The following is a 144179-nucleotide window of genomic DNA, read 5'->3' on the forward strand; positions in this document are numbered from 1 at the left end:
TGGAATAGTCTGATAGTATGGATCAAGATCTGATAATTTCACAAAATACAACCAATAGCATATTTTCATTAGACCCTCCCTGCCTGGTAACCTTTCACATTTTTTTAAATCCATGTCCCCATTTTGTAATGCCCAAACCAATTCAGCCTGACTCAGATTTCTCCAGTTCCTCCAGAGCCACAGAAGACATATAACTCTTCACTTAAACTGACCTATGTGTGTGGGACCCTTTATCATTACAATCTGTTTCATCCTCTATGTGGGGACCCGGAGAGTGAGCTGAAGAAAGAGGAGTTTCACATCAGTTAAAGGAAACTTGCAAAGGTGTCGACCGTAACAAGAGAAGATGCAGGTCTTGATGTCACAAGGGCAGACGGTCCGGTGTGAAGAAGCAAAAAAGTCCCTGCAACGTCTGAACGCCGCCCACTGAGATTAATCATGCAGATATTATGCCTCCCAAATGCCACACACACACAAACAGAACTCCCCCCCCACACACACATACACACACACACACACACACACACACACACACACACACACACACACACACACACACACACACACACACACACACACACACACACGCACATACCAGATAAGACGAGACAAGATAGACAGATACTAAAAACTAGAACCTTTCTCTCAACTGAAAAATGAATTGAGATATAAATATTGAGAGATGATGCTGTTAATGTTGGCAGGATTTCTGTAAGTGTTATAAATTACATTTGTTAATCTGTGTATGTGTTTATGGGTTTAGACAACAATGTCGGATAAAATGTTTCAGAAGAAAAGATGACATTTTCTTCGGGGAAATCAAAGTGCTGCTGTTTACGTTGAAAACTGTTTGCAAACACTGTCAGTTAAAGTTGTTTAAATTGTGAATTGATTACATGTCAGATGTTGTGTGAGAGTTGAAGTTAAAGCACTGAAAACAGTTGAATTGTCTGTTGAAGAATGAAGACTAAATTATTATAACTATCAGTTAGAGTTTAGCAATGACAGCAGGACGTGCAGAGCTGCCTCTGAGGAGGAGGTCAGATGACGTAGTATAATGAGTGACAAAGTCTGCGTAGAGAGGAGGTCGGGGTGGATGGATGGGTCAAAAAATTACAGGACTTTCACCCAGGAGACTGGCTGTTTGTGTCCCATGTGGAAGTGAAAGTCAAGTTTTGTTTGCCAAACATGTTCTGCAATGCAGGGGAACTGATTGCTGCTGTCACTGGACACTTGACGCAAAAACAATTGTGCATAACGTTTGGTAGGTTATTATACAAACCATTGTGTGAGGATACACTTGGTGGTATGTAAGGACTGACAGTGGTTGAAGTGTCAGTTGGTGTGTAGAGGCTGAGAGCAGTTAAACTGTCAGTGAAAGAGTGAGATATTAAATCATCAGTTGAGGTGTGACGGTGAAAGCAGTTTCTCTTTTTTTGAGTGTGTGTAGATGTGTGTGTAGTGTTAACAGCTAAAGCATCAGTTGGTGTGTAAACAGAGGCAGCAGCCAAAATTCAATATTTCATAATGAGTGTTATTAAGTGATAAGCAGTTCATAATAGAATATTACTTTTTTATTATGCACAATGGTTTAATTGTTGTTAACGCCCTCATCCACACACTGTACACATGATGTTACGATACTGTTGGAAGAAACAATACACACATAAATATCCTATTTAGCCACAAAAATCTTTGTGAAAACGTTTTGTAGACGAAGCAATTTGAAGCGGTTCGTTTCAAGACGGCCCGTTAATTCATGCAAATTTACAAACAACATTTAAAATGCCACTTCTTAACCATTAGGCTGCCTCTGGATCAGTACTCTTTGTAACAGCTCTGTCCTTGCTTGACTGATATGTCAAAGTTGAGGACGAGGCGGAAAGAAGAGAATGAAAATACCACACAGGCACTGACACAGGGATCAATCCGATTGGAATGATTTAGCATTTCTACGTTTTGAATAAAAATGAGTGCGCTAGACGGTGGAGCAGTTTGGTTAGTGGGATCCCTAAGTCCCTCGAAGCCTTCACGGCCCTTTCTCTCTTCCGTCACTGCAAGAAGAAAAGTCCTCTTTCTCTCTTTTCAGAAGTCCCTTGGTACCCCGGCTTTTTCCTCACTGTTGGTATTACAAAATCCCCATTCAAAACAACCCTTGTCACCTGTCAACTAAGCCAGGCTGGTTTGCTAGGTCTTTATCCTCAGCACATAAACTCACACGTATACAGAGGCTGACTCCCAGCCCCCACCCACATTTATGCACATATCCCCTACATTCATGAAAAATACATAGACACAGACACAACTGCAAATCCCAACCGCATACACACACACGCCCACCCACTCACCCATGCTCACACACTAAAACCACATGTCTGAGAGCTGTTACTATAGCAGTTTAAAATTCATTACCCTGTTCGCTTTAACAAACGTCCAGGCCAAGGATGGGCTGCTTTCAGCTGCGGCCCGAGACTTCACGTGCTCCAAGAAACAAGCATGTTGCATTGCTGGCCAAATCTGCTGACAGAATAAGAGAAATCCATATAAGTTAAGACATGTATGGGGATAAAAAAGTTAAAGATAAAAGCAAAGTTTGAACTTGTATTACTGTAGTTGCAGAACATTTTGCAAATTACAACCTGTACCTCGGAAATTTTCCCCAGTACTATGATTGGATAACAGAAGAGCTATTATTATTAATCATTGTCCTTTCGGTCTTGTGTGTTTTGCAGATGCAAAAATGCAGAATACTTTTCTTAAAATCATTGAAACATTGCAAAACCTTTGGCCACTTACTAATAAATACTTCATAAAGGGTTGTTTTTATTTCATCATATATAAATGTTTTTTAGATCAGCAATAAGCCACTTGTGACAATTAATTATCATTTACAGTGGCACACCTAATGGCCACTTCGTTAGTAATTAATTTACTTTCAAATAGGCCATCAAGTCTGCAGTTATACACAATATTAAGTCCTTTTAGAGCCATGGACTTTCCACCTTAGAAAATCCGTTAGGTGCAGAGATGTAAATGTTAATAAGACACAGTCAGTTATCTTAAAGGAGGGTTTCACCCAGCAAAATTGATTACTCACAACTTGGCAACAGAAAAGTTTATTTTTTAATTCACGCCTACTAATTAACTAAAAGCATGAATAAAGGATTTATAAACCCAGTTACAGCAAATAAACCCTTTATAAACCCTTTATAATACGCCATACAGGAAAATTATTACCAAGAGCGACAGCACATTATTTTAACCACACAACTATTTAGTATTTGTAAGGAGCACATGAAAAATTAGTATATGGCTCATTACATAACATACATGTAATGTAGTTGTAAGCAGACTTATAGACATGTTTAGGTGCTTTGAGTGCATATGAAGCATTGATAACTGGCGTATAAACAGAAAAGTGATGACTGATAACATAACATAGTTGTAATCACAAATTATATGTCAGAACATGTGTTTCCTTTTTTAAACCCACCTGTGAAAGATTTGTTTAAACAGTTAGTAAATGCTTTATAACACATTGTAAAGACTTCATGTGAAATCTAATGTCATTATATATGATTACAGCTAACTTATACTGTGTTATCAAGTACTCGTTAACGGTTCGGACGCAATTTGTGTTCTTCATATGATCAGTTATAATTGTATAATAAATGCTTACAATTGTTCATATATCTGCTATAGCTACATTACAGACTTATGAACCATACATTTTGTGTTTATATACTGCTTGTAAATATAAAATTAGGTTAATTAAAGGGTTACTCCAAAATCTGGTACCTACCTACTTGTACTAAAACAGAGATATTGATTCTGGATTACAGCAGAGCTTGTGTTGATTGATTGATGTTTGCATTTTTACTCAATAAGATTATGTGGCATTGTATGTGCGCCTGCGTTAGGAGGAGCATTGCTGCATCCCAAGCTGCCATGACGATGGGTAGTGAACATTTCCGTTGTTGACCAGTGAAAGCTTGTGCAGCAGCTGTACAAACCTGAGTCAAGTCCTGAGTCCCAGCTTCACTCTGGAAGGGGGAGAAAGGATAAGGGAGGAGAAACATGTTGGGTGGTGGTGGTGGTGTGTTTAACTGCTGGCCGTAGAGAGGCGTAAGGGTCAGAGCAGAGGGTGGTCATCCGGCCCAGTCACTTAGCCAAGGCCCAGCGTGCCCCGAGCAGCCGCCGCTCATTAACCCGCTGACAGGAGCTCTGGACATCGAGGACCTTCGCCCCACACAGAAAGGTCACGGGGTCAATCAGCCCTCTCTCCGGCCATCAAATCAAGATGGACGCACAAGCAGCGACTTATCCCCCAATCAAAGGGTCAGCGATTCATTGTCACACACACACACACACACACACACACACACACACACACACACACACACACACACACACACACACACACACACACACACAATCAGAACAAATTGATTTATCAATCAATTATCGAGCTAAAGCTTTTTTAGACTAATCTACTTTTAAGGTTTTCAGATCATCTTAAACCGTGTTTCAACAAAGACGAGAGCAGTATAAAGACATGTGGCTGAATGTGTGACATTTAGATGTGTTTTTGCATTTAAATTATGTGAAGGACAGAATAGAACAGAAATGTATTACTAAAGTTTCCACTCACCTTTGGTGAAGTTAAACTATCTGAAAAACTAGTATTTTAGTATTTTGGTATTCAGTATTAGTATTAGTATTTTATCAGTTATGGTCAAATTATAAAAAACGGTTTCATGCCTAACTATGAATAATAAAGGACTGAAATATTTTCATTGGCGATTAATTGTGCAAAACACAAAGAAATATATATATATATATACACATAAAACAAAAAGGAAAAGCCTGAAAATAATCAACAAACATTTTCGATTCTTTTAGGTCATCTATCAAACAAATACAGTTAATCAGACATTCACTGGTTTCATATCGTATGATATAGAATAAAATGCCCTTCACCTCTTCCCACACCAAAAAGGGACATCTTCAAACTTTTCAAAGCCTAAAGAACAATAATATAACACAGAGAAAAGCAGCTGATCCGCACATTTGAGAAGCTGAAACCAGAGAATGTTTGATGTATTTGTTTGATGACTGACTAAAAAAAAAAAAATGTAAATCCTTTATCGCATAATTTATGTAGAGGTGGAATGCAACTAGAATAATTTTGCTCAAGCACACTTTGAGCATTTGAATTTAATGCTACGCTATGCTTCAACATTATTATTGTTTATAAAAAACCTGACATGCTTATATGATATGACGCAGTATACTGTTGATACAAACAGAATAATATAACACTCCTTGATAACATAACATTTTTAAAGGATTCTGCATAACAAGTATTTTGGCTTTTGATACTTTAAGTAAGCTATATTTTGCTGATAATGCCTCTGGATTTTACTTGAGTAACATTTTTTGGACTCACACTTTTTAGATTATAGTATTTCTACTTTTACTTCAGTAAATGAGTTAATTTATTAATCCAGCACTGAATATACTGTATGTTTCAGGTTTTTCTGCTTTGGGTCAGTCTGGACAAACATCTCCTGTTTCACACCCACTTGGCATATCATTATGTAGGGGGTGAACAGAACTAACACCTCGCAATACAGTGAATGCCACAACAATAGCACTGTAATAAATGTTTCTCAAGCTCAGAATGATCAGTGTTTGTTGATGGTTTGTCAGAGGGGTTCAGATGTTTAATCACTGTTGAGGCTGTAGTAATCATGTGTTTCTATTTTGTTTTCTAGACATAGCATCCATCAGCGGCTGGTTTTACTTCACACTGCAATCATGCCTATTTAAATTATTTTTCAATAGATTTGTGAAGTACCATTATACCACGTGAATGATACTTTCTGAGTAATATGTGATGTGAAGGTAAGAAGGACCTGCAACAGAGAATCTACATTTCTAGAGCCTCCCTTTGTATAACTGGGTGAGGTCATCCTTTTTTTCTTCTTGTTTTAAAAGTTTCTACTCTGAATACAACATGAATATAAAAGATGTTCTCTCCACAAGGAAGAACAGCCTCTCTACAACATAATGTGCATGATAAAAACCAATGCATTTACATCTCGGTACTATAACACAATAGAGATGCAACAGGTTAAACTCTTGACAAGCTGTGTAACAAAGTCTTCCTCATTACACACTGAGATTATTTTACAGCTAAAGTGACCCCACTAATTTGGGACTACGGGCTGTTAAGAGGGTTCAAAATCCGTTTTAAATGGACTTGAGGTTTGAAGAGGGTGTTGTCTTTCTGAGCAGGAGGAAGAATGAATGAATGAACTTCACACACTTATGTGAGAGGGACCATCGTCTTGAGGGTGCTACAAATACATTACTCAACTGAATGCATTAGTTTGTGTTGAGCGACCGCTGGTCCAAGTGGAGTTCTTTTATTGTGAGTGAGAGATGAGGGCTGCTATTTAAAATGTTCTATACTTTGGTGAAAGACAACAAGCTAGAGGAAGGTAAAGGGGACTGAAACATTACAGCAAAGACGATAGGGTTTTTGTTCGGGCTTCACCTCGTGCTGTGGGGGTTGTCACAAAATTCCATGGCCGCACATACATTTCTGCACCTAATATTTAGGATACACAAGATGTATTATGGAATGATGATTCTCACCAAAGTTTGGCTCAAGGCTTTTTAAAGCACAGTCATTTAGAGAACAGATAGTATGCTCTTTTTCATGCCTAAATGTGAAAAAATACTTTTTTTTCATTCTGTCTGTCTGAATATACCTGTATTCACTCTCTGTCTGAAATGCTACGTTTTAGCGCGCCTCTTTAAGCCCCCTCCTGAAAAAGCCCCCTCCTGAAAAAGCCCAGTCTGCTCTCAGATCAGTTTTTCCAGGTCTTCTGGATCTTGCAGCCAAAGAATTACTGTAACTGCACAGTAGCGTTTTTTTAAATTGAATGAATGAATGAATGAATTATTTTTTTATATTTAATCCAGCCTCTCGTTTCTCCTCACTGTAAAAAGTGACGAGATTAAGGATAGCATTTCCTCAATACATGTTTTTAATTAATGTTGTATGTGTGAGAGGTGGGGGTGCCTGTACTATGTGAAGCACTTTGTGTGACATTTCAAATGTATGAAAAGTGCTATACAAATAAAGCCTGATTGATTTATTGATTGATAGCAACGCTTTCTACTTACAGTGTATAGTTGTGACATCACAACCATACAGATGTCCTGACGGCTCGTTTAAAGGCACAGTTTCTGAATATGGGCTGTGAGCATTTCTCTGTAAATTGAGTGATTTGATACTTTCATAGCATCTCTATAGTACCTCGACCTGCTTTACAAAAAAAGACAAGTAAATCTTACCTTATACAATATGGAAACTTTAATTTTCCCTCAACAGGCTCACTTATTTGATTTGTTAACAGAGAAACCCCAAAACCAAAGAAAAACAAACAAAACACAAGGGAGAATACAAATACGTTTGTGAAGGTGAATTAACACCATGCAGAAACAAGTAATGGAGATCATGTAAACACAGCCACAACCTCTCTCTCCTCTATTTGAACTAATCCTAATCGTACTCATCCTGCAGCCTTCCTAAACTCTGAAAATGGACTGTGAGCAAAGTTTACTTTGTCTAATTTATCCAATTTAGGGACGCTAATCTTTGACGAGCCTCTTTGCACTGCTTATTCGCAGTCCCAACATCACAGCTGAAGAATAAACAGTGTGACACTCCTGAACCCTGGAAACTCCCAAACCATGACGACAACTGCAGCAACTGCAACACTTTAGGTCTATGCTATTGTATCTTATGGTATACATTGTTTTCATACATATCACACATAACTAAAGTGTCTTCAGCTAGATGTAATGCTGTGTGCTATAAATCTTTAGAAGTGTTGGTAGATACGATTTTTCAAATGGACTAAAGCAGGCACTGTCAGATCTGTACAGAAACAGAATTAAACCAAAGGTATTGTAAATATGAATTAGTACAATACTAAGGAAACCCAAGATCCCCAAAAGTATAGATTAGCTGTCTTTTGTTACACTGCCCAACACTACGTCCCCATACAGTAGGTAGTGTAACTAATATAGTAAACACTCTGTAAAATGCATAAAAGTTAGACCAACAGTAAATTAACAGCTACTGGGATTATTATATGAGCAACATTTCCCTCAGACAGCTAGTACAATGTTTTATATAGTATAGTAGATAGCAGCATCACATTCAGTCACTTTACATCATCATAATTAAAAGCCATTTTCACCTCTATAAAAACCTGTGCATTGTGGGAGTGTACATGCCATACTTTTTTGTTCCATTTAGAAAATTTTGAGAGTACGGTAAAGGAAAATAAACTTTAAATTCAAACATTTAAATAAAATGGCGCACAGTAAATATAATACCCCAAAACAGTCTGTAAAATCTAAATAGAAAACTATATTATTATTATTATTATTATTATTATTATTATTGTTATTATTTTTATTATTAATTAAGATTAAGTTTATGTACCATACAACTAAGACGTTTAGCAGACATTCCATGAAATCCATATTCGTTTTTTGTTGCTTGTATTAAAACACATTCTCATCAGAAAAAAATAAAACATTGACATTTGGTGATAAAAAAAAAAAACTGGTCACTTTGTTTAGTCTTTGGTGTGCTGAAACCATCAATACCACCATTGTGACCATTTTTTGAAATAAGAAAGATGCGTAAAAGACCGTAAAAAACTGCCCATGAGATCAGACTTTCCAGTTATACTGAGGACTTCCTGGTGTGTGTAGACCAGCGTACGTACTGCTCTGTGCTGTGGCTTTCTCTTTTCATGTGCTTATAGCTGAGCTCTTTTTAATAACTTTAAACATTATCTATTTTCTTTTCTTTTACATTTTATTTTATTTTTCTTTGCTCCTGCTTTTAACAGATTTTTTTTTGTTTTTATGCTGTTTTAAAAAAATGTTTTGTCTTTATGTAAAGCACATTGAGTTGCCTTGGTATAAAATACGCTATATGAATAAAAATGCCTTGCCTTGCCTTGCCTTGCCACACACATTTTAAGGTATTTTTAGATGATAACCATGCAAGGACAGCTGTTGGTGAGTTTCAAAATCAGTTGTGTCACTCAGACATGATCACAGCCAAACAGCAATAGACAACAAGTTCACATTTCAGACTTCCTATACTGTTTACACTCCTTTGTCTGCAGTTTTCCACCTTAGCGACCCCACCCCTCTTTCTCATGAAGTGTCTCTCACCCTCCACCCCCACTCCAACCATGTCCATCCCTTCGTCCCCCACTGACTGCGTGTCTCCAGGTTTTCCTGATTGGTCATGGGGATATCTCCTTGTTCTCCGCAGCCGTGTGTTTAAATGTGTGTGTGTTTGATTGTCCACCTATGCTGCTCTACCATGGGCATTGCCCTGACTGCGGGTGAGAAACGTCGGCCGTGCGATGCTGTCTCTCTCTTCTTCTTCTTTTCTTTTACATACACACAGACTCACACACAACTGCTTTTCACTCATATTATCAGCCTCTTTAACGTTAACCTGAAAACAGGCCAACAGCCAATAATGGCACCAAAGAAAAGAAGGGAAACACTTAACTAATCTCCTTCTCACTGAGCTCTGAAGAGCTCAGTCTAAGTCTGCTCGGTCATACTCAGTGTGCATCCCAGCCCGTTGGATTTGAGGCGAGAGGATTGTATTAACATTTTGACTTTAAACAGGAGACTCATGGGATCAAGTATTGTGAGGGAATAGCCATCATGATCTCCTTTTTGGAGGGAACTGAGCTTTTGTTGACACATTGTCTTGTTGTTATGGGCTGGATTAATGCTACTTATATTATTGTATATATCACAAAAAACCCAACAATGTAATACGTAGTACACAGAGTTTCTTGCATGTATTAAAATTTTCAAATTTCTATGGAAGTTGTATTGTCTTTTAAAAGGGCAAGGCTGACATTGTTAGATATTTTATGTCAACAAATACAATGAAAACACTAAATCCGGTAATGAATTGATCCTACTCTTAGGTACGGGTTGTGTAGTCTCTGTCATTGAGCTAAATGAACCACATGTTGCAGTGGGTGATATGACACTGTGGTTTATTTTTAGACAGTCCCACATTCACCATTCTGCTGCCATAAATACTCCCAAAAGCATCAAATGTGTATTAATCCGCAGCGGGAAATAGTCCCCAACAAATGCACTATTTGGTCCTTTCTGAGTTTCCTAAAAATGACAGTGACCTCTGTTTAAGGAAATTAGTCAGATATTTTATAAAATGTTACTATGAAATGTGAGACATTTTTAAATATTTATGTTTTCAGTAGGAACCAGTTGAAGATAACACACTAACACATTGTTGGTTTGAGATTTAACATGGGATGTGTTGACAAGGAGATATTCTTAAGTAGCCCCCATCAAAAATAAAGAATAACATTAGCCTTCATGATACAGTTACTAACAGATATCTTAATAAGCAAACAAACAAGAAACAAAAAAAGAAGATTTTTAATACAAATTATAGTGTGCACTATGTCCAGTATACACAGACAAAAACTTAAACATTACATAAACATACTGGACAATGCAAACCCACTAAAGTTAGCTAAACTCTGATTTTTGAGACAATTATCTGGTGTTTCCCAGTATTTTATATCATAATAACAAAATAGCAAGTTTTCTAATTCATTGTTGAATTGGTTTATAGAAGAAGGAAATCCTAATTAGAAATTCAGTCTGAATCACATGCTGGAGTCAGAAGCAACGAGTGGTCCCATGCTGGTGTTTTGACCCTAATATCTGTGGTTTTAACCCTGTCTGACACTCATAAGCTCCATTATCTTTAAGTCTCTACTGGTCTAAGATCTAAGGTCTGAGACGGTAGGGGACCAGAGGAATAAAAAGATGCTTGTCACAGTTGCTTCTTAACAGATAAAAATCAGTGACTGTATTGGTGTTGGAGCTGTGCGTAACGGCTTTGCGTATGTGCCCGTTTATATGTGTGGTGAGTGTGTGTGTGTGTGTGTGTGTGTGTGTGTGTGTGTGTGTGTGTGTGTGTGTGTGTGTGTGTGTGTGTGTGTGTGGGGGGTGTTCTAACTGTCTGACACCTGCAGCTCTTCATACTCAAAATGCAAATCCAAGCCCACACCCCCTCCATGACCCCTCCTTCAATCTCTGAGATCCAAGGTTACTGAGCAACGACTTTCGCAAATCTAGATCAGATTTAAATGATAGTACAAAAGGAGTTTCAACACCAAAACAGAGTTGTGGGTTTTTTTTCTGGAAATACAAAGTTAATGTTTTGATGTGATGTGGATGGATCAATGGGTGATAGATAAAGCTATAGATGGGCAGCCGTTGGTGAGTTTTACAAAAAGAAATCCTTTTTGGAAAAGATAGAAGAGGCAACTTTAATGATACCAAACTCCCTCAATCACACAAACTGTGAAGACAATCCTGAGAATTTGAGAAGTGGTTTAATAACACGTTGCCAAAACATGATTTATATAAGTAACAACAACTATAATAACTGTAAACATAAACAAGGGCATAAAACCAGACAATCGCTGACATCTCAGAATGAAGACGCTTTAGAAGAGAAAGATGTAAATTGGATTAATCTATGTGCTGTGAAACTACAAAAACGACGACTTTTGCTCGCCAAAAAAGCAGGTGCAAGCCCCTGAGTCAGCAAGCATCTGCCTAACTGCAGTGTTGAAGTGAACACGATGCTGAATCCCTAACCAACTCTAAGGTTGCAGCTGAGCCTGACCTCTGACCTGGCTGGTCGGGGCTACTTAAGAATATGTCCCTGTGGGGAACAAGTAAAGTGGTGTATTATTTGTATTGTTGTGAGTGGAGTGTGGAGTAAATGAGGGAAAGCACCTGTTTCACTGGGTACCACAATTGCACTCTGGGGATGTTAGAGATGCCCTGTAAAGTCACCCAGCTCTCTAGTGCCACCCACTGACTGAGAAAGGAAAGCTTTAGATAAGCAATTACCTTGGTTTACAGCTTACACCACTATAGATAGTTGCAAGTTTCAGTTGTACAAGTCATATGCACAGTGCCTTTAGAAAGTAATGATACCCTTTTGAAATAGTCACTTTTTTTTGCCTGAAATGATAAAACAAAAAATTTCAAAATTTCTGAAAAGTAATAAAAAATGAAAAACTAGAATAGCAGGGTTGGAAAAGTGATGAGACTCTTCAAGTCCATCTACAGATGTTCTGTAGGATTAAGGTCAGGGCTCTGACTGGGCCACTCTAGGACATTCACCTTTCTCTCCTTTAGCCACTGCGTTGTTTTTATGGCGGTTTGTTTTGGGTCGATGTCTAGCAGAGGGCCGCAGGTCTTCCTCAAAAACGTGAGTGTACTTGGCAGCATCAATTTTCCCTTCAATCCTGACCAACTGCCCAGTCCCTGCTGAAGAGAAACAAGACCACAACATAATGCCACTCTTATCGATAATATTTTCACCAATGACATTGACAATGATACAGTAAGCGGTATATTGATTAATGCAATCAGCGGCCACTTGCCAGTGTTCGCAGTCTATGACATCAATATAAGGGAACATTTAAACAAACAAATACATTATTGAAGAGTAAGGACAGAGGAATCAATAATCACTCTTAGAAATGAATTATTGGAGTATAACTGGAATTTATGGAGAAAACGATGTTAACAGGGCTTATGATGAATTCCTAAGAATATTCTCTTCATTATATGAATCACACTGTCCAGTAAGAAAATGTAACAGAAGAACTCATATGATCATTGTCCATGGATTATAAAAGGGCTGCAAAATGCTTGTAAAAAGAAAAATAAACTTTACAAAGATTTCATAAAACTGAAAACCAAAGAAGCTGAATGCAAGTACAAAAATATAAAAATAAGTTAACTAATATTTGAAGACAAAGCAAAAAAGATTATTATAAACGAAGATTAGATGAAAACAAAGATAATATTAAAGGAATATGGAAGGTATTAAATAATATTATAAGAAATGGGTCTAGACATAATAATCTGCCTAACTATTTCATTGATAAGGGTGTTGATGATCATGACATGGCTAATGTGGCAGTTTTAATGAATTCTTTGTAAATGTAGGACCGGACCTTGCAAAGAAAATCAGTGACGCAGAAAAACATGACGAACATAGGTTTGAGAGAAATCCCTGTTCATTGTTTCTTAAAGCAGTGACTGAAAAGGAAATTATCAATATAGTAAATGCATGCACAAACAAACACTCAACTGACTTTAATGATGTCAATATGACCGTGGTAAAAAAAAAAAGTAATTCAGGGTATTTCCAAACCATTAACTTACATATCTAACTTATCATTTCAAACTGGTTCATTCCCAAACAATATGAAAATAGCTCAAGTATTACCTCTATATACGACTGGAAACAAGCACCATTTCACAAATTATAGACCTGTGTCATTGCTACCGCAGTTTTCCAAAATACTTGAAAAATGATTTAATAGCAGATTGGACACATTCTTAGAAAAACACAAAATACTTGCAGATAGTCAGTACGGATTTAAGAACTAATAGATCAACATCATTGGCAATAATTGAGGCAATGGAAGAAATAACAAATGCAATAGATCACAAGAAATTCGCTGTTGGCATATTCATTCAGCATTCAGCTCAGCAATAACAGCACTAGTCATATAAAAGCTAAAATAAGATAACATTACAATAAGATTTAAAATAAGATAGGATGACATAAAAATATATATACATATATGAACATGAGTATGTGTAAAAGTGACAAGTTTATTCAACAGTATTTCACAAATGTAATGTGAAAAGTAAATATCAAATACGAGAGTGGGGTGAAATAAATAAAAATATATTTATATAGCACTATGTACGTACATGAAAAGATGATTGTGTGTGGCTCAATAGAAGCAGTCATGTTGATAGTGTTGTTTTTATGTAAATAGAAAATAGTGCAGACAGCAGGTAAGCAGATACGTGATGTGTAAGATATAAACTTTTAAAAAAGAGAGTTAAAAAGCCTGATGGGCAGATCACTGTGTATGAAGACATCATCCTGTTAGCGTCAGGGTCTACTGTCCTAGTTACAGCTCCCTCAGAAATTAAAACAATACTGTAAAAATGACTAACTAAAAATCTTTCATAAGAATTAGGGAGGTGATGTTTGATGCTAGAGTGACCTCAAGAGTGAACAGCCTTTAAGAAGGCATATTAGTTTTTCTACATCATAAGTTGCATTGTCTCAGTGCAAGTGGAATTGGTTTTATTACATTATATTTTTATCAGGAGTGCTACTAGTTTGATATTTCCACTTCAGGAAACATTTTGAAGCTTTGCAGTCTTGCCTATGGATCATCACAGTCAAGCACCGCCACCAAGTGGTCATGACGTGGCAGTTACAGTCCTGAAGTGAAAAAAACAAATTTGATGTATTTTCCTTTAAGTTTAATTCAAAAAGTATTTGAGTTTAAGTAACAAAGTTTGACATTGTTATCATGTAAACGAAACATTTTGAGGTGTAGGCCTACTTTGTGAAGGCTAAATAAAATAAAGAAAGAATACAGTCGTAAATGAGCATCATGGTAAATGTACCGTTGTGCTTTTCGCCACCAGAGAATTAGATTTTACAATAATGCATATATTTCATCGCATACTGAAAGCCGTAAAGTTAGTTATGTATGGTGTCATCTTGCAATCCAACCACACCGCTGGAGTGGAACCTGTACTTTATGTCCAACGTCACCTCTACCAAATTGCTTCGTTTAGGATCGTAGTACTTTATTCGTGTGCATGCGGTGCACGTGGGATGTTCCACTGGTCAAGTCAGCCAGGATTACATATCCGGAGGCAATATTTCGCAACAAAATGTACTACAACTACTTTGTAGCTTTGTGGCATACTGTTGACAACTTAATTTGAAATCTTCGTTTCCGCTCTTACTCTCCGTCCTACCTCAAGCTCACTTGATGCAGACTTTCAACAGGTGCCAAAACTGAATGTGCAGCAAAAGTGAGCTGAGAGTAAAATACCTGCAGTCTAAAATACAATAAAATAAAGTAAAAGCAGGCTGTGGGTGGTGATTTCACTGAAATCTTTCTTCCTTTATTTCCCTTTTCTCCATCCATCCGACCTCTGACCCAGAATGGTACATCCCCTTGGTGTAATGAAAATAGGCTTTCATTTATCATTGTCCTCAGTTGCCCCAAAAACATGTTTATGAGTGAAAGTAATGAGATAAAGGAAACCACTGTACGCGAGTCTCTATACTTGTTCTGTGTTTATTTATTGAAGGCCGAATTTGGTAAGAGGCTTATTCATGACTTGAAGAGACTTAATATTTTCTTATTGATCAAAGAGATTGAAGCTCAACGCTGTTAATTTCCTTTGTTATTATTATTTCACCATTTTTGCCTTTATTTTGTAGGTATTCATATTTAAAGTAACTGTTAATACAGATCATTAAGCACTTTAACAATTGAAATTTGACAATTGTAAAGACATCAGTTTTGACCTTAATGACTCATTGCCATTTGCTTGGGGGTTTGTGGAGGCCATTTTAATACTCCCTAAAGTATCATTTTTACTTTTTGACCAAACTGCATTTTCCCTGTAATGAGGCCACTTCAGAAAGAAATGTTCCTTCTGGATTCACAATATTTCAGAAGAGCAGTGAGCCCTACGTCAATTCTATTAGGGTGACTAGTGCCACGTCCGTTTCTAAAGACTGATGTTCTGTCAGGAGATGCTATGGCAATACATGCATGTACTAAAGGATTGTACCCGAGTCACAAAAGATTGGCTTTCTGAAAGCAAGCGCGGTTTATAAATGGGCGTAGGGTCCTCCTGTTACCTGGAAGACAGAAGAGAGGCAAAGAGAACAAACTATCCTGCAGAATCACACCAAGCTTTCAGCACTTTGTTTGCTCCAAATGAATCTCTGTTGAGATAAGACACAAGATGCTAAAATAAAGTATATTTGAAGTTTCATTTTATCATGAAAACGAAATGTTTGCCACTAACCATTCTAATATCTTACATGTGTATACTTTTGAGGACTACTTGTTTTACTTTTGCTTCTTCCATTTCATACTTTATACTTCTGTACGTTCTAAACTTTATCTAGAGTAAAACATAAATAATTGATGATTTTGTATTAATCTGAATCTCCAGAGTCACTAGGCAAACTATAATTTTGAAATAAATGCAGAGTAAAAAGTACAATAGTATAAGTATTAAGTGTAAAGTAGCAGGAAACTGTAGTGAAATACAGGACAAAACTGATCAGAAGTACAGTACTTGAGTAGATGTACAAAGTTATTTTTCACCACTGTCCAGTGAGGAAAAATAATTTTAACAGGATAAACTTGAAGCATTTCTTCTTTTAAAATGTGTTTTTAAAGTACAGAAGCACATTTAATGTAATTTAATGTGAGAATTTCTTCTTCTAATATGTTTTTTTAAGTACAGAAGTGCATATAATGTTGCTTTCCTTTTTGATTTCATATAAAATATGCATTACCACCTGTATGTTATATGTTTTGAATATTTGATATGTAGCTGATGCAGTGTTTTGTGAACATGTATATTGTGTAACGTACATGTTGTGTTAGTTTTCAGAGATAATCTGTTGTGTTAACAGTGTGTTCCTGTTTCTTTTGTTGTTGTGTTTGCACAACATTGTATTAAAGGTCAGGGTTTCTTTACTGTCTCCCTTGGAAGAAATTTACTTTGGACATGGGCAAGTTGCTGCATGGACAATACAAAATGGACCACTGCTACTTCAAATATATACTAAAACACATATATACACTGCTCATCCATACACATTCACATTCTTCAAGCACATATTGGTCATCCATCCATATCAGTGCAATAGATAAATACATGTGCCTATATGTTTGATGCATTTTCACCACTTGAATACATTTACTATAATATCTGTACTTGCAAACTAAAGCTGAACTTCATCTGTGTCTTTGTTCACACGACATCTGTATGTCTGTCCATCCAGGGAGAAGGATCCCTTCTCAGTTGATCTTCAACCTAATCAGGTGAGTTGGAGCAGGGAGAAACCTAAAACATGCAGAGCAGCAGCCCTCTAGGAGCAGGATTGGACACCCCTGCCTAACAACAGAAGGGTGTAGCTTCAGCTCGGCCTGGGGCTCTTTTACGTGGCATGTTGACTTTGTGGGTGGAGTTTCACAATCAAAAGACATACAGCTTAGGTAAGAGGTTGACTCTAGAATTGTCCATAGGTATAAATGTGAGCGTGAACAGTCGTCAGTCTCTAGGTGATGATGAAGATGAAGACGATCATGAAGGTCCAAGCTTGTTCAAGATGGAAGTACATCTTCATCTTCCTCATTCTGGCTGTGGCTGTCTTACTCTTTATGAAATATGTGGAAATCCAGCAGGTGAGAACTTGGTTTTGATGGGGTCACTTAAAAGGTGGACCTTATTTGAAATGTTTATTGTTAGTTAGATTTCCAGATATTGTATAAAAGTGTTAAAGTGTTCCCTTGTAGCTCTTCACTTGACTTGCTGAGAACAGCAACTCCTCCAGTTAAAGGATAAGGCTGTCATTTTTCTATCCTTCAACCAAAACCATCAATGTGTTCTGTTCCTACTGAAGAAATAAATCATAATAATCATAATCATAAGATAAAGTCCCATTCGAGACATGTGTTAAAGTATTTAAAGGCCCCTCTTATATGATTGACATTTTGTTTAATACGGATTTCTTACATAGAAAGTAAAAAAATTCTGCAGGGAAAAATTAATTTAATTTTCAAAATGTAACAGAATATTCAAACATCATTTAATTGTTTTGTTACCGCATGTTCTTTTGGTCCAGACCCAGATGGGAGAATAGTACACATTACAAACAATTCCCCTTGGTATTCACGTTCAATGGCTGCTCACAATTCAGCGACTATTGCAAGTCTCATAGAGTAGACTTCCCAATACCAATACTATATATATATATATATATATATATATATATATATATATATATATATATATATATTTAAATAAAAAATGTATATCCATTTTTGGGACACCCTGTATATATTTTGTATAGCTCCAAGTGAAGTCCCAAAACAGCTGGGCACTGAAGGGTTAACGTGTACTTAAAGCTGTTCACTTGTGATCAAATTCCCAAAGCCACATATTAATGCCAGGTGTGAACAGGTCCTCTGTCTCTTCCACTGTGATCTGTAAAGATGCATTCAGCTAAATCAATTTGAATGGGTTTTTCTTTACTCTCCTCATCAGTGCAGTTTGTGTAAATGTGAAGAGTCCCTGATGTTTTGTACCTTTAGTGTGGTCGAATCCTGTGTATGCTTCATCTTGACCATTTGTTATACTTAGCTAATCAGTTTTGTTTGCATTTGTTTGATGCATCTGTCACCATTTTAGTTTCAGCATGAAGTGTCCTCCACCGTCGTCGAACCGAAAGTTACCACTGACCTTGAGATGCATCATGGCCTCTGCGAATTACAGCCACTGCCTCCCAAGGAGGCTCAGGAAGAACGCCTCCTGCTAGACTCCATTGCTTGGCCTGAAACTCTGCTTTTGCCAGATCCTCTTATCCTGGAGCAGACCAGTGATCCAGCTCACAGTACCTTCACCATTCTCCCAGGGAGGGAAGGTGGACAGTGGCACGTAGGGGATCAGCTGGAGGTTTTGATCAAAATTTCTGACTTCAAGGGCCGTCCCAAGAAGACTGGGGGAGACCTCTTATACGCCCGGGTGCACAACCCAACACTTAAAGCAGGTGTGGCTGGGCATGTGGTGGATCATCTCAATGGCAGCTACTCTGCTGTAGTGTCTTTACTCTGGGAAGGAAGCGCACAGGTTGAGGTGATGCTGAAAACTATCATGTTAAATATGTTTGTACTGTAGGTGTTTTAATCTATCTTCTAACTAACTTCACTAAGCCCCACCCCTGTGCTACACCAGTTCACTTTCAGGTCTTAAGATGCATTCACACCGGGCAGCGCCAGACGCGACACATCGCTTGAAATGCTAGTAATGTGTTGCATGATCACATTTGGATCACATTTGGACCATTGCGGCAAACGTGTTGCTTCTAATGCGTGAATGTAGATCATGACGTGAACCTGCTTTTAACCGTCAGCCAGCATACAGAAGCTCGGAGTACCGTGGCGAGACCAGCTGCTCCTGCTAGAGGAGGCAGCTAGAAGCCCTGCTAGCGAGGCTTTGGTCTCACCAGCGGGGTTTAAAATACTTCCCGCTGTTGGTTAGGTTACAGCTGTAGGTAGCGGATTGTTAAGCTGTTCATGCTCAAAATTGCTGATTACATTAGAGCAGATCAACTGAATTTATTCTCATAATTTGTTCCACTCTTCTTCATGTGATCTTTGGTTTTGGAAAGACTAAAAGAACGTAACTTTCTAACTTTCTCTAAATATGCAGAGTATACCAAAGACCCATCATCTTCAACATGTCAAACAAATCCAGAGCTTAACAAACCTGCTGTGCCTGCATACAGTTGCTGAGCTATGATTGGGTAATTCATTGGAGCGGACGAGTGAATGGAAGTTCCTCCACAGATGGTTGATGGCTGATTCAAGATGTCAAATCGAGCACTCAAAAAAAATGAAAGAAAACACTCTACCTTAAAATTTACAACAGCTGTCAAAGAACGGAAAAAAGACTTACTGATAGTGGAGAAAGTCTAGATGACAGTGGCACTATTCACACTGGCAGCGGTGCAAATGCATTACATAAAAGATTTGAATATTCACCCCCTGAGTGCAGTGATGGAGGTTAGCACCGGGGACTTAAGCCAGAGGACAAAATAAAAGCGTCTCTTCCTGTGATTTCTGAACACAGTCAGGAAACCAAAGCAGGAAAAGCTAAAACTGGGCTATTGTGAGATATTTATTGAGAATTTAGTGAAATGCTCTGAATGAATTTAAGTTCCTTCTGGTAAACAGTTAACTACTTAGTTTGTGTCTAGAGCTCCTATTGTGAAGGGAAAGCAAAGAAGAAGGGAAGCTATCTAGGCTGCCTTTGACGAGGTTGTAGGTAAAATAGTTTTCCGTCTGATCCATAGATGAATGAGGTTTAGCAGCAGACCTGTTTTTGTTGTTTTAAAGATCAATCTGGTTTACAAAACAACAATCCTTATGAATGTGCCAATTCAATTTATTTGTATTTGATATGACTGAACATGATTGGCCATAATATTAAAACTGTGGTTCTCTGTCCAATCAGGTGATGCTGGTTCACCCTAGTGAGGCCATCACAGTTCTGACCAGGCTGAACATTGAACAACCTGACAGAATGCAATTTCAGAGCGTCTTTCGCCAGGGCTCACGCTCTGAAACCACCATGTGTAACGTATGCCTGCGTCAACCCCAGCTACCACTGTGCAACTTTACTGACCCCTCTACAGGCGAGCCTTGGTTCTGCTACAAGCCAAAGAATCTGAGCTGTGATACCAGGATCACCCACGGCACAGAAGAATTCCATCAAAACCTCAAGGCAAACGAGGAGAAACTCTTTGAGAGGTGAAAAAATCAGAGAAAGGACTGGCATTTTGTGTGACTTCTAAGAAGTATACAGCGAGTGTTACCTATATATTTCATTGGTAGGACATTTCAGAAGTTTGTAACTGTTGTCACAAATGGTCACAGTTTCAGTTATCAGTTACTATAGTTCTGTTATTTGTGCAATGAAGATTAGCATTAGTAGTACTGCTCAGTTTCTAGCCGAGAGCGTCAGGCGAGGAGGGAACATCAGAGGTCAGGCAGGGGTAAGACGGTGGGACTTTGGAGGGAGCCGGAGTTGTTCATGTTTCAATTTCTTCTAATTGCTGAGCAACATAACAGAAAGGTTAGAATACCTTTAATGTTGCTGTGTGTGTGTGTGTGTGCGTGCATGTGTGTGTGTGTGTGTGTGTATGCGTGTGTGTGCTCGTGTCTGTGTGTGTATGTATGTGTGTGTGTGTGTGTGTGTGTGTGTGTGTGTGTCTGTGTGTGTGTGTGTATGTGTGTGTGTGTGTGTGTGTGTGTGTGATATTTTTTTTTTACCTCTGTGTGCTTTTCTTCAGTGGTATCAACATGAAAGTCCTCATTCATGCTTCAGGACCTGCCAGTGTCACTGTGTTGCCAAAAAAGGAAGGTAAAGCACAACATTTTACAACTGCCACCAATTCAATTCAATTTCAATTCAATTTTATTTATAGTGCCAAATTATAACAAAAGTTATCTCAGGACACTTTACAGAGTAGGTATAGAGCACACTCTATGAATTATTTAAGATTTACATAGACCCAACAATTCCCCTGTAGAGTACGGTGGCAGCAAAAACCCTCCTTATAACAGGCAGGAACGTCGGTTGGGGAGGAAGAAAAGGAGAGAGAAAGGGATAGAAAGACCAAGACAGACAAAAGACAGAGAGACAGACACACTTCCAGAGATGCAAGCATCCAAAGAGTAACATTTACTATAATAATATCTATAGTAATGTGAATATGACTCATATGTTATGGCAGTTAATACAGCAGAATAGTAGAAACAAGCACATCTAAGGTGATTGTAAGCTTTATCAAAGAAGAGAGTTTTAAGTTTACTCTGAAATATAGGGAAAGTGTCTGCCTCCCCGATAACACTTGGGAGTTGGTTCCAGAGGAGAGGAGCTTGGTAGCTGAAGGCTTTGCCTCCCATTCTTCTTCTGGAGACTCTAGAAACGACAAGTAGCCCTGCATCCTCAGAGCGCAGCGATCTAGTCAGGTAATATGCTACTATGAGCTCTTTAAGATACGACGGAGCCTGACCAAAAAGAGCTTTGTAGGTAAGGAGAAGTATTTTTTAAATTCTATTCTAAATTTTACAGGTAGCCTGTGCTTCCTTATAATATTTCCTAAGGGAAGCACATATAAGGTGAATAGAATCGGTCCAAGGACAGAACCCTGTGGGACTCAGTGACTGACTTTAGTGTGCATGGAGGATTTGTCGTTAACGTGTAAAAACTGAGATTTATCTGATAAATACGACCTAAACCAGCTTAATGCGGTTCCTTTAATGCCAATTAGATGCTCCAGTCTCTGTAGCAGGATGCAATGGTCAATAGTGTCGAAGGCCGCACTAAGATCTAGTAAATCAAATACAGAAACAAGTCCTTTGTCTGAAGCTATTAGAAGGTCGTTAGTAATTTTTTATTTATTTAATTATTTTTTTCTAAATCTTGACTGGAAGTCTTCAAGTAACTCATTATTATATAAAAAGTCACACAGCTGATTGGGGACTCATTTCTTGAGGGTTTTAGAGAGAAAAGGAAGGTTAGATATAGGTCTATAGTTGGCTAGTACCTCGGGATCAAGACTGGACTTTTTAAGAAGAGGTTTAATTACAGCTATTTTAAAAGACTGTTGTACATAACCTGCTGATAAAGACATATTAATCATATCTAATACAGGAGTGCTAACTAAAGGTAACACTTTTTTAAGTAACCTGGTTGGGATAGAGTCTAGAAGACAAGTAGAAGGCTTTGATGCTGAAATAGTAGAGGTTAATTTGTTAAGGTCAACTGGAGAAAAGCAGTCCAAGAATATATCAGGCTGATAGTTGTTTCTGAGGTTCCTGGGTTTGAAGAAAAATTGGTGCCAAGCGAGTTGATTTTGTCTCTAATAGTTATAATTCTATCATAAAAGAAGGTCATGAAGTCGTTACTACTGAGGGTTATAGGAATAAATGGCTCAATAGAGCTGAGGCTCTCCGTCAGCCTGGCTACAGTGCAGTCCTTGTTCTTATTCTCCTCTATTAAAGATGAGTAATAGGCTGCTCTGGCATTACGGAGGGCCTTCCTATGTTTTTAGACTTTCTTGCCAAGAACGCCACTTACTTTCCGATTTTCGCGATATTTGTTTTAATTCACTTCCTCTGTTTCATTATCTTCTTTATTAAAGGAGCAACAGAGTCGAGTGTTGTTCGCAATGAGCCTGCAACACTGTCAACAAGGTGATCAATTTCAGAGAAACTAACGTTAGTGCAGGAATCTTGAATACTAGGATAAGGCATTAAATTAAATGATGCTGGATTCAACTCCTTAAATCTAGTTACAGCACTATCAGATAAACATCTAGTGTAGAAACTTTTGCCCGGAGGTAAGTAGTACTGTAATACGAATTCAAAAGTTATTAAATAATGGTCTGATAAAATAGGATTCTGTGAAAAGACAATTAAGTCATTGATTTCCACACCATAAGCCAAAACAAGGTCGAGGGTGTGATTAAAACAGTGAGTAGGTTTATGTACACTCTGACTAAAACCAATCGAATCTAATAGGGAGATAAACGCAATATTAAGGCTGTTATTATCAACGTCCACGTGAATATCAAAATCTCTTACAATGATTACTTTATCAGATTTAAGGACTAAATTTGATAGAAACTCTGAGAATTCAGACAGAAATTCTGAGTACGGACCAGGAGCACGGTACACTATAACAAGTATAATTGGCTGCACAGTATAATTGGCTGCACACCACCATAATTATTTAATACTAAATGTGCTACAGAACACAACAGTAGAGCCGGCAAAAATAAATTGTAAAAAGTTGTACTAGTTTCTTCTGGGTACATCGTTCTCTGGAACACAATTTGAGAGACGCACTGGAAGCATGGAGCATTACCCGTGGTTCATTAATGTGTAAAATGCGGTTACAGTTTGGTCTCTCCGGTATTAGGTCTGAAAGCTGTTATCCCCAAAGTAAGGAGCTGCTACTGCTCGCTTGATAAAGCTTTATGCGATGTTTAGCAGTTAAATCAGGTGCTTTCATGTTCTTGTTGGCATTATCGTTGCTTCTTCCATCCATTGTTCAACAAATACACTAAATACCACCATTACAGGAATGTTAAAAAACTACTAAATAACTAAATCTTTAGTAAATAAACTACGTATTTGTGACACATTTATAAAGATTTATGTCTTTTGTAGTCACAAATTGACTTGAGGCTGACTGACAGGTTTGGGAGAGACCTTTGTTTTGGTCTTTTCATGGCATTTGTTGAAGATAACAAAAATATGAATATCCTCACCCTTATTCTTCGCAGGTCAACCAGAGATGAAGAGCAACATTGTGACATCTGGACTCTATGGCTATTACTACCGGGGTGTGTGGCGAGCACTTGATGGCACCACAGTTCGTCAATTTGACGTTTCTGCCAAAATTCATTGTCTGAGAAAGAAGGAGGTCCACATGTTTGGAGACAGCACGATCAGGATGTGGTTTGAATATCTCATCGCAACACTACCAGGTAGCTGATTCACAGAGATTTCTGACAACAGTTTGGGTTTGTTCACAGTGTAATTTAATTGGATCTCTCTGTCATCATTTTAGATCTTAAGGAGTTTGCCCTGCATAACCCGGGAAAAGCTGGACCTCACATGTCTGTGGACCAAGTGAATAACATTATGGTGGCATCCCGCTTTCACGGGGTTCCTATCCGAATTGTCTCTGTGGCAGCCGGTGAGCTGCGTTATGCTGCCAGTGAAATAGATAGCTTACTTGGAGGCCCTAATACTGTTGTAGTAATTGGTGTCTGGGCTCACTTTGGCACTTTCCCTGTTGAGCTCTACATCCGGCGGCTGCAGAACATCCGTAAGGCGGTGGTGCGGCTGCTGAACAGGGCTCCGGGCACAAAGGTCCTCATCCGCACAGGGAACCCCAAAGCTCTGACACTTTTTTATGCACTAACCAACAGTGACTGGTACACACTGCAGTGTGACAAGGTGCTCAGAGCCATGTTCAAAGGACTGGATGTTCGTATGATCTATGCCTGGGAAATGGTTGTTGCCCACCAACTGCCACACAACCTCCACCCTACAACTCCCATTATTAAGGATATGATTGACGTTCTCTTGTCCTACGTGTGCCCTCAATAGGGCAGCTAGATGTATGTTTAATGGGGGAGACGAACTACATCTACTTTATTCATGGAATGTTGAATGAGCAGAACAGAAACAGTACTGGATGGAAAACAGCTCTAAGTCATGTTGCCATTGGTTATAAACACATACAACCTCATTCCTCATGTCTTAGGATTGCCAAGCAGCATCCCAGGAAATGATTAACCCAAGTAGACCCAGGCTGGTTGTCTGGGAACCCCCAATAGACTTTTTAAAAATGTTTTACATTTTTGTACAGATGAGATATAACATGCTACTTAGTGAGCTTTAACAGTGCTGGTAGGCTACTTTTGTTGCCTTTGAACAGTTTGCTAAGCTGATAACTCCATCTTTATATTGAATGGACAGATATGAGAAGGTAACTCCAAAAACTTCAAATTCAGAGGCTGGATCAAAACAGTCAATCATGCACCAACGAGTTGTTTAACAGAGCGTTCTGTTGATCATTTGCAATTTGTAATTAAAGTTGGAAAACGAAACATGACTATGTATTCACATATGTATGGGATGGGTCTGTAGAAATGGTTGGTCTCTGCTATCTGAAAGAAGCTGCAGTCATACCTGGCAGACAGGTAGCTATCCAGTCGGTCTGGCCTCCTAATAAGGAAATGTTCCTTCTGGATTCACAATAGTTCAGAAGACTGAATTTATATCTGGAGAGACTGTGGCAATGCATGCATTATGTACGGACGGATTGTTCTGAATCTAAAGTCACAAAAGATTGTCTTTCTGAAAGCTGCAGTTGACACTAAAACACAAGCAACTAACAACTATTGTTTGTCATATTGGACAAAGATATATGTTTAACTAGAGAGAGAGAGAGAGAGAGAGAGAGAGAGAGAGAGAGAGAGAGAGAGAGAGAGAGAGAGAGAGAGAGAGATTTTTGAAGAGTTGAGTGTGTAAGGCCTTCCTGTTACTTGGAAGAGAGGCAAAGCGAACAGACTATCCTGCAGAAAAATATCTAATATCCTACTTGTGTATACTTTTTGTTCTGTGTCCTGTGCTTGGGTCTCCGTTCTAGTTTGTAACACTTTTAAGGTAGACTTCTTGTGTTTCTTCTTCTTCCATTTTATACTTTATACTTCTGTTCCAAAGAGGGAAATGTTGTACGTTATACTCCTCCTGTACTTTATGTACATTATCTAGAGTAAAACATCATAATTAATTTGATTGGTGTCTTCTGGTGTTTACTCTTGGCCCATTTCACATTGGATCACAAAACAGACTAATACAAAATCATCAGAGTAAACTAACTAAAGTAATATGCTACTCTAAAAAAGCCCTCTTCAAATACTTTTACTGTTGGTATTAAGTATTATAAATGAATGAAATGTCATGTATCTGTCTGTTTGTCTATTCTTTGAGATGACAGAGTGGCGGTCATCACCACAATGCACACAATTTTTTCTAAATAACCAAGGCACAAAAAAACTTTAATTTGTGATAAATCATTGAGCAAATTAGAGAACAGTAACCATTGTGCCAGAAGAGAGATTTAAACCATGTTTTATTAGGGCTATAGAATTCAAAAATAAATAGGAAGTGTAACTACTGTTTTTGAGTTGTTTGTTTTTTCACACAACAGCCGATGTCTCAGGATACATGTAGATATAACCAGGGGCGGAGTGGGACACAAAAACTGCACCGCCCGCAACGGGCTCCACCCATCCCCTCCACCAGGACAGGGCAATACTCGGACAGGGGAGTGGGAGTGTGTGTGTGTGTGTGTGTGTGTGTGTGTGTGTGTGTGTGTGTGTGTGTGTGCATGTGGGAGTGCGTGTGCATGTGTGTGTGCGTGTGTGTGTGTGTGTAAAACCGTGATATGACAACACCGCCCCACTGAGGAGGAACTATGAAGAACTCAGCTCAAAAGTTTTGCTAATTAGCAACAAAGTCAAAGCTTGGGCTAACCGTTTTCCTGTTAACTCACCTGCATCACTAGTTGATGCCTGGTTCTGGTTGTTTTGGAATAAATCTGTGATTTTTCACCACTTTGATCCACTCTCCTCCAGCATCCGCTTCTTCTTCATTCTGGCCTTTTCAGCCCCTCCTTTCTCTTTTCTCTTCTTGCCCTCCAACAGGTGTAACTGAGCAAATCAAACACGCAAATCCGATTTCCTTTTCCACTGTAAGAAAATCCACTCCTTCAACCTTGCAGCTTTCTCTCTGTCTGACAGCCGCTCATTCACCCCCATTCATTCATTGGAGCGATACGCAGTTCCCATTTCCCATGAGGCTTTGCTCCGACCATTCTACATTTATGAACAAAAAAACAAATTCAATCGTTGGCCTTTTATATTTGTGGTCATGAAAGTTATGCAACGTCTGAATGAAAAAAATAGATCAAGATAGGAGGCTAAACAAAAATCAGTAGGCTGGATTAATGAGAGTGACACTGTAGCAACCATGAGTGAGATGTAGAGACACAACAAGTGTTTTATATACTGGTTGGACTCCCAATTGTGGTTTATAGAGGTTTCTGAGATTTTCACAGGAACGCGCTTGATTCCGGAGGTTTTTAAATCAATGGGCCGGTCACGGCCGGTTCAGGGTCATACCTCACGGGTGATGTGAACGTTAAAATGGTCTTTAGGCTACTCTGTAAAAAGCTCACAGTTTATCCCATTTAAGTTACACTACATAGAACTCCTTTGTTTATTTTTGGTCTCCTGGAAACTCAACTGACCCGAAAGTGTATGTTTGTATTATGGATGAGAAGGCTGAGAAAAGCAGGAATTAAGGATAAATACTTTACTCCGATTTGCACAAGATTGGATTAAAAATAGATCTATATTTTAATTATAATCAAATTAAATATACTGTGTCCTTTAAATGTCCCTGGCTTGGCCTTCTCTTGATTTAAGGAACATGGCGCATGTCTTGAACTTCAACCTCGGATATTTTTTCAACCTCGGTTACCTGTTTGACAAAACGCAAGTCCATCACTCAAAATTCTCGCGATATATGGCGCCGATATATAAGAACAGACGGGGGGTGCCTCGTCCACTTTGAGGGGCGTTGGGTTTCCTAGAGGACCTTTAAAAAGTCAGGGGTCTCATATCTGCACAGGAAAGATCCAACCATGTCGGACGCGGTGGTTAGTTTCATGAAGGACTTTTTGGCCGGTGGCATTGCCGCTGCCATCTCCAAAACAGCTGTCGCTCCTATTGAGAGAGTCAAGTTGCTGCTGCAGGTAAAATTATTGAACCAATTGGTGCCTAAAGTATGGCAGCACGTTCATTCATTTGTGCGTAAAGTGTGCGTAAATGTTGGGTTACTAATGAACCAAACGCTAAAATGTAAATCTGAAACAGTTTTAATACAAAAGATGTCTACCTGTGCACAATGTAAGTTCATATGGTCTGATGCGTAATGCCAAGTGGCACGTGGAGATGGTTTTACGCACTGGATTTTGCAATGTTGCTGCTATGATGGCGATGGTGACACAACCTCCTATTTTTCAATAAAATGCCTATAATAGTCATTTGATATATATTGGTACGTTTATTAAGTTAATTATTACTGAAATATAAAGATAACCGCAGTAGTATTTCGTGAAATTGAAGTGCTAAATTTAACTTGAACTATGTAATCTAATACACGGCTGATTCTCAAGTGACAGGAGTGTGCATTGAGCATACCGGGCCTACAACTACACACAGTAATGTCTGGCCAACTATGATTATAAAAAATACACTTTAAATTTAAATACAAAACAATATATTATGTTGTAAATAGAAAATGCGGCATGCAAAGTTCCTTTGCACAAAGTTTTACAAGAGAATTGATCACATTTTGAGGTAATGTGTCTTTAATGTACTTTTATTGTGTTTACTCGTAGGTCCAGCATGCCAGCAAACAGATCACTGCTGAAATGCAGTACAAGGGAATCATGGACTGTGTGGTCAGAATCCCAAAGGAACAGGGCTTTATTTCCTTCTGGAGAGGCAACCTGGCCAACGTGATCCGTTACTTCCCCACCCAAGCCCTCAACTTCGCCTTCAAAGACAAGTACAAGAAGATCTTCCTCGGTGGTGTGGATCAAAAAACCCAATTCTGGCGTTACTTCGCTGGTAATCTCGCATCTGGCGGTGCCGCTGGTGCGACTTCGCTCTGCTTCGTCTACCCCCTGGACTTCGCCAGAACAAGACTCGCTGCCGACATCGGCAAGGGTACAGCTGAGAGAGAGTTCAGCGGTCTTGGAAACTGTCTCACCAAGGTCTTCAAAAGCGATGGTATCAAGGGTCTTTACCAAGGATTCAACGTGTCAGTGCAGGGCATTATCATTTACAGAGCAGCCTACTTCGGATGCTTCGACACTGCTAAAGGTGCGCACATCTGGTCGATCGGACTTTTATCAAGTTTTATTTTTTAACGTAGTGTGTGCATTTTGTATTTTGTGACGAACAGGTGACTTAACTTTTCCATCATACAGGTATGCTCCCAGATCCCAAGAATACGCACATCGTCGTTACCTGGATGATCGCCCAGACTGTCACCGCTGCAGCTGGTATTATCTCATATCCCTTCGACACCGTCAGACGTCGTATGATGATGCAGTCTGGACGCAAAGGAGGTGAGGCTCATTCTCTTGCGGAATAATGTCCGTATACTAATAGATTTGATTTGTGTGGCGCAATTACGCATTTTAGGCATAGATGCTTCAATACCCATGTATTAATTTCCACAGCTGACATCATGTACACGGGCACAATCGACTGCTGGAAGAAGATCATTAAGGACGAGGGAGGCAAAGCCTTCTTCAAGGGTGCCTGGTCCAACGTGATCAGAGGCATGGGTGGTGCCTTTGTGTTGGTGCTGTACGATGAGATCAAGAAGTACACATAATAAAATAACTTTTTTAATCTCCCAGTCCTCAAGGAAACCTTTCACGTCTTAATTCTTGTGAGTGGGTGATAACAGCTTGTGGTGAAATACAATATGGGCTCATACAGGCAAGTATACTTGACCTGAGTTAGCAGCCCCCCTTAGAAATCTCTACATATCACATCTATGACAACAGTCTTTTAGTGGGACAAAGTCAAGCTGTTGTTTCAGTGTAAATGATGGTGCGAAAGGTGACGTCACAACCCGTCAGTCAGTTTGTAAAGCAGTAGCTGAGGCCCATGTTTTATTGTGATCTCTCTGACCCCTGTGACCTTATTTTATTAAGAATAAAGATTTATTAGTCTTATAGTCCAGTATTTTTCTAATGAATGTTCTGTTGTTGTGGCAACCTGAAATCTGCAGTCAAATATGCCTTTTTCACAGCACACACACTTTTTGAGCATGAGCCAGCATGCACAATACCCGGGCCCTGGATCTGAAGCAGCAAAATGGAATTCAGCCATCATTCATTTAATTATTCACACCTGCCCTCTTCCTACTGTGAAACGTCAAATGTCTGCAGCAAAACAAGCTTTATTAAGAACACAATGCAGTTAAAACACTTTGGACCACAGCATGTTTGGTTTTGTAAAGAACCTTTTTAATAATGTGAAAAATATTCAAAGTCATAAGTATCACTGAAATATATTGAGTAGTTCCATGTCACCGAAGGGAAAAAAAATATTGTTTGTACCAACTGTGGCATGTGCTGCATCGGCACACGTTTGTTTTTAGGAGAGAAGAGATTACAAAAAGGTTTTCTGTCCACCATTTCGCTGTTTAAAGTTGTATTATAGCATACTGCTAACTCCTGGAACAAGGAGGAACAGAATATACATACTATCGAAATAATATTTCAAATATTTGTATTCATTGATTCCAAACATAATTCTCTAGTGCATCATAAATGTTATAAATATGAGAAAGGGGGGGGGGGCACACAAAACATTTATTTAACGCCACTCGTTGACACAATAACTTGTTCAATCATTTCAACACAACTTTTTTTTAACATATTTAACAAAACATATTTAACAAAAAGTTACTGCAGTACTCAGAAGCCACTACTGAACGACCATTTGCTGTTTTTCAGCATCTAAGAGAGAAGTCCCATCTTCTGTATAATTGATGCATTACAACACAATTCACTGAATAGTTGATGAAGTGAACTAAAGTGAACCCATGTAAGTGAAGAAAAAGATGCTTTAAGCTTAGTACCTTTGAAATGTAACCTTTTGTGATGGATGGACACCAACAGCTAGCACTAATAGCGATGCTCTCAGCACCAGGCTGGTTTGGCTGCACTGAGTTGCTTTGACCTGGATACGGGTGTTTTGCTGGAGTCAGCTGTGGTGGAAACTGCTCTGGAGCTTTGGTGGGCAGAACTGGCTGACCTGGGACCTGCTGATACGAAAGACAGAGATATATTTTTTTTAATACAGATGTGCAGTTTCCATAATCAAAATAGGAAACTGAACGTATTCCTTTAATTTTTCAAATTAGAAAAAAAGATTGTTTTATTTGCATTTAATAATTGAACATTTTAACCCTAGCAGACCATGGCAAACAAGTACAGTACAGGGAAACACACAAGCACAATGATGTTATCAGAGTTTGTATAACAACTGGGACGTTACGCTGTTGGCAAATTATTTAAATTTTGACTTCTGAACATTTTTTACACAATATAACTACAAATCAAATATTTAAAACTCTTCAACCAGAACATTCATTTGAATAAACATAAAAAATAAATATGACAAGAAGAACATCAGTAAATTGTTATTACTGATGTGTAAATTAATGTGCGAGTCTTACCAGTATCATTTATCCACAGCTGCTTTTTACTGTATGAAAGTCTTCTTCTGTTAATTAAATCTCTGCAGCCATCTGAAGGCAGCAGCTCAGACATGTGCCATAAATCTGCAGCCTTCAATATGAGAAGAGCAGCGCATCGCAGTGCCACATGCTGATCCTCTTTGTTTACCTTGAGTAAATCATCACATGCAAACAACGGCAGGCTGCTACAAAATGACTACACACACTATTGTTGGTGTCCAACTTCTCTAATGGGATCAAAACACTCAGTGAGGTTTGGGAACAAAGGTGCTTTTATGGTGTGCATCTACCTCATGTCTTAAAAGTAGCTGTACTTAAATATTGCAAACTGCGATCGTTCCCCAATAAATGAAATACAGACAGCCCAGTTGTTGGGCGTTGTATGAGCAGCTATTAAATCACCATGTTTTATGGTTTAGGGTATATAACACATTTTTAGCACAGTAAAAGCTGTCAAATCTAGGCCAGAGTTACCTACCTGAGGGTGTCTTGCTGGTAGATCTCTCTTTCTTGGTGGGGGACATACACACGGGGTATGAAGGAGCTCCCACGTATCCAATATGTCGCTGGTAGTCTTCCAGTTGTTCTGAGCGCTTTAGGCCAGGTGTAGGCTTAACAGACTCCAGTCTCTTTAGGAATGCCTGAAAGAAACACAATGGCATTTTCACCCGGTAAGCAGTGTTTCATAACATACTGTACATGCTTATTGTCTTGGTACACTGTTAAAGCCACCAGGTTTAACATGCATTTTTCAGTCCAGTTCACATTGGAATGATATATGCAGGTATATCCTGTAGCTCAGTGTCCAAAACTTTCTTGTGGAGGTTATCCATCATTAAAAGTGATTCATGATATAAGCTCTTAAGGTCCCCAGTCCTTCTGTGTCTTTTATGCCAGAATTTAGTCATAACACCCTAAAAATGCAGTTGAGTTTCATGCGAATGATGAAACTTTTTATATCATTTGATTCACTGAGAAATGTACTGTAAGCTGAAAACATTTGTTCTGGATTTGCACCATTTAAATCACCGTATGAGATTTATGAAGACTTTATATCTTTCACAAAATAGACAAGTATTTGCTTAAAAAATGAAGAAAAAATTCTAGAAATACCCAATTACTGTACATCATGGAAATATAAAATATCTGCTACTTCACAGCAAACACAACTAAACAGCATGAGACACAACAGTGTAGGCAAGTGGTTGAATGTCATGCGTGCAGTCACACTCCCACATACATGCTGTGCATAAATCCCTCAGTGAGCAAAAACTCCACATGAAGCATGGAAACTAACAAAAAGCTCAACCGTCAAGCGACTGTTCTATCAAAATTAACAATGTCCACCAGAGGTCATAAAAAGGCACTGAAGGCTTTTAAGTGCAGTTAGCCAGATTGGCCACTTACTGCATTTCCAATATATGAATAACCTGAAATTTCTTCAATCCAAGTTTAGCCCTCTATTCTAATATCACTTATTTGATATAAAATGGAGATAGGCCTATATTGTGTAGTCAATCGATCTTGCAATACGTAGAACTAGTTCTACTTGTGCAGGACAAACCGGGTGTCTTACATGTGTTGTGAGTGGGGTGGATACACTGATCACACGGCAGATTCAATTACTTCACTCTAAGAATAGAGAAGGCGAAGAACACTCTTGACAACGTAGAGAGATGCAATGTCCTTAAAATGACAGGAGCACAGTCTCCGATAATAACACCAGTCAGCATTAATGTAGAAACTCTAATCTGCAATGATGAGAAACATGTGACAATATCAGTGATCCACATTTGTCAGAGGTGATAAAAACACTCTCCTGGCTGCCAATTATAATTTCCTGAATCATTTTTTAAACACTGCTTCTTGCTTGTTCAAAGTGGTCAGCCAGAGTTCATAAATGGGGTTAGAGGCCAAAGCTGCAGAGGCTAAACTGTCTCATAATGTGCTCTGTGGCGCTGCTAGCTTGCCACCTGCTGCCATCTGTCCAAGCCCATCTGTATCTGTTTTCAGGGGTGGCGCTCTTAGTGACACTAACTCAACCAACTAACTAGCGTTTATAAATGAAGGAAAGACTTCAGGAGGTAAATATCTATTTAAAAAAGAACTGCAGAAAACCACAAAGGCTAATGTTACAAAACTGTTAATCACTATCATTGCAACAACTGTGACTGATTCTCCCAGAAAATATATTTATCTTTTTCTGCTTATTAAATAGTTGAGAAGAAATTACAAGGACATTTCATTAAAAAAATAATAATGCAGTAACTCAGTACAGTGGATCAAGTCCCCTTAATTCATCATTTACAGTCCTTCCTGAAAAAGTTGATACACAATAATAAAAAACGTGATGAGATTATACTTGAGAAGAGACTGCAAAAAACAATGGGCGTTGCCACTGTGATGTCACCTATTGGTGATCGTTTTAAAACATGGATGTACGGTATTATAAGAACTGGATTTGGTGCCCCGGCTGCCCGTGAAGCATTGTCTCCATGGGCCACCACTGTAAAAGACAACTGTAAAACTATTGAACGCACACCTCAAAAAAGGTTGATTTCTATTGTGAATTTTATTCCACTCAATTTTTATATTTGTAAGATTTCCTCAAGCTCAGAAGGGTGATTTAAAAACCTGTGACCTCACCCTAATGTAACATCTATGGACCGAGTGTGGACTGACAAAGGGAGAAACACTACTGTGCATATTCTATGGCCTGCATATCATGGAAGTAAACCCAGAAGCAATGGAACTTTTTTGCTGTATGTGTGTTCTGGTATCCAGTTCTAATAATACATCCATGTTTTCAAGCCAGGAGTTTGGCATTTGGATGTTGTAGTATTTTGGAGCCAGAAATGACCAAGTTTGGTCAAGAGGGCAGAGCTAGGGGGTTCAGCTATGTTACAATCAATTCTGATGAAGTGAAAACACACTGTGACTTTGGAAATGCCAAAGTTCTAAAACAATACCACTGACAACACCAAAAAACAAGTTCATGCATATTTTACATGTACATAGTGCCATACATATATCTCATTAAGCCTCTATCTCCACTGACAGGTCACTGTGTAGCCTTGCCCTAAAGCATATCCTTCTTTATCGTCTGTTTTACTCTAAACATGACAATAATTTACAAAATGAACGTTTTGCTGTATTGAAGAAGACTTTAAACTGGTGGTTTAGACCATAAACTCATTAGGAGAATGTTTACGAGGTAAATCAAGTAAATGTAGGGTTAATTTTCTCATTGACTTCTGTAGAACCAGACTTCTTTTGGAGGCAGTGGAGTCGCCCCCCAGGCCCGTAAGAAAAAAATGTTTTAACAGTCTATGCTAAATATATGACTTTATTTTATTTTATTTTTTTAGAGGTTTGAAAATTCACCATCCCAGATTTGTTTCAAGATTAATTGGCACTTTAGCTTTGTTATTAAGTCAATGTAGAGGCAGACAGAGGTGACAAAGTCTCAGCTGAAGATTTGACTTGCACTCCACAGGTAGATGGCACACTGCTTGTTAATAACAACACACCAAGCAGCTCACCGCAGTAATTATCCTTTGTTTAGTGTTTCAAGCAGGAAGAACTTCTTTGTAAGTAAAGGTCAACATGTCACAGAAGTCACATGACTCTTGTTACTGATTGGCTGAGACCGACTGCACCAACCTCATTTTAAAGAGCACCGAATAACGCATCTTGAAAAGCAAAAAGAAAAGAGAAACAGAGTAACAGGCATACCTACATTTATACCAAGGTCTGGGGTTAAGTGTTATACATTTTTCATTTTTTTATATTAAATTGATTACTAATTCACGTAGGAGGAAAAACTCACCAGGTTCTCCCTCTCGATACGTTGCTGTTCCCGGTGCCTGTTGAGCGCGCTGTGAGAGAGGCGGATATGAGGCAACTTGCTGGCCATAGGTTTTTTTTTCCTCGCTGTACTTTCTGGTCGAGGTCCTGGAGAATGGCGCGAAAGCTCTCGAAGAAGACGCTGGTTCTCACGTTCTATACGTCGGACCTCATCGTTGGTGAACGAGTAGTTTTTCCTGTTTGCCCCTCCAGGACAGTGGAAGCCGAGTTTACCTCCAAGCTGACTCTCTGAACGGAGTGAGCCTGATTGGTGAAAAGGACAAACCTAAATTACAAACATATTCAGAAGAAGCTACAGTGTAGAACAGCAGTGGTCAGGCATATTATCACTAGCTACAAAAAATAAAGGAAATGCTGCTTGATAGATAATTTAAGTATTACGGAAGATGAAATCCCTTTCATGTTGTATTGGTAATGATATTTTAAGAGCTAAATTTGTTCTTCTGAATGGATGATTATAAAAGATATTGAGCTGTATTTCAGCAAAGGATCCTTTTTTGTTGTTTGTTGAGTTTGGGACATAGGACAAAGTTCTTAATTTATAATGTAACATTATATGTATGTTATATATTGGGTTCTTGCCTGACAAATGTTTCACCACTGCAAAGATACTTCTGGTGTCTTATATGTACATGTCTGCATGGCACAATGCCTTACAACGCTTAAAATTAAACTAGCAGTTACAATTCCCCATCCAAGGGTCGCAATCCAAGGTTTTTAATCCGACTATCCTTTAATAATAATTTTTTTTCTAGTAAAGTAATACATACTGTACCTATTCAGTCTTTAATCTAAATAATCAAACTATTTGAGAAGGAATATACACACTTTCTTTGAACTGTGCAAAACTCTTGTCCACACTTAGGCCCTCACTTGTGACGTGTCAGTGTATAAAGCAGAGAGCATGGCAAGCGTCACTGACGGACAACAAAAGCCACAAGTTCACTCACACTCGTCTACATCCCGGTTAGAGTCGTCATCTTGATGCATGTCACTAAGGACACTAGAGGGCACACTTTCCTGCTGCTGGTGCTCTTTAAGGCTTCCCTCTTCGGCCTCTGCATGGTTCAGGTCCAGCGACTGGAGGGGACTGAAGTCAGGAGAAGAGAGGGGGCTTACATCTGTCACTGTGTCCTCTGACTCCTCTATGTTGCCGGTAGGCACATCCCCAGATTCCGCTGAGCCCACTCGGGTCCTTCTCAATCCAGGGGAGAAAGAAGGCTTGTGAGGCCTAGGAAGGGCTGGGGAATCTAAACTGCTTCTCCCATTACTACTGCTAGAGGAGCTCTCTGAGTCTGCATCTACACTGCTCTCAGTTGAAGTGAGTGATGGACTTCGGGTGCACCGATTTATTGTCAGTTTTTTAGGAGATTGTTTATTTCTCGCTCTTGAGCTTGAGTGTTTGGACGGTAATGCTTCTTCTTCAGATTCATTTGGACTCTGGCTGTACACATCCTTATAATCTACCCCCCTGGCCTCAGCTAACAAAGACATAAATGTTCCATTGGGCCCTTTAGAGTGCAAATTAGAGTCCTCATTATCACTATCACTGCTGTTATTGATGACTTTATCTGATGTACAGGCAACATATGATACGCTAGACGCCCTGCTCCTCTCTTCTTCCTTTGATTGATAGCTATTCTCTTTCCTCTCTGCTCTGCTGCTACTGTTGTCAACTGGCCTCAGGTCTTCTTTATTCCCATCACTCCTTGGGGTCCAGCCACCTTTGTTAGGTTCTGTAGCTTTTGCATCTGTCCTATTGTGTGTTGGTGGGCTCTTATTTTCAGCTTTCAAGCCTTTCTCTGCCTTTTCCCCTCCATCTCTGCTGACGCCGTTATCATCACAGTCACTGTCGAAAAACGAATGATCCACTTCACCTTCTAGTTCACCAGGGCTGAACATGGCTGGCTTCCCCGACACACTGATCCTGTAATGTAGTGTGAGACTGCAACATTATTTAAGAAAGATGAAGAACCTTGCAGATGGAACCTATTTAATACATATTGCAATTAATTAAACCATGCTGCTGTGTTTTTAGAAGCCACTTTTTTTTCTACCACTCCACAGCAGCCATTTGACCTCATTAAGTTCCATACGAAATGAAAATCAGTTAGCAAACTCTTAAGATGTGTAGGCCTAGTCCATCCATTGTGAAGATCAAGTCCTCATTAATTTGTGTGACATTATCATTGTTAGGTATTACTGTAGTTCAGACTTTTCAAGCTGCACTTATAAACTTTATAACCACACAGCACTGATGTTACATTTAAAATAAGTGCTACAGAACTGATGCATTTGTTCTCTACGATGGATTAACGTTACATATTTTAAGCAGGTCATTGACTGAAAAACCAGACATAAATGGAAAACAATGGCTGTTGGTAAAATGCATATTTAGACATACAACTCTATAAGATTCATTTGAAAACGTTCAGCAAAAATGTAAAGAATATTGCACATGATTTGTAGTCAATGAGCCCAAACTTGCAAATACATTAGCACGGTGCTTCCATGCTGTAATTTACTCAAACGTAGACAAGTATATGTAAATATAAAGTCCATAGCTTAGCGTTACAATCTAATTTAGTATGATATTGCGACAGACAAACTATAGGACACACAGCTCGATCGCTAACTAAAGTATGCTAGGTAACTTTATATTTATACGTCTGGTGAGCTAACTTTAGCTTTATGACAACGATATCTTACCCGGTGAAGTGTCGCACAGATAAACTGTTTCACGTTACAGTTGCATTTCCTTTTTTAGAGATGATGTGTTCCGTTCAGAGGGCGAAAAGATGAAACCCAGAGCTGCATAAAAACAAAATCTTCGTTTAAGCGTGTTACAGCCCGGCTGCTCCCAGCGTGACATGGTGCCTAGTAACCACTAGACAACGTCACTTCCTGGCAACGGTTGCTCTGGTGCAGACACTCTGCGGGAGTCGTGTACGTGAACTGTTACGTAAAATTCATGATTTTATTTTAAAACCAACAGATCTCGTATGTCAGCACCAATTTCCACTGTGCATTATCTTACAGAGAAACCTATTTAAAAAAACGTGTGATTAAAAAAAACATCGTCTAAGTCATTAGAATGAGTTAGAACCTGAAAATAATGAGAAAGTATCTCAAACTATTGACTTAGTATCTCAAAATATTGAGTTAGTATATCGAAATAATCAAAGATATCTCAAATTAATGACTTAGTATCTCAAAATGAGAACTGTTCTTAAAATAATGAGGAAGCAGTGGCGGTCGCCCTCCCTCGTGACCCAATTGTTGAAAAATGCATGCTAAAGTGCCCTCTAGGAACCAAAACAGGTGCTAAAGTGTCCTCTAGGAACCAAAACGTGTGCAAAAGTGTCCTCTAGGTGCCAAAATACGTGCTACAGTGCCCTCTAGGAGCCACAACATGTGCTAAAGTGCCCTAGGAAACAAAACGTTTGCTAAAGTGTCCTCTAGGAACCAAAACGTGTGCAAAAGTGCCCTCTAGGAACCAAAACGTGTGCTAAAGGGCCCTCTAGGAACCAAAACGTGTGCTAAAGTGTCCTCTAGGAACCAAAACGTGTGCAAAAGTGCCCTCTAGGAACCAAAACGTGTGCTAAAGTGTACTCTAGGAACCAAAACGTGTGCTAAAGTGTCCTCTAGGTGCCAAAATACGTGCTACAGTGCCCTCTAGGAGCCACAACATGTGCTACAGTGCCCTCTAGGAGCCACAACATGTGCTAAAGTGCCCTAGGAGCCAAAACGTGTGCTAAAGTGCCCTTTTCAGTGAAGAGGACGCTATATGTGCCTCTTCTTTTTTTCGTTTTCACCCCTACCCTTCAAAAAGTGTGTTCACACCACTGTGAGATCTTAAGTATCTTAAAATAATACTAAAATAAAGTTTCTCATTATTTTGAGAGGCTTTCTTATCATTTTGAGCTACTAAGTCATTATAATGACTTATAGGATCTTTTTTATTTTTTCATCACACTGGCGGAAATGGGCTTCCATAGAAACCAAATTAAAAACTTACACTGCAGTAATTTGTCTTTGTCAGCTCAAGGTTTAAACTACTGAAACATATCAAGAATCAGAAGTGGTAGGGGAATAGACAAGAGGTCATTTAGTTTTGCCTCGGGGATCTATTATGCCAAAGTAACTGCTCCCCCTAGTGCATACCCATTACCAAGAAAGGGGATTATCTGAAGGCGCGTCCCCTGACACTATAATTTGTCACGGGTTTTCTCTTAATAACATTGTTAGACCTAGAAGTGACACGCACTAATGAAATGCCAATGTATGACAATAGCACTTCGGTGAATCTGTCGTATAAACCTGTGTCTGGTCACTGTCACAGAATTTACATGCCTATGCAGGATGGGTCGAGATGGGGATTGAATGGGGGTTTATTAATGTGGCAGTCCCATACTTGCACAATCAGCCCATGGAGAAGAAATCACAAAGAGTGACAAAAAGTCTCTGCAAAATGAACCGTCCAGTCTAAGCTCTAAAGTTTTTAAAGAAAATTCAACATTTTATCAGGCCTAGTGGTGAGAAGAAAAGCATTTATGTGTCTGGCTGGTTGTGAAAACTCAATTACAGGGCGTAATTGTTTTCCAATGATGGGCTTTGTCGGACAGGCTGCATTCCGAAGCAGCTTCTTCTCTACACAAGTAGTTCTCCGAGTAGGGACCAGGGGCGCCTAGGGGTCCTTCGAATGTTTCCAGGGGGTCTTCAGTTAAATCAGGATTAGTGTAATTGCACTGTGATATTACATAAGAACAAGTATAGACTTCTGTTTACTCAAAATACTTAACGATAATCCTTCAATAGATGCTTGGGATGGTGTTATTTGGTTGTCTGTAGGGCTGCGTCTAACTATATTTTACTGTCTGTATAAATGTCATGCAATGGTGAAAAAGGCCATTTATAATTTTACAAAGCCCAAAAATGTCTTCTGTTCTTGCTTCATCTGACCAACAGTGTACACACATCATTACAGAGAAAAGTATCAGAGAATATTTGGGATTTTTTTTGCTTGAAAAATGGCCAAAACAATAAATAGATGCATTTTCTGTTTATCCACTAAATATATTAATGAACTGATCATTTCAGCTCTAGTCTCTAATTAAAAATAATAATAAAGATGGAAAATTGAGGACTAAATATACTGTACAGTTTATTCTTTGTAAAATTATATGTAAATCAATGATAAAACTCTGTTGACCCTGATGAAAGACATGTCTGAATAGCCTTTAATGTATACATATTTCACCAGCCGTTGTCTTATTAAGTGATAGCAAGTATAGGAACATACACGTCATGACATGGTACATTTTCCTTCTCCAGTTGTGCCTTTGGTGATCAGCCAATAGTAGTTTATCGTAAAAGTATAAATTACAAGAATTTAACATACAGAAACTATTCAAATTGCTAGGCACATTTCTATAAATCGAGGTTACATTATCACTCTAAAGTTTTGCAAATGCTTTTAATGTAATCAAACAAAATCAGTGAAATCCTCCACTGTTGATACAAGTCTTTTCCTCTGTCCAGGCTTCTGGATTTGTCCGATAATGAGCGTCTGAAAGGCTGCGAGAGCTCAGATGACCTTCGGCCTCTGCGGCAGACACAGATTATAATATGCAGTTTGATCCCAAAAATCAGGTCCTTTCCAGCCACACCAGCCCTGTGAACGATAACATACACACTACATTCATCCCTGTACAGTACTTTAAAATGTGTACTTTGTAGAGAGAATGAAGCCAGTGCAACAATTACCTTGTCTGTGATAACCTGCAAGTCCTCTGCTCCTGTGTAATGTGGATCTAGGATGAGATAGCGGATCTGCCCGGTAGTCTCACTCCATGCCACGCCAAGAATAGTGTGAGCCAAAACTCCCCCTCCTGCAACATAGGAAAACAGTAACATGAAAGGTTAGCTTGCAAGTTAGCTTTCTTGGGAACATTTTTTTAAACATTTTTACCAAGGCTGTGCTTGAATTAGGGAATTAAGAAGTCATGTATATTTGTATTTAAGGGTCAGTTAATATTTTATTTTTTAACCATCTATCCATTACATGTTGCTTTTAGTTTAGGTTATTAACCATATTTTAGCTGAATATTTTTTACTATTGTATAAAAATGTATAACAATAAATGTAGTTCATGATAATAATAAGCTTTATTTCTATATATGACTTTCAAAACCAGACTTACAGGGGGTTACTCAAAATTAAATAGATGGAGTATATCATGTGCCATAAAAACAAAAAAAACTGTAAACAAACAAGAAATTTGGAAATATAAAGAGGAACAAATTAAAGAATAGGAAAATAAATAAAAATATGAAAAATAAATAAAATAAAAATGTGGAAATATAACGACTAATACAATCTAAAATAATAATAAGCATTTGTATTATTTTTCACATTTATTTTAATTCATCTTTATAATTAAACATTCATTTTTTTATTCTTCTACAAAGTTTATTTTTTAATGGCACTCCCATGGCTCCATAGAAAAATGCAATAAAAACAGGGAAAAACAAATATACTCAAATGTTTTTAAAGTTTGTGTCAGCTGTTTAAGTGAAATTAAGGCCCACATGCATGTAACATAGTTAAGTTACAGTTCAGAAATACTCCATACATCCAGCTTACCGATCATGATGGGAGTCCCTTCAGAAAGGAAATGGTTGGCCAGTTCTCTGCCTTTCGATGCCAACTCTGAACCTTGACTAAGAGTAGAGACATTTATTATCAAATTAATCCAAATAATATGTACCCACAGTACACACAAGGGGTAGGCGCCACACAGCATACCTCACAAACATGATCTTGGAAATGACCCCAAGCAGCTGGTTCAGAACAGCCTGAACCTCAATGGATCCAATCCACTGACGTGATCCAACAAAGGATGCCTGTTTGTCTCCAACGTCCACTAAAGCCTGGAAAGGTGAGAGCTCATTAAAAGCAGCCATTTGGACATTTGTATTGTACTGTGACAGTTATGCAGTGTATCATATTTACAGGACCACTACTACACTGGAGATCAAAATAAGAGAACAAATTATAAATACTTGATTTATTCTGAAATAATGTTATTTTTAATTGTTCAGTATTTGATAGAAAATCAGCTGTGGCTGTACCACTGCTGTACTAGCATGTTTTTTATGGACAAAAGCACTTGAACAAAAACCTTTATTTTGTGAAAAAAAAAACAGTGAGCAAAGTTAGGAAACAGTAACCATTGCGTCAGAAGAGAAAATTTAAACAATGTTTTCAAGGGCCATAGGATTCAAAATTGAATAGGAAGTGTAGAGGCCCTTGCTTTGAATGACTTCAGCACATCTGCACCCACAGGACATCACTAGTTTCTCACACTGCTCTGGTTTGATCTAGATGCATTCTTCTTCAGTCTCTTCCATAGTTCAGTAACTGTAGTGGGTTTCTTAGACATTACTTTGTCGCCAAGGATTTTCTCTATGGGGTTTAGACCTGGACTCTGACACTTCCTCCTCCAAATTTAACTGAAGCGGATAGTCTTATCAAATTCTGAACAGTAAAAAAAGAGCAGTATTTCAGAATAAATCAAGTATTAATAATTTTGTTCTCTAGTTTTGACCTACAGTGTATACCTGTTGGATCTCCTTGTGAGTGGGCACAGCCTGCTCTACGTAGCCTTGCTGCTGGAACCAGGAGCAGATGGTCTGGAGAGAGCGATAAGCACAGCCCCAGCCATTGTCATCCATATGGTCCTGCATGTAGTGGTGATAGCTGTAGATCCCCTGGACCGAGTACACCTTGAGAAAACACACACACATAACAAGGTTATGTTTTAGAATCCATCTTCAAAAAGAGGAGATTAGGTCTGACAGACTTTAATGTGGTGATTATCCGTACCTTTCCATTGTCCAGTGTGGGATGTGTGAGGACCAGATGAGGGTTTCGGAGGTAGCCGTCTTTGTAGGGCTCATTGAGAAAGTGGTAAGCATTGGCTCTTCTAAAATAGGGCCAGTCATCGGGTAGCTCAAACTGTTGATGCAGTTCCTACTTAGACAGAGAATTTGTTTACAATAAAATTAAAAAATATATTAAAGGAAGCCCTAAAATTTATTATTGTCACGTCTACTAAAAGAAACATCCAGGACATTATCCAATTAATGGCTGTGACTGACTTTACACTGCACCAGATAGAAAGGGTAGGTTACCCTGAATTATATGATGTATAACGTGATGCTCTGTTTTTGAACAAGGCATAGTTTCATGCAGGTCCAATGAGTTTGCTCCACTGCCTGCTAGGTAAACTGCAGGATAAACAGTTGGATTACCTGTGCCCAAATATTCATATCTATGCTAGAGTACATGTTGATGAAGTGATTAAGATAACAAAGTCACCATTTTGACGTCAGGGGAACTAAATGTTGGGATGTTAAAGATTCTCACCTTACGTTGTGTCTCTAGTTGGCTGTCAGGCACTCCTGCAGGGTAAACCACAGTCACCAGTCCTTTTGGCTCTGGAAGGAGGAAGTGAAGCGGTTCAGGTACCAGCAGCATCGTCCCCTTCATGTGTTGCAGGATCACATTCTCCATCTCACGTAGCTGATGACTTAGCGCCTCCAACAGGCGCTCAAAGGCACTGTAACACCAGAAGAAAAATCTTTCACCATGTGAGCACAAGTCGTCATGGTAGTGGCTGGTGGTGAGTTCAAGTTTACTGACACAGTAATACAAAATGAAATATTCTTAATGTAAGACATACTCTTTGATTGTGTCATTGCAGGTGATACGGACAACGCAGTCCATGGGAAGAGTTGTAGACAGGAAGTGGGATTTCTGGACTGTTCTGCAGAGGATCGGAGCTGAAAGAGGACCTGTCTTTGTCGCCTCCATCATCAGGCGAAGATTAATGACACTCTGAATGACAAGGGGGGATTTACATTCAAGCACCAGTACACATACACCATAAAGACAACTGTGACTATTTCCATTATCAATTTTTGTTTTTTGCCATTTTCTAAGTCAAAAATGCAAAACATTCCCTGGTTCTAGCTTTTCATATACAGTATGAGCATTTGCGGTTTTTCTCAGACGTCTTTGATAGTAAGCTGAGTATCTGACTGTTCTTGAAACAAAACTGAATATGAATTTCAATCTTTGATCATGTATATACCTCACTACTGTAAATATTAATTTCTGTAAATTCAAATTTGAGCCTTTCTAATTTGTGTTTAGTCAGTATAATATTTTTTGTTTGTAGATCTGGAGTTGTGTAACAAACCCCTCACATAGTGCTGTGGCAGATTCCCAGTGAATCACATGGGGAGAAAACGTGTTTTGTGCATTCCCCTGTAAGGACAGTTCATGCTACATAAGAATTAAACGGTCTCCATAAACACAACATGTACATACAGCTGATGTAGTTTTTTTGCTTTTCTTTTTTGCAGATCTCTTGCCAGCGCTCTCTTGTTCATCTGTTCTGAAATTAAAAAAACAACCTTAATCACAATTTGGAAAAACAAAGAAAAAGCAGATGATCCCTTATGAGAAAGGAAAGTGAACTTACTGAATCCATTGATGTATATCTTCACATAGTGTGTTTGGATTTATTTCTTCAGGTGTTGCATAAACACCTCTGTTTGGCCAAATAATGACAGGACTGTCACAGACTGTTAGAACACAGGATTCAGATTTCACTTGAGAGTGAAGCGTCTCAAATGTTCTCGAGATGACTTTGTGCATGAGCAGTGCTTAAAGAAAAGACACACATACAGACAATATCAGTTCATAACCAATTACTACAGAGTTTACACACTAGATTTAATACCCTGCTAGTATTGTATTATTCTTGCTGCCATACATATTTTATCTATTGGTCCATTTTAAAACACATAATGAAATGGGTGCAAACTCTTTTATGTGAAACCGCACTTTTCTAACAAGTATCAGAATTTTACTTTGGTACACTGTCTTCACTAATTGTTTCTTCCAAACCTGTTTGTTACTCTAGTTTGTACACCGTATCCCTAAAGAAACAGTTCTCATTTCTGTACAAGGAGTACTGTAAATGTAGAGAATGACAAAAGTATACCTCGAAATTAATCTAAAGGAGTGGATCAGTGAGGAATCAGCTAAAACTTCTATTCCCAAAGATTTATTTATATCAAAATGTCTAGGAAGCAAGGAGCTGCCATCAAACTACTATGGTTGCACTATAGCAGTTACATTCATACAGAAAGTGTATTAATGAAAACATTTCTTGCGACTGATAAGATAAATAATCCAGGAGGTGGGTGGTTGCACTGGGGGATTTGGGGATCTCTAAAATCCCTGCTGTAGTCCTGCAGGAAGTGTTATATATCGGGATTGTGGAGGATTGGCGGTAAATGACGACACAGCAACCGAGAAGGACACAGCAGTTAGAAACCCCCCCATGTGATCAAAATATGCACCAAAACCATGCTAGTACACAGAGATGGGGACTTGAGACCTAATGACTTAGACTTGAAGTGGCTCAAGTCACTTGGAAATCCAAATCCAATCTGTTCCTTCACAACTCCTAATTCCAACAGATACTAATACATTATCTTTTTTATTTACAATAGCTTATACTGCAGATAAGTGACTTGATTGACGTGTGACTGAGACCTCTTTAATCCTTATCAACCAATGTCCCTACACCTTCTCTAAAGTCAAATTCATTCAAGCGCATTTTCAAGCTTTTACAGCACATTACAGCTGTGGTAAATTACATATTCAGATACAGTGCATACTGATTATTTGACTTCTTCACATTAAATGAGATGCCATTGCACTATAAATGACCAAAATAACATTTAGTGACATAATTCTACAGAAGGGACAAATGTTCCTGTTTCAAAATGTGTTTCAAGCACTTGAAGCAAACCTTGAAAACACTACATTAAAATCCAAGGATGTTCAAAGTCTTCCAGCACCTGTAAGAATCCTGATTGGCATTTGAGAACCACCACGCTCAAATGTATTGCCGCAAAAGTCTATATACATACCATCTGTGCTGTTCAGCTGAAATTTTAACTCCAGTGGCCCCCTGACACGAAGGATGGTCTCTGTGTCTGAAGACTGTGAGTCTGTAACAACCTGAGATATCACAAAAACAATGTAAATAAACAGAAAGAGAACCAGATGTCAGAGTTTCTATGGTTGAAGTTGATGATACTTGTGGTCGTATTGACTGCCACAGCAAGGACGCGAGGATGTGCCGTCAGCTGGTAGTAATGAAGTGAATTATACAGCTGAACAAAAAGGGACATGAAGGTTTTGTTATTGTTAATTTATCAGTAAACTTACCATCGTGGAGTTCAGTATTGTGAATCACCAAGCTAGGCGCAGGAGGCTGACATGTTGCAGGAAACTTCAACGTGTCTCTGGCTGCTGCGTCCTATTGGACCACACTGACCCCGCCCACTTGTGTTGCATTCAGGGTAACTCGTAATGAGAGGATTTTACAGGAGTGGTTCTAAACAATCTTCATTAAAAGCTATATTTAAAAATAAATAAAAAGAAATAAATACACCCGTGAGGGGTACAGAATGAAAGTATTGTTTTTCTATAAAAAATATATTTAGTCTGAATTGATATTTTGGCTACACGGTGGTGTAGTGGTTAGCACTGTTAGCACTGTCGCCTCACAGCAAGAAGGTTCCAGGTTCGCATCCCGGCCTGGGCCTTTCTGTGCGGAGTTTGCATGTTCTCCCCGTGTCTGCGTGGGTTTTCTCCGGGTTCTCCGGTTTCCTCCCACAGTCCAAAGACATGCATGTGTTAGGTTAATTGATGAGTCTAGAATTGCCCGTAGGTGTGAATGGTTGTCTGTCTCTGTACGTCTCTATGTGTCCTGTGATAGACTGGCGTCCTGTCCAGGGTGTACCCCGCCTCACGCCCGATGTCAGCTGAGATCGGCTCCAGCAACCCCGCGACCCCGACCCCGGGATAAGCGGTTGAAGATGAATGAATGAATTGATATTTTGCGGCCGGCATTGTGTGGTTGCCAGGGTTGTCTGTTGTTCGGCGCAGCTACTGTAGGTTGACACTGGGTGAAATGGAGTTTGCCAATCCTGCAGCTGAGACCAGAGACGGGCAGAAACAACAGTCAGTATAGGCCAAGCATTCACTTAATGGACTTAATGGAGTTCAACGGCATTAAAACATAATTCCCCCCTGTGATTATTAAAGTATTTCTGATTCTGATTAAAACGCACGCCGAATTCGCTACGTTTCTCCTTGATTGGTAAGCTAACTTTCATGTTAACTCAGCTGTAATGGTAACAGCTAACGGTAACTGTCAGTCAAACCTCCTCTGCAATACTTGTTTTTATGGTGGGATTTGCCAGAGGGGATGGGTTCAAACAGGCTCAAACAGACTCCAGTCTCCTGTAGGCTACTGTAATATGATTTTTACATGCCAGAATGGTAAGCACTTTGGCCTTCATTTTTGGCATAACAACAACAACAACAACAACAACAATAATAATAATAATAATAATAATAATAATAATAATAATAATAAAAAAAACTCCTAAAGTTGATATAGCTCCAGAAACTCTCCAGTGGATAATACTCACTGCTAATGAGTGCACTGTAAAATCTCCTGTAGGGATGCTGTTCATGCAGTAGTAATGCATCACTGATGCTGGTTCTGCTTTACTAGGATTGAGTGAGGCATAATATATCTGATTATTCCAGCATCAGTGCCCATGTCACCCTTATTATGCAACACTCGAAAACATGCGTCAACATTATTATATTTTTGCCCAGCTATTAGTATGGATTTAATATTAATATTTCTTTTCACAAGGACAAAGAATTTAAGGAACCTGAAAAGAGACCTACGTAATACATAAAGCCCAGTTTCTTGGTGCATTGCTTGTTTGCCTCAGGCTATTACATGTCAGCCATGCATGCTAGGCCAGGCAGGGTGAGCCGGTTGAGATGCTGATGTAGCTGCTATGCATATAAAATTTGGAGCTTTCTAACTATTATCGCTTGCAGGAAACATCACCACCAAAACTATTTGAACTTATCAGAACAATATAGATACAATTGTGCTTTGGGATCACACCAGCCGCAACACCAAATTGGTTGTGGGTGAATGTATCTTGCATGGTTGCTACGCTATTGCAGTGACAAAATCTAATCAAAGACAGACAGACAGACCTGAAAAAATACTCAACATCGCCTCTGGAGTAGTTCCCACTTTAGGTGTCTCCAGGACCACATTTTGCCATAATGGTGCACACACACAAACACAGACTCGCAAAAGGAAAAACAATACCAGCACCGCTGTTGCGGCTGGTAATAAAGCACATGCCTTGAGGCAGAGCTGAAAATGAGGTAGTTTTAAGGTCAGTCATGTTTCGTTCTAACAGTGCTTCTGGATATAATCATCAAGAGCTTGTTAGGAGTACTGAAAGCTGAAATAACCCACCTCATACAAACATCTAAAATCAATTGTCTGAATGTAGCAGATTGTCAGTTAAAATGTGAATAAACACACTTGACAGGCCCATGCACTGGCTCATTTGTAGTGTGTGCACTCATGAGCACACAGATGTAATGGCTGCATTGTATAGTACATTTTGTAAAGTAACATTTTTAGTTTGTCTGATGTGATCATTGTTTTTTTTGACCAGTTCTAAACCACAGTGCTTAAAAAGACCCACTGCTAAATCTGCTAGAGTGCATAAATGCAACATTACCAATAATTTACTGTATCTTTTAAAAGGCTTTATGTGCCTGAATGTTGCAAGCTGCCTGAAAAAAAGTTTCTTCTTGTTAAACTGAGTGCAGCTTAAGTATATACATTGTAACTGTCTGAAGTCATGTCTGTTGAGTTCCTGTGGACTTAGTCTGCTGGGCTTGATTTGTGATGAGATTAGCTATCTCTCTAATAAACAGAGTATCAGGAGCTTTTGACAAGTGCAGGGGCTGAATATATGGCAAGCACTATGGAAACTCACATTACAAATGCACATTCATCATATGGGCATAAGCAAAGTTTATATTTGGATTTGTTAGGTTACGACATCCAAGGAGGGAGTTTTATTTCTGTCAGTCTTGTTCCAACTCAACCTCAACACTGGGGTTGTTCCTTGAGAGCAGTGAAACATGAGGGATCATATTGTGTGCTCACACTGATAAAACAAGCTTCTACCGGTCACTGTATGTGCACAGGTATTTCACAACTAAAACAATAATCAAGCTCCAACCAGTTTATTTATTTGTCTATATCACGCAATGTAAACAAAGTTATATACACTACCATTAATGCAAACCTTGTCTACTGTGTTTCGGTGCTCTTTATGTTCTTATACCAGCGGAAGGCTCATGGTTCTTCGTGGGATGAGGTTATGCTACCCTAAAACCTCTTCAAAGCCCATCAGATAATGTCAAAACTCCACGGTCAGCCATCATTTGTACGGAAAGTTGCCAATTTGGAGACATAACCTAAGGAGAGTTTGGGAAGACCTACACACGTGTGCGTAAATATTTGTTGTATTAAAATACCGTGCTTACATATTAACAGAGGCGTTTATGCAGAAAAGAAAATACTTTTTTAGCCCTCTAGTGCTCTTTTTTTTTATTAAAGTGCAATACTGTAATAGAGTGATGATGATGAAAGTTCCCATTTGGGAGACAGATGGCTATCAATCAACAACAATACTTATACTAAAAAATATATTATTATTAATCATTTGATTAGTCGGCTATAAGACATGACAAGGAAATAGAGAGAAACATAACAACAAATAACTTAATTTAACATATAGGAAAAAGAAAAAAGTGGACATTAACCATTTACACAAGCTCTTCATGTTTCTTTGTAGTCCTGGATGAGAGCTGCCTCCTCCTTCCCCACATCTTGCCGTTCTTGCAGCACAGCATCCCAGGATTTCATGTGAAGGACTTAGGTTCAATTCTGTGAACAATACGCTTATGAAGATGTTGTGTCTTCACATCTACGGCCTTTTCTATCTATTGATGCTGATCCTTAGCTTTGTACTCCTCATTTTGTAGGAAAGATGCTTCAGAATTCATCATCTTCTCCTTCATCTTTACTCTTCACGTCGGAGAAAATACAAGACAAAGTCTTGTGTTGCTTGACTTATTCTCGAAAAATTAATTTGCTGTCCCACTTTGTTACTGATCAGAAGGCCCATGTTGTAGATAATCATGACAAAGAGGTTTGCTGATGCCAGTGCAGCTGGGGCCACCTCCTCTGGGTCCTGATGAGAGGAAGCAGGTGGGTCACCAAGACCCGAGGACTGCCTGCAAGACCTGCTTCAAGACATCACTGCAGCTTCAATTGCATTTACCTCTTGAATGGAAAAGCACTGAAAGAGGAAATCTGGAGTACTATTTGATAATAATTGTTGTCGCACAGTGACTTCAGCATTACCTTGTCAAATTCAAAAGAGCATGCATTCGAAACATTTTTGGTTTAATTTCTACATTAACTTTACCTTGCTGTCATAACTTAGGACATAGAAATCAGATGGTGACTCACCTCATTTATTTTGGTCTTCATTATCTTGTGCTTTTAAGCAAATGTGTCCTGCTGTGTTAAGTGAGAGGATGTGAGCATGTTTAACAACCTTTATCAGCTCAGTTGGCCTCTAAAAGTAGACATGTTTGACAGGACCCTCACATTTACAGCAGGTTTAAAGTTAGCCCTGTCATAACTGTGAGGTCTTCAAGCAACAACTCAGTCTCAATGAACCTCCTCTTAAGTGTAATAGGAAGTAAGGGGATTCTACTCAGAACAGTAGATACATGATTTCTACAAAACATCTCAATAAGCTATGATACAATTTTACAGATGCTGTGGAGACACAGGCCTGTATGGTTTCAGTATGTTTATTGATGGTGATTTATTTAACAATAATATGATTTATGAAGCTTTTTTAGGGTTGTGTCTAAAAGCAGATCCCATTTTCTCCATTAGTAAGTTTGGGCTTACAGAGTTACAGCAATTTTTGATAATACTTTTTTGGCAACTGTTTTGTGTTGCAGAAAAGGTGTCATCACCAATCATCTGTGGGAGTAAAAAAGCAAAAATCCCAGGGTCAAAACTTTGTATGAATTCAGACAGAACTGGTTTCATTTAAAAAGGTAAACTATGTAACATTTTCGTAGTAAAATGTCTAAAAACCACTATATCAGTGTTATATAATTACAATACAATGTTGTGTTGTGCTAATGCTTGGTGGCTAAACTGTACAGTAAAGTTACAAAAGCGATCAACACGCTCATACTTACATACCCCACAATTTAATTCACAGCATAACATTGGCTACAGTAAGTTAGTTTTATAGGTAGTGGCTCATCTAAAGCTAGTTCTCTAACACTACAGCCCATTCCCTCTGTCCGCTGCTGGGAGATTTTGCCAGGTAGGAAACAAACGTCAGCTCAAATAAGTGATGTCTGTCATGACCTATTCTGTGTTGTCATGTTTGGTTCAAGAGATATGATGCAAAATATATAATTTCTTCACGGTGCCAAGTAAAGTAAGACGTTTTTGCGATGGCTCCATTTCCGAAAATGTTTAGAGCTCCAAACCAATTTTCACGCTTTAATAAAAAAATTAACATCATTTTCACACAATCACCTGGGCTATAATGTGGATTTTACTGTAGCACAGATAAAGGAAAACTAGGAACTTCATCATGGGGACAAATATTTTTTTAGAGGGACATATTTAGCTATTTTCCCTTAACCTTCCTTATTCAGTCTTTAATGACAACAACCTCATCATTTAACATTATGCACCATGAAACTGTCACTGATAAAATAACACATAGCACATTTCAAAATGGGCATTTTTCCATCTTACAGGGATTAACAGCTTAATGAATTGCATCGAGTGTGGCCGCTCTGAAATCTAATGAAAAGATTTGCCTTTTAATCTCTAACCTATAAACTTTTTGTTGTCATATGGTGGAAACTTCCTGGGCCTTGTTGTTGAAAGATTGCCAATGTAAGCAGCATACTTATCCAGAGTTATCCTACGAGAAATGAGTACACTCCCAAATGACAAAGTCCTTCATTATTTAAGCTCTGAATGGATTTATTATGTTACACTATGCAATGCTATTTTCAGACCAAACAAGGACATCAAGCCATGCGGTAGGCTGATCATGGCTAAGGAAATCTGTTTAAGTAAATGATCACCAAAACATGTAAAATCCTCACTGAAGTATTTCCTGAACAGTCTTAAATAAAACTGATGGGATTCACTTCATGTTGCACTTAAACTCAAAGTGTCATGTTTTCTGTGACATATAAGAACTCAACAGACATGTTAGTGTAGAAAATGTGTGAATATTGTAGTTATTTTATTTCATTTATTTATAAGGATAAAGCACATAAATGTGTTACTGTTTTTAGCAGGATGTTCTAAAAATCAATTTCACATTTTCTTCTTCCTTGTCACCAGGGAGTAGAAATATTCAGGGATTTCTGCCAGAATGGGGTTGTTTAACCCCTTTACACTATCTTTTCTTAAACTTAACCAAGCAGGGGTTTTTTCTTTGCATAAACCTAAGAGATTTCTGGCAAAAACCCCGGATGACTAACTTTTCCCATGTGCTATTAGCACAAAGCCTGGTGAGCACATTACCCACAATTCAGCATGACCACTGATGATATGCTAGTAGCAGCTAATGTAGCCTGAAGCTAAAGGTTTTGTAACCTCACTTCTTTCTAACGCCACAACCACAGACTTTTTTCCTTTAGACCCAAACAATGTTGCCTCAAGTGATCTCTGGCAGTTTAATAGCCTTCACCAAGCCCCCACCACAATGACTTCCTGGTTGATTCAATATGGAAGTGCCAAAAACTGCAGTTCTCTGAGTGTCCACTAGGAGTAGTTTGCACAATAGAGCAGTTTCTCATTGACCCCCATGTTAAATAGACCGTTTTCACAGCATAATTAAACCTATTTACGGCCTGGTACAAAAAACATTTGAGTCTGTATGTTTAGGTCATATCTCCATGACAACACTGAGGGGGGTGAATTTCTTTGGACCAGGCTAGTTTTTATTTTATTGGAGGTTAAAGTTTATGAATAATTAGGGGCACAGCCTCTTGAGTGACAGTTAGCCCCTGGCCCTGACTTCTCCTCAGCTAGTTGTCAGGATTAGCACGCTAACTACGTCATCTCGACCTGGACTGCGGTCATTCGTGTGCTGGTGTTACCATAAGTGACAAGATGGTTTGCCCCCGATCAACTGTACCAACGTGTTAGCTCTGTTATGCCGTTTAAATAGCTGCACTTGCACCATGACTTGCAATACAGCTTACTATTGATGGCACATACACTAGATGCTAATCTGGAGCCTCGGGAGGATTCCGGCCGTGAGGGTCGTTGTTTTACAGTCTATGGGCATGGTACTGTGTTGAATATCCAACACAGTCTCACACTCAGCATGTGAAAGACAGACACTTGGTCAGGGGCCTTTGGAGTATTAGTTTAAATCATAAAACATAAATGGTGGCTGCCTGCACTTGACTTACACAGCCAGTGTGTTTCGCACTAGGCTGACACAGGAGTGCCTGCAGTCGACTCGCGCAGCCTGTGTAATCTCCGCTAGAGACACAGGAAATTTTAAAAAATTACTCCAGTTCCCTTCCGGTCCCGGAAAAAAATCTCAACAATGACTCCTACTCCCGTTTATCTAGTAACGTGTTCTGTTAGCCTAGCTCTCGGGCGGTGGTGCTAATGTGGCTAATTCAGCAAGATGGAAGTATCTCCCTCCCCCCAATGTCACATCAATGCCCTTTTTTGGTAGGAGAAAATGAGGAGGAGTTGACATTTGACAAGATGGCGGCTCCCAGAGCCGAGTACGATTGGATCAAGTTGAGAGAACGGGCCTCGACGGAGAGGCTACGTCCGTTTTTTATACAGTCTATGGCCTTCACACAGCTCAAAATGCCCCAAAATGTTCTGGTTCATGCTTTTCTTAGTCTTTTACAATAAACTTAATATCTCTGGGTTTACAAATATTGTTGTTGTTTCACAGTGACTATTGACAATAACGATAATTGGTATTTGCAGCCCTACAAAAATAATAATAACAATACCAGTGATGAAAAAATGATTAGTGTTTATTTGTGTGACTTTTCAGAAGGCCTATAAACTTGACTGAGAAGCTCTCTAAAAGACAAGCAAGACAGGCTGAAGGAGCTGGTCCTGTAGGGGATACATACGGTCTCTTTACAGAGATGACCTTGTGAACCTGTTGCACTATCACCTGTGTGTGTGTGTGTGTGTGTGTGTGTGTGTGTGTGTGTGTTTGTGTGTGTGTGTGTGTGTGTGTGTGTGTGTGTGTGTGTGTGTGTGTGTGTGTGTGTGAGAGAGAGAGAGAGCAAGAGAGAAAGAGACAGAGAGAGAGAGAGAGAGAGAGAGAGAGAGAGAGAGAGAGAGAGAGAGAGAGAGAGAAGAGAGAAAGAGAGAAACTACAAAAAATATCCAATAAACTCATATTAAATACAGAAAGTAATCCATTAATTTTCTGTAGGAATATAGTGGGAAAGTCAATGAGCCTAAAGACAAACACACTATTGAGCATTACAGGCACCTGCACTTGAAGTCCTATTTGAATATAATAGAAATATGATGATTTGTTTATGTGGGGACCGGGCTGTATATGATCAGTCCATAGGCTGCTCTAAATAAAACAAAGTCCCCTGCATGCGAGTAGTCGCCTCGAAATAATTTCTCATTGCTGATAGGTTGTTCAGCTACACCAACCCCACTTGCGCAAGGATTGGCCTAGTGCTTTTTTCCCTCTAGTTTCTCATTGGCTTTTGGTAACGATAGTTCACTGCCATCATATGCCCGTGCAGTTTTCAATGAATATTGTATGTGTTCTCTGGCTTTGGGGCTGATCATTTGAATCAGCGGGTCGAGGGGAAGAAGCCATCCTGGATGAGCGTGCACCAGATGATGGAATTTCTCCCAGGAACCGCAGCTGCTCGACCAGGACTGTCTCCCTCCAAAACAAGATAAGAAGAGCAGAGCCACGAGATTATACAGCGGGGAAGATGTTCTGCGCCAAGCTGAAAGAGCTGAAGATATCTGGAGAGTGTCCGTTCTCCAGCAGCGCCAGAAATAATGAGCTCGGAGACTTTGAGAAGCGCTCAACTGACGCGGCGGATTTATTGCCTATTTCTAAGGACGTGCACGGAAAAATAGGTGAGGATCTACCTCAGCAGAAGACAAGCAGAGCCAAAGTTAACCTTCATACTCTTGGGGAGAGCATACGAAAATTGGCATGTCCCGAGGTGAGTTAAAAATACATTTATTAATATTTACATCATGCAACTATGATTGGATTTATGAAGAAAAACATCTGGACTCCAGTTCTGTTTCTGTCGCATGTCTGCTTTGACGCACAGGCATCGTGCCTGTTTATCTTGAGATATGGTTATCCTGCTTTAAAAAAAAAAAATATTATTATTATTATCGTTATTATTGGTAGTGGGCGCTCCTGCTGTTAAATCGACTGTTCAGTCTTGCCAGACGACGACCTTTAACTCGCTGAACACTTTGTCATACAGTTTCAAAGGCTGCACACTGCCCTCCAACGAATGATGAGACTATCAGATCAAAGCACGAACTCTGAAAGGTAACTCGTGTGTTTCTAAATACAGCTGTCACCAATTACTATACGCTACACTCCTCCTATATGCTGCAAATACTCCTGCTGATGTAAAATAGGCCTGTACTGCACATCTTGTATCCCTAATAACAATAATGTTCCCATGATGTTACGGCCTCATTTGGCCCTGTTTATCCCTCACAAATGTAGACTGTCTTGCTGCTCTCACTACTAGACTGATATTAATGATAACAATAAGGTGTGATGCAGACACGCTGCTATGGATACCCGGAGGTAGAGAGACACCCCTTCCAAATAAGCCGAAAAACACATTGTTATCGAAAATGGCAAGCAGATAATGAAACATTCTTCAAATGTCAAACATTCACTGGTTGCAGCTTCTCAAATGTGTGATTTTGCAGCTCTTTTTCGTGTCATATATGATAGTGAACTGAATATGTGTGTGTGTTGGGCTGTTGGTCAGACAAACAAAATAAAATATTGGAAAACCTGAGCTTTGGGAAATTAGAACAGACATTTTCACGAATTAAATGAGAAAAATATTTAGCAGATTAACTGTAAATAATTGAAAATAACTCTAGTCTGATGTATTGAACAACAAATATGGTCCAGAGGGAGGTTTATTTGTCTGACTGATATTTCTTGTCTCGCAGTCCAATAATTTGCTGTACAGACTATCAGAGTTGCAGTGATGAACATTTAGTGGAAATGATGGACATATACTCAACCAAAACAGGTAATGCCGAATCTTTAGATCAAATGTGTCATTTTTATTTTAAAATTCTCTGTATTGTGGGCTTTACATCTTCACCTGTTTCCCTTCATTTGTCCGACAGCAATCCAGATGGAAGCTCTGAGAGTTGCTCTTGGCGAGGAGCTCTTCAGCATGTGTTATGAGGAGGACGGACACATTTTGAGGGTGGTGGGGGGAGCTCTCCAAGACTTCCTAAACAGCTTCAATGTCTTGTTAAAACAGAGCAGCACGCCGCCCAACCCGGACAGAGAGGATTGTGTAAACGAACCTTCGGTGCTGTGCTTAGACAAGGATGCAGGTCTGCTTACTGTCTATTTCTTCAACCCCCGCCCGACCACTGAGCTCTTCTTCCCTGGAGTCATCAAAGCTGCTGCCCGCCTGCTGTATCACACCACTGTGGATGTGTTGATGGACCCCCCCGGTGCTAAAGACAGCATCTTGCAGTCCAGCCCGCAGCCCAGTCTTCTGTACACAGTTGTAGTTAAGGATGCTAAAAATCTGAGCCCAAGTCCTCTGCGGGCAACCTCAGCTGGCACTCTTCCTACCTCTCTGTTCTCCACCATCTTCCCTTTCCATCTGATCCTGGACCAGGACTTGGTTCTGGTACAAATAGGACACGGTCTCAGGAAGAGGCTGTTCAGGAAGGATGGCTTGAGGCGGTCTTCTACCTTCCTAGAACACTTCTCTATTGTCTCTCCCCAGATCAAATGTACCTTTCAAGGTATTCTGACCATGCTAAACACACAGTTTATCATTCGGATCAAGCATGGAGTTTCCATCGCAGAGAACACAGGGAAGGTATGTCAACATGTCTGGGAGATATAACTTAAAAAGTGTCGTCACTGACTAATGAGGCAGAAAAGGTCTTCTGGTTGTTGTCTTGGTAGTAAGATAGACAAAAAAAATGATGCTATTTATAAGCAGTCGAGCTTATTAGTGTTGTACTCTGGTGCACTTGGCCTGAGGTAGAGATCAACATTATACCCCCAACGGAGATCAGAAGCAAATGTCAAACCATTTTATCCATCAAAGGCACAGCCATGCTCGTACTATTTATGTGAGGGTGCTCAGCAATTGGTCGCCATGACGGGAAGAAAAAAGGTATCATTGAGTAAACATAGCAGTGGTATAACAACATTCAGCAGTATCCTTCCACCCACTATAACACTTTTCTGTTAGTAGCTAGAGTCCGCCTGTGAATATTATCATTGGTCCAGGTCATCGTTATCCACAAAGCAATTTTAGTCAAAAGCAATTGGACTTGGTTATTTGTCTAGGAAGACGTTTTACCTCTTACCCAAGATGCTTCATCAGTTTGTGTACGCAACTGACCAGGCTGGGACTGGTCCAACTATCTGGTTTGGAGAGTGAGGTATTTAACCTCTCATCATCGGCCTTGTGAGAGGTTAAATACCTGGATCTCCACACCAGTTAGTTGGACCAGTCCCAGCCTGATCAGATGCGTACATGAACTGATGAAGCCACTTGGATGAGAGTTGAAACGTCTTCCTAGACAAATAACCAAGTCCAGTTGCTTTTGACTGAAATTGCTTTGGGGATAGCTACAGAGTCCAATTAAAGGGTCTGTACTCAACAATCAGAGCATTTATATAGCAGCAAACATCTCTTTCTATGGAACGATATAGTGGAGTAATGGTGCCCTGAGCAGAGAACGAAGTCTTCCTCTGTGTCGAGATTCTCTGTTGTTTGTTTTGATAGTTGGTCCGGACACGTGTGGCCATGAAAAAAACGTTGGCGTTTCACGTATTGGGGAATTGTTCGTGAGAGCCGTGTGCTGGCAATACCAGCCAATATTTTTTTTTCAGTATTTCTAGTACAGCTCCTCAAAACAAGTAAAAATCAGTAGGTGTCTCAGTCTCTCAGTTTCATCTGGGTTTCATGTATTATTCAGCTGTCAACTATGCACGAGCATGATTGACTGTATCTGTACTTTTACCTAGCTATTGTTGTCATGACAGTTAAGAAGACTAAGCAGCCTGATACAACCAAATGGTGTATGAATATCATATACATTTCTTAAGTCGTTTTGTGTGTTTCCACAGTCGTTTACAGACATGCTTGTGGCTCTGTGAGGCTGTGATAAAAGAAACAAGCGATAAAAGTTTAGGTCTAAATATAAGGAAGTATGTGCCGCAAAGTAGAGCAGTTGGCTTTACCACAGAATCCTAATACAATTCAAGTTATTAAATCTTTTAGTGTTTTTCATTTCATCTAATCGAAGTTCTAGTAATCGTGTTAATATTTCCAAATTAGCTGCAGACACAAATTACAGTTGATGCTGAAGGAATGTCATTTTGAAGTTATTTATTTATAAACTGAAGTACTGGACAAATAACTCTGACCTCATGATGGTGCTAAATGACAGGTCAGGAGATCATCTACAGTAAGTTCACAAAGACAAATGTCCGCACAAAATTTCATGGCAGCCCTCCCAATAGTAATAGAGACATTTAACTTTGAACTACAAATGTCAACCTCATGGCGGCCCTGGAGGAGGTCAGAGGATCACCAAAGTCACTAGGTTTAATCTTCTGGGAATAATGAACGTTTGTACACAGATTTCCTGGCAATCTTTCTAATAGTTGTTGTAGTTTGATGAGATATTTTTAAATTTCTGTTCCACTGGAACATAAACAAATCTTGTGACTGCTGTTAACTGTTGTGGCTGACGGTCTGCTACATACAGCTGCACTTTCATAAATACCACACAATTGACCAGTTGGCTTTTATGTCAAAGGTTTATTGTGTATTAATGTTTTTATAATGTTTTTATTGTTTATTTACAAGTGCACACATGCCAGTGAGAGAAAGAAAACATTGTGTCTTCTTTTGGCTGTGGGAAATGTGTCCTTAGTAAGAATAAATAACTAATAATAATAAAAGACTTTTGCTCCAGGGTGTAGCCTACACAGAAATCCTAACCAATTTTCTGCCCAACATTTACATGATTCCAACTAAGTTTACTAAAATCCACCCAAATTAACTCTTCTCATCATCTGATTTTTCCTTTCAGCTCATGGATCTTAAAGGTCAGATGATCTATGTTTCAGAGTCCAATGCCATCTTGTTCTTGGGCTCACCGTGTGTGGACAAGTTGGAGGAGCTAACAGGCCGTGGCCTCTACCTGTCAGACATCCCTATTCATAACGCACTGCGCGATGTAGTGCTGGTTGGTGAACAGGCCAAAGCCCAGGATGGTTTGAAGAAGCGCCTGGGGAAAGCCAAGGCAGCATTGGAGCATGCTCACCAGGCACTTGAGGAGGAGAAGAAGAAGACAGTGGACCTCCTCTTCTCCATTTTCCCCGGCACTGTGGCACAGCAGCTGTGGCAGGGCCAAACCGTCCAGGCCAAGAAGTTTGACCAAGTTACAATGCTCTTCTCTGACATCGTAGGCTTCACTGCCGTTTGCTCACGCTGTACCCCAATGCAAGTGATAACCATGCTCAGTGAATTGTACACCAGGTTTGACCACGAGTGTGGAGAGCTCGATGTTTATAAGGTAGGTTAATAGAATATAAGAGTATGCTGCTGAGCATGCTTTGGCCTATATACTTTATTTTTATCTATGTTGCAACTGCCGAATTGAGAATATATGAGACATTTCAGAAGTATTTCAGAAGTAGCTGACATTAGACAGTAACGTTCATACAGTATTGTCAAAAAACCTTAAATTGTCGTTTCAGTATCAAAGGTTTAGAAATGAGCACCATCAGTAGATGAACAATCTTGCCATTATGTCAGACTATTATGTTTCTTAAGGAAAAGTGTGAAGAAGATGGCTAAATACTGAGTCAGATTTAACATCCTATCTTTTTAAATCCACTTTAAGAAAGAGTGACGGTAGTTTTTAGGCATTTTACCACATTGGAATTTAATTTACACCCTTGCAAATAGTATTTTCTGCTAAATGTTTTTAGTTGTAACAATTCCCAGAATCATTATAAAAGACACAACCTCACCTGTAGCTTACTAACAACACCTAAATCTGCCTTTAACTGATATTCTTTCTAAGGAAAATTAAGCTGCTGATAACACTGGAAAAAAATATTTATTAGTACGTAAAGATCAACCACAGTGGCTAACAGATACACTTTTCTGTCTGTTGACAAATAATTCAGTACATTGGGTACTAGCATAGGGTGTATGACGTTAATATTGATGTTTATTTTAGTTTTAATTTTACAAAGTACTACACCATTCCTCAACAGGTTCAAAGGACAGACAGACTTTAGCTCAACCAACTACCCTACTGTCTGCCAAAGGCTGCTAATCTACAGGGAGGTTGGATAATGTAATCAAAGTGTCATGGAAGCATAACAGGGAGAGCAGCGTGTTTGACAAATATCTCGTAAAACGCTAGGAAGTCAGAGGTTCCTTCAGGACCCTGTTTCCACTCCACATGTATGAGCCTAAAAATAGTTTCCGTTTGTCTCTGTCACATAGCTGTCGAGTGCTCTCCGGTCCAGATTAACATTACGAAGAAGCAGTAGGAAAAAAAAACCTGGTGGACTTTTTAATATGACGAGGGCTCAAGTATTATTACAATTTAAGTTTTATTACTCCTCAGCTTCTTGCCCTTTGTCTTCTGCTGCAAGATGGAGCACAAGTCAGATTGCGAAGAGATTTTGATGAGTATCCACTTCACATTTGTAATTTGTCGTCATGGTGAAGTCGATTTTTAATGAAGTTTAAACTTTCAGGTTGAAGACTAGAGCACTGTATAGATTTACTGATAAATAAGGAGGGTGCACGTGACAGCTGTTGAAATTCTTTTCTCCGTCTCAGTTGCGAGGTTAGAAATCATTTTTAATGATCATCTGCTGTATTCAGGTGGAGACTATTGGTGATGCGTACTGCGTAGCTGGTGGCTTGCACAAGGAGAGCGAGACTCACGCCGTCCAAATTGCCTTCATGGCCTTAAAGATGATGGAGCTTTCAGACGAAGTTATGACACCAACTGGAGACCCAATACAGGTGACGGTCAAGTATCAATTAGTGTTGTACTCATTATTCAACTTGATGACGAGTTTTCATACAAAAACTCTATCTAAGTTTTCATTTAAAAGGAAAAGTCTCTCATTTGAAAATAAATTATCCTTTATACTATATACGTACTCCAACCGTTGCTGCCATTAAGGGACTTTTTTCCAAGTCTATATGTGTTGACAATTTAGCACAACGTTAACCAGTTTTTTAATCAAAGTAGTAGAGTATCTACAATACGCATGTTACTGTAATTTTACAAATACTTAATGTAAAGCTACCAAATCAAGGAACTAAAAGTTATGAATGATTTGTTTACAATATTGATCTAAGTACACGTAAATAATGGCAAATGACAGGGTAATGTTTAAAATATACAGTATATGCCAAAGACAGTTAGAGTTTTCCATTTGATGCAAATATGCAGTCATAAAAAGTGTCTGGGTATTTTGGGGATATTTTCATTATTTTTAATAATAGCAGTATGATAAATAATATATAAGAAGTGGTTGTTAAACGATTTATAGGTAATGCCTATAATGCCTGATGTTTTATTGTCTGTGTTTTTAAGTTTAATGTAATTCTTGCTTGACACTTTCATATTCAATCTGCCATCTTGTTCTGCAAAAGAGGACCACAATGGAAAAAAGCCCCAAGGCTTTTTTTGTGAATTTTAGTCCTCTGCAATTTTAAATATCTTGAATAGAGGCTGTCATTGTGATCAGCCTGTCATGTATGTTTAAGAAACCTGTCAAATAACTCTATCTACATGTGTGACATTTTTTTTCCACTTTTGATGCTCTACCGAGTTTTAATGTGGTTAAGGTTTTGAATACAAATAAAAACTATTAATGTTAAGGTAGGGTTAAAGGTATCAAAATTACATGTTAAGGTTTAGGAAAAGATTGTGGTTTAGGTTAAAATAGATATGTTTGTTGAGTTTGACCCAACCCTCCACCCTAACCTCCTCCCTGAGTGGAGTTTGAGGTTCGTTAAACTATGTCCGTTTACTTTCAGTTGAAAGGCTGGTGTGTATCGTGCAGATGCAAGACGGTGCCAAATAAAGTTTCATATCAACGTTTCTTTGGTTTGCAAAAACATACATCCCACCCTTTTTTCTGGCGACTGGAGTGGCTTATGTGGGATTGTTTTTGCTTTTCATGGAATTTGTTGACAATGAGAAAAAGAACATTTTCAGATGCCTGAGGAAATGCAGAATCTGTATATGTGCCAGTACCAAAACTACTGTCAGATATGGCTCAAAAAGTGGAAGTGGAAGGCTTTTATGCACTGCAATAGCACTACAGCAGCCTGAATCATGTTAAATGTTATTGCATTTCTCCTCAGATGCGTATAGGCCTACACACTGGTTCAGTACTGGCTGGTGTAGTTGGGGTGAGAATGCCACGCTACTGCCTTTTCGGGAACAATGTCACACTGGCCAACAAGTTTGAATCCGGCAGCCAGCCCAGAAAAATCAACATCAGCCCGACAACCCACAGGTGAAGTAACACAAGATGCAAATAATTCTTGCGCTTTCCATTAGAATTGAACTACTAACTTAACCATCCATCCATCCATCATTTTTTTGCCTGAAAGACACAAAAACAAGGAAATGTTAGATTTTAATAAGCCAATACTGTATGATATCATTTGTCTCCAGAACCAGTTGTTGCAGAGAAAAAAAGAGTTCTTGACAGGAAATTTAACTTTTAAAAGAATACTGTGTTTCCTCTTGTGTCAAATCATTTGCGGCATTGTTTTTAGATTTATGTTTTATTTGTATGCTCTTTGTCCTAGATTGCTGAAGGATCGGCCAGAGTTTGTCTTTGTTGCCAGGAGCAGACAGGAGCTTCCGGCCAACTTCCCAGAAGACATCCCTGGTGTTTGTTACTTTTTGGAGGCGTCCTTCAAAACTCCAAAACTGACTATGAAATGAGGTCAAGCTGCTGCAGAACCCAAAACCAGGCTTCATGTACCAGTGAACACAGAATATTGTGGTTTGGGTTGTTTAGATATTGATGATGTTGTCTATCAGTTAAACTCTTGCAGCTGCTTAATTACAGATGTGTTAGTTTGCTGTCAAACATGAGTCTTGTCTCTATACAATTAACCATTTGTACAGTTGTAGCACAGGGAAATACTCAATTCCTTAATTTTTCTTCCATAATGAGTAATCTCTGCAAATTGATATGATATAAAGTGGCTTTCTTTGACTGTTTTAATTTTGATATTTAAATGGTACAAAATACACAAAATGTGTCCAAAAAGGGCATAACAAGTCAGTCGCTGCTTCTGGTTTGCTGTAAAGAATTAAATATATATTGTCTTTCATAATATGCTATGGAAATACATTCTGGCTGTTGATCCTCAATGTGATATTGCTGAACACATTGGTTTCTTTTATCAAGATTTTTTTCTGTAAATATTTAACCTGACTGGTTCATTCACATCCGTCCAGACTACCTGCTAAAAGCACCTTGACCTGTTGGTAAAGTACGACAGGAGTAATCCACATTAGAACCGGCTTTGTGTGTTTCAGTGGCTAGTGTCAGAACAAATCATTTGGAAAAATTGAAGGAAACTATAAAGTCATTTAAAGATTTGATGTGCTTTAATCATTGTCATGTAATCAAAGCGCAATAAATATTGAAATTAACACACATGTGACTCTACCGTGTAAAGAATATAGTATTCTGTGATATAAAAGATTTGTAATGTTAAATTACACCACTGACACAATGACATGTTGTGGTTGAAACTACCTAAGTAGCCTACATTTATTCAAGTTATACACCTGTAATTACAATATTCAGGTACTTGCATGTTACTTCAGCACTTATTTTATGCTACGTTATACATCTACTTCACTACATTTCAAAGCAAAAGTATACTTTTTAATCTACTCCATACAATTTATCAGACAGCTGTAGTTACCTAGTCTATTTGGAGATTTAGGATTTAACATAAAGAACACATGATCCTCATTATATAGGCTAAGGTGTAGTGTACTGTACTGTACTGTGTACTGTTAGCAATTAAACAACACATAAAGGCATATAAAGTTGTTAAAATGATCTCATCTTTGACAACAAGCATTACATTATTACATTATTACATTACAGCATTACATTATTTAGATGTTATCTATGCAATAATTCTTAAACTGGCCAATATATATTAATATTCCCTTTCCGAAAGGAGTAATGGGTACTTTTACTTTTCATACAGTGCATCTTGCTGATATTACTTCAGTACTTTTCCCTAATGCATTTTTAAACCGTTTTTATTTTTTACTTAACCAAAATTTTAATGAAAGACTCTTAAAAAAATAGTTTTACATCGTGGTGTTGCTGCTTTTACCAAAGTAAAGGACTTCTTCAAAGTGATCAGATATAAGCTTATTATATAACATTTTGTAAAATAATGTTTGCCATGCAAGTTATTTAAAAAATAAAAAATGCTACTTTGCTTTAAGTTTTTGAAGATATATATTTTGTTTATTTTTGTATTACAGTACTAATTGTAGAACATGAAACTGTACCTATACCTGCAGTGACTCTAGGTTCACCAGCATCAGTTGGACAACGCAGCTGCGTTCTCATTGGTCAGGGTTGGCTTACGTAAGAGCTTCTCTGATTTTCTATTGGACAGACTCGCTGTCAGTTACTAGCTGAGAGGAAAAGAACAGGGGGGGCGGACGCAGGGACACTCAGCATCTGTACCAAACGATGAAGGTTGAGTCAGATTCAACGGATTACACTTCAAAATAAGGAGAAAAGGAGCGACTGCCATTATGGTATGTTTATGAGGATTTCGTATATGTTTTAATGCTGGTAAAATACTCTGTCTTTCGCGCGACGAGATGTGTTTGCGTTTGACATTTCCTCCATTAGGAGACCGCTATACTCGCTGTGAATTTCACTGATTATAGTGAACTGCATGCATATATTAACAGGTGAACACAATACGCATGTATTTTAAGCTTATACTATGTTTTTAGCATACAATATGTCGTATAAAATATGCATATATGCATCTAGGCAATGTTTAAAAATATATATGTTTCCATAAAATAATATTCACGTGTATTTCTATCATAATTTTACAGTATGGTTTTGTGAATCACGCCCTGGAGCTCCTCGTTTTAAGGAATTACGGCCCGGAAGTGTGGGAAGACATCAAGTGAGTTTCTGGATCGTGTGTTTACTATTCGGCCCTGTGGGGATCATTGGTTACACTGTAGCCAACCAGGCCACAACAAGGATACAAGGCAGGGCTACTGTACAGCCCAACTCACTGTCAGCTGGGGTAGACATTTGCCTTTTACTGTAATGATTAACCAAGTTGATAAATATCACGTTTTAAACACCATCCCATAGAAACTTTTTTGTCCTGTGCTCTATTAATTGTAGGCTTGAAACCACATTGTGTTATGCTGAAAAGGAGTATTACAACATGCAAAAAGTACTCCTGTATTCAAAATCTTACTTGAGCAAAAACAGGAAAATGAACAGCAAAACTGTACTTTAAGTAAAAGTACTCATTATGCAGAAAATGGTGGTCCCTGTAAATGTTCTATTATATTATTTGTTGCATTACAATGCATTTTATTGTTGTAGCTGGAACTAATCTCTATTGCTTCATATATTTTTGGATAGTTTCCTCTAAAACAGTGTTGTCTATCATGCTCTATGGCAATATGTGGATAATATAAATGAATGATATTAGCTGTCACTTCTACAATAGTTCTGTCTGAAATGTGTAGTAGAAAGTACAACGCAAAATATCACTCAAGTGAACTGGGCCTTAGCCAGGGTTATAAATCCTGAGGTCATGAGTTGAGCCCCACCATCCCCCAGAAAAATGTCACCAAACACCTAAAAATGAAGTCTCAAATATATTCTTAATGATTTTGATTATTCAGTATTTTATTAATTAATTGAACAGATAAGTTATAACCTTTTATTTTGTAACTTTTATTTCAGCGACTCTCCAAAACGTCATCTTTTCCATTACTAATGAAAACATGGTGGGTTTAAATTGGTGTAATTATGGTAAGAGGTGGTTAGAGAATTTTTATCAACCCCATTACGCATCAGTTAATCTTAAAAATTCAAACTCGCCAAATTAGGAGACACGCGGTTTTCAATGGACAGAGACTCTGCAGACAGCCCAGAATAAAATTCTGGTGGGAAAATCATGGATCCTTTATTAATACTTATTTTTTTGGACTACAAGTATGTCTACATCTACGATATCCTCCAATGTGGAAAGTAAACTCCCTGAAAGTTGATATAAACTCCCAAATTCCCAGAAGAAAATGTAGAGGGCATAACCTCAATGTTAGCTATGTCCCTGACTCAGTAAATGATCCAATTCCAACATTGTCAGGGTGTTTTCCTAACTGCATTCTGCAAACTAATGTAGCTTCTTTATCATATAGAGGTGGGATGTTGTAATTCATAATCCATACACACACACACACACACACACACACACACACACACACACACACACACACACACACACACAGACAGTAGGATGAATGTCTTCCACTGTAGTGTTAACATGTCATTTTTTCAGCATGTTGAATTGTTTGGCTCAAACTGCACAAGATGTGACCCTGCCTAAAAAAGAACAACCAGAAAAAAAACAGCAGCAGCAGCTGTCTTGTGTAAATGTTTTCAAAGTGGTCATTCTTCTGCCACCAAAAAAAAAACCTCTCAGCATATTTTGTTATCGCTGCTATTGTAACTCGTTGTTATTTAATGTACAATTTATCATGTTTGGTCCCTTTTCAGACCTTTGATGGGCTGAATCATTTTAAAACAAATTCTTATTTTTGTTACAAAAGCTTTCAAGCCTTGGTATGTTTTTTCAGCTGTTGCACAGTCTGATAAAATGGCGGCTGTTGCTCAGGACTATAAATCATTTCTGTTTTCTCAGTTAAACAGCATGAATCAGAACCTCATTAACTTTTCTGACAATTTTGTGGAAATTAGGTTGTCAAAGGTATAAATAGCACTAAACTTGGAACTGTTTTTATACCAAAGGACCTGCAGTAGATCTAAACCTGAATCAAGACAGCTCACACTGTGTGGCCACAAATAAGACAAATAAGTTGTTATTGTATTATTTCTGTAACCTGAAATTCCTCTGCGATTAAACCAACAATAGAAAAGCAATTGCAAAAAGGCAAAGCTATTGGTTGTCAGGACAAGCTGCCAACGTTTATTTCTACTGTGACGTTTGCTCATAACTGCTGGATGCACTTTATTTTCAGGAGGGAGGCTCAGCTTGATATCGAGGGTCAGTTCCTTGTTAGAATCATATATGAAGATGGCAAAACATACGATCTTGTTGCTGCTGCAAGTAAAGTTCTCAGTGAGTCACAGCATGTTTCTTGCAATTATAAAAATTACACTATACACTATGTTGTGTATTATAATAAAAATCTGTATGGTATGCTGAGCCACTGATGTGATTCTTTCTGTATTTCAGAGGTCGATGCAGGAGAGATCTTGCAGATGTTTGGGAAGATGTTTTTTGAATTCTGCCAAGAGTCGGGATATGACACCATTTTGCGAGTGTTAGGCTCAAATGTTCGTGAATTCCTGCAGGTAGGCCCTCTCTTTAAATGAGAGCTGGATGGTTACCCACACTCAGGACTAAAAGTCAAGATATCTCAGCCTCTACTACTCAAATTTTGAACATTAATCCGTCCCTCACAAGTCACATATTTTTTTCATGCTCTTTGGTTCATCTTTAATCTAAATTTTCAGAATTTGGATGCTCTACATGACCACCTGGGTACCATTTATCCCGGGATGAGGGCTCCATCGTTCCGCTGCACTGATGCAGAGAAGGGGAACAACCTGATTCTTCACTACTACTCAGAGAGAGAAGGCCTGCAAGACATTGTGATTGGCATCATTAAAACTGTTGCTCAACAAATCCACGGGACAGAGATAGAGATGAAGGTCTGCTTTGCTGATTTTGTTCCTTTTTTATATGCAGCTCTTAAGCCTCACTCTGCTACTGATGAATGAAGAAGACTTTTTCCATGTTCCTCTCTTAATTTATGATTCAGCATTCAATGAAGCCTTTTAGTTCCTGTAAATGTGTGTCAGAATATGCGTGTGCTGTATTGCTGAATAGGTTATTAATACTGTATGGAGATTAAACAACAGAAAGTTCAAAACACCCAAAGAGAACAATACTGCACTGGGACAAATTAGTTTTTGGTTAATGTCTGTGAGTCAGAGGATATTTATAGATCTCAGTTATAGTCTGTAGCTCAGGAGTCTTTCAGGGAGTTTTATTTTAACTTTATCAAACTGTGGATTAAGTTAAATTGGCCATTGACTGCATTGTTGCAACACTGTTGTCAATGGGCAGCTCACAAATCACAGCCTGTAATCTGCACCGATAACTGCGGCATGTTAGTCTCTAGAGACATCCCCTGTGCTGTGGCAGGGGTTTTCTCTTCAGTTTCATAACCCAGCAGTATGTTCTCCCAAACCTAATCATGTTGTACATCTCTTTCAGCAAGTGTGTGTGTGTGTGTGTGTGTGTGTGTGTGTGTGTGTGTGTGTAATGAAAGAACAGAAAATGGCAGATGCTCCAAATGTGACACCCAATTTCTGGAAATATTTGCCACTGTTGCTGTGGCAACCGGTGCAGAGACAGCAGCTTGACGTCAGAATGCCTTATGCCCATAAACCCACTGAATCATGTCATTTTACACTTTCTGCACGCTATAATTAAATACTTATGTCAATTAAATCATTAATTGAATAATATGAACAACACTAATATTGCAATGGGGAAATATTTTATCGCTGTAACCATGTTACACAATATAGGCAACGAGAATTAAAGCAAGAAATGATTTGTTACCCTAAAAAGTTGTCAAGGAGGAATTATATGTATGGTGTGTTGAATTACGTATTATATGAATTTAACTTTAAGCCCTGTGGCCAGTTTAATTTCATTTGAACTTAATTAAGTCAGTTTTGCAACAATAATACCAATTTTCAAACTATTATTTAACTTCCTCTGATGCAGATGATCCAACCGAAAAGTGAGGAGTGCGACCACATCAAGTTTCTGATTGAGGAGAAGGATTCAGAGGAAGAGGCGTTCTACGAGGACCTGGACGGCTTTGAGGAGAACGGAACACAGGAGACCAGGATCAGCCCGTATACTTTTTGCAAGGCCTTCCCGTTTCACCTCATGTTTGATAAAGACCTGATGCTCACACAGTGTGGGAACGCCATTTATCGAGTCCTGCCTCAGGTGTGGATTCACATGTAATTATGTAAAAGTCTGGTTTACATACAGCAAAGACTGTTTTATCAAGTCAGCACTTTTTTATGTTTTAGTTTGACTTGTATTGGTCTCAGTCACTGTCTTAGATTTGGATGCCCATAATTCAGCAGTAATTGATTATAAAAGGGATTAAAGCAATAACCTCTGATCTCATATAACAGAAATATGCTATAACAGAAATATGCACATTTTATTTTATTCCCCAGCTCCAGCCTGGTACCTGTATCCTCCCTTCAGTTTTTTCTCTGGTCCGTCCTCACATTGACTTCAGTTTTCATGGCATCCTTTCCCACATCAACACTGTCTTTGTTCTGCGAAGCAAGGTAGATATGTCATATAATTTTGTTTTTTGTCACAGCATTGTTGGCCAATCCCATCAATACATTTCTTATATTACCAGCATAGTTTTCAAACAAGGTTTGAATGTATGTCACAGAATGTGGTTATAGTCTTTTATTGTTGAGCTTAATGATTTCCTTAGCATCTACATTGCACTTTGACTCAGCACTTGTTATTGAGGATTTTATTGTTTATATGAAGAGATTACTGAGCATGCAAACAATAAGAAACTGATATGTAGCATTTTATATTACATTTTATGGACGGAGCAAATAGTGCAAGGTTCTAAATGTCCTGAAAAATTAAATATACTTTTTTCTTTCATGCAATTTCGATACTTATTGCAAGATAACAGTACTGTGTAGCACAGATTTCAGTGATAAATCAAATGGAACATCAGGAGGGAAAATGCACTAGTGTTAAAATAAAAGCTGCTGTGCCTTGAAAAAGCATTAAACTTCTGTACTCATTGTGAAGAGACTGGTCTCAAAGCGCTGCCACTCCTGGGATGCTACTTACTACTTAGTACTTAAAAGTTGATATTTTCTTCTTTACACACATAAAATCTGAACAAATTTTCTTGAATGGTGAAATGATGCATGTGACACTTAAGGCAGAAAAACCCAAAGATTTAAAAATGAAGACTGAGCCGAACTGGTGCCCAGTTTGGAAGCAGATTTAGAGGAGAACATATAATGCAATATTCATAAGTGTGATGTAATCCTGACAGGAGGGCCTGCTGAATGTGGAGACTGTAGAGAACGAGGACGAGCTGACGGGGGTTGAGATCAGCTGTCTGAGATTGAAAGGACAGATGATCTACTTGCCAGAGGCGGAGAACATCCTTTTTCTTTGCTCACCCAGGTAAATCCAGTTTGTCCCGACAAAAGCACAGACTGAATATACACACACGCCAATAACACTTACTCTTTTACCCACTTTACCCCAAGTCCTGGAATCCATAATTCAGAGGTGATCGTTTTGATGAATGCCTTTGCACATAAAAAAAACCCACACAGAATACAGTATTTTATGTAAATTGAGAAAAAAAAACTGTGACACCTGCTTGCCTTAACAGTTTTGTTTAAAGTTTCCTGTGTAACAATTTTTTCAATGCACATTAGTGTACAAATATTTAAAGTGTGCCGTATCTATTTGTTTTTAAACCAGTATTCAGACAAATTAGAATTGCACTTTGAGAAAGTTGGGGGGACAAATATTAGTATGGGTCAAGCTCCAACAACGCTGGATTAACAACAACATGGCCCCGCCACGGCGCGACTTAGGACCGGAAGTGACAAAAGTGACTAGTCTTGATATACTCAAGCTCTCTCGGTTTTGGCGCAGTTTGGCTGCTATTGTTGGCTTTTGAATATTCCCAATTTTAATTAGTAAGTACGTATTTACAATATTCTCAAATTTATTTTCTGCTTTTATAAAACTTAATATAGGTACATGGTCAGGAAAAAAACCCCACAGAGAAACCCGAGAGCAGGTAATTACATTGGTTCCTCTGCTATGACCTCCATTAGCCTCTGTGGCTCTTGTATATAATCAGACATTTCTAGAAGGGTTCAAGACATCTTGTCCTCGCAGATTGAAGACACTTTGCTGAGGACAAGATCAGTGTTTTCACAAAAGGTTTCTCCCTGAAGGTTGATAACATACAACACAGTGTGCCTTTACATGGACATGGATATCCCTTTTATGATCCGGTTATTGGAGTTTATTTATTTATGAGTTTAGTCATTTAAACACCATATCACCTTTTCAGAAACCTGGATATTCTACTAGGTCCAACAGAAACCAGGATACTGCTGCATGTAGTCACCTTTTCCTGATGTAAACAGAAATACAAACAATGGCAGCAGGGAAAATGTCTTACTCATGGTCTCACTTCAGGAGCAATGAAGAAACAGAGGTTTGTCTTTTGGTAACAAAAGGTGCATATCTTTATCCACTGCTCCCCTTTCCTACCTAGTGGTAGTAGCAGGCTGACGTCTGTGCAGTGGACGTTGCAGCGTAGCTCCTTTCAGGAAGTACAGTGTGTGTGTGTGTGTGTGTGTGTGTGTGTGTGTGTGTGTGTGTGTGTGTGTGTGTGTGTGTGTGTGTGTGTGTGTGTGTGTTTGTGTGTGTTTGTGTGTGTGTGTGTGTGTGTGTGTGTGTGTGTGTGTGTGTGTGTGTGTGTGTGTGTGAATGTGCCAGGGAGGAGAGAGAACGCGGATGAGGTCAGAATAGACAGCTGTAGTTGGGGATCAGAGCAGAGAAGAAATTTGAATAAATGTTGTAAAGAGGAAGTAAATGTACAGTGTGTTTCATATTTACTCTCGCTGGTTTTGCTATTGGTTTTGTCAATACGGCGCCTGCTCAAATACAATGCAGTAACTGGGTTACTAGTATTCATGTATGCAGGGAATATGAATAACCCAATTTCTCTGCTCATGTACACACCATATCCTGAATATGATCATAAACAGGATAAGCCTCATGTACGGGATATTCATGTGTCTGACTTCACCCTTAACAACAGAAACATTAGTCTTAAAGGGTGATCTCATTGCTGGTGGTTCATACTTTGTTTTGTTTAATGAATGCAATTTCCTAATATGATCAAACCCAGCGTAAAAAGGCTGCAGTTTTCTTTCTACCCACAGATAAAAATCATACATTTTCTGCCATTTTACTGTGAAACTGTAACACCAGCAATTACAGATGAGTACTAGAGTACTAGTATCTCCCAGTTTTCTCCTTTCTCTGTTTCTCTAGTGTTATGAACCTGGATGATCTCACACGAAGAGGCCTTTACCTGAGCGACATCCCACTACATGACGCCACGCGTGACCTCGTGCTGTTGGGGGAGCAGTTTCGCGAGGAGTACAAGCTGACCCAAGAGTTGGAAATCTTGACAGATCGTCTGCAGCACACACTCAGGGCCCTGGAAGACGAGAAGAAAAAGACAGACAGGTTAGATGATTTTTTCTGTTTAGAGGTCATTTATGTGTAATTGTATACCAAATCCCTGTCATTTTCTGTAGGTTGTGAGTCACCCTCAAACTCAGTACAATAACAGTGCTGTCATTCCTGTGTTGGAAAAATAAGTCTCAAGGATTGTTCATTAGTCCGTCATTAAGGGAGATAAAATAGGAGTCTCTTCAAGTATTCCCTTTAAGGATAGACACTAAGAGGTGTCACTCCCATACAGTTATGTTGAGGCTACGTGACAGTTGGACCACCTAGGGTCAGAATCTATTGCCTTAGCTAGTCTTCAGTCCCTGTTATGGTGAATACAGTTGGTTTTGACTCTGGCTCTCAGAAAGGGGCCTGTCATAGTAATTTGGCACAGCAGTGGGTGACAGCTGGAGAGGAGCACGGCGGTAGAGTGTGGTCTTTATTAAGACTGCTGTAGAGGCCCTATCTTCTTATAAGAAAAGGCTTTCACTCTGCCTCATGGATCCCTATATTATTATTCTCGCCATTCTCCAGTCTGAAAGTGCCTTGGGCCTCGAACATTGATTAGAATTCATGACTCCTCTCTAAATATTTAAGAGAACTGCTGCTGCACCGTATTTGCCTTTTAAAAAGCTTTAAAACGGTATATTTTCTGATGTTGAAAACATACATATATGCTGTTTTTGTAGGTTGTTAAAAGATGTCACGGATGAATACGTATAGTCTCATCTCCTGGGTGAATATACTTATTTCCATGTATAGATTTTTGTGTAGTGGCCGTTATCTGTTCTGTATCCTCATATTATGATGCATCATGGAAGGTATTTAAAAAAAACAGGCAGCCATGATCTAACCAGTTACCATAGAAACACAACCCTCCCATCTGAGAGCAGCTTGTATAGCGAAATGACCAAAAGGTGGTGGGTGAGCAAATAAAATGCTGATCCAAAGGATGGACTTCAGTCTGGCAGCCCTAGCCCATTACTCTGCTGCTCGAGTACACCGTCACTACACTTTTGCTCAGAAATGTTCATTTCTCTTCTTCCCTTTAAGATTGCTCTATTCTGTTCTGCCTCCATCTGTTGCCAACGAGCTGCGACACAAGCGGCCCGTCCCAGCCAAACGCTACGACAACTTGACCATCCTCTTTAGTGGCATTGTAGGATTCAATGCCTTCTGCAGCAAGCACGCCTCGGCCGAGGGAGCCATCAAGATAGTCAACCTGCTCAATGATGTTTACACACGCTTTGACATCTTGACAGACTCTCGGAACAACCCTTATGTATACAAGGTTAGGAAGCAAGAATTCTACCATGACAGTTTATCATGCATATGTGTACATTTCCCTCAGTAAATGAGTGATAATAATCAAAGTCTACAAAAAAAAAAAAAAAATGCAAGTCTAGAATCTGAAATTGTGAAGTTGCTATGTTCTGTGCTGGTTCTAAAGTGAAGCACACCAACCTTCTTGGTGAATGATGCAATTATGCACATACTCAGTAAGAGCATTTATATCAGTTGACTTGAGTTTTTCACCATAAGAAGAGTAGTACTAACTTCTAAACACGGTGTAGGTTTACAGAGGGACTGTGCCATTTTATAGGCCTCGTAGCAGATTTACACCCCAGGCTTTCAGACAAGAATGCACTTTAAGAATTTAAACAGACCTCGGCACTTCCAGGGGATGAGCTTCAGGCACTGGGTCACCAAAAGAAGTAATATTTACTCTACAAGCTGAATGGCTAGGTGGTCTTAGGGTTTTAGCAGGGCTCAAAGAGGCCCTGAATGTCTTAAAGCTGATGTAAGTGTTTAAGTGTTAATTTCAGGGTGTTTCTGCTTATTTCGAGGCGCACAGTGCAAAAAAAAAAACAACCAAAAAACCATTGTAGCACAGTGGGAACATGTGATTTCATATGAACCAAAAGTAAAGCAAAGCTAAATAAGGTTATTATTAAATAATGATACAATTCATGTGAAGAATGACAAATAGTTTGTCTTTATACAGGTGGAAACAGTGGGTGATAAGTACATGACCGTGAGCGGCCTACCAGAGCCATGCACACACCACGCCAAGTCCATCTGCCACCTCGCTCTTGATATGTTGGAGATTGCTGGACAAGTCAAAGTGGATGATCAACCCGTACAGGTGTGATAAAATTCTTGAGTGTCAGATTTTTCTTTCTTCTGTATCGTTATGTGACTATATACTGTACTTTCTGTACGATAAACTCCCCAAATAATAGGCGTAAATACTGTTATTTGTATTGAAGCTACATACACCGAGCATACTTTACTTTAATATATATATATATATATATATATTTATTTTTTTTTCACAATAAATAGTTTTATGTAATTCTCCAAATCATACTGTAGACTAAGAAACTTTTGGCCACAAAAAATTCACAATGAAATTTTTAGATTGGCAGATGGTTTGTGTGTGTGCATATGAATGCCAATGTTTCTAATTGTATACTGTATGTCTCTGACATCATTCTCAGTTTTGCTTCACACATTTAATTATTAAGCAGCTTGTTTTTAGCAATGCATCTGTTATTTTGTCACATAGAATTTAGGCATTTTGGAGCTTTTTTTTCCCACTATTGCTCTGAGTGTCTGGCATTCAACCTAATATGACCGTGGTATTTTATGATCGATTTTAGCAGAATTCTATCTGTGTATGTGGACATATTTCTACAATGAAATAATGCATTGTGAAAAGTTGGATAAAAAACAGCAGACATTTGTTTAACTGACTGTTGGAGATTGTTATTGTATCAATGACTGCAGAGGCTTGACTTTGGAAAATCATGTCTGGTTAACAAAAGGCTGTTTATTCTGGACATGGCACTGGCAGGACGAGTCCGATTTAGTTGCAGAAACAGACTGAAATCATCTCACGATCCTGTGTCTAATAATAGACTCTCATTTGTCTCCGACACTAAGCGTGTTCATGCTCTGAAGACAACACTGAAGTGCCTACAAGTTCAAGTGTAAATATTAGTCTGTAGATTGCCTGGGGCTACTTTTGGAATTGCTAAAAAAAAAAAAATCCAACTTCGTGCACGGACTGATTTCTGGCAAAGTTATATCCACCCACCAAATGTTGCACCTTTTCAGTCCATAGCTTTAAGAACTTGTGCCAGCAAACTAAAAGAAGCATTAAGCTGGATAGTTTTTATCTCTCTCTATGGATCACAACTCATTGACCCCCTTGATTAACATTTACACAGGCTTATTTAAATGCTAGAATAGTTTATCTCACACTCAAACGGTGTATTTTCTGTTAGTATAGTTTAGAAGAAGATAAATCAGGTGTCATGGGCTACTTTAAGTAATGAATTAAGCCCAGATAACTTATGATCAGCGCTCTGTTTATCCTATAAATATTTACACTTGGCTTTGCCTATATTTGACAGAAAATAGTTTTGTTTGTGCATTTGTATTTACTCTAGTTAAATTATAACTGAAATACAGTGGAATCACAGTTGAGTCTCCTTTTTTTCATTCTCCTTTCGTTCCAGATTACTATCGGGATCCACACAGGAGAAGTGGTTACTGGGGTGATTGGCCAGAGGATGCCCAGATATTGCCTTTTTGGAAATACGGTCAACCTCACAAGTCGTACAGAAACTACTGGTGAAAAGGGGAAAATAAATGTCTCAGAATATACTTACCGGTAGGTAGAAGAACCTCCTAATTTCATGAGTGGCATATTGTCACCTGTTCTCCTTATTTATGTACAGTCATGTTTGGATTTTATCACTGGCTGTAGAGAAATTAGGTGGATTTAAAGGAGATTTTGCAACTTGGTGAAACAGTAGCAGTATTTGACATGAAGGACAAGTTGTCTTAGCCTTTCAATTCATTTACACCCAGAGGTGCAGGACAAGGGCTCAGAGAATCTTAAAATACCTCAATCACCCAAATAACAGCGTCTTCTCTCTGCTGCGGTCAGGGAGGCGCTACCGCTGCCTCAAGGCCAAAATAGAGAGGAAGAGGAGTTTCTTCCTTCAAGGTCCAGAAGTGACTTACACCTATCCAACTCATGACACATAATTCACCTTCATCCATCTGCCACATTGCATATACCAGCGGTGTCAAACTCAAATTCACAGTGGGCCAAATTTAAAAACTGGGACAAAGTTGCGGGCCAAACTCAATATCTCTCCAGATATGTATTGTTGAACCTTTTCAGTGCAGGTCCTTGTACTTGTCGTGGTGTTTCTTATGTTTTCTCTGCAGACAAGACAAGACTTTCTTTGGCCATTTTTGGGGAGGGGTGGATTAAGTTTGTCCGAAGAGACTGGTAGCATGGATGCTCATGTTTGTCAACAGAACAGTAGACGTGTATGTGCTTTATACTCGCGGGCCAGCTCTCATAGGACCTTGATATGATCTTGCGGGCCAAATATAATTACACCGGGGGCCAGATTTGGCCCACGGGCCTGAGTTTGACACCCCTGGCATATACAGTATGTGTACTGGTTATTTCAGTGCTCAACACTGGCAACCAGACATCCACTTTTGGTTGCCAAAACTGAAAGTATGGTTGCCATTTTTTGGATGATTAAGATATTATGCTGTTATATGTCAGCTTAAAAATTAAAATGTGATAAAAAAAAGAATAGTAACTGAACAAATAAACAACAACTTAACTGGCTTCACGGCTGTCTCTAAAACATATGCAAGCATGCAAGTCGCACCAATGAACGTGCAACTGTAGAAGCAATATTATATTATATTTAAATATCACTAACAAATATTTAAAAAAAAAATATATACAGTATATTTATATATATTTATATATTTTGGGGGTGCCTGTTCGCTGCACCTGTTTTTCACATGTTAGTCAGAGGTTGTTAATGATGGAAACCAAAGGGCAAGAATTGGTTACTGTTTTCTTAAAATGGTCGCCAATGGCAACCTGGCAACTGTTACTGTCGAGCCCTGTATTGTTTCAATTTTCTGAAACTTTTCAATAAAATTTACTGTTACTTTTGTTTCCTCTATAAAATATATTTTGTGTAATATTCTATTTTTCTATTTGCTGGTTGATTTGTGGAGCTAGGCACAAAAGCCTTTCACTACATGGTACTGTTTGTGTATGATGATGATTTAAAACATAAACCAGTAGGTCTGTTTGGATCTGTGAATTTGATGTTCTTTGTTGACACAAAATGTTAGCATAGAGGTTATTTAGAGTAATATACAGAATCCCCCCCAGACCCTACAGTGAGAGTGATTTATGATGGTGTTGACGTTGTTTTGCAGGTGTTTGCAGTCTGCTGAGAACGCTGACCCTCAGTTTAATTTGGAGTATCGGGGCCCCATCACCATGAAAGGAAAGAAGGAACCCATGAAGGTGTGGTTTCTGTCCAGGAAGCCCACCGAAGAGTCCACCACAGTTAGCTAAAGCTTAACAATTCATATACACTAAAACACCATTTCAGTGTATCTGAGTGTCATCTAACAGAGGCTTCTGTATGGTACTGTGTAGTCAAAATGTCCTAACACAACTTTTGAGGCAGGGATGAGATGGATCAGGGGGAATAAAAAAAGTATTATCCATAGACTTACAGATATTTTTAAAATGTTGAACCTGTACCGCTGCTCTCCCTACTTGTTTCTACTTGACCATGATCTGAAACAATGGTGTGTTCAAGTGTTTCATGAATAGTAGAGGTTAGTGATATTCCAGTGTGATGATTTTTTTGGGACAAATATTTTCACATCGCTATTGTACATCACTAAAGGTTTCGGTAAGTGAAACATTTTCCATCCATCTTAAATGTTTATTTGTTAATATAGTCATATACTGCATTTGTTCTGTTCTAAATAGATTATCTTTACTCTATCAGCCCAAATATTTAATGAATATAATACAATTACTATAGCTTGATATCCTGTTTGTGCAAAAACATTACTGTCACTATTTGAATGACTGTGATAGTTTTACACTGAACATGTAACACTGGTATCAAAACCACTAACATAAAAATAAATTTAGATTTTTATAGCTGCTGTATTTATATCACCATGATTACCAGTTCTTTGGTACAAAAGCTACTGTGCTAAATATATACATATATTACAATTCAAAGAGTTTTTAAAGTCACAAATGATACACGTTGGGCCGTTAGTAACCCTGTGTCATAATGTATCTATCGCTGCATTATGAAAATAATTAAATTTAAAATGAGCACTATACACTACTCCATTTATTGCACCTCTTTTTCACATTTGGTCTTTTTCTGTGAATTAACATTGAATACCATTTTCAGTTCTACTAAAAGTTGTTGAGATATTGATCTACGTATTTATTGTTGACATCTTGTTATTTGGTATGTATTCTTTTTTTCTAATAAGAAATAGTTATGTAAACTTTAATATGGGTAAAACTACTGTTTGTGCCTCTATAAGTTAAACTGTGCTGTATGTATTGGATTCGTTTCACGAGTAAATGTACCACATTTTTTCACCCTATTTTTTTTTATTATTATTAAACTTCAGTGTCCTTGCAAGGAATCCTCTCTTAGCAAGAAGCAGGTGCCCCTTGTTTTGTACGAGTCCATATCTGTGCTTGTAAGAAATTGTAATGTAAGAAATTTATTTTAACAATGTTTCTGGTGGGAGATAACTAATAAAATAGTCTTGAGAAAGTGTTGTTTACTTTGTATAAGCTTTGCAATCAGCCTGCTCGTTGCGGCTCTTATAAAAAACTAAACTTTACAGAGGAAGAGAATCAGAAACAGAAAAGTAATGCATGGTCTTGGCTCTCACATAAGGCAGTGTGCAAGCCTTTAATAGGATATTATTATGTAAAGAGCTCACTCTGGTGGCCACTCAGAAGATTACAAGCTTGGGTCAAAAAGTCATTACATTTGAAGCCTCCATCATGCTATTGTGAGACGACACACTATTTTATGGTTTGTAATAGTTCGGAAAGTAAAAATGATTTTGCAGAGACTGTGGCTCATTTCAGATTCATACATATTATATAAATGTATTGAATTATACTTGGTGATGAATGAATGTGTGTATCACTTTAATGTTGTAGCTGTTTAAGGTGGGGATCATTTGAATTGCCTTATACTGCTGGGGAGTTTAACCTATAATTAAAGATTGTATTTTACAAGTTAACTAAAGCTGTCAAAAAAGTACAATATTTGCCTCCAAAATTTAGTACAGTAGAAGTATAAAGTAGAATACAATAGAAATGCTTAAGTTATGTACCAGTGCCTAAATTAAATTTTACTGAAATCACAGACTTGGACTAGACTAGAGGGTCATCCCTTTGGCCTTCATGTGGACAACCTGCTGTCTCAAGGTTTCAGTCACCTTAGAGCGGCTTACCATTTTGCAAAGTCACCAGGAGAGCTGCAGATAAATAGGGTGTGACCAACAACAAGTAAATTGTCACCAGGTGCCAGATTAACACCAACAACTGTGAGGTATCTGAAAGTAGTCTCTAATTTTGCTGTTTTTTTTTGTTGAAGTGCCTTGGTTATTTAAAAAAAACATGCTAGGACAGCAGTGGTATAGCCACAGCAGATATTTTATCAAATTCTGAAAAATAAAATATAAAAGTATTTCAGAATACATCAAGTTTTTATAATTTGTTCTCTAATTTTGATCTCCACTGTACATTTGGAAGGCACATTGAATCCTTCAGCTCAATTGTATCTGTGCTTGGCTACCTTAGTGGCTAACTTGGCTATAAGCCAGTAAGCCTTTTATCAAGGTGGTGTATGTATTTCTTTTTCTTCACAAATGTATCTTTGCAAATAATAAGTTGCATTCATGTTCATGTATACTTTCAGACATTTTGTGAGAGAGAGAAAACGTTGGAAACTTTAATTTGGTGGATCCCTTGCAGTTATTGCGAGGACTCCCTGGAGGTCTTACTTACCATCTGATGGTATTTTCAAAATCCCACCCTGACTTTTTTGTTGAATGATGAAAATTAACCCGTTTCTTAAGTTGTGCCACTGTTTTAGAATCAAAACAAAGATGGCGGCCCGTCGGCTAGCACCTGGGTAGGAAATATACCTTTTTTTCAACTTTCTTTTTAAAATTGCAAAATACAAATGACAACAATTATATTCATACATTGTATAAATGGTATAAAACATTTGTCAAATGGCACAACAACATTGTAACAAGACAATATTTTTGCACTACAGGATTAAGAACGGATTACAAAGAAAGTGCTACGGATATTAATAATGAATTCAATTCTAATATCAATAGAAAGGTTGAAATGAAAAAAATATTTAAAAAATTTGATTTCAATTTCAGTTAACTGACACAGTTCTTAAGAATATCACACAATGTTTGTGCTTTTCTCCCATTTACCAATTTTAAAGATTTTACATATATTTGAAATTAATTTAGAAAAATAAAATAAAATTGGGGGATTCTATTTGTGTGGATACTAATTTTTACCAGACAGAATGAAATTATAACAAAGTTCATCATTTTTGTTTCGCAGTATCATACCCAATACTTAACATACACATACTAGGTACTTTTAGCACCAGATGGCTGAGGGCAAAGTAATTAAGTAGCTGTGGAAGGGACTTGAACATTTAGCAGCAAAATACCCTTGTTTTCTCAGAGGTTTGTGAGACAACCAGAAGTAAAACAATTGTTAGGATTGGATGTTTGACCAATATAATACTGATATAATACTGCATACTGTACTGTACTGTACTCTATGCTCTCTTTTTCAGGAAGACCCTGTAAATACTCAGAAAGTTAATGTCAGCAGGTTTTCGTCTGAGGACCCTGGGTTGAATCCTGAAACAAATGGGGAAACTGGTATTGTGGTGCTAAAAGCAGAATAATATGTTCAAAATTCAACCACAAAGAAGCAGTAACCAGTTAAGGGCCTTGCTCAAGAGCCTGTCAGTACTAGTAATGAGGGTGGAACAAACACCGCTCTTTTAGCTTCCCCCATCCAGATTCCTCTTGCCCATTCAAATCTGCTACTATCCCCAAAACCCTCATGCTTGGATTGATGCTACAAAGAAATCCTCACAGTTTGAGTCACTGCAGCAACATGCCCCTGCTTTTATACACCATGTTAATGTTGTATGTACTGTTACAGCTGACACTAGAACAAGGATAAAACATTGTTGGATATAGTTTAATTGTGTTAAAGATTACTTTCAAAATACCTTAATCATGTATGTCTCAAGCTCAATTACCAATTGCATCACTGCATTATAGTAGAAAGTTGTATAGTGGAAAGGTCTTTTGTGTGATAAGAGGCAGATGCATTGATGTGGAAGTGATTAAAAGGCAAAGGTCTCTCAAGCCACATAATAAGATGAGAGGAAACTGAGATAAGAAAGAAAAGTGAGAGGATTTAGTCATCCCTTTGTGGGACTCGGCAGGGATGTTTAAGATGTACTTTTTCATGGATCATGTATCATTCATGTATGTGTGCTGCCTTACCTCTGCACGTTTAAAATAACGACAAATAAGAATAGCCTACTTATTTGTTGTTGTTTGTAAATGACATTTTTTGACACCAGTTTGTAGTCAGTAACTTGTGTTTTCACCATTCTTTTGTCCTAAAATAGACTTCAAATTAGTGTGTTTGTTTGATATTAACTTCAAATGTCAAAGGTCTCATTTATCAAAATTGCAAGACTAAGTTCAAAGGTATCATTGGAAACGCATTACCAACCACACTGACCACTGCTGTATTTGTACAAAGCAATAAAAATCTGGTGCAGTAATATCTTGGCTGAGTGATAAGAGGTTTGGTAAAGTTACATCAGAGACAGTTAAGTTTAAAAGCGTGAGAAACCATGCAACATGTTTGTTTAGTTGTGGTCTCAGCCTGACGTACAGCGACCAAAAAATAGGCAGATTAAAAAGTTCAAGTTCAATTTAAAAATGTTTTATTTTCTGCACACTGAGGCTAGTTACTGCAGTTCTGCATTGGATATATGGTTACTGTAAGTCATGACCAACACCTTTTGCAAACAGAGATACAGGTAAAACGTTGTTCAAAAACACTATACATTATCATATTGTGTGGTTTATTGGGTTTGGAACTGTTCTGTTCAGGATCATCGCATTGCCCAATCAGCTGCAGCTGTGGAAATTGCCTTGAGAGAATATGAGCTTTAAACAGCCACATCAGCATTTTGATTAGATGATGAGATAAGCGGGTGCATGGTTTAAAAGGAGTGGCAGACTTTGAGTAAGACACTCCTCACTGCAGGGCCGGCCAGCTCACCTTCACCGCCACCATGACTTTCAACGGCAACTGGAAAATTGATCGCAATGATAACTATGAGAAATTCATGGAACAAATGGGTAAGTGGTGTCAAACTGAGATGATAAAATGCTGAAGACGTAGTGGCATATTTCTTAAATATGTAGAACTTGATGCATTGGTAGAAAAATCAGTGTCTGCTACCTGTGAAGTAGGATGACCATAATTTAATTAAGATGAATTTAATCAAGATAGTTGTTTTTAAGTTAAAATGTCAGTTATGCAGCAAACTGATTATCCCGCACGTTTCATTTTCATAAACATATTTAGGAGATTTAAAAATCAAAGTGCTGTATGTGGTCAAGTTATTAGATAATAGCCTACGTCTTTAAATGCTTAAATAGAAAAGTAAACCTAATACTGGATCTTAAGTCTCACATAAGAACCCTTGTGACCGAGAGAAAGATACATGAGACCGACTGAACATGTTTTGAATTTGACTTTTGTACCTACTTACCGTCTACAAACACACAAACGAAGGAACTTCATGTGCATGAAAAAAAGATTAAATCCTGACAAACTTCCTCTGATTGTTCACAGCATATTGAACATACTTATATTTGTCCGTTGATAGGAATTAACATGGTGAAGAGGAAGCTGGCTGCTCACGACAACCTCAAGATAACCATCACACAGACTGGAGACAAGTTCAATGTCAAGGAGAGCAGTAATTTCCGCACCCTGGATATAGACTTCACCCTGGGGGTCACCTTTGATTACAGCCTTGCAGACGGAACAGAAGTATCAGTAAGTTGAAGAGGCATCTACAGTGGATGCACCTTTTTTTCCTCCATCATTACACTTTACAACCACTCAGAAACTGACCTTTACCAGAAAAGACTCAAGTCTGTCTCCAATTATCTATATTTTAGTCATTTAGTGTAATCATTTGTTTAGTTATAAACACTTTGTGGTGCCCTGGGTGTTTCAATCACTTTAGACTTTGAACCTTTGAGCTGTAAGAAACAGCTCATTTGTTAGCTCAAGGTTTGACCCTTTCACATCATCCCTTGTGCCCAGTTGATTTTAACTCACTACAACAAGACAGTCACAACCATAAAGCTGTCAACCTTCTGCAAACATTTCCCACCTAGTATTCATGTTATGGATAAGCTTCATGCTTCACCCCGCAGGGCTCATGGACCATGGAGGGAGACATGCTGAAGGGGATCTTCATCAGAAAGGACAATGGAAAGCAACTGACAACAACCAGAATCGTCCAAGGAGATGAACTTATACAGGTGGGGTGAATTTATATTTGTACAAATTAGGGAACCACAAGTCCACATTTTACATCAAACACTTGGGAAGCAAGTGAACACTCTTGATAATTCAGCGTTACGAAAAACCTGTGAATAACCGTATGTGATCTTTCGTCAACAGAGCTACAACTATGAAGGTGTGGACGCAAAGAGGATTTTCAAGAGGTGTTAGATCAAGCTGATCAACAGAGATGCTTGACTTCAGCATTACATACATTATTGTGTTGAATTTTCAACTATGTATACGAACATAACCTGTAAAAAGTGCACTACTTGTAACGCCCATAAAGTATCTGAACTAGGTTTGACTTGCACAGGTTATTTTTTTTGATACTTGCAGCAATAAAGCCATACTGTAAAAGCCTCTTTTCTGCGTTTTTTTATTTGTTATATTTATCAAAATGCTAATTTTCAGTGAGAATCTGGGGTTTGTGTGAAGTGAAATACAAGAACAAACACAGTGAAGTGATGAATTTGAGTGATACCATAATTTAAACTTTATTCAACAATGAATAAAAATAAATATATATTATCTACAAAAATATAAAGTGTAGACAGATTTGTATAAGCTTCTTTAAATTGATCTGTACTTACACAAGAAGCATTCACTGAAGCACCAACAACTCAGTTCAACAGTAATGTCAGGCCAAATCCTAACCACACAGAGGTATGAAAAGAGGATTTAGTGAGGCATACAGTTCAGACACATCAGGCCACATCAGCCAGTAACTTAATCAGATAAAATCAGTGACCTAATGGGGAAAGTCCTCCTTTGTTCTTGAGTGTTGATGCAATACAGTATAAATAGGTTCTGTCCCTGTATACCTAGCACAAGATAACCGATATGGATTGATGCAATGCCAATTGTAACAGTATGTGACACCGGACAAAAATACCTTTTGTCAAACAGGCTTTTGAGTATCTAAAGCCTTACTGTGACAAAGAATATGGATCATGGGTGCAAGAGGAAGTCCAATTATCAGCTTCTTTTTCCAAGCTTGCACACAAACAGACACATGCATGCATGCACATTTAATAACCCAAGTAAGTCTTTTACTTATTATACATTAAGGCTCTTTAAAACTGGGATGGTGGGATGCACTTACAAGCACATTCGTTCCCATTTTCTGCCACTGACATTTAAACATGTCAAACTTTTGCCACTTGCGGCTGAATGCAGAGTGAACAGAGAGTTTGCCGCAGTGGTTGTAGCTTCCAAATCTGCACGGCTTTTAGAAATATTATCCCTGGCACAAATCACACACACACACACACACACACACACACACACACACACACACACACACACACACACACACACACACACACACACACACACACACACACACACACACACACACACACACACACACACACACACACACACACACACACACCAGATTTAGTGACTAAATGTGTGCGGTTGGACAGAGGTTACTGTGTATCAACAAAAATGCAACGTGAAAAAATATGTATTAATGGCAGGGTGTTTAGGAAAATACGTGTTAATCTAGTGAGCATAAAGAAAATTGATGTCAGTATTCTCGAGAATGTCATATGTACATAATAAAATCATAAAAATGGCAAAATCTTCTTTTAAAGTACTCTTAAAGTCATTTTAGTGAATGCATAGTACTGTATGCCTTGGACAGTCAGGTTGTTTTTTTACACCGTATTGTCCGCATCATATGTTCATATTTACAGAGGATGCATAACCAAAAGTATGTTTCATTGCATGAGCAATAGAAGGGAACAACATTCAAGTGTTAAAAAAGTATTCAAATCAACTGTAGTTACAAATGATTATTTAATTAATTGATTTTAATACAATTAAGTAAAATCTAATAGAATTTGTGTTTGTTGGACTCAAAGTCCATCATTATCATGCTCATGCTGTACACACAGCTAGTAAGACTTCGTAAAGGCCACATGCAGGTTTCAGAAAATTAGTCTTACAAACAAGAATAATTGCTGTGTTGTATGGTCAAAATCAGATAGGCATATTAATTATATCATATATTATTATGAAAATACCTGCAAATACAGACCTGTTTAAATCTGTCTACTTTAAAAGGAAGACTGAAAAATACAATTTGACATCACTGTTAATTACAAAAAAAGGATTACAAGTTACAAGAACCAGCACAATCGAAGGTAGAATACACAAGGTGACATGTTCGTACAGTATATGATGACCCACTTAATAGGGCTGCCCCCCCCCCCCCCCCCCCCAGATTTGTAGACTGCCAGAAACTCATCACAGTCATGCAAAATCACATTTTGAGAAAGATCTATACATATTAATGAATGATGGCAGAAGGATCTTTGTCAATAGACTTTTACAGCCAAAGCATCTGACTGATTCGGGGCAGCCCTCAGTCATTCATTAACACATACATGTTATAAACTAACTGATAAATGATAACAGTTGAAATAAATCAGTAACTGAATATACGCAATGTGTCGCAATGTCTGTTCCCTGCTCACCTAAAGCCCTCAATGTGCATAAAGTCGGCAGGCTGCCCAGATGTTACTCCTTTGACAGGTGTAAGTAAGTGAAGTGCGTTTAACCTGCAGCTGATGACGCAAACCCTCGACCCGTTTTATTTTCTGTTGTGTAGAATGACATCATATTCTGCTAAAGTATCTTAACCATATCTTTTCCTGTCAACGTGTGAGATCTGTCTTCACTCTCTTATTTCATCTTTGTATAATTACTGTACAGACTACAGTATACTCAACTTCACTGTGGCTCACCATAATCTCACGCCTTACTTTAAATATATTGGTGCATCTTCAATTCTGCAGAACTACTGCACTAATAAAAAATATTTTAAACTTGACATAAGGTTATTAAAAATAACAATAAGGACTCAAGAACCCTTTGTGCAAACTGAAAACACTCCAGATTTTGGTTCAAACTAAATCTTCTTGCAGCAATACTGCAGGACAATGGAAGACAGTACAGTATACATGATAGTCGATAATCCGTCAAACGTTACGCAACAGCATTTAGAAATAGATTTTACTTATGTGACAAGCTTGCATAAATAAACCCCGCTCAATTTGGAGATGTCGCGCTTCAGGACATATTTCCATTCTGTACACTCTTTGGCATCCAGTTAGTTCTCTACTGACCACTGTCCATCCATGTAAACAAACCTTACCAAGTAACACTCATAAAAAACCACGTTCATCCAGTCCTTTGGCTGTCACTGGGTTCCATTTTGCAGTGGGCTTATTGCTATTATGGCCTGTAAAGAAAAAAAAAGAATAATCTTGTTTAAATTATGTTTTATGATTCACCCTGTGTGTACAGTTACACCACAACAAAGAAAACCACTGAATACTGTCATTTAGTGTTTTCCAAAAAATAAACATGTAGGAGTCGGCAATCTAGCTGCAATGGAAGGAGTCTCTGTCTGTCTTCTGATTTTCTTAACCGCTCATCTGATCGACTTCACACTTGACAGGTGTTTTGATGAGGACCCAAGGAGGTGCAGTGTCAAGTGTGATCTCTTGAGATATACTGTACACATATTCATTGTATGTTATGTACACACTGTGTAGTGTATTGATAGGGGACCCCTATTAAACTGACAAATGGCATGTTGGGTACAGCTCACTCTCTATAGATGGCGTCAGTACATTCAAGAAGAGCTGGAGAAAGAGAGACTGGAGATGTTACATTGAAACAAACTCAAACATTTCAAGCATCAGCAATGTAACTTTCAGAATTAACACTTTTGTTCCTGTAAAGAGCCTGATCCCAAATAGCTAGTTATTAGTAAATGACATGCATAAATGACGCAACTATGTCATGGCAGGTTTTGCTTAGGACCCAATGAAGTGCAGCATCGAGTGTGAAGCTACAAGCAGCACTACTGGAGGCCAAGCAACCAGCCTGTTCTGAACAGGTACATTTTGAACGGTTACAGCAGAACTATAGATAAAACCACTATTGTAGATGTCATTTTCTAATGTGATTATGATATATATGGTTAAAATAGCAAATTGTCTGGAGAATAAATTGAGAAACTGTTATTGAATTCAAAATAACCATACAGGAATCAAATCAAGGTACTTCATTACACTAATGCCAAAATAATCAAAAATCGAATTTTGCCATAGAATAGTTCTGCTGATTGATATGCAACATTGTACTCAATGGCCTGAAACAACCATATATTAAAGGATATATATATATATATTTATATATAATCTAATCTACATTCTGGTTTGCATATTAGAGAGGCTTACTTGTTTCAGGTCTGGCTTTTGGCACATCTTGTGAGTATGTGTCAGTGGGGAGTGTGTGGCTGGTATCTTTGCGCTCAGTCACAATTACTGTCCTTGGCACAGTGGCAGAGAGGACAAGAGGCCTCTGGTTGTGGTACTTGAGACGGTATGTTTCCGTCATACAGTTGTCCACAGTGAAGTATGTTGTCAAAGAAACCTCTTGAGCTGGCGCAGCCTGTTCTCTGCATCCAGTCTGTCTTTCTTCACTTTCACATGAGGATGGGGTACTCCTCTCTGGCTCAGAGCCTGACTTGGAGCTTGCATCTGAGAAGGTTCTGAGGCCTGAAATATCAGGCCTCCTGTGAGGACTAACATAGGACGTGGATGAAAGACGAGGACTTGATGGAAAGGGTTCTTGAAGCATCCTTGGACGAAACACTGCGTGGCTTGTTTCACCCTGGTGAGGAGAGATCCGCTGGGTTGGTCGGAGGTGAGGTGACCCTGTCGAGCCGAGCTGACGCTGATTGTTCAGTTGGAGAGATTCTGCTGTCACATTGCTGGGAGGTTGGTAAGGCAGGGTCATGGGGGAACACTGGGATTCAGAGGCAACAACCTCGCTGCTGGAGCGGTACATGTTTTCTCTGTCCTCGGGCTCTGAGAGAGCAAGATCATCGGAGCTGTTCCATTCTGAGCTGCTGGTTTTTGTAATGTGCCTCAAGGCTGTACTTTCTCCAGTGTGCCCTCTACAGTTTGTCAGCTCCTGCTGGTCACTCTGCCTGTTATCTGAACCAGTGGAGTCCCTCTCTGAGGATACTGCTTTTCTGGAGGTACCTGAAGTGTACTTTGATTTCCTTCTACAAGAGAGAATGATGGGAATTATAATTTTAATGTTATGGAAATTCAATTTTACGAATCCTTATATGGTATGTACATATTAGAACAAGTTATATTGTTTATAATAAAGGGCACTACCTCAAACTTGGACTGCACTTTAGATGTGAATGTGAAACTTGGTCATGGTTCTTTCCCTGAGGTTTGGGTTGATGTTTACCTATAACATATAAAACAAACGTGATCAAAACACAGGAACAGAAAAATTAAAAAACTAAAAATACAAAGCTGTCTAGCAGTCTGCCTTTGGAAATGTCTATTGTGGCTCATAACTATTTATATACTGTAATTAGTGCAAAGGTAATGTATTTTTTATCTTCTGACCTTTGCTACTCTTTAAAGTTGTACTCCATAAGAATTAAGATAGTTGTTTTGACGGCCTGTTCTTTTAGAGCCTCCATCCACTATGTGTGTTGACTATTTATTCTTTTGCTCTTTTGTAAACTTTGACACATTAATCTCTCTACTTTCAGTCAGTCCCCTATATCACACACACACACACACACACACACACACACACACACACACACACACACACACACACACACACACACACACACACACACACACACACACACACACACACACACACACACACACACACACACACACACACACACACACACACACACACACACACACACACACACACACACACACACACACACACACGTCCTTACTGAAGTTGAGGTTCCCAATTTCCGATTTCTAGGGAATGCAGCATAACTGTTAGTGACGATCTGGGCTGACAGACCAACCGTCACTGACATGGTAATATATTTACATCAAGGCAGGCAGAAGTGTTTCCATTAGTGGGTCATATGATCAATCACCATTGTTTTAACTCACTCTTTGATAGGTAGGAACTAAGAAGACAATTAAATAGATGAAAATCTTACAGAGTACAACTTTAAAGTTACATTTCTCACAACAAAACCAGATAATGTCAGAAGATAAAAATCTCAAGAATACAACAAATGAAAAGACATTTGGTATAAAATAAATAACAGGAAGACAATTAGAGACTGGGGGGGGGGGGGGGGGGTTCGAGTGGTGAGATTAATGACTTGTTTTCTCAGAATTTGGAGATTGAATTCAGAATCCTTAGGATTAAGTTAGAATTCTGCTAAATCCCTGGTTTTAGACTTTAATGTCATAAGTATGATTTACTTTTCCCAGAATTCCAAGATTAAAATCAGAGCTAAAATACAGAATAAATGTAAACGGTAAAATGTATCAAAAGTAGAGACCAAGCAGAGGCAATATCACCTACACATCTGACTATGAAACCAATGTTGTCTCAGGACACAAGGTGGCAACAGCAGAGTTTTAACCACACAAGACTTTCTCACACTCTGTTTACCAGCGCAGCAAGCGGCAGTGTGGAGCTGAATTCCTTCCCTTTAAAAATAGATGTGTGACTTTTTTCTTTGCTGTTGCCCTGGAGAGGCCCATGCAAGGATAAACGCTTTGGCTGTCTGTTGGAAACTCTGGCTCTACATGCACATAGTCTCGATAAAGTATCAAGTGCAGCACACTCAAAGTGCTGCATGAAAAAGAAAGATATTTATGACAATGCCAGCAGCCACGTCCAGCTGTGCTATCTGAATGAGCTTTGCAGGATTATCATCAGATTAATGCCTACGCAGGGCTGACTGGGTGAAGAGGTTAAAGGAGCCAGTCCAAGCTCAGAAATCAATCTTCAATTACTTTCACATTATCAGCTCAAACTTCATCAGTTATCAAAGAAGTAAAACAACAACCTATATTACTCTGAATTTTAGTTAGGTAGTATGCATAAATGCAAAAACCCAAACTACTTTAGCTTGAATAGAAAACTGGTAGCCTGTATCATGATATTGAAAAACTAAGTTCTTATTTTTAACCTTGTAAATCTTTTTTTCTGGAAGTACTGCAGAGTAGATGTGAGATATAACTGACCCTGACATGTTCTTTCATGCTTTTAATCATAATTCAATTCTCGCATCATGTTACTTTGGTTGGTGATGTCTCATTATATGTATTTTATTTTCCTTTTATCACCTCTCTGTTTTTATGTCTGCACCGGTGACAGCTGTGACCAGATGCATTATGTTTTCGGGTTGTCCGTCCGTCCATCTGTCCCATTCCTGTGAACGCGATATCTCAGGATCACCTCGAGGAATTTTCTTCAAATGTGGCACAAATGTTCACTTGGACTCACTGATGAACTGACATTCAGATTTTGGAGATAAAAGGTCAAGATCACTGCGACTTCGCAAAACCCATTTTTGACCAAAACTCAAAAATGAATTCCTACTCTGATTATGACGCACATTTCAAACTAATATTTAATAGGATAAAATTATGACTTGATGCCATTTTATATCCAAAAGGTCGTGACATCATAATATTTCTGGTCATTATTCTAAGTTTGCAACTCAGAAACAGAGGGGGAGAGATTTAGTTGTGATGACACTAATCTTGAAACTGTGGTGATTGTAAAGATATTCTGTGCTGCTGGGGTACACTTAATACCTCTTATTAAATTCCTTCCAAGTCTTCACGACATATATTATGTAAACTACAACTTGACTGAAATTATGTTTTTTAATTAAGGTTGAAGTGATTTGAAATTGTTGCCAACTATTTATTTCACATTTCACCATACACAGTGTCAGGCAACTACACAAACCATACATTTACTAAACTTATTACAGTACAAAGACTCAATCTTGGAACTTACCATTATGTGAAGGTGAGGACGTTGTACTTGATTTAGCATCGCCTCCCTTTTGGTGCGGCTGACTGAAAATAAAAGATTACAATTATTCAACACACATGTTCAATTCATTGATGAATCAATCAATCGATCCGTCCATGACTAGTAAATTAGTATCAGCACAGCAACAAACAAACAACCTTTCATGGTCTTTTGAAGCACTGGGAAAATAAGGCAGAGCACATGCAGAATGACAGATAGAAACACATTTCAAATTCATTATCCGAGTGGATTATAACATCCAAACGATTTGATTTTCCTTTGTATTAATGTTGTTTCATAAGGCCTTGTGTAGAATCCAATGTATTAGTTGATAATTCATTTTATTGGATGAGAGTAAGCCTTTAAAAGCTTAAAATAAATTTGAACTTTAATGAAGATATCTAATCATACAACATGTGCAATTTGGGGGAATATGACACGATAAGAATGTTTATAAATAAGCGGAGAACCCTTATATAAGCGTAAGTTCCTGGTACCACATCCTTTCATGTGCATTTTTTCCAAAAGAAATTACATTTAAGTGAAGCACATTACCAAGTTTTACAGCTGCAACTAAGTAACCACTTGTAAAACCCAACTTAATTACCAAAAATATCGGCCAATTAATCAGGCTGATTAATTCCATTTCTAAATAAACGGCATCTGCTAATGACTGTTGCCACAAGGCCAATTTGCAAAATAGTTGCAAACACATCTGCAGGCAGCATTCTCAGTGTGGTTGCTGTAAACAAAGTTAGCGCTCCCCCTTGTGTCAGTTTTGCCATTCTACTGACAGACATCAGCGTCACAGTAGCAAGCCTTCAACCATGTAAACTAGCTTACAGGGATCGAAAAACTATTGTATAGGTGTCCCCAGACCCCACACCTTCTCCCGACAAGTAAAACATTCATCATAATTGTCATCTGGGATGGTTGTTGGACAGTAAGCCGTCCACATGCCAATGTAATGCTTTGAAACAGGGTTTTTACTTTGTTTTTTGTGAATTATGCTACAAGTTATAGCCTAAAATTGAACACAGACTACACAGAGACAATTCAGACAATAATTGTTAATGCAAATAAATGTGCATGTAAGTTCATCAATTTTGTGTCTGATTTGTTATTATTATCAAATTGTTGCATTTTATCAGATGCAAAACAAAAATCAAACAAAAACACAACATGATATGACAATTATATATGTGACGCCACCCGCCCTGCTCTCCAAATATCAACCTTGGTTGCCCAATAAAAATTTATACCATGGATACAGTTATACAAATATAACCCCAGTAACATTCAGTACATTTCAGGAACACATTTATAATAAGATGTTGCACTTACATACATGTTCAGTAAAATTAGCTTTCAACAGATGTTTATTGTCTACTAAAATAAAACAACAGCTCCAGCTGTGCAAGGTGTGATGTTCGCTGGGGAAGGATTCAACAGTTTGTGTAGATAACATTATCTTAAAGTTTGCTTCAATAGTGCAGTTCCAGCTTTGACATTATATATAGCAGAGTTTATCTAAAAGATAATGTCATGGGAACAAGTGGTGTGTCCTTTTGCAGTTCAGTTCTAGCCTGGTTTCCAAGGAAATCAAAACTATTTCTGAGTGATGATGCATACACAGAAGTGTCATCCCCCATCATGAATCTCAGAATAACAAACTTGGGAGAATGTACTGAAGGAAGTAGGTATGTGAATTGAGAACCAGTTCCAGTTGAGAACCGGAAAACAAATGGGAATGGGATGCTTCTGAGCTTATCAACTCCTCTTATTGATGCCGTCATATTTTTAGGAGAGTTGTGAATAGCAAAACAACGACATCAAACTAATACACTGTTGGAAACTTGTTGGAGAGGAAGATATGTTGCAAAGCGTGACTTTGAAGAAAGATGACAACAGTGCTGCAGCTTTTAATTCCTGTCAAATGATTTCAAGTAGGGGGGTCATCACCAGCAATATGATGAAACATCCTCCTACAGTTGATGCTGAAAACCTGTACAGGCCAACTTTTTTTTTCCCACACAGAAAAATTGAATCAATAAGGGAATCAATAAAGAATCAGACATAAGCAGAATCAAAAATGGCACTGGCATCAATAAAATCCCTAGAAGGAAGTGTACTGGGAGGTGATTGAAAAGCATGTGGTCTATCTTTGGTCATTACTAATTAAAGATTCTCTTCCATGAATTAAACGTTTTCTCCCTAATTTCCATGGAAACAGGCTGTTAAAGGATAGGTTAAATAATTGTTCAAGTCCAGTCAGGAACCCATATGTTATGTGCACTGCCTCTTTCCATTATTCCTCCTCTTTCATACTGGCCATTAATAGATCCCTTCCTAATGTGCTTTCTATGCAAGTGATGGGGAACAATATCGTTATATCCTCATTCTATGCAAAACATTTTTATTGCATATGTATATTTAAGTTGATCTGAAGTAGGAATGTTAATAATTAGTTAAACAATTACAAAATATAGATTATTTAATATATTTTTAAAGTATATACAACTAATTGGGGCAACACGTGCAACCACATTTCCCTTTATTTGGAGTGGCTTAGTTGTGTGTTAGCTGTGTGTCTTTCTGGCATCCTTTGTGTTGCCAGGAAGATACACAGCTGACAATGTCCGCAGGTGGAAGGCCCGGATAGCTGCAGACCTATACCAGTCATGCGGACCTGCAAGAAGTTCCAGGAAAGCGGGTGTATGTTTCCACAACCATTCACACAAGATTGTGGCTGCACGACCGTTACAAGACCGCCGCTGTCCACAGTATGTGGAAAGTATGTTCTTAGCCTCCCAGACGGTTGAACTGGGGCTCAGTTGACGCTTGTCTGTTAATGGTATGGTAATGGATCGGTTATTGAGGGTTGGTTAACGGTTAAGAAAAAAATAAGAACTTTTAGTTGTCTTTATTAATCAAATCAAGTGGTTACCTTCCAAAGTTAAAGTGTTTTTACCCCCCCCTGTTACTAGCCCTTACTTTGGAAGATATCCAGTTGACTGATCTGAGTCAGACTGGTGGAGCCTTATATTATCTTCAAATAAACCTTAAATTACATTCACACACAAAGTATTTTTCTCTCCATCACTTCCATTGAAAATGCATTAAAAATTATCTTTAAATGATCTTCTAATCATGAACAGGAGGAATAATAACGGCTACCAAACACAGTTTCAATATCAGTATGGGCATCTGACTATTGTTTTTTCAGGTTTTTGTTTAATTCAGTTAATCCACTACTTACTTATTTACAGCTTGCATAACTGGGTGATTTAATGACGTTGTAATATTCTTACTCCTTGAATGTGAAACTCCATTTGTCCATTGAACAACATAGCTGTTTCTTACCTTTGCAACTGTGCCTCTGGTGTTAATCTCTGGTCTTTAACAACAAAGCCTTCAACGCCAGGTGAGTCAGGATTGGTCGAGCCACTGCTGAGTCTATCGCTGCTCTCATAGCCAGACTCTGTCCTTTGGATGGTCCAGGTATCACTACGCAGAAGTGTCTTGGGGCCACCCTTAAGTCTGCTGCCCCTCTGTTGGTTGGCCCTGCTCTCTGACTCTACTGAGCTGTGGCTCTCAGTCTCATGCCGCTGCTCATCCTCATAAATCGTCATTAAACATTTCTGCTTCCTATCTTCTCTAGTTCGTACGTATTCCCGCTCACGGTCTCGACTCTGTTCAGTGTGCACTGAAGGCTTACTGTGCCGCGGGCTGTCGTTTTGCTGTTGACGGCGCTGCTCCAGTTCGTTCAGCACAGTGTCCACATTCAACACCTCCCGAATGGGTCTCCAAGTCGACTTGGATTTATTGCGACTTCCTTCACCTCCACTTTTTTCCCATTGCTCTTGGCAGCTATCCTGATCAAAGCGACTTGGGGACGAGTTGTTCCTCCGACTGTGCACACCACCCTGCGTGCTGAGGGACTGTCCACGTGACTCCTGAGATCCTCTGCTTGAATGGTTTGATGTCTTCTCAGTGCGTGGATAGGTTTTTAACTTTTGGTCCACAGAAGGCCTCGGACCATTCTCTGGAGGAGGTGAAGATCTTGCGTGTGCCATCTCTAAAGAGAGTGGACACAGGTTATTGATCAACATGCTCTGACGTGCAGTAGTTATCTACATTGGCTTGCCACTGTATGTCTTTGTTTTTGCCTCTCTATTATCAGTGTTTCCTATGATGCAGACACAATGCTCTACCTTTGTGTTGTGAGTCAGTTTTCCGATGACCTCGATCCTTTTTTGATGTTTCACTTGGCCTCTGCAAATTCTCCATAAAAGGTTCCTGGAATTTGTTAGGACTGCCAAGGGGATGTTTCTCTGAGGAAAAAAATATTGAGATGGCAGATGAGTGGTTGCTCATGTATGTTTTTTAACTTCAGATTCATTTTTTGGCTCTTACGTAAATAACCTTCTCTGAATGCTGATGTCACTGAAGCAAATAATGAATAATTGTTTTTGGGACCTAGATTCCTTTTACCTGAATAAAACATCATGGGGTACTAACAACCAATTAGAGAGTGACACCACTGTCTATGTACTGGAGGCATTTAACTTGAGTATATATATATATATATATATATATATATATATATATATCTTACCAAAGAACAGATGCTAGTGCATCATTAGCAATGTTAAAACACACTACTGCTACCACATTTGCAAACCCTGTGGTGTATTTCCTTGCCTCTGAAGCAAGCAGGTCACTGTGAGAAACAGGAGATGCTGTGAACTGTGAATATATGCCTCCAAATCCGCACATTCACCAACAGCTGCTCTGCCTTTCACAGTTACCTCTCAACTCCTCCTTTCTGCATGTTGCCATTGTTTTCCTTTATCTTTGTGTTTTTATACAATTAGTATACTTGAAGATGTTCTATATTTTGTGAAGATCTAGAGTAAAACATAATGTTACATAATGTAACAACATTATAATAAATGGCTCTCTAAAACACAAGGTAAAAGCATAATGCTGGGTGCATGTGCATGGCTGCATGATGTTACAACAGTGGTGAGTAACAGCGGTGAGTAAGCTGTAGTATTATGGATGTCCAGATTTGTTCATGGAGCCTGCTCATATTTAAGTAGTTCCACTGAAAACTGATACTAAAATTAGATGGAGCACATTTTCCACAACTGCCAAGCAATTAACCAGTAGGCTAAACACACCATGCTGAATCTATACAGAGACTCTCAGGCTCAGCAATGCAAGAACAGTATAACACTGCAGTGCAGTTGTAGTTGTAAGAGTGAATAAGATAAACTGTTACCACTATGTACTGCGGGGCAAAAAACAGTACTTCAGTAAACTTCAATCTAAACTAATTAAACAAAAGAGATAATAGTAAATATTGCATGCAAAAAGAGCCATTTCTCACTCTATAGCAAAAAACAATCACTTACGCTTATTTTCATAAAAACAAGAGTCCAGTCCCATGCCAGTCAAAGTGTTTGGGCACCACACAAAAGCAAAACAATCCCTCTAAACGGGCAAGGCTTCATTGCAAAAAACAACAAGCAGATGAATGAATGATGGCAAACATCGGAAATATGTAGGGGAGGAGTGAGAACCGTGGAGCAAGAGAGAGCTTGGCCACAGGAGCAGGGATTAGGGAGGGAGGCGTGGGTGGTAATCTGCGTGCAACAGAGGCATCATCCACATGTCAAGTTCAAGCCAGCACACAGGGCAGGACAATCTTTCCGCCTGCGGTTTATCAGTATTCTCTCAATCCGCAAACGCAAACCATAACTGTAATTTGTAGTGTGTTTGATGTTTAATTTTGCTTAGTGATACATTCAGGAAAAATATTCAGATGCTCTGATAGATTGGGATTTATTGAAATAAAATTATTAGACAAATTGAAATTGATCAGCATTATGAGCCCATCATGATCTCTTATTAATTGTCCATACTAGATACACTAACCACACAAACTAACCTCTGCTATTAGAAAAAAAAAACCTCATTGTTTTCAGCATTTTTTCAATGAATATAAGACACAAAACAATTGTGAACATGCGTACAGTAATTTGTCATCTCAGTGAGTACATAACCTGAAGACTGACTGGTGATATAAACTGCTTAATGTTACCTCACCATCATGTGTGTTACACTGAGACTCTCACACTTCCTTTTTTAGTAGGAAAATCGCCTTGCGTATGAGAGAAAAGCTACATTTTTGGATAGTTTCATGTCACTTTACAAAATGTACTGTGTATTATAATTAAAGTGATCATCTTGGGGTAATCTGGACCTAGCCATTATTATAATTCTGTTATGAAAGTGGTTTGTAAGATACCATGTGTAAATAATATACAGTGCTGATGTAAAGGCCTTATCATCATTCTAAATGAATATGCACAGCTGGAAGTCTGCTGATTTCAGTTGCTTCTAGACTGCAGGTGTACTACTTGTTGGGAGTAGTGAGGTGATATTTATCCCAAGGTGGTTGAAGACTGACACAAAGTTTTAATCAACAAGGGCATCGCCTTCAGAATAAACAAACATACTAGTTTCATTGTAGGCAAGAGCCATGGGATAATCATGTTAATCCACACTGACACGTGTTTATGAAAAAAAAAAAAACCGAACAACTGCCTGTCACATTGTTTGATATAGTAGTATGTTAGTGTTTCTTAAGTGTCTGTATCTAAATAATGATGTTATACTGTATTTATATTTTGATACATTTCGGAATACGCACATTTTGTATGAATGTGAATCTGTCAGAGTTTGAGGGTTAGGTGTGCTGATAACTGGAGGATCGTCTTACCTGTAATATCACCATTTATTTGGGCTTTGTACCGAGGACACATAGTGGTTTGTCTCGGTGCATCTTCATTAGACACTGGAGATCCCTCAGGGTTGGTGTAAAATAAAAGAAGCGGCTGGAAATGTCCCCTGATACATTTCGAGGCGACATCTTTCCATTTGGATCCAATCTGGGGGAAAAAAGCAAAATGTGATATAAGAGCATGTAACACACAGTAACTGGCAAGAGACTTCTGAACAGGGATAAAGCAGATTAATAGCATAAAGTTCCTAACCTCCTTTACAGTAGCATCATCGAAAAACATCCATTTTGAAGATTTGGTGTGATAGGCAAAGGCTGAGTAATGTTTACTCGAAAAACAGATCATCCCCACCAGATGAAGCTCACTCCGTTTGGCATTTTCATCATTGACTCGGTTGAAAAGCTGAAATAAAACAAATTGAGACAAGTCTGATCTCCACATATTGCTCTTTGGAAGATGTTAAATCCTGTGAGAATGAAATCTATTTGTGTGTGTTTTTGATTCCCTGTTGAAATGTTTTTAAAAGATTACAGCACACTGATCTTCACCATTGTAAACGGCATCACTTTCTCTAGCTAGCTTCAGCTCTTACCCCACAAAGGTTTAGACGTGGGCCGAGTGACCGTATGACATCGTCAGTAAGATCAGACTGCTCAGCGTCCCATACAAATCCAATAGTGACAATGTCTGGACAGTTCATGAGCACACGGCGGATCTTGATACTTTGACCACAGTTGCTCTGCAAGATATATAACAAAGACATATGAAGGTTTTAGTGGCATCTAGCAGGAAGGTTGCAGATTGCAACAAACTGAATACCACACCCCTCCCTTTCTAGACATGTAGAAGCTACAATAGCCTTCAGGTAATGTAGAAATGCAAAAAGCAATTTCTAGAGCCTGTGGTTAGATTGTCCGTTCTGTGCTCCTGTAGAAACATGGCGGTGCAACATGACGGACTCTGTGGGAGAGGACCCGCTCCCTATGCAGATATGAAGGGCTCATTCTAAGCTAACGCATTCTTAGTTTCAGGTGATTATACACTAATGAATACATAGATATGAATGTTATATTATATTTCTGCCAACAGATCACCCCTACATATATCCAACACACTGCTCCTTTAAATAAGGGACTGTATACGCATTTGGGAAACAAAATAAGTTGGTATTTCAATATCAAAATAATGTGTGTTTAAGATGGAGATAGGTCACAAATACTGGAAGCCGGAGGGAAAAAAATTAAAAATCTGTTTTATTTACAAACTGTATGTATTTAAGATGTGTGATAATAGAAAATTAGACATTTCAAGGGCCAGTTAGTTTAAGCATTTCTACTTGTCTTTCTTGACAAACAACAGCGTGGCCCAGTTAAGTCAAAATTCAGCTTTTGTGAGTCTGAACAAAACCCTGCAGGTTCTTGGATGTTTCCATTATAGGTTTGTTAGCAGTAACAATAAGATACGACACATTTACGCACAACAAACAACAAAGATTCAGTGATAAAATCAAAAGGCAGAAACCGGTAAGAACCAATGTTACAAAGTGCTTTACACCAAGTGAATAATAAATCAAACATACAGGAATAAAACTAACAAGACAGATAGCAGTCAACCAGACACTAGATACAAGTCTAAAATGTGCAGTGAGTTAAAGTTGAAGTGAAATTGATCTTTGTTTTTAAAACACAGCAATAAAACAAATAAGGTCTCTCTTTCTCACTCACTCACTCACACACTGTGATTTTTCACTTCAAAATGTCACAATAAGGATTATTGTGAAGATGGAAAATCAGCACATATTATATACAGTAGCTATATAGATATTATCTGCTCAACCGTTGGAGCTGGCATTTTCTGGAAGAATAAAGGGTTAGGGGAAAAGACCACTCAGCTTCACCCAACTGATGCAGACTGAAGGGGGAAGACATCGGTAGGAAATACAGATGAGAGAAATTCGGTATATAGCCCCTTACTGCTATTTATATCTATGCACTAGTCTGGCACAGTCTCCTTCCGGCCGCTTCAAGTGCAGAGTCACAGCAGAAAGCACAGAGTGTACTCTGCGTAGCTGCAAGACTCCTCTTTGTGTCCATGTTACAGTAACATGCTTACTGTTCAGCACTTAACTTAAATTATGGTTGAATTCAGATGCTTTAAGAAAACAGTATTGAGCCACGACTTCCAGATGTCTGACATCACAGTTTGAAATGAACAAGGGCAGTCAGTCACGTACCGGGCAGCTTCGGAGGTCACCTGTGTTGTTTGCTGCCTGCAGCAATTCTCCAAACATGTCTGACCTGAGCCGCTCGTTCTTCCCCAACATGCGATCAACCTGTTGGCTGTGCATAAAAACAGAGACTATCGATAGGACAGGAATCAGAGGATTTTGATTTTTGTTGCGTTAAAAAGTTAATCAAACCAATGAATCAATTATCAAAATAGTTGGATTTTAATTTAATAGTTGACAACTATTCATCTTTGCAGCTTTGCACCTCGGTAATCAAATGTAACCCAATAGAAAATATTCTCTATATAGGAAGATTGTAATGTTCAGGTTTTCTTTTCCCAATATTTATCCCTCCTGTTTTTAAAGAGGCAAACCTTTGGAGACACCTCTCAGTATAATGCAGTCCAGTTCATTACACCACTGAAAACTATAAATTAAGACATACAGTTCAATGAATACCTCCCTGACAACTGAACATTTTTGTCTTGTGTTTTACAGTGTATATAACACTAGTTTAAAAGCACGGTTCTATAAAGTACAGAATACATTAAACAATAATATTAATACTTCTAAGCAATGAGCTTTGATGCCAGTGAATGCAAACACAGTCACAGTCTGCAGATTTTTTCTTGATTTACTACTTTCTTTGACGGGACTCGAGGAAGCGAGCATGCATGAAGAAAGTGAGTTGAGGAGGGAGATGCACAAAAGAGAAAAGGAGCTTCATATTTGAAAATTACATACTTTAAATTATGAAAAATAAGGCCAAACAATCATTGCAAATACTGGATGTTAAGGTGTGGCAGGAAGATTATAAGATGCCTAAAATTGCAATAAAATAATTTTCTAGTAACCTTATTTAATATTTTGACATTTAAAGCAGGATTAGCACTCTGACCTGATTTTTGTAGCCCAATTTTTAAAGCAGTAAATCAAGTACTCACCATAAAGCAGTGGTTGAGACATAATGTACAAATTCTGTGAATGGATGTGGGTCTGAAGATGCACCACAGCAGCGACACACAAACTGCAAAAGAAAAACTGTATGTTATTTTACAGATAACATATTACGTTAAGTTGGAGCAGCTATGCAAGTCTTTCTTAATTAGTATTTTTCTATTTACAGTAATTATTTCCATGTACTACACATCAATATACATCATCAAATTATTGTTTTCTTGGCAGATAAAATGAAAAGCGGTATTGAAAACCTTTGTTACCTGCTCATAAAGCGTCATTGCAAACTTCTGATGGGTGATGCAGGATTTGGATGAACAAGCATCAGTCGCAGTGTCTGAAACTATGTGTAAATGAATTCGCTCCATGATGTTCTCCTAATATATAGGAAAAGAGAGCAAATACAGTGCCAATTATGAATACATGCAAACTCGGCACTACTGCACAACGTTTCCTTAAAAACTGTGAGTTAATCAGACGAACCCACTCAAACCTGTATGTGAAACACCTCAAAATATCCACATATTTGTCTATTAAGTTTAGATTCAAAGTGGATGTTGATAAGAAAAAAGGGTGTCTATCTTTTATAGTTTGTGATGTAAAGTCAGACTGAACTACTGTCTTCGCCTCTTCCTCCCATCAATATACAAAACACGAACTACACAAATAGGGGGATTTTAGATGATCTTAGCACTACACAGACAAAGATCAAACGAATAAAACTCTGCCAAAAACACTGCTTTAAGGGGTTTGTCTATTCCTTGCACATCCAACCGGAAACTTCAGTGCAATGAGTTTTTAACTGATAACGAAACAGTTAGTTCTGATGTCCCCAGATGACCTACGTAAGCAAGACTATGGAGAGGACTGCCTATTTCTACAGTATATATATCTATCCTTAACGCCTGTCCCTGGGCCCGATTCCTCGCAAAGCCACACGAAAATGCTTTACAGCTCACAGTCCAGAAGAGGCTATGTTTACATTTTCCCAGGTCAAGTTTTCAGCTTTGGTCTGCCTTTCAACAGATGGACTTACTTGTGGGATTTGAAAGGATTCAAAACTCATCCTAAATCGACCCTCTTCCTCCAAGACAGTATTATGATATGTCGATTTTATTTATGCAATACATTGTGTGATGTGGTCACGTTGGTGGCAGAAACAAAGTTTACTTTATTTTGCCATCGTCACATTACAGTTTTGATCTCACATAGCCACAAGTTGTTTCATTACCTTATTGCTATGCATGCTGCAAACAGATTCTTTACAATCCAGTGTACAATCCTAACAGTATAATAGATAACACTAGTGATAACATTTTGCTGAGACTACATTCTGCCAAGACATTTTGTCAGTGGCCTTTGCTTCTTTTTACCTTCAATGTCACAGAGGAGGAGGTGACATAACATTATTGGATACACAGTTACTGTGGGAAAGTCTTCCACTGGATGTCACTTTGATTAAAAGCCAAAAGCACAGCATCTACGTACAAAGCACTCAGCAGCATCATCCATCAGGCCAAGTTGGAAGCGTTGCTCATCCTTAAAAGTTTCAGCGAGGGCGTTACGCAGGCTGTCGGAGGGGAGCACACGCTCTCTGCTCTGCTGAAACTGGCTAAAGATGCTCTGAAAAAGAAAAACAAATGTTTAGTTATTGTCCCTAAAATGAGTAAGTGTTCCTCACCAAATTATAATACATTATCAACTTTTACTTTCATAGACAGTTATTTTAACATCAACAGTTTTTCATCACCAGTATGATAGAGTAATGGCTATAATAAGTAATGAAATATAGACTACAAATAATATCAGGTTTAGCTCAAAGTGAATAGATATAGAAACCTTCAAAGCACAGAAGATGCAGGCATCACCGAGACAGAAGTGACCTGAGAGTTGCCTCAAACTTCTCCTGAAGATGTCCAGCTGCCAAAGCACCTGTGAAGGTTCAACAACAGCAAAAACAAAATAAAATATGCTGACATGCACACAAACCAACTTCAAGGATTTCAGAAGTTCAAATTGAAAAGATATATCTTACAAACTATATTTTTGATGTTGGCATAGAATAAAATGCTTTTTTTTATTATATAAGAATTGCTAGTGCTGCCAAACCCACTATAAGTTAAAACTCAACTTTTTTCAGCGTTTAGTCATTTTAAGCTCATTATATTCAATTTGCTGGTCCATGTGAGTCCCAGAGAGCTTCTCTTACCAACCAACGTATAAAAAAAAATCATGTCACATGTCAACGGTTCACTGACACAGTGCCAGTGAAAATAGTAAAAAGAAAAAAAAGAAGTCTAGACATATTTTATTCAAGAGTTGATCAAATTATTTTTAAAAATGTGTGAATGTTGGTTATACATTTTATTATTTTTAAAAAAAATTAAATTTTAATTGAATATTCCTATATTGCTGATAATGCTGACTAAGTAATGTTGATAATGAGAATTTGTTATTTGATCTGTTTGAGCACCGAACCAGTTTTGTCATTTGGAGTAAAATTATTTAATTTAAGTTTTTTTTAGTAGTTTAGAGCTGGTTGAAAAGGGTTCTTCACCTGAACAGCGCTGTTTAGGAAGCAACTATTTTGCCCGGGCTCATTCAGCAGGCCTTTGGTGAGCGCGAGAGACAGCATGCTCCCAGGCTGGTAGGATTTCTTCATGCCTCCTCCAGGTTTTTTGAACATCTTCACCCATGCCATGGAATTAGAGCCTGCAACTGATTAAAAAGAAAACAACAACCTCAAGTTCTGACATGTATCTTCTGTGTTGTGTTTCATTATGAGAGAGCTTGTCTGTCTCTTTGTGTCTTGTACCCCATGTGTAACCTTAAAATCATCACATCATGTCAACTTAAAAGGAGGCTTTGTTTTCGGTTTGTCACCATGGTTATGGAAAAACAACAATACTCGTGAAACTTGCTGAAAGGGTTTAGCTTGGATCAAGGAAGATCACATTAAATAAATTATGGAGTGGATCCTAATCACAGGGTGGATACACAAATATTTGTTTTAATCGCTTGATAGGCATATACTGCATAAAAAAATGGATGTAGCCTCTACCTCGGATCTCAACTTGATCCAATCATCCTCGCCCACAGGAGTCGCCTCTTGTCAGACTTTGACTCTGCCTCATTTCCTCTTACCAATAAAGGGCATTGATGTGATGTTGGAGGGACATACGTCCGTCTGGCTGACTATACTTCCGAGGCAAAGTGAGGGCCAGCTGCTAACTGTCACTCAAGAGGCAGCGCCTCTAATTATTCATAACTGTTTACCTCCAATAAACTAGCCTTACAGACCTTAAAAAGGGTTAATAATGCTACGAAAATGGCCTTTTTAACATGGGGATCAATGAGAAATTGCTCTAATATGAAACCTTCCCCTAGTGACAACTCAGGGAACTGCAACTTTTGGCACTTCCTTATGAGATCAACCAGGAAATCTCTGTGGTTGAGACTTGGTGATAAGGCATTCATGCTGCATTCATGTGGTGTTGGAATAATCTGAAAAATTCACACTGCATTCACACTGTGAGAAGTGGCAGACCTTGATGAATGCCCTTATATTATTATAGGTTGTGGACCTACCCAAAACATGCTAAACATGTTAAATCCTGTACATGTCAGTGCATTTTACTTTAATGTCTATATTTATGATTCAAAATATGAATATTATTGCATAGCACTATAGAGGCATTATAATCAGCCCTGGATGAAAATTCTGTTAATCTTGGACACAGTTTTTATTACATCACTAATCCAAATGACTGATTTGTCTGCTTGCCAGATTAATCATGTCATCTACCTTCTCCAGAGTTTGGGGGAGACTTGCTGCTGCTAGACATGCTGTGAAGCGGGAGCTGGTGCGCTGGTCTGGCCATGGGCTCCGTCCATTTCATCCCCGCTCAGCTCCGGAGCGGTTAGTTGAAAGCATCGCCAGGATCAGCCCCAGGGCAGCCTCAGCCATGTGCTACTGGACATTGAATGGCAACTGGACAATATCTGAGGACAGGTGGGAAGGAAGAGGTAAAACATAAACGTGCTAACACAAGTCACACTTATATAGGTATAAAATAAACAAACAAGTCCAGTACAGCAGATAAACACTAAGTTCAGTTACTTCTCACTCCATAACTGATACTGCTGTATGTCTTCTGCATCTGCATTGTGACCACCACACTGGCTGATGCAATTACATTGCAACATTTCAACCTTTTAAGATATGTTAACACTTTCTTTTAGAAAAAAGACGACCTTAACATTAACATTTGTTCTGAAAACATATTTACGTCCTCGTACTTGACTGACCCATTGCGTCATCACTGTTTTCAGAAAAAGCATTTTAAAATCAGAGAGATAGAAAAACAGAATAATGCAAGGAACACTATTTATTTATTTAAAAAATAACTAGTTTATATATATAAGCAATTTCTTCAAAATAATTGCATCCTAAATCAAACATACAATGTTTCTGTAAAGTATTCAGATAAATGTGTTGCTTTGCTTGTGGATGTGATAATGTGCCTTCATTATAAAAAAAATATGCATTAAGGAGCTATATAAACAAATGTAAACATACAAGAGGCTCAACCCACCACCAAAAATATACCAACACACACGTGAAGCCTTTTACTACTGTCAGCAACATGACACAACAGCACAATTATGTGTTTTATCTTGATCTCCTCTGGTTTGTTTACATTTGCAATGTTAACACATAGGGAAATAAATCTGCATTTTCAATAAAGATTAGATAAAGAGACAACTGTGATATTTATTTTTAAGGGGGATATCAAACATTTACAGGCACACGCTTTGTTTTATTTTGTTGTAGACTTGTTCATGTACATGTACAAATGAGTGATGCATGTCGTTTTGAGGTGATAAAACGGCCTACTTCATAAATATTCCACTGTTTTCCTCCTCTAAATTCACCTTTAAAGACCTTAAACATTTAGTGTCAGTACCCACGTGTTTCTGCACCAGCCTCTCTGACAACATGTGATGCCCGTATAGGTTTTTAATGTCTAACATACGCGCTCATCTTTGCAGTAGAATTCATAGAGAGGACATACATCCTTTACCTAACGGGATTTGATGACCATCCTGAGGTTTCCTGCGTTAAAAAAAAACAACAACAAACAAACAAACCTAAAGCATTGACGATGGCGCTCCTACAGCAGGAGACATGCTGCCAGCGTTGCACCAGCCTCACGGTGAACTGTACACGGGAACAGCGCCCGGTCAGCGACGGTAGCACAAAATATGTCGCAACTTGCATTCAGGCAATAACAAAACAAGTGCTCTGCCGACTCACCTTAAAAGGGAAACAGGTACTTGATCGCCTCCGGTGAAGGCGCAGGGCGGTCCAGCTGTCAACGCGTAAAAACCCCGACACTTCTGCCCGAATCCTCCGAATAAAACTGGCTAGAAAACACTGCAGATATGTCCAGACGCATGTAACGCACTATCTGTCATAGTGCAGCATTCCCAGTCCCTCCGATGCGCACACAAGGTGGAAGCCCGAGCCGCTGTTTGCTGCCACACACACCCGGGCGGGACAGTGTTATTTCGGTTGAAAAATCGTCCCTTTTTCCCCCACTGTCCAAACGGGGCCAGTGCTGGCCTATGTGCCAGAATGTCCGACGCGGATTAGTGATGTTTTCAGACTTGAGAGGTCAAACTCCGCCCCTAGTGTAGCCTCAAGTGCACTGCTGCTGTATTGCAATCTTCCATCCCTGCCTGCATGGCAAACTGTGTGCTGGCGGAAGGTCAGACTTCCAACTTGTCATGATGATGATGAGAGAAGACATCACATGACTGCACTGGTTTCATAATCATGCAGCACTACGGGGACTTAACCCTGCCTGTGTTTTATTTTATTTGTTTGGTAAATGCTCTCACTTAAATGTCAAACAACTGAACAGAATACAGTTTTTTATTTTTATTTGAAGTAAAACACTAAATGTGGAAATATGCCATATTTGCCAGCCCACAAATAAGTTATTCTGTTTGTTTCTGTTGTTTTAATCCTATGTCTTAGGATTTCTACACTGGTGCAAATAAAACATAGTATTTAACATAATGTTCTTTAATATATTCAAAATCTACCATTTCTGTCAGTATGACTCTGCAGTAAACAGGACATGGAAGCACAAAGCCGGGGGCAGATGGAGGGCCGGCAGTAGAAGGGGAAGGGGAAAGCCTGAACAGCTGAGCAGGTTTAAGTGTAGGCAGGATGACTGATGGTGCATAACAGCCACAGTCAGCAAAAGTGACACACTGATCAGAGTATCTGTTTTTATACTCCACTTAAACCTTTATTTATCCCCAGAGGATCTGTCCAAAAGTAAGATATCGCACGAATTGGCTTGCACAACTTTTTCTGAAAATATCATACGAACCTGCTGATGAAAATACATTGTTGTTTGGGTACATAGTTTCATTATACGGTACAATGCTAAACTAAAAGAAAAAATAAGTGATTTGATGACGTAGTGAACTTAACTTACTATCCTCATACCACATGCCAAGTGTTCATTAGCTGCTGCTTTTGTCTCTTCCTTTACAGTTTTTCTCGATTGCTAAGAAAAATTTCTTGTGAACACAAACCCCAATTTTCAAGCTACATTCACAAAACCTCAGACTCTTCTTGCAAAACCAAACTTTCACCTCAAAACAGTTCAATCTGTGCCCAAAACTGAACTTTGTTGTCAAATCGTGCCCCAAGTCAATCAAAATTAAAAACACTACTGAGCAGCCACTAAACACTACATAGAAAAATAGAAAACACAATGCTCAGGACATGAAGCTGAATGCATGTTGCAAAACAAAAAACCTTTGCATTTAGCACTTTACACAAAGACAAAAAACAGAAATCTTGAGCATTTACATGTAGCACTTGTACAGTACAAAAAACAAAGATCTTTTGCATTTACAGTGCACGTAGCATTTGTACAAAACAAACCGAAATCGTATGCATTTGCCACTTGTGTACAGTTTGGCATTGTCCTCACGGACCATATCAACAATTAGGGTCTCATGGTGTGGGGAGAACATACCTGTCCTCAAAAATATACATGGAATACTAGGCCTACAGACAGTTAGACTAACCCTCCATTAGATTACTACAGTACATTGGCACAGTGATATAATGAAACATATAATTACTTACAGTATACTGTGGTACAGTATATACTGTAATATATCATATAGTAATTTGATGTACATACTGTACTATAGTAATGTCAAAAAAGATAATTACCTGTTCTCTTCTCTAAATCTTTGAATTATGGTGGACACAGTGAATCTACCGATGTTAGGTTGTACACTTTGTCCGGCCTCCCTCATGCTCATACCATGGACAAGAACATGTTCAATCACAGTAGCTCTGATTTCATCAGATATTACTGTTCTTTGTCTTCGCTGACCACCTTGACCACCTCAACCTCCTCGACCTCCTCGACCTCCTCTCACACGAACTCTTCCTCTCCGATTTCTATCCATTGTAGTGCCTCACAAATCAGTGCTCTCTGAACTGGCTTTATATATTCCCTCACATCATTAGCCACAAGTGTGATCAATTTTGAGTTGTTGTGTTCAAGTGGTGACACCCGGGCTTTAATTGTGTTTGACTTTTGCCACCTGTGCTTACTATTATGCAGCACAGGTGCATCACAAAAAAAAAGGGGTTGGGAAGTTGTGTCGAAACAGGTGAAAAGTGCTCATGGTTTTGCCAAAAGAGTGATTGATTCAATCAGTGTGTTCAGGCAACAGAGAAATTGGTTCAGACAACAGGGTTTAGTGTTTTAGCAATTGAGAAAAACTGTAAATATAGTGTGGACCCCAGTGTGTGTGTGTGTGTGTGTGTGTGTGTGTGTGTGTGTGTGTGTGTGTGTGTGTGTGTGTGTGTGTGTGTGTGTGTGTGTGTGTGTGTGTGTGTGTGTGTGCATGTGTGTGTGTGTGTGTGTGTGTGATGTGTGATGTGTGATTTGTGTGTGTGTGTGTGTGTGTGTGTGTGTCTCCATGAGTTGTTACACTGAGAAGTTCTCGCTGGTTTTGAGTGCAAGAATGAAATCTGTTTGTGAATATAAAACAGGCAGAGCTTCTATTGCAGTGATACACTGTGAATGTGACTGGAGGAAGTTCAAATGAGGCTTCACTATTATTTTCATACAGATCCTGATATATCCCCATACTTGAGCAAAAAGTGTAGTCTATGGGATGGTACGGTCTAACTGTATATAGCTTTTCTTTGATCCTATCTTGGCTCCAGCAATAGCACTGAAAGCTCCCATCAGACACATGAAGTGTTTTTGGTATTATTTATTTTAGGCTTCTCATATTTCACCCTCTGAAGGTTGCACAGCTGAGCTCTGTTCAGATGAGCTGTCAAACTCTACTGTTCTTTAGTTTATTTCTGGAGTCAGTTCTTTTCAGTCATTTTGTTGTTTCTTTCTCTTTTTTTCAGAGTGTAGTAGTTCAGCCAAAAGTGACTTAAATAGACTCCCAGCAAGAATAAATCAGAAGCGACAAGGCCAGTTAGAGTTTATACAGTAGTTTTTTTTAGTTTAGTTAGTTCTATTATTATCAGGTTTTTAGACTTTTATCTCAGAAAAAAACTGCACCCAGTTCTTCTGCAGTATATAAAACAGGATTGACATGCTGGGGTCTGTGTCAGACTGTCTGTCCTCTACACACATACTGTGCTCTACCATGAAATTGAACCTGCTACATGCATCGTTGTGACAACACTTAACATTTACGGTAAAACTCAGGGAATAACCTTGTCAAACCTCTCAACTTTCTCACAGTTAAATGTCAAGACATTTTCTAGCTAAATTTTTGGAAGTGGGTGAGAAAAAAAAATCCAAAAATGCACAGCCACTGTATTAATTCATTCAAATGAAACAAATGGACATTATGATCATGACGGTAAAGACACAGCTGAAAGAGTAAATATCTTTTTTGCACATCTGTCTTACAAACCATTCGTGTGAATGTGAAAGATCTAGAATTTTCTCTTTTCCACCTTCTCCCATTACGTTAGTTATTAAACAATAAACAGTATGCACAAGAATGTAATACACTTAAACTGTAGAAGTAAAATCATGCAGCTCGAATGCTTTCAGCTCAGCTCTTCAGAAACACCAAAATATCACTCACATACATCCAGTGTATTTTGCACTCATACACAATATTGCTACTGTAGGTTGTGCTCATAGAAACAGAATTAGAGTAGAAAGGACATTCCCATTGTATCAGCATAGCAGGATGGTCAGGGCGGCAGCCATTTTTATGTGTACAGTTGCCATTGAAAACAACTGTAACTGCTGCAGCGGCATAACTCCAGAATAAACTTCCATTTAAACCAATTTGCAGAAAGTCCTGGAATCACTGAGGTGAGGTTTTGTGACAAACAAACGAGCAGTGAGGTAGTACGAAGCACGGAGAGGCGTCTTTTCTGCTCCATGTCCTGCCTTGAATTGAGGATTGCTGGATTTAATTGCTGTGGAGTTCTCAAACTAGTCAGTGTGACACACTTTACTGACGTGTGTTGTCACCATAACAACTAGCAACAATCACCATTTTCTCTCGAACTAGTCACACAACCGTGGCAAACAGTTCAATGTCCGTTCCACTCTCATTCTATTTCTATGGTTGTGATGCAGTAAAGTTACACGTTTTTAGTGCATCAATGACAAAAAACCGTACAGCTCAAACAGTTACATTTTCTCTAGTGTTATTCCACTCCAAACAAAGGCTATTGGTTATTGGTTATGAAATGTATTTACGCATAAAGTTCGAGTCCATGAATATGCTATTTTTATTTGATCAGTTCCATGCCATCACAGGTCAAAGTCCAGGTTTCTGTCTTGCGACCTTAGATATTTCCTCAAAATGTTTCCGAATTGTAATGTAAAATATTTTCTTCTTCTTCAGCAGTCAACAATAGAGCTATAAAACAGTGCTCTCATTGTTATTTCATATCTACAGATCTATAAATTAAATGTTTTGTGTTGAATTTTAGATTCATTTTTATCTTATAAACATCAGAACATCAAACACTGGTGATGTTTTTTCTGTAATATCATTCTTTACAGTAGATATAATTGAAATACTGCTTACTAATAATCACTAAATATAACTCACTGCATGTTTCAGCTGTGCCATCAATAAACAGGTTGCATTTTTTATTTACATTACATATTCATCAATTCATCTGAACATTCATAAAATTTACAGTTTTGCTTTCAGTATCACTGGAAACTCTTCGACTTCGTGTATAGCACATGCATTTTGCTATTTACATGATTTTCTTTTCATACAGTTTAAGTGTACAGCAAAAACCCTCTAAATGCATGAAACATTTTGTGTCCGTTGAATGGGAAAAATACAGAATATTGGTAAGGAATTGTGACTGCTCTACTAAATGACTGTTTGGCCGTCATCACAGGTGGGGCCAAAATTCTACAGCCAACATCCTGTAAAACCACCTACAGGTCATCAGACTCTGGGACTGTGATGGGCTCCAGTGTAACAGTGGGTAGGATCAGATGGGTGCCCTCAGTTATCCAGCCCTGGGCTGTCCTGTTGAAGGTGGGTCGCATTATCCCCGGCTCCTGCAGCTCTGGAAACCTGGGTGGGTTCAGGTCAATCTCCGGGAGCTTGAATGTGATTCCTCTTGGAGCTTTGTCAAAGCCACCAAAAGGAGTGGCAACCCTGTAATTGACATCGAGTGTGAATGACACTTTTTGAACTAATTCACTAGAATGTGCTTGTAGTTTTCTCACCGGTTAAAGCATTTGTACTCAGGAAGGTCTGTTTGTGCGCCTGGTGCTGAAATTGTCAGTTTGAGAGTTTCGGCGAGGTCGGGGTCATTAAGGATTGCCTGATCCCAAGGAGAGTGGTAGCACTTGGACATAGCTGTGGCGTTCTCTGCGGTCACGTCTATCAAGAGAGGCACCATGATATCATTGTTGTGGATGATTTTCCCAACATACAACAACAGAATGACCTGACTGGTTTGCAGTTTATGGGTTAATGCTGAGCTGTATTCTTTAGCCTCTTTTCTGGGCGGGAGGCTAAACTTTTAGAGGGGATTATGAATAGAGACTGTGCTTAGAAAACACTTACACAGGCACACTCAGTTGTCTGTCATTGAGATCTAAAGGCCTTAAAATAGCACATAGTTGAAGTGTGCACTCATATAACGTGTCGACATCGGATGAGACCCTACTGGAGCATTTTGGAATAAGCAGAGAACTCTGTTTATGTTTATCTGCTTTTTTAAAATATAATATAATAAATAAAAATATTACCACTACATATTCTATTATATTTAATTATTATATATTTAATATATTTAAAGATGTTGAGATTGTAATAAATCATAGTTACATACATGGTATCAAACCACTCAAGTTAGTTGCCAAAAAAAACAAGACCAGCTGTTGCCATTATTATAATAGTATTACATAATCAGTCAATGTTATTTGACTGTGTAGCATAACAGCTAAACAGTTTAACAGTAGAATAAATAATACATTAACTGCACGAATGACCAAATCTAATCATAAAGTTAACACATTTTTTTACGCTCTACTGGTTATAATCTTAAAGTTCCCATATTATGTTAATTTTCCGCTTCATATATGTATTTTGGGTTTCTACTGGAACATATTTACAAGTTTTAATGTTAAAAAAACATTATTTTTCTCTGTCTGAATATACCTGTTTTCACCCTCTGTCTCTAACGCTAATTTTTAGCGCCTGTCTCTTTAAATCCCCTTGCCAAAAAAAGCCCAGTCTGCTGTGATTGGTCACCATTTCTGGGTCCTCACCTGCACTCTCGTTTTCTCTGTTCCCTCATTGCAGCCAGGAAATGACTGTAACAACATTGTAACGGCACTTTCTACCTATATACAGTTTATTTGGGACATCAAAACCGTACAGAAGTTCTGAGGGCTCGTTTAAAGGCACAGTTTATGAATAAGGGCTGTGTGCATTTCTCTGTGGATTTAACGTTTTAATACTTTCACAGTATTTATATAGCACCTCAACCCAATTTATAATTTAAAAAAGACATGGAAATCTCATTCTACACAATGTGCGAACTTTAATGTTCCATGTTAGATTCAATGTTAACATCCTTACTAGCTGAACACCATAATTACCTGAAACAGTGATTTCTGGATTAGCAGTACTTCCATCAGTTGGTGCATCCACTTTAATTTCCACAGTGTGTGTTGTCCCAGCTAGAATATCATTCTGCAAAAAGTATAAAATACAGCACATGTATTGAGTGTTCAATAGAGTAACAAAGCGTGAAGCTGGAATATAGCTGCTCTTGTCTTCCATGCACTCAGAAACATACACACTCACAACTACATTGCACACACACACACACACACACACACACACACACACACACACACACACACACACACACACACACACACACACACTCACACACTCACACAGATACAGAAACACATCAACAGGCACTGATAAAAAGGGGAGCAACTCCTTAGCAAAGTGCTTGAGCAGCCTCTCACAAGATTTGGCTGGAGGATGTACAGGAAAAGGCACGAGGCACATATCTCTGTTATCATCCATGTGTTTAAACACTTTTTTCAAGAGCATATTTCCCCACCAATAAGGTTAATGAGTAATACAATTTTACACATTTGCATGCATACAGCACTAATGTTAGAACTGCAGATCGTGAATGGACATAGAATCAAAGCATTTATTAAATCCAGTCATTCGAGAATGTGAAATAACTGACACAGACAGTACAATACATACATGTTGACTTACATTCAGCTGAGCGTTTGCCTCATTTTGGATACTTTCAAATGTATATTTTTCTGATCTCCTCTGGCGCATTTTGAAAAGCCGGGAACCTCTGTTGGAAAGCAACGATAACTCCTCCAACATAATGTCTTTAGGCGTGCTGAGCTTCTTTCCGAGATCCATTATGTCCCCAGCTGAGATGAAAATAAAGAGGAAAAAAACATGCAGCTTTAGTAGACAATAATCAATCAATCAATCATTCAATTAATTAATAATTTAATCAAATCAATCAATCAATCAATCAGTCAGTGTATTAAATGTTGCATATTGCATCACAATGGTGATCCAACAATATTTTCAAAGACTGAAACACTTATAAGTCAAGCTGTATCGTTCAGTCAAGGTACATTTTCTAAAATGGATAACCAAGCAAAGGTTTTTGTCATTAATATCATATTTTTTGCCAAAATTGGGCAAACGTGGCCAACTGTCCCAGGGTCCCAAAGTTTATGGTGTTTGGCAGACTCAATAATTTGATTAATTGCACATTTGTTTCACACCTTTCACACATGCACTGCAAACCTGAAAATCTTGACATTACCAGCAGAGCTCTACGTGAGAACGCAAATGTCTTAATAACTTGGAACTAACATCAAACGGCCTTTACCCTGCGACCTCCTTAGTACAAAGTCTGTGCGATCTCAGATTTAGCCTGTGTGTGAATAGAACTGCTCATTGTGCCGAGAATTCACAACGAGCGAGTGGGCATTTTAATGATGCTTCCATCATGCGGTGCAAAACTGAAACTATGAAACAAACATCCAAGGATGAAGCAGAAGGGTCATTGACATGAAGACGAAATGTCTTATAGGAGATACCACGGAATGCTGTCGATAAGGGCTGACGCTGAAATTGTCAGATAAATTGAAGAAACAGCAAGAGACTTGATTGTTTATGCCCAAATTACAAACTAGCTTTGTGACTGCCGCGTAATCCACGTCATGTCTGGTCTCCCGCATGTCTACCCGGGTGTCACTTCTCGTCTAAACCAAGTATTTCCAGTAAGAACGCATCCAACATAGAGAATCTCCGGCTGCGTGCTACATGTGTAAAAGGACAACTTTGGACAATGTCCGCACCTGATTCATCGGACAGTTCATATGAGAAAGCAGATTACAAAAGCACAATATTGACTGAAATAGTCAACACCTTTAACCTAATCCTATTGGCTGACTTGTAGAAAGGTCCAGTTCCCCCCCAAAAAAACAGTTTATGTTATACTTACATGGGGCATTAAAGGCTTAAACAAATGTCAAATAATCTAATTCTCACAAACTCACTTGGGTAGAGGCCGGTTGAATATTAGCAGATGGTTGGGAGAGTGGGTTGATTCAGCCCTGGTTTTAGAGCTGGGAAGTGCTGGATACACAATATAAATATACCCTGATATCATTTTGTCAGCTAAATAGATTTAAAAGAGCATCCATAAATGACATCAAATGTGTCACAAAATTAAAATGTTTCCATTTTGTAAGCCCGGTCATGGAAAATGAGATATCATTGTACTTGAGAATTTGTTTTGGATGGATATGATGCTACATCATCCACCACTACAGACGGTATGTGCCCCAGCTGTCACAAACCTTCACGTTATCCAAACGACTACACACAGTTGGCCCTCACAACTTCCCTCCCTTCTCCAGAAATAGACTTTTGAAAAGGACAGCGACAAAGGATTAGTCTTCATAGGTAGTAAATCACCCCATTAGCTTATTTATGGCAAGTGCCGGAGAGTATAGCCCTGACATTTTGAACCCAGATCACAGTGGATATTCTCTTGCAGCATTGTGTTTGTCTGCACTAACATCATACCATTGGTACCATGGACCTCTCGGCAAATAGCTGCTGCACGCTTCTTCCTCTCTCCAGTTGGCATTGTACAGAATTGTGACATTGTGGCTTTGGCAAGGTTGGCAGGAGTACTGGAAGCACATACAGGACACAGGATGTAGTTGTTCTCAAGAAGGAGTTTTAATCTGAATATGACTCTCTAGATCATCAATGCAGTGCTAGCCTATACGTTGACAGGTTACAGCTAATCACATAGTTTGGTGTGAAGGTGCAAAGTTATCTTTCATCAGTTGCCAGAAAAAATACCTTTAATCTGTATTGTTGTATTATTGACAATACGAAACAGACAATATTGAGAAGGTGAGAATGAATACTTACCCTATTCTTATCTGTTACATGATACACTACCACAATATACATAGTTTGTTTTAGTCTATAGTAAAGTATCCCTCCTATTTAATGACAGAAACTATTAGAATTTGAAGATGATTTGGAAGGCACCCCGATGTATAAATCTGCCATGTCAGTGTCTGTCATGTTATGATAATCTCTCCGCCGACGTTACGTTTAATAGATTACAATGTATTGCATAACCCTAAAGCCCCATTGTACTTGCATCAGTAGCACACACGTAATTCTGAAATCTGGCCTCTTCTCTGGACCAATATTTCTGAGCAAATGTTAATGGTATCCCTCTTTATTGCTGTGACAAGATAAATCACTTGTGTAAAGGTTAAGGGTGAATATTTCTTCCTTACTCTGTATGCATAGCGCGACGAAACAAATGTCCAGCAGTACAAAAATATCAAACCCGTAATTAGCTTTGCTTTGTTGAAGAATGCAGAACATGATGCGTCATGGTACAAGACTAAATATTTAATGTTCATTAACTCAAATGTACCCATCTGCTGACTTTGCAGCATTTTGTTACATTTTTATAATTTCCATGCAAACTGAAGAGAAAGCAAAGCAACGTATTCAAAAGATAGACCATTTATCCAATTAACTTATAATCTGTCAAATTTCAAATAAATAACTAGAATTTCTAGAAAATAAAAGCCAAATTTATTTTATCACTATATAGTGACTTTCTCAACTTTACTTCTTCAATATAATTTGAATAACCCACATATTCAAAATACACTCTGACAACGCTTTGTCCATACCTGTGATGGTATCCCTAGTGTGCAACCTGTATCCTTGAAGGGGAGACACGGAGGCTCAGGGGTCAACCTACAGTAGGTAGTTTGATCTTCCCTGATCTTCACACTCCCGGACACTAAAGCCAAACTGTGAGTGTGTCTCTGTGTCTGTTGTGAATGGAATGCAGCTTACATCAATAGGCTAAATTTAACCTGCCAAACACTCAAAACCACTCTCAAACACCATGGGGCAAGGGTAGCTACCAGAGAGAGAGAGAGAGAGAGAGAGAGAGAGAGACAGAGAGAGAGAGAGAGACAGAGAGAGAGAGAGAGGGAGGGGGGATGGACAACACAAACATGCCCACTGATGTTCTTTGACGTGAGGACTCCCCTCCAGAGATACATTTCCCTCCTTGTGTTGAATCTTCTAAGTTAGCACGTGTCCGGGGGCGGATGTAACCTCTGAGGCCCTGTTACCTTTCAGTTAATGCTGGGCACAGCTGCTGCTTGTGTATGCCTCTTTTAAAACTGAGTTTTGTTACTGTAATTATGTGCGATGACTGACTTTGGGTAATGATATACAGACCAGTGAAAGGGAGAGGGTGGTTAAAGGGAGTGTGGTCTGATATACGAGGTTGTGATCAGCCAAAAAGATATTTTATAAAGCAGCATCAAGGTTATTACCCTGGCTGCTAAACATACTTCAGACATACTGAACATTTAATCTCCAGCAGAAAAAATATACCGTTCGTTAAGTTCCAACAATGTTGGCTTTTACAGTCCATTGAGTTACTTATATTACTTTTGTATTGGGAAAGTAGAGAGGTCAATAAAAAGCTATTAAATGCTACATGTTATAAATGTACTTATAACAAATGGCAAGGTGTGAGTGTATGTTTGAACACAGGCGTATTTGTCAGTGTCAGTCTGAATAAATCTTCTCCACCCAACATTGTTGGAGATCCTGCTCTCGCTACACCCCCCTACCCCCCCCCCCCCACACACACACACACTCACGCACACACACACACTCACGCACACACACTCACGCGCACACACACACACACACACACACACACACACACACACACACACACATACACACACACACATACACACACACACACACACACACACACACACACACACACACACACACACCCACCCCAGTGCAACTGCAGCATCTATATTTATGTCCCTAATTACATTTCATTTGAATAAAAGAAGGAATGCAACACACATTCAGATTCACATTCAAGTCAAAATCATCTGCACTAGAAAATGATGCATACTTTTATGATATCGTAGAATAAAAAAAACACTTTAAAGACTGAAAGCATTTTTATGTCTTTTAATTTTTCAGTTTGTGTTTAAAAGGTGCAAAAACATAACATTTAACTCGAGAAAATCATCAAATACAGGGTAAAAGGCTTAAATTATGGCTACATCAGTCATATTGAAACCCTGATGTTCCACACAGTGTTTGATCAAAGATGGGGAACGTCATGAATGCAATATTTATTCCTCAAAAATCCATTTTGATTTATTGCATGTACGTCATCAGTTTGACTTAGGTCAATGTTAAGAAGCAACACTTTTTGCAAGTTTTCATAAAAATGCACTGCAGCCTCCTTAGATGTAGATTGTATGTATGTAAGCTGTCATTAATAGAAATGTTCACTCTTTTAATATACTTGCCATCACCACTGCAATAGAAGTGAGATATAAAAACAATATGTCTGTAACATCTGTAACGGCTGTATGAAATATTCAAAGGTGAGGAAGTGATCACAAAGTCACAGTGAGTTTTAAAGCTACAGTAAAAATACATGACTACAAAGCCACACATAAGATTTCTTAAAGTGCCTCATTCCTCACTAAATATTTATAACCAAAAAATGTCAAAAATGAATAGTATTTTGAGTGAGATACACCATTCCTCAAACATTTCTTTCAGCTACTTCACGTTCACTTTTGCTCTCATAACACTTCTCTTGACTGTCATGGTCCACATCTGCCCTAAATCAGTAATAAACTCATACTGTACTTCATGATTATGAAATATTCAAATAGGCACAATTGCAAAATCTTCCATCAATGCTTAGCAGAGTAATATCTCATCAGCAACACAATAGCTACAGTAAGTCGTTGTGCTCGTCAAACCAAGTGACCACTCGTACCATGATGATAGCAATTTTTATCACTCCCATAACAGGGAGAGGAATAATTTCAAACAACATATTAACTTGTCTACAAAGGCCTCTCATAAAAAGCTTGAACCAACACATGTTAACCTAATTTTCATCACAATAGAGCAACATATTCCATCTCTTTGGACCAAATTAGCTTTTTTTTTTACTTCCATGTTCTTCATATTTTACACAAATGTAATACAAAGGTATATTTCTCTTTATCTGATGTATGTCTGACCTCATCTTAGTAGTATTAACTTCTCTGGACAGCACTATGCAAGGGGGAGTGCTGTGCTGTCTCACCCCATGTATCCACTGCTGGCCCTGCTGGCAGGCCTCAGAGGCTGGGCAGGTCTGAAGGGAGGCCCATAGAAGGCTGGTTTCTCAGGTGTATATGTCCTGCTCATGAACGGTGCCTGAAAAGCCGGGGTCACATGATAATGACCCATAGTGACAGCTGCCGGATCAAGAGACACCCTGCGCTTCCATTCATCTGGAGGCTCTGGCAGAGATCTGCGGTGCCCTGCAGCTTTGACATGAGAGGCAACAGATGATGGGAGGCTCTGAAACACAAAGGCCTCATCCACTGAGCCGGTGAGGCTCCTGGATGCTGCATCCCACGGTGACAGTGGCTTGTAGACTTTTTCTTGAAAGGACGTTTGCCTGTGTGTGGGTACAAATGAAGACTGGATTCCAGGTGTGCTCGCAGGTGACAGAAGTCTAGGAGAAGGCATTGAATCCAGTCGCTTTGGCAGACTCAGGGAGCGGCTTCTACCAAATCCCTGAAAGAAAAGCACATATTAGTCGACTGGTGTGGCAGCAGTGTTGCAGACTTTGCTGCCACCCTCTGGCTTCATGGAAGCCTGTACAACTAATTATGTTGTAGTTTTTTCAGGTTTTATTTGACATTAAATCATTAGTTTAAGTGAACAAAGGGGTGCAAACAAATAAATAATCATCTAGCTAAAATAACCTTACAATTTCATAGAAAAAATGCCCACAAAAAAAGTAGAAGAGTCTCTTCAGTTGCAGAAGAGTCAATGTATCCCATGTGTGACAAACAAGACATTGTTTGATTGGCCATCGCTGTTAGTCTGATTAGCTTATTTATGTCCATAGAATTGGGAACATGGGTTATAAATTGTTCTAACGATGGTCCTTTTGTCACATTTATTCCCGTTACGTCCACTTGAATACATAACACATTTATTTTGTCTCTTAAGAACCTTTTGGACTTTTTTTTGTTGCAGTTTTTTCTATACAATTGGAAAATGGATTTTAGCTACACACACACCTGACACTATCTTTTGAAAACCTTGGATTCAACAATGCAAACCCTTTCACAATTATCTGTCTAAAATAAAAAAGGTAAAAAAAAGGTTTGCGTGATATATATTTTAAGATAAGATTCAAGTTAAAGTCTTAAAGCAACATTTGAGACAAGTACAAAAATTGGAAATAAATGAAGATTTCACTTACCTGCTGTTGGTTCAATACACTTAAAGTAAGTAGAGTGGCAATATTACTACATCAGAGACAATTACAATATTATGAAGCTTTGCTTGGAACTATATCTGTGCTCACTTGTCTTTGTTTCATCTGCTTAAAGGGGAAATCCACTCTAAAATACAATTGAACACCATTGTTTCAATTATCAATATTCACAGATACTTGTTAAACTAAAGCTTTATTTTCTACATTTTGGCCGCGTGAAGGTGAACGGTGACCACCTTCATTATTAGCTGATCTACCTATCAGCCTTTAGCACCGTCACACTCAACTTACGTTCCCAAATCTGGCCCACAATAGGGTGATATTTTTTTTAATTCATAATGAATATAAACTGATTCATTTTTTGTACATGTTATGTAAATACGGTGCCAGAGTGCATAAAAAGCATCAAAATAGAGCTTGTTTATAAAAAAGGAAAGTGCCAGGGGAGGAACCCCTTAACAGAGGTCCAGGCATAAACTTGCTGTATCTCATCAGGAACATAAGGACAGTGTATTATGCTGTAATCTAATGTTACTTTCCTTTTTGACCATGTAATCCAAACATGACAAGCAAAACACTAGCAACTGTTGATGGATAGTTGTCAGCGCTAATATGGGTGTGTTTGATATTTTTCTAGGAAACTGTTTTTTGATTGTTGTATTTGACAGCAACATGGCTGTTTGCTGGCTGTGCAACATGGAGGTGGTTTCTATTTAATATACTCAAAACTTAATCAGAATCATGCCTGTCGTTAAATGCACTGTTAGAAAAACATTTCTATAAATATGTAACATACTTATTATTATTATTTTAGCATCACTAATTGTGATAATAGATACTTACTATAAAAAAAAAATTTAGGTTAGCAAAATGTAAATTCTACTTTAGGGTGGATTTCCACAGAAAAATTTTCGTGGACTAAGATCATAGTTCCAAACATTTCATATTCAGAGTTAAATGTGGACAAGCAAGCTCATCAATCCAGAAACATAAAGTCATACTAGTCAGTGACAGTGATAGCCTTCAGCAATTTACCGTTTATAGTAATATGAGCAATAGGTTTTGGAACAACACCAATAGCGTAGTGAATCTTAGAACAGGCATTGCTGAAGGTGTGGTAAATTCTGTGTGAAAACGTGAGGCAATGAGAGAGATGAAGGAGGAAATATGGTTGACACAGCAGTTCAGGAAAAGAGAACCAAAGTTTGTGACACACATAAGAAGTACACAAGTAGAGGGAAAGAGAAATTTAATAGCATGATTGTGCTGAGAACAAGAAGTGCAATAAACAGTGATATGTTAGAAAGACAGAGACATGAACAAAAACAAGATAATTGTTTCCTTTCTTTCATTTTGAGTTACTACTGGCAATATATCCACATAAAAACATTTAAATTCATCAGGGTTAACAATCACAACTAAAGTTAGTGCTTTTAGCTGTTGTGATGCCATTCAAGTTTGGAATGAGACTGAAGGTATTGTAAATTGTATGCATCCAAAAAAGATGTGCATAGACAGTTTCTCCCCAGACACACTAAATGATTAAAGTGAGTTACTGTTAACTCAGATGGCAGAACTATGAAAATAACTTAATTTTATAAATAAATGTATTAATGTTGGTATGTGTAGTTTTGGGGCCAGTGATGACTACAACTAGATAAAAATGCATGTTAGACATGTAATATTATTTCTCACATAATAAAAACAACTAAAGAAAAGAAAAACAATTCAAACTGGAGACCTCAGTGGAACTAGGCTCTCTACACACATTATTGCACATTTAATAGCACTTCCTGAGAATCACTCAACATTATCTACAGTCACATTTCCTTTTTCAAGCACACATGCACCTGTGATGATATCATGTGCTAAATTATTTATTTATGTATCTCTTTATATAATGTATATTCTATTGATTTATAATTCCAAGATAGCTTTGCTGTACATTCAGACTTTCTTTGCATTGCCAGCTAAATATATCTCTATATCTGCATATTGTAAATTATTTTGAATGAGACCTACATTTGGACAAAAGTCTGTACATTTCCACCTTAAGTAAGATATTTTAGATGTTACCGAGTTGCAGATGTAATTGTGCACCAAAGCGTGACCATATACAGTATTAAGAGCTAATGAAGTGTTGCAACCGGTCTCCACTGTTTGCCTGTCACTGCTGGCTTCTTAGCGGAAAACTTCGGGCGAGGTGCCATTTGGCGTGCGCCTCTAGCAATAAGAGATGCAGGAGAATAAGCTGAAGCTATGCTGTCACCAATAGTTGAATGCTGGGAGGATGCACTTGCAGGTCGGGCGCTTGGTGCTTGCTTTTTGGTTATGTGATGGGCTGCAGGTGTGACAGCGTGCTTTTCATCCAAGTGGTTGTCAGTTGCAAGGGCCTCAGCTGCCAATCTTGTGTTTTGGCGAGCAGAAGAATTTTTGGAACTTACCAATACAGGAGACTTTGCAGGGGCGTCTGCCTTGCTTTGAACAACAAGCTCAGAGGCATTATAAGGAGAATGAGAAGGGGCAGATCTATGTTTAAGGCTTTTGGTAACCTCAAACTTTGATGCTGGAGTTGGTTTAGGGTTGGGGCTTTTGGCCTCGGGGACTGCATCGTACTTGAATAGTGACGAGTCCAACTGATAAGGCTGATGTTTCATAATATCTAAGGGGTTGAGGTGCTTTGGGGCTGCTTTAGGTTTTGCTTTGGTCTTAGGCTCGATTTTGGGGCTTGTGGAAGGGGGTTGCTTGGCCGCTGATGGAGGATAGAAAGGAGCATCAAGGGGATTGTATGATAAAGGAGGTGGGGCACGAACAATTGAAGAATACCTCCAGGAGTTAGGGAGGGAGGGGGCTGGGGAGGTTGATCTTGTTTTGTTAGCTAGCACCGTCTCAGCATCGACAACAAACTTCTCCATACGGGACTGTCTTTTGGCAAACAACTCTGCACCTTTTCCAGTCATAGTTGTACCATCACCAGTCGAATTACTACCTATTTCTGAGACTCGACCCTTTGGAGAAGCCTGAAATGCTTTTGATGCATGGACGTATGACTTCCCTGCTTGGGGTGGGCAAGAGGCAACTGATTTTGGAGCACTGTCTAACTTATTCCTTGAGGGTGAAGGCGGGTGATGTGGGCTGTAAGTAGGACTGCTGGCCTGCATACTCACAGGGGATCGTGATGGCTGTTGACTCCAGCTATTTGTGGTTGGCTGAAGATGAAGCTGAGAAGAGGAGTTGACCGGAGCCCAGGCATCGGCAGGTGTTAGAAGTTTTGCCTGAGTTTGATCTGGTGCCCAGTGGTTGGCCGTCTGTTGAGACTTTGCCCAATCTTGCTGCTGCAAGTAATGCTGACTATGAGACCCCACAGGACTGTGAGAAGGTTGTGAAACCGAACTTCTTGGCGGAATATAGGGCTCACCGGAGGGGCTCCTCCTCATCCAAGGTGGGCAAGATGGGTTGATGGTAGGTTTTGGAGCTACCGGAGGGGGATTCTTGAGTTTTATTGTTCTGGGTTGCATGAAGTTACAAGCTTCAGCACCTAGACTAAAACAGTCTTCCTCTGACTCAATATAAGACCTCCTTTCTCCTTTGTTTTGAAGGTGAAGATTTGAACCTTGCGCCATCTTTGATGCCTGTTTATTAGCAGCTTTCCTTCTAGTCTCTGGTAGGATTCCGGTCTTTATCGCAGGCACAGATATTCGCTCATCTCTTGAGGCTATGATGTCTCCAGTTGGGGACCAAACCTGTGGGTGTGTGTTAATAGGCACAGGTACTCTGAATCTTGGTTCATGCATCTTTGCTGGAACATTGTCACCAGGCATGACAGGAGCAGTTTTGCTGAAGTGAAACCCTAGGAAAGGCCTTGCAGTTCTGTTTGGCACCAAGGGTCTTGGCATGTTGGATAAGTGGTTCATCTGCTGAATACTTTCTTGGTATTCTACATGTGGCTGGAGATTTGCATTCATGTAGTTAGCCTGATCAGTGTGCATATACATTTCCTCAGTGTCATAAATATTCTGTGCTGCTGTGTGTTCGGGTCCTGTTAGTGTCTCAGAAGGTAATCCTTTATTCCCCATTTCTTCACGTTCTGAAACAATTTCGTCCATCCGTTTGCGGCGCTGGGCAAACATCATAACACCCTTTCCTTTTGTTTCTGGTAGTGCTTCCATTTCTCGAACACTTCCCCAATTCAGGCTTAAATTATGCTGCTGGTAAACAGAATACTCCTCTTCTAACTCAGAATCACTTGTTGCCACAAAGTTATAACCAGCTGATCTGACTTCTTCGGTTTCCTCCTCTATTTGGTCTTCCCTGTCAGGCTTGTTCTCACCGGTCCCGTAACTCACAAGTGTATACTTTTTGACCCTCTGGCGGCGTTTTTTAAAGAGCAAGGCTCCCTTATTTTGAGGGTTGGGTGCATCTGTCAGTAGCCGGGCAATTCGCTTACATTTGGACTTGGTCTCCTTGATGTTTCTTTCTGATTGGCTATCGTTATCCCCAAGCCCTGAGACAAAGGGGAAGAAAAAAAAGGCTTTGAGGGAGATGACAACTTTTACACCTTTGTCAGTGCACATTTAAGAAGCTACAGTATTAAACTGATTAATGCTCAGTAAAGTAAAAAAAAAAAAAAAAAAAAAAACAGAGTGCCATTTGCTTAATATTTGGGTGTTTTGTTTGATACAGTATTTATTTCATCTGAGTTTGAGGATTAAACAAGCCATTGTTATTTGAAGCAAGCACACTAGTAACAAGTAAGATAAATATTAAAGGTCCCCCTGCTGAAGCAAGCACACTAATAAAAGCATCATATTTACTTACAGCTAACTTAGGGCAGTCCATGAGGCAAGAAAAGTGAGGAGCTCACTTTCCATTGCCGTCAAGTCTTACGAATGGATAAGGGATCGGGTGACAGGCTGGGGTGACACATGCTAGTGTCTGTCAAATTTGTTTCTGCCAGCCTCATCATATGGTCATATTTTATTCTTATCCTGCTGTGACTATTGAAGCCATGGGAATTCTCCCTGTAAGTCCACCTCAAATAGATCCCACGTCACAGCATAAAAATAACCAGCACCCATAGTGCTTTGCACAAGTTATTTATCGATTAACTAAAGTCTTCATAAAACACCAAAAATAATTGCAGTTAAGAATATAATTTGAGTTAATCATCAAAAGTTGAGTCATGCCTTGGACAAGCAAACACAAAATGATATGTCATAAGTCATACATAAATGAAATGAAGAAAAACATTTAGTACATGCAATACAGTTTGCACTACTAACTTCACGTGTCCACTGGAATCTAACAAGTAAGGGTAGAAAAAAGATACTTACGTGTGGACTTTGCCCTGCGCCTGTCCGGTCTGCACAGATCTGTGTCAGACTCAGAGTTCCACTTCTCTGCCTGCTCAGCAGCCTCGTTTGAAGAAGCAGGAGGTGCTTCACTACTCCCTCCTTCCTCTGAAGATTCAACCCTCCTGTTCCCAATCCCTGGGCCATATCTATTACTGGCTCCCAGGGGCTGCTCGGTGGTCAGGGTCAAGGCCAGGGTCAAATCAGCAGCACAGCCAAGAGAGGAGGAAGATGACCGGGAATGCGGCCGTGATATCTGGCCAGCGTGAGGCCCAAAGTCGGGGCACTCTGTGTGTGGGGACAGGGATGTTGGTGAGGGTTGGATGTGTGGAGACTCTGTAATGGACTCTCTTGATTCACTAAGGTAGATGTCATCCTCTTCTTGATAGGAAACATCCTCTTCACTCCCGCTAAGTTCAGATAGGGACTGTTGCTCGCCTGCAGATTCCCAGTCTTGAGACTGAAGGCATTCTGTGGACTGGAGATCAGACTTCTGGATGTTAGCAGGGAGAGGGTCTAATGGGTACTCTGCATCACTGGCATCATCTTCATTGTTGGAGCCACAACGTTCCGCGGATCCATCTGAACCTGACCAAGGGATCATGTTATCATTGTTGTCTGGGTCTTCAGCTTCTGGTTCCATCTCTGATGTGGTTTCACAATGTCCTGGGTGTCACCAACAATACCTATGTTAAGACAAAAACAATCTGTTTGTGGCCAAGGAGCCCTTTAAAATGTTAAGACATTTTAGCACACTTTCAATATTACATGTTATCTATATAAAATACCCAAGTGTAAACACTAGATTAAATTATTTGCCAAAGTAAACATATTGATGTTTGACTATTACTTATGACCAAGTGTTTACTGTTCAGATCAAGAGATGTCAGCGTTAATAAACTGTGTAATATTTCTAACTAACATGTGTACACTGAATTATTCCTATCCCCAATAGGAAGTGCAGCTTTTCTATGGTAGTCAGATCAGCCATCGCTGTAAATGGAATGGTATGTAATATCAAGGGGGAACCAGCATTCACATGCAGCAGGGTAAGCAAAACAATTGGGTGGCTGTTTTCCGAACTCCTGTTTATACAGTGAGGTTTGTTCCCCTCCGCTATTCCCATCTATCACTGCAACAAATATCACCATCTCCATTTAAGAACTGAATCTGAGAGACTATTTGTTTATACATAGTACAGATACTAGGTCTCCCTACTGCTTCAGCTGAAGCCAGTGTTTAGTTTAAATTCAACAGTTGATCTATCAAATAGGCTACCAAACTATCCCCTCAAATTATTCTCCTAATCATAATTGGGTCTAAATAAATGACAGAACATTACTGTATTGATTAAATAAAATTGTCAACATTTTTTCCATCCAATTAATTTTTGTTTAACAAGACTGACATGAAATCCAGCGGTTTTGTTGTTTACACCTTTTCCAGGTTAGTATATAGAAATGGACAGAAAATGGTGCTTTAAAATATATATATGGGTTATATGAAACAGTAATTTTCAATTTTAATATGTTGTTACTCATGTTGGTGTTCATGACAATCTATAGCCCAGGGTTCAAGGGATGTTTTGGCCTGTTACATTTTGGAAAACTGCAGAGCATACATGGCATGAACACAAGCTCTCTATTCTCAAGCAGAACATTTCCTGACAACCACCAGAAGGTGGCGTCATAACACTGTAGACCAGGGGTGCCCAATGCTGCTCCTTGAGAGCTACTGTCCTGCATGTTTTAGGTTTCTCCCTGCTCCAACACACCTGACTCGAATGTTTTTCAAACCTGTGACAAACTTCAGCTGCTTGATAAGGAGCACATCATTAGACCCAGGTCTGTCAGAGCAGGGAGAAACCTAAAACATGCAGGGCAGTAGCTCTCCAGGAGCAGGGTTGGACACCCCTGGCCACCATGGCTTATTTAAATTCACCTGCAGATCACAAGATTAAAAAAAGACATTTTCATCGTAATTACAACATAATTTCAGCTGTGCTATGAACATATTATATATATATAATATATATATAATGTGTAAGACAAAAAGGTAATTTGCTTTAATGGATAGACACCAACGTCAGATTCCTGCCAAAGCCCCGAAAAGACATGTTTTAAGTTAAAAAACGTGGCCCACTGTTCCTAAACACTGCATAACTTTTTGTCTACACTGTTAAACACACAGACACAGACACAGACACACACAAGCACACACACACACACACACAGGTGCGCGGCAACTTTATTTGTTTAGCACATTTCGTACACAAAAGCAACTCAGAGTGCTTTACAAAGTGGTAAACTGTGTGAATTGTTTTTAAAAAGCAAACATCAATCAAACAACAATGTATACAGTTTAATAAAATAAAATAATAAAAGATAAAAACATCAAACCAGACAATAGATACACCTACTTAAGAAAAGCCCATTTACAGGGTGGAATAGGCAAAATAAAATAGTAACGTTTTTAGCTTTGACTTGAAAGCGGTCAGAGTCCGGGCTTGTCTGATATCATCTGAAAGGTTATTCCAGGTCTAAGTTGCATTTTAACAGAACGCTGCTTCACCCTGTTTTAACTATGTGAACATCCAGTAGGCCTGCCCCAGATGACCTCAGGGTTCTACAAGGTTACAAGACAAAATGTGGCCAAGAGCCACGGAGGGATTTGTAAACAAGCAATGAGATTTTGAAAGAAATTTGATTTGATTCGAGAGAAATTCAAACCAGAAAGTAAAATAATTGAAATCACCAGCACTCAAGCAGACTGTATTTGTTTCAAAGTCACAAAACATAAGTATAAAGCAGAACAAACAACATGATTTTGCTATAATTAGATCCTTAGAAATAGTCGGATCAGAAGGGTAGAGGTTAGCCTTGAGGGTGGTGCAAGAGGAAAAGTCATTAAAATCCTAAACGTAACATAAATGTGAACTGAAAATCTAATGCAAATCTGATCTAAATAAATCTAGATATGAATTAACATTTTGAGCAGTGACAGTAGCCTTCCACAAAAGCTCACGCAGTGTCCAAATAGAATAAAATGTCAAGTCAATCAAGTCAGGTAATGGTCAACATGAGGATTCATCCACTGTCGATCAATAAATCTCCAACAAAACAAAGCATTAGATAAGTAAAGAGACAGGCTGACATCGCCATTCGTAGTATTTACTGTATTTACATTATTTCCCACCTGAGTACATCTGTATTTAAAATTTAGACCACTTCAAATGAGTTCTGTATACGTCCTGTCTAACTATTTTTTCTGTCAACATACTTCATACACAAAGTCCATTGATGAAAAATCTGGAAAGTTGAAAGTTAAAATCTTTAGCTTTTAAAAGCTTGAATGTTTGTTTCAATTTGAAAAAAAGTTTGATTAATATAATTTAATCACACAAGCTATGTGTTATAAAGGAATAAAAAATATTTTTGCAATATATGAGGTCATTAAAAAAGGATTGTTATCATTTTCATGAGGCCAATCATTGCAAATTAACACATTTGAATTTCAATATTTAACTGATTGATTTTACATTTATATTAAGTGTCTCCCAGATAAAATATCTGCTGACCATCTTTGTAATGCTAAATATAATGCTAAATTTCAGTGACAGAATATAAATGATAACAAAAAGCAGTTTTGAACATTAAAAAACAATGATAGTATGCATCATTGTGCACGCATACAGTTCATGCAGACATTTCGTTATTTGCCGCATGTGACATAGCTTTATGTGGTACAACATTAAAGGTTGCTGAAACCTCAGATAAATTGCATTAGACTACATGACTTTTCTTGCATTTTTATTATACTGCTGTAGAATAGAGAGGCTCTTTGACACATGCAGCCCTAGGATTCCTAAAAGGTCTGGGGCAATGTGTCCCATTGCCCACGCTTCTCTTCACACTTGGTTCCACTTCATCATAACACTCAACCATCATCAAGCCCTACTTTGGTGCTACGGGAGATTCTGTATCCTAGTATGGAATTATCTTCAGAATGTTGACTCATTGCCATGGAAACAGGGAGTCAGAATCCCTGGCCGACGAGTGAACTCTTGGTCCGGGGGGATGACCCCTGTGAGGATTGAGCTCTATCGGATTAGCTCTATCCACAAATTACTTTTTTGTACTTACATCAAAATAACTTTTATCAGAACAAATATTAACCCAAATAGATGTTGCATTTAGTAAACCTTTTGATTTAAACTAAAATTAAATCACTTCAGAGATGTATTTTACGGTTTCATAGTGTCTCACACAGCAGTGAAGCCTGGTCCTATATTATTAGAGAAAGAGATGTCCATCAAAGCCAAAACAAGGACTATGAGAAAAGCTCACTAAATTAAATTCACAATAGTAAGGTGAATGAAAAAAATATTATGGTACAAGAATGCAGCTATTGAAAGATTGAAGGAGCAACAAAATAAGGAATTATTTGCCATCATCATTCATTACTTACAGCAACCATTCCTGAAGAATGGACAGTGAAAAATAAAAAGTATATCCTAAACAATACCTCGTCAGTCGATATCCAGCATTGTAGACTTCACATCCTTCTGGTTTCAGCGCATCACAGAGAGAATCTGAGCACTTGAAGTGGACTGCAGATGTTCAGGTTCAGGTCCTGCCACCTTGCAAATTGGGCCGCCTTGCTCATTCATGTATGCTACTGTATTTAAAGGAAGAGAAGAAGAGGTAGCCCCCAACCCCCTTCAGACACAGCTCAGTAAGTGTCGTGCAGCTGCAGCTTGTTCACTTAATGAACTTGTCCTTAGAAAAACATTTTATGAATTTGTGAGTGATTTGAAATTTGCCTTCAGCTTGGTATCAGTTCAGGTGTTAAGTGTTTAATAATAACTTCACTTGTTCACTACAGAAAGATATATAAAGAAAATTAATACAGATATGCATGTTGTTTTTCAACCACTGCAGTTGCATTAACAAGCATTTGCTCATCACTGTCAAATTTGGTGATGGAGTAGAATACAGGTTAAAATGACGCATTATAAAGCTGCTGTACAGTAAATAGATGAGGTAAGACTGCTGTTCTTTGACATGATGCCCGTACATGGAACAAAATCTGAGTTTGAAACCATGGTTTGCAGATGGAAATGGAGGACTTATTTAATACAGCTGCAGCACAGACACTGCTATTCACATTCAATTGTCATATCCAGTTAGATTTTAAAGTCATAGTCCACTAATGTATTAATTTAAAGTTGTAAAGTACCCTGCTTATTAAGTGAAGATGTATCAATGTTTTGATGACCTGATGGACCCATTGTGGGGTTAATGGTTGTCCCACATTATAAAAATGTCATAAATGTTCAGTCTCAGGCCATTCATGGGTTCTCTTAATGCTGTGCTGAGCATGTGAAACAGGTCATTTCTGAGATTCCTATCTGTGTAGATATGAAGCTAGATTTGAATGTACAAATCTCCATAGCTCCTTGATAGGGAGAGTGAGACTTTGTGATGATGTTTTGAAAAACAGAGTAGCTGTCGCTCCAGGCTTGCATTCTACATGCTATTGAGTGCATTTTTGCACATATTGAGCATTTGACGTCCCTTTTTTCTGGACATATTGTAATCTGAGTGTCGAGTTACGAACAAAAATGAATGGGTTAAATCAGGGCTGCAATGTAACCTAACACTTATTAATTCTTTATATGAAATGTCAGAAATAGTAGGAAAGGCTCATGATAATTTCTGAATACAGGCAATTGCCAAATGTAACACACACATTTTCCTTTTAAATTTAGTTGTAAGCTCTTTAAAACAGTGAGTAGCTGTGGTTTATTGGCCCATTATGTTACAAAATGAGAATATATATATAAAGGGCTGACACCTATAACAAGATAATGATTTATTACCACACTCTTCTGATTTATATTTCACCTCACCTGTCTCAAGGGTCTTTGATGCACACATGATGAAATTGTGCATGTTATGTAGTAATTTATGCAGAATTTTATGACAGCACCATCAAAGTAGATCCCATTCATGGCAGACAATGCACCAATCATCTGCCTTTGTGGATAATAATGATTAACATAGTGCTGGTAAATGTGTCGTGATAAGTGTGTGAAACCTTACTTTACTTCACTGCTAAGGTGCATTTAGCCTCTACTTGACTCTGAAAGCACAGCAGCAACATGAAATTTGACAGCATACTTTCAGAAATTAATGGATTTGGAAAATTTCAAACCAAGTTACTCTTGATTCAGATCTTGTCTCGAATTACTCTGCCATGTCACTTTCTGCTGAATAACTTCATGGCAGCTGTTCCCTCTCACCACTGCAACATCGCTGCTTTGGATGATGGAGGCGTCTTTGAGAATTTAACTCGGGAACAGAAACTGGCTGTTGGTGTTCCAGCAGAGCAGGATGGGACTCTGAGCTCCTGCGAGATGTTTTCAAAGCTCCAGTATCAACATCTGTCAGGATTGAACAGTAGTGAGGATGCATTTACTGTTCAGTGTCAGAACGGATGGGTTTATGACAACAGCACATTTAAATCTACTTTGGTAACAGAGGTAAGTTACTTCAATAAATATAACAGTATTATACTGTGTGTCATGTATGTTTTAATGAAATGTTACATTACTCTGAGACAATAAAGACATCCACATCTGTGTTTTGTAAAATAACAATTGATATATAGACATCAAAAGACAAAATACATATTTATTGTAATCACACATTTGTTTTCATCCTATTTGTTTGAAATGTTTAAACTAAATGCATGATGGACTACTGCAAACATAATATTTGAATGCTCTAAATGTTTATTTGCAGTGGGATCTTGTGTGCAGCAGAAAAGGGATGAACAAGGCAACAGCCACCATTTTCTTTATCGGTGTTATGGTCGGAGCTCCTTTTTTTGGGTTTCTCAGTGACAGGTAAGATCGTTGATGAAAAGACAGAATGGCCTCCATATGTCTCAAATGTCTGTAAGAAATGTGGGATAGGATTAAAGGGGCCATTCAATGATTTTAAACATTTCAGTAAGTGAAAACAGTACAATGTCAAAGTCTAAAGAAGAAAATAACCCTGATGACATTGCCTTTGTTACAAACAATAATGCAGGAAACAAGGTAAACGTAGGACCTAAAAGGCCAGATATTTTGGCCTCTGCAGCTTTGATTTACATTATTCTGCCTTTAATCTGCATCTCGGGTCTCAAAGGCATGAGCCAAAAAGGCTTTGATTCAAGTGAGACGTATCTTGATTTTATTATTCTTCAAACTCCATAAAAAAGGTTGTTGGAACATTATGTACGAAATTTACACCAAAGCAAAGTAAGGCCCATGCACTCATCATAATGTAAGTATTCGATCCTCCGATGCTCTGAGCTCCGAGAGGGAACCCAAACACCGTCTGCCCACACTGCCATGAAACAGCTGGATTTAAATCAGCAAAAGGTCTCTTTAACAAATGTGAGCAATAGGAATACATATATACATAAAAGAGATACACAATGAAATAAGTACAATAATAAATAAAAACACACACAGAGATCATCTGCAAATTAATTGAGATTGAGGGCCTTTTCATGCTGACAGTCTGAACCAAGGATCATTTGGTCCGGAACATGGCCACCTGTATTTTTGGTTTAGATCAAACTGAAGTCCAAAAGTCCAGACCAAACGAGTTAGGTTTGAAAGGGCCCCAAGATTGATCTCAATATTTCAATAGTTTTTAACACAACATTTTCTTTCCATGACTAGGTTTGGCCGGCGACCAATGCTGTTGGTGTCCTATTTGTCGAGCATGATGTTTGCAGTTCTGAGTGCATTCTCCACGTCGTATGTGATGTTTGTCATCCTGAGGTTTTTTACGGGGATGTCACTCGCAGGGATAAGTATCATTTCTATTGTTCTAAGTAAGTAGGCTAATGCTAAAACAATGAGATGAGAAAAATAGAATATATTGAGTGTTTGTTCACATTTGGTTTCAGTTTCAAGAAATGAAATGTGAACATCATCAACAACATTTTGATCCGACTTCTCATCTCTGCTGTCATTTCTCCAGATATTGAATGGTTCGGCATTGAATACAGGACCTTTTCTGGTGTAATCATAAGCTTGGATTGGACACTTGGAAACTGGATTCTGGTTGGAATTGCGTACTATGTAAATCATTGGAGGATGCTCATTGTAGCAGTTACCTCACCCTTGATACTTTCCATCATGGTTTGGAGGTATTTAAGTTTCATCCTTTCTTTGCAGCATGAAAAGCTGAATCCTGAATCAGAAGTGAATGAGACACTGAACCCAACATGTGTGTTGCTTCAGGTGGCTTCCAGAGTCTGCAAGGTGGCTCCTGGCAAATGGAAAGGCGGATGCTGCTCATCATTACATAATGCAATGTGCCAAGATGAACAACAGAGCCAAGTGTATAGCCACCATCACACCAAGGGTACATTTTAACATTGGTTAACTTAGAATCTCACAGTGATATAATGGGAAAAAAAACTTTGGTCAAGTGCCACAAGTGTTATAAATTAATAGTTGTGCTTGCTTTCTCACAGGATTTACACGAATCTGCACAGTGTGAAACTGGAGATGAGAAGTACACTATTGCAGATCTTTTCAAGACGCCAAATATTAGGACACTTTCTATATGCTCAGGGATAGTGTGGTAGGTGTCAATTTCTTTAGATGGGTTAAAGGTATAGTTTGCTGCTATGTATCCTGCATTGTTGTGATGTTTTTATGGACTTGAATGCAAGTGACAGAACAATCCATGCATGACTTTTTTTCAGGCACAATTGTGGTGTATAGTGTGTGTTGTCAGTTTATGGCAGTGCAAAAACAAAATTTCCATTTTATGCCTATCTAACAGACAGCAAAACAATCTAAATCTGAATGCTTGTTTGCTTTCTTTCTGATTGTTAGAGATGATAAATAAGAATCTACTGTTGGGGCCAGGAGATGATTAGCTTAGTTTAGTATAAAAACTATAGAAGAATGGACAAACAGCTAGCCTGGCTCTGTCCAAAGTTTAAAAATAGGCCTACTTGCACCCTGTCACCTCCTTGTTGCTTTTGCATTTCTGTTAGAGATTACACAAGCCAGATAAAACTGTAATGAGCCTTAGAAATGCTAGTAGGTCGATTTTGAACTTGAGGCAGAGCCAGGCTAGCTGTTTGCCTTTGTTTATGCTAAGCTAAGCTAATTAAAGCCTGGCTCAAGCCTTAGTTGAGTGTTTTTCTTCTCATCTAATATCCTTCAGAAAGAAAGCAGATAAGCGTATTTCCTGTTCGGCTGATAAAATATTCTTAATATACAGTAATGTCAATAAGTACATGTCAGTCTAATACATTTAATATAATTTGCAATATGGTATATATTAGAAGGATGACTGGTGATACCAAAATAATATAATGTATTGTAATTGTGAGGCTAAGTTTACTGCTGTCTGTTATGCTGAAAATATCATATAATTGGCATGTCAGTACATAAAGTTTCAATGCTTTGTTCCATTTTCTAGGTATGGAGTTGCATTTACATATTATGGGATAAGTCTGAATATCACTGGGTTTGGACTAAACCCATACCTCACACAATTCATATTTGCAGCCATTGAAATGCCAATGAAGGTCGGTGTGTATTTCTTTCTGGAGAAAGTTGGTAGAAGGTCTGGCCAGGCAGGAGCCCTACTGTTAACTGCTCTCTGTCTCTTCATCAATATGTTTATTGCAAAAGGTTATTTTTGTGTTTTTCATTAAACCAGTTTGTATCAACATATCTGAGACTTAGAATTATCTTGATAAAATATGTAAGCATTTTCCCTCAGATAAGTGGGTCATTCGTACTGTTGTGGCTGTCCTTGGAAAAGCCATGTCAGAAGCATCATTCACGATTGTTTTCCTCTTCACAAGTGAACTCTATCCTACAGTCGTACGGTTAGTCAACAACAAACCGCAGACAATGATCTTCTACTTTGCTTGGAACAGATGTTCTACAGGTTTGGATTAACCTCAGCGCTTTGCTTTTTTTAGACAGAACGGTTTAGGCTACACCTCTTTCATGGCGCGGCTGGGCGTGTCCATATCTCCACTCATCATGCTATTGGAGGACACGTGGCATCTCCTCCCTGCAGTCACTTATTGTGCTGTGGCAGTCGGATCTGGTTTAGTCGCTTTGCTCCTGCCTGAAACATTAAGAGTCAGACTGCCAGAGTACATCCATGATATTGAGAAACCAAGGTAAAGTAGAAAAGAAGATGAATGATGATGTACTTCAATATTCAAGCTACAGTAAATGATTACTGTAGCAACTTCGCTGAACTTCACTGCTAAAGAATAATCCAGTCAACCCTGCAAAGGCAGGTGGAATATGGGTCATTTTAGTACACTGTACATTTACGCAACATCTTCCTAAATAATTGACATGTTTTAATCATTTGCATGTTACAAAAATAAATTTTTGTTCGTGTCATTTCCTGAACTCAGTAATCCATTCATGATACAGTACAATTACTAACTTTAGTTCCCTTTATATTGCAGGGTGCACTCGAAAAGGAACAAGGAGACTCTATAAAAATCTAATTTATTGATGGTGACAGTAATACTTTAATAACATCACTGTATTATTGATAATTAAAACTACATTATTTCGAACAACAAAGACAGAACAAAATGTGAACAACAACAACAAACATTGCTAAAAGTTGAAAATGAACAAGGAGGAAAAAAATCTAAAATAATAATCAAGAAACTAAATTTTTTTAAGGGTTCCCATGTTGCCATATTCATGTCACATTTTCGTTAGTTGGACATTGTATCAAGCTTAAAGACAGTTCACATGGAACAAAACACGTATTAACTATAGACCTTTTCTATGGACTTCCATTGCTAGGCAACAGCCTTGGTGCTCGTTAACTTCCTGTAAGCTGATGTCACATTCACTGCAACAGGAACCAAACTTGGACACATTTATAATGTTTATGTTTACATCTTTGAAAAGATTCAATTCAATTCAATTCAATTTTATTCAAAGTGCCAAATCACAACAAAAGTTATCTCAGGACTTTGTGCGGTTTTCATGTATTTTATACCAAGTCTGTAAAGTGTCCTGAGATAACTTTTGTTATGATTTGGCACTATAAATAAAACTGAATTGAATTGAATTGAATTGACACTTTACAGACTAGGTATAGACCACACTCTATGACTTATTTATAATTTACATAGACCCAACAATTCCCCCGTAGACTTCGGTGGCAACAAAAACTATCTATACATAAGATCTATACATACTTAAATTCACACCTCACGCGACACATTCATCACATAATTTAGATCGAAATTCTATAGATATTGTATAAAGGGCCTCAAATGTTTTCAATGACACCGATACTTAGCCTGTCCACAGTATATGTGTTATGCAATTTATTAAGTTTTAATGATTCAAAAAGTGTACTGTCTAGAAGCCAGAAGACGAAAATATAAATGTAAAGGCCTTTACACTAAAAGGACAATTTTTTACACGCCAATTTATTATTTTTTGAACAGGTTTTGTCATGAGTACTTTCACACAGAATATTATGAGGCGATAAAGCGATTTTTCTGAGCTTTGACACAGTGAATAAAGATGAGGATTATAAAACAACAACGCAGAAGCTCTGTAGGTGCATTCAAGATGGTAAACTTTAATCCATCAGCACATCCCCAGTATGAGTATTGGCAGACGAGCATTTTGTATTTTTGTGTTGATTATCCGTCACGACCACGGTGTGTAAAGGTCTGAACTGTGAATTTACTTGTAATTGGCAATAAAAATTTTACTAAACGAGAACATGACTGTTGTTTTTTAATGGAACTGTGCTGTGTGTTAAATGTGAACACAATCCACCTTGTCATGGTCTTGGGTTTTGTTTTAGTTTGTTTCTTGTTTTATTTTGAAAGTCACTCTCCTCCCGTGTCTTGTCTTGTTGTATTTCCTGTCTTTGTGTGTTGCTCGGTTCCAGTTCTATTTCATGGTTGGTTATTGAGCATGATTAATGTAATTAATGTATTTAATGTAACAGGCACAAGAATCATTTCTACTGGCAGAATGTGTGTCATTCATTATTTAAATCTGTCTTAATTGATATTCTGATGGTGTATTCGTTATTAAATCACCCAGGATATTTTAATAGTGTCTTTTAAACACTGGTAAAACTAAATGTGTCTTACGGTCACGCTCAGAGCCAGTGTAACCGTGGAAGACTGGAGAAGAGGCACAATGGAACGTGCTTGAAAGCCTGCACTGCACTTTTGTTCATAATCCAAGATCATACTTATGCCACGCCACAGGAGAACAAATCCTCATCTGCGAAAAACTGAAAAAGAGAGTCAAAAAGGCAATGTGACCGACAAATTCAGAAAACGAGGGTAAACAGCTTCTTGGCACATACGCCTACCATACTTGCAACACACGTTTGAAAAAGCACGGCACTAGAGAGCACTATTCATTTGAACGCAATATATAATTTAACCACAAGATGGGAGGAAAACCTACACAGTGCCCCCTTAAGAAAAATTAGAAATAAAAAAATGGTTAATCTGTCTGTCTTCACTCGAGTAGGAAACTCTTGTGATGTTGTGATGTATCAGATCAGTCCAATCAAAAAAACATTATCTAATAAGGGGATGTGTCGCCCAGTAAAATACTGCTCTTGTTTACCCCCAAGTGAGCCATCAAGTGGCCACTCGATTTACTTTGTGCGGTTTTCATGTATTTTATGCACTTTTTTCCAAACTCCTCCTAGAGAGATTATCGGATTCATTTCATATGTTCTTGGTATAAGAATGTATATTAATGTGACACTAAATTGTGAAGGAATAGTCAATACCTCGAACAACAATGACATAATTCATGTGACTACCTACCATTTTAGTCAGGTATGGTGTTTTTCATAACTTCTCCTAGAGAATTCAACCTATCAATCTCAAATGTGGTCAGCAGAATCACAAGACCTTCATGATGCCATATTGTAAAGCATTTGTGCTTTACTGGAACGGGGTGGGGGTGAGGTGGGAAAATTGTTTGTTTCGCCCTGACACAGTAAACTGTTGTAGGATAACTTTGCATTCTCTAATCTGCCCCAGATTTTATATTCTGTATGAGAGTCCAAACCTAAAGACATCTACACACCCATATTGAGCCAGAGCCACAGCACCACCTACTGACAACAGCAAGTAATGCTTATGTGACAGACGTCGGATTTACAGGTGTATATGGTGTGGCCTATCTGATATTTAGCAAAATGGTGTATTGTTAATGTGTGTTCTCTGGTGCCACATAGTGGACATCGGAAGAGAAACAAAAATTTGAATTCCTATTTTGCAGAGCCCAATGGCCGATGCAGAAAATAATGTCTCGGGCCATGCATGCAGTGTGTGATGGTTGCAGTCTGATGATTGGGTCTGCCAGCGTCCCACCCATCACGCTACTGCAAAGGTTTGGTGTTATCATGAGCAGTATAAGTGGTTAAAAAAGCCCTTAACCATGCTGCCCCAGCTAATCAGCGTTAGCCGCATTCGGCTGTTAGCGACTGTTAGTGACTGTCCGGGATATCTCCGTTAATTGTTGTTACACCAAAAAAAAAAGTCTCAATGGCTTATATTATGAGTGTATTTGCCGAAAGAAACCCTGGGAGGATTTTACGCCGGAATTTCACTTTGAGGAAATGTCTGATGTGCTGAATGTCATTCCCTCCCTTATTATCATGCGTAACCCTATACACCCACGCTTCATTGTGTGTGTGTGTTGTTTTTTTATATATTGCATTGCTATAGACTGTTTAAAGTGATCATATATGAAACAACTAATCAATGCTGTTGCTGTAAGCTATAATAGATCAAGGAGAGATCCAACAGTAGCTATGAATTCCATAGATATAGCTATATGAGGATCAACCAGATGGCATGCAGTAGATGATAGGATATTTATTACAATCACTTGAGACTTGACTTGGACTTGTGACCAAAGGAGTTCATATGAGAAGACGGCGTTAGTTAGGTTTAGGAAAAAAAAGAATCAGTTACCTACGTATGAAGCACGTTATGTACTGTACGTGACATAACTTAAGTACTACATAAGTTAAGCATGTTACAAACATAAGTTAATTAACATGCATGAGTTGAAGGACGCGAATGGTGAATTTTGGTTTTACACGGGACACAAACAGCAGTCTCCTGGGTGGAAGTACACTCTGTTTGTTTGGCCCACCCGCCACCATGACTTCCTCCCCACTTGGACTTTGATTAGAAATGTATTTGTCAAATACGTCAAAAAGAAACATTCTCGAAATGTAATTGAGAACGCAGTTTAGTTGTATAGGAATGTAACTTTTAAGAAACATGGCTGGTAAATCTTGAGTTGAATTGTTTTCAAAGAGTATTGCGATGTTTACGGGCATGCACAGTATCAACAGGCATGTACTTTGGAATCACTAGCAAATCATTCATGTACAAAAAATATGTTACTTGTCAGTCTCCTTAATACGATTAACAAAACAAACAGTCTCTCTTCTTGAATGACCTAACTACACATTTGCACTGAGCTGAACATTAACCACCATCATTTGAAACTGTACAAAAGTCTAGTTTCAGACCAACAATTGTGTGCTTTTTTGATATTGTTCTCTGAGCCTCACTCCAAATTGGAAGTGCTGTATCGTTTCTTTCGAAGATGAAGTTTGAGAACGTGCTGGCAGACGTGAACGGCTTTGGGAGATTCCAGTTAAGGATGATCCTCATGGTGGTAATCCCTCGTGCGACTTTGCCTTTTCACTTTCTGCTGAATAATTTCATTGCGCTCATTCCCTCACACCACTGCAACATCAGTTGTCTGGATGACGGAGGTGCTTTTAGGAATTTATCTCAGGCAGAGAGGCTTGTTGTTGGTATTCCAGTACAAGGAGATGGGACTCCAAACTCCTGTGAGATGTTTGCAGAGCTTCACTATCATCTGCTGCTAAATTCCTCTAACATGACTGACCTACCCACAGTGCCGTGTCAGAATGGATGGGTGTATGATACAACCATCTTTAAGTCTACTCTGGCCACAGAGGTAAATGTTTTGTACAGTATATAGCTCTATTTCTTTTACAAAGGATCAAAGTAATACAAATCCCAGATTAGCCACTAATTTCAACTTTTTTGTCTCGTCTGCTTTTCACATAGTGGGATCTGGTGTGTGATAAGAAAAGAATGAACAGAGCCATGGCCACTATCTTCTTCACTGGGGTCATGATTGGAGCAGCAGTATTTGGCTATCTTAGTGACAGGTGTTCATAGTTTTAACTCTCAAATCAGACACATTGGGTCTGTATGGTAAAATTAAACTGCTTTATTTGATATAACAGAAACATATACATTGCAAATATTTTATTTGCCACAGTATTATGTGTATTGTTTATTATCTCTGCTGTTTTGCCATTGCCAAATTTTACTGACTACACCTGTATTGAGTCAAGAATTTAGTCAAAATGCTCAATTATGCATCAGAGTCTAAAATACAGCCAGTGAAGCTGCACACAGAGGAGACAGAGGAGCCTATCTGTCCCGTCTACTCAAAACGTAGATGCACCAAAGAATCTTGTCTTCCTTTTCTGGAGAGTCCAAAGTTAATACTGTCGAATGACTAAGGGGCAGCTGTGGCACAGAGGTAGAGCGGGAGGTCCTCCAATCTGAAGATCCTCTGGTCCGGAGGAGTGGGACAAGACACTGAACCCCAAATTGGGTGTGTGAATGTGATTTGAATGATTAGATTAGATAATGGGCAGGCAGCCTCTGCTGTCAGTGTATGGGTGTTTGTGTGAATTGGTGAATGTGATTAAGCACCTTGAGTGTTCAGAAGATTAGAAAGTTGTATATAAGTCCATTTACCATTTAAACTTGAATGTACAGAAAAGAGTGCAGCTCAACTTTAGACGTAACCTGACCCTATTTCTAACCTTTACCCCAACCATAAAATTAAACCTAACCTTGATCATCTGGTGTGTTTTAACATGATCTATTCTATAGACCCTTCTATCTATGTCCCACAGGTTTGGCAGGAAAATAACACTTCTGGTGTCCTACTTGACAACCGCCTTCTTTGGATTTGCAAGTGCTTTCTCATATAATTTTTCCATGTTTGCTGCTATGAGGTTCTTAACTGGAGTTGGAATTTCTGGAATAAGTATTATCTCCATTGTCCTTTGTGAGTTTTATGTCATAGTACCTGTCTTTCTTATTTTGAGAGAGAAAATGTAAAAACTGTAAATCTCAGAAAACAAAAACAAAGAGGAAAGGTTCAATTAGGGGTGATATTGTTTTTGTGGGAT

At 38.6% G+C, this 144179-nt stretch overlaps 11 protein-coding genes across 15 annotated transcripts in view; 6 read left to right on the forward strand and 5 right to left on the reverse strand.

The window, feature by feature from the left end:
* Window positions 1-18516: 18516 nt before the first annotated feature.
* LOC310963924 (NXPE family member 3-like) lies at window positions 18517-24956 on the forward strand (the record flags this gene model as incomplete). The annotated part of the gene is made up of 5 exons (XM_083936881.1): window positions 18517-18903; window positions 20284-20579; window positions 21122-21192; window positions 24125-24328; window positions 24412-24956. 5 exons carry the CDS (start codon window positions 18517-18519, stop codon window positions 24954-24956), a joined length of 1503 nt encoding a protein of 500 aa, XP_083793007.1.
* A 3039-nt stretch (window positions 24957-27995) lies between these two features.
* slc25a4 (solute carrier family 25 member 4) lies at window positions 27996-30176 on the forward strand. Its single transcript, XM_083923542.1, has 4 exons — window positions 27996-28173; window positions 28822-29308; window positions 29416-29556; window positions 29671-30176. The coding sequence occupies exons 1-4, from the start codon at window positions 28063-28065 to the stop codon at window positions 29826-29828; spliced, it is 897 nt and encodes a 298-aa protein (XP_083779668.1). The 5' UTR covers window positions 27996-28062; the 3' UTR covers window positions 29829-30176.
* A 632-nt stretch (window positions 30177-30808) lies between these two features.
* Window positions 30809-38406, reverse strand: cfap97 (cilia and flagella associated protein 97). Of its 4 annotated transcripts, none has more exons than XM_083923509.1 (5): window positions 38283-38406; window positions 36524-37500; window positions 35536-35816; window positions 32185-32347; window positions 30809-31268 (listed from the first exon to the last, which is right to left on the reverse strand). In XM_083923509.1, the coding sequence occupies exons 2-5, from the start codon at window positions 37473-37475 to the stop codon at window positions 31147-31149; spliced, it is 1518 nt and encodes a 505-aa protein (XP_083779635.1). In that variant the 5' UTR covers window positions 37476-37500; window positions 38283-38406; the 3' UTR covers window positions 30809-31146. The 4 variants fall into 4 exon arrangements, with proteins under 4 accessions (XP_083779635.1, XP_083779633.1, XP_083779634.1 ...); XM_083923507.1 differs by having other exon boundaries at window positions 30809-31271; XM_083923508.1 differs by having other exon boundaries at window positions 30809-31271; window positions 36524-37518; window positions 38283-38347.
* Window positions 38407-40902: 2496 nt separating this feature from the next.
* On the reverse strand, window positions 40903-46975 carry ufsp2 (ufm1-specific peptidase 2). Its single transcript, XM_083923925.1, has 12 exons — window positions 46887-46975; window positions 46586-46676; window positions 45124-45307; window positions 44970-45036; window positions 44320-44474; window positions 44004-44196; window positions 43461-43607; window positions 43196-43360; window positions 42381-42505; window positions 42219-42295; window positions 41340-41464; window positions 40903-41247 (listed from the first exon to the last, which is right to left on the reverse strand). Exons 1-12 carry the CDS (start codon window positions 46887-46889, stop codon window positions 41161-41163), a joined length of 1419 nt encoding a protein of 472 aa, XP_083780051.1. The 5' UTR covers window positions 46890-46975; the 3' UTR covers window positions 40903-41160.
* Window positions 46976-55637: 8662 nt separating this feature from the next.
* Window positions 55638-63912, forward strand: gucy1a1 (guanylate cyclase 1 soluble subunit alpha 1; the record flags this gene model as incomplete). Its single annotated transcript, XM_083929099.1, has 8 exons — window positions 55638-55877; window positions 56154-56221; window positions 56869-56951; window positions 57052-57767; window positions 60004-60489; window positions 61821-61964; window positions 63321-63475; window positions 63774-63912. The coding sequence occupies 8 exons, from the start codon at window positions 55638-55640 to the stop codon at window positions 63910-63912; spliced, it is 2031 nt and encodes a 676-aa protein (XP_083785225.1).
* Window positions 63913-65703: 1791 nt separating this feature from the next.
* gucy1b1 (guanylate cyclase 1 soluble subunit beta 1) lies at window positions 65704-79227 on the forward strand. Its single transcript, XM_083923892.1, has 13 exons — window positions 65704-65772; window positions 66085-66158; window positions 68260-68360; window positions 68478-68596; window positions 68759-68956; window positions 70044-70274; window positions 70514-70630; window positions 71377-71510; window positions 73413-73610; window positions 74649-74886; window positions 75601-75741; window positions 77120-77274; window positions 78870-79227. The coding sequence occupies exons 1-13, from the start codon at window positions 65770-65772 to the stop codon at window positions 79009-79011; spliced, it is 1851 nt and encodes a 616-aa protein (XP_083780018.1). The 5' UTR covers window positions 65704-65769; the 3' UTR covers window positions 79012-79227.
* Window positions 79228-83863: 4636 nt separating this feature from the next.
* fabp2 (fatty acid binding protein 2, intestinal) lies at window positions 83864-85323 on the forward strand (the record flags this gene model as incomplete). The annotated part of the gene is made up of 4 exons (XM_083934575.1): window positions 83864-83930; window positions 84464-84636; window positions 85023-85130; window positions 85273-85323. 4 exons carry the CDS (start codon window positions 83864-83866, stop codon window positions 85321-85323), a joined length of 399 nt encoding a protein of 132 aa, XP_083790701.1.
* A 2128-nt stretch (window positions 85324-87451) lies between these two features.
* On the reverse strand, window positions 87452-108661 carry usp53b (ubiquitin specific peptidase 53b). The gene is made up of 17 exons (XM_083931606.1): window positions 108338-108661; window positions 106826-107022; window positions 105578-105738; window positions 104860-104952; window positions 104509-104643; window positions 103284-103397; window positions 103008-103090; window positions 102070-102175; window positions 100429-100575; window positions 100089-100238; window positions 99815-99983; window positions 97239-97358; window positions 96388-97102; window positions 93007-93068; window positions 90363-90441; window positions 89412-90244; window positions 87452-88405 (listed from the first exon to the last, which is right to left on the reverse strand). Exons 2-17 carry the CDS (start codon window positions 106917-106919, stop codon window positions 88329-88331), a joined length of 3138 nt encoding a protein of 1045 aa, XP_083787732.1. The 5' UTR covers window positions 106920-107022; window positions 108338-108661; the 3' UTR covers window positions 87452-88328.
* Window positions 108662-111896: 3235 nt separating this feature from the next.
* On the reverse strand, window positions 111897-118964 carry myoz2b (myozenin 2b). Of its 2 annotated transcripts, XM_083931835.1 has the most exons (6): window positions 118836-118958; window positions 117691-117800; window positions 115843-116012; window positions 115197-115290; window positions 113814-113970; window positions 111897-113742 (listed from the first exon to the last, which is right to left on the reverse strand). In XM_083931835.1, exons 2-6 carry the CDS (start codon window positions 117770-117772, stop codon window positions 113517-113519), a joined length of 729 nt encoding a protein of 242 aa, XP_083787961.1. In that variant the 5' UTR covers window positions 117773-117800; window positions 118836-118958; the 3' UTR covers window positions 111897-113516. The 2 variants fall into 2 exon arrangements, with proteins under 2 accessions (XP_083787961.1, XP_083787962.1); XM_083931836.1 differs by lacking the exon at window positions 117691-117800 and having other exon boundaries at window positions 118836-118964.
* A 2338-nt stretch (window positions 118965-121302) lies between these two features.
* On the reverse strand, window positions 121303-128491 carry synpo2b (synaptopodin 2b; the record flags this gene model as incomplete). The annotated part of the gene is made up of 3 exons (XM_083936892.1): window positions 121303-121785; window positions 124942-127001; window positions 127831-128491. 3 exons carry the CDS (start codon window positions 128489-128491, stop codon window positions 121303-121305), a joined length of 3204 nt encoding a protein of 1067 aa, XP_083793018.1.
* A 5520-nt stretch (window positions 128492-134011) lies between these two features.
* Window positions 134012-144179, forward strand: part of LOC310963946 (uncharacterized protein) — a gene marked incomplete at both ends in the record, with an annotated part of 13005 nt that continues 2837 nt past the window's right edge. Inside the window, 12 exons of the mRNA XM_083936903.1 lie at window positions 134012-134392; window positions 134655-134758; window positions 135587-135741; window positions 135891-136059; window positions 136154-136277; window positions 136390-136499; window positions 137352-137566; window positions 137658-137766; window positions 137863-138069; window positions 142519-142921; window positions 143035-143138; window positions 143901-144055. Coding sequence (XP_083793029.1) covers window positions 134012-134392; window positions 134655-134758; window positions 135587-135741; window positions 135891-136059; window positions 136154-136277; window positions 136390-136499; window positions 137352-137566; window positions 137658-137766; window positions 137863-138069; window positions 142519-142921; window positions 143035-143138; window positions 143901-144055 — 2236 coding nt within the window. The remainder of the gene's footprint in view (window positions 134393-134654; window positions 134759-135586; window positions 135742-135890; window positions 136060-136153; window positions 136278-136389; window positions 136500-137351; window positions 137567-137657; window positions 137767-137862; window positions 138070-142518; window positions 142922-143034; window positions 143139-143900; window positions 144056-144179) is intronic.

Source organism: Echiichthys vipera, assembly GCF_963691815.1.
Source record: "Echiichthys vipera genome assembly, chromosome: 2".
Lineage (NCBI taxonomy): Eukaryota > Metazoa > Chordata > Actinopteri > Perciformes > Trachinidae > Echiichthys > Echiichthys vipera.

Excerpts from the sequence above, each read along its gene's own strand:
- ufsp2 (XM_083923925.1), bottom strand. Across the intron at positions 45,308-46,585 it reads TCAGCTGAACAGCACAGATG|CACTGCTCATGCACAAAGTC; the intron begins GTATGTATATAG and ends CTTTTCTTTAAG. Across the intron at positions 42,296-42,380 it reads TCCAAGATCATGTTTGTGAG|TCAAGGTTCAGAGTTGGCAT; the intron begins GTATGCTGTGTG and ends CTCTACTCTTAG.
- cfap97 (XM_083923507.1), bottom strand. The coding sequence starts at position 37,475 with ATGTTCAGCCCTGGTGAACTAGAAGGTGAAGTGGATCATTCGTTTTTC. Across the intron at positions 35,817-36,523 it reads TAACCGGGATGTAGACGAGT|GCTCACTCCGTTCAGAGAGT; the intron begins GTGAGTGAACTT and ends TTCACCAATCAG. Across the intron at positions 32,348-35,535 it reads GTATCGAGAGGGAGAACCTG|GCATTCCTAAAGAGACTGGA; the intron begins GTGAGTTTTTCC and ends TGTTTCTTTCAG.
- myoz2b (XM_083931835.1), bottom strand. The coding sequence starts at position 117,772 with ATGTCACAATTCTGTACAATGCCAACTGGAGAGAGGAAGAAGCGTGCA. Across the intron at positions 115,291-115,842 it reads AGGCAAACGCTCAGCTGAAT|AATGATATTCTAGCTGGGAC; the intron begins GTAAGTCAACAT and ends TACTTTTTGCAG. Across the intron at positions 113,743-113,813 it reads GAGTACAAATGCTTTAACCG|GGTTGCCACTCCTTTTGGTG; the intron begins GTGAGAAAACTA and ends TGTCAATTACAG.
- slc25a4 (XM_083923542.1), top strand. The coding sequence starts at position 28,063 with ATGTCGGACGCGGTGGTTAGTTTCATGAAGGACTTTTTGGCCGGTGGC. Across the intron at positions 28,174-28,821 it reads GAGTCAAGTTGCTGCTGCAG|GTCCAGCATGCCAGCAAACA; the intron begins GTAAAATTATTG and ends GTTTACTCGTAG. Across the intron at positions 29,557-29,670 it reads GCAGTCTGGACGCAAAGGAG|CTGACATCATGTACACGGGC; the intron begins GTGAGGCTCATT and ends TAATTTCCACAG.
- gucy1b1 (XM_083923892.1), top strand. Across the intron at positions 71,511-73,412 it reads CTTTTTCTTTGCTCACCCAG|TGTTATGAACCTGGATGATC; the intron begins GTAAATCCAGTT and ends CTGTTTCTCTAG. Across the intron at positions 73,611-74,648 it reads GAGAAGAAAAAGACAGACAG|ATTGCTCTATTCTGTTCTGC; the intron begins GTTAGATGATTT and ends CTTCCCTTTAAG.
- usp53b (XM_083931606.1), bottom strand. The coding sequence starts at position 106,919 with ATGAAATGGACGGAGCCCATGGCCAGACCAGCGCACCAGCTCCCGCTT. Across the intron at positions 103,398-104,508 it reads ATGATGCTGCTGAGTGCTTT|GAGAACATCATGGAGCGAAT; the intron begins GTACGTAGATGC and ends CCTATATATTAG. Across the intron at positions 90,442-93,006 it reads GTCCTCACCTTCACATAATG|GTAAACATCAACCCAAACCT; the intron begins GTAAGTTCCAAG and ends TATATGTTATAG.